Source organism: Hippoglossus stenolepis, chromosome 18 (assembly GCF_022539355.2).
Source record: "Hippoglossus stenolepis isolate QCI-W04-F060 chromosome 18, HSTE1.2, whole genome shotgun sequence".
NCBI lineage: Eukaryota > Metazoa > Chordata > Actinopteri > Pleuronectiformes > Pleuronectidae > Hippoglossus > Hippoglossus stenolepis.
The window spans coordinates 11,240,463-11,384,641 of NC_061500.1; the positions used below are offsets into that span (position 1 = coordinate 11,240,463).

At 41.5% G+C, this 144,179-nt stretch overlaps 1 protein-coding gene across 1 annotated transcript; it reads right to left on the reverse strand.

Moving 5' to 3' along the window:
- Positions 1–5,999: 5,999 nt before the first annotated feature.
- Positions 6,000–118,645, reverse strand: brinp1 (bone morphogenetic protein/retinoic acid inducible neural-specific 1). Its single transcript, XM_035141820.2, has 8 exons — positions 118,064–118,645; positions 92,473–92,740; positions 66,508–66,698; positions 58,088–58,257; positions 39,034–39,139; positions 24,776–25,012; positions 20,518–20,740; positions 6,000–11,196 (listed from the first exon to the last, which is right to left on the reverse strand). Exons 2-8 carry the CDS (start codon positions 92,688–92,690, stop codon positions 10,056–10,058), a joined length of 2,286 nt encoding a protein of 761 aa, XP_034997711.1. The 5' UTR covers positions 92,691–92,740; positions 118,064–118,645; the 3' UTR covers positions 6,000–10,055.
- Between the last annotated feature and the right edge of the window lie 25,534 nt (positions 118,646–144,179).

Genomic DNA, 144,179 nt, shown 5'->3' on the forward strand with positions numbered 1-144,179 from the left:
GTATATTAGATTATACCAATGTGTAAATGTTTAGAAATTCAGTTACCATGACTTAAGACCTATCATATATATTTAAACATACAATGTGTTGTCTTTACCACCATTGCCGATGACAATCTACGCAATGTGACTAATTGGGTGATCAATACAAACAGTGGAAGGGAAAAACAGCTAACTGGCTAATTAGCTAGCAGTGTGATTTTCCATTGTCGTACGTCGTTTGCCCCGGAGGTTCGAGCAGAGACAGACAAAGCCACGGGTGAAGCGGATACGACACAATTGATCAAACCAAAAGGAAACGTCCTGTTACCTCGGATAAAATTGGGTTAGAATGTTGTTAGAAACATTTTGGATTGATGTAAATAAACAAGTCAACAAATGATACAACATAGATCCATTGTTTATTTTAGACATTTTAAGAAAGAGTTACATATTATGTCTTCATGTATGGTTAAAAAAATGAATGATAAGTTATATATTACAAAGGAAAAACCTTGTAGCTGTTCATCAATAAATCAATACATTTGTGAGTTAAGTCATTCACTATATTGATATATATCAACAAATTCTGAAAGCATAGAGGGTCAGGGGGGAACCTTGAGATGCTTCAGGGTTCACAATCTGTTAATCAATCAACCATTACAGGGCAGATGCATCGTCGATGTGCGCTCATGCACATAATTGACAATATGTGATGTTTTAAGCATGAGCCTCACAAGTCTGTGTTGCAGTACAGACACATGAGGCTTGTTTTTCCATTCCTTAGTGCACATTGTGTGCTCCTCTTCCTTTTGTCTCTCTGTGTGGAGCTCGGCCCTGGCCCTTGTGTGTCTCTCATCAATCCGGCAGAAGCTGGTGTTTGAGGAAAGTGCTGGCGCCTTTGAACGAGCGGCATCACTATAGCTTCCTCTTGCTCCTCCAGGAAAATCCTGCCAGTGAATGTCTTCCTCTGATTCGAGTATGGTTTCGCCTCCTTCCACACTACAAAGGCTTTGTGGGGTGACACATCGAGGCTGTCGGAAAAAAACACACCACCGAGGGGTATGTGCCTGTAACAATCAATCAGTGAAGTACTGAATACATACACAGTGCATGGCTTTTCTAGTAATGTGAAATATTATGTCTGAGAAACGTCTTCAATCCATCACATGTAAATAAATGTTTTTCAGTGGACACGTTGAATAACACATTGTTCCTCATCCAGTGTGAAAAACATACAATGCAAAAACAACACATGAATGTTAAGGCATATAAAGTAGTTTACTTTGTTAGCTCCAGGACAGCTTCTCCTCCTCCTTGGTCTCAATGTGTCATCTCAGCAGGGTCCTCGTCTGAAGGAGAGTTTTGTTTCTCCATGAAGGCGACCTGAGATGAAATGGGAGCTCTGCCCTTTGCGGTTGTGATAGAGCAGGAGGAAGTTTGGACTTGGACTCTCCCTTCCATAGTCATTTTTATTTTTACTTCTTGGCCAAAGACAATGTCACATGTGATACTGTGCCCCGAGAAACTTGCTGTCATGTCCAGGACCACAGACTTGGCCTGCAGAGCCGGTCCTGGTATCACATGCTGCCCCCAGTTCCCAGGTTTACTTGGCATACAATACCTGGCATATACTACACTGGAAATGGAGCAGATGTTCATCCACTGAAACATCTGGACTGGGATTACTTTATGAATGTGGGAAGGGCCAACGCTTTCACAGGCAGGGACTTACATTCATGGCTGACCGGTGACAGAGAAGTTTGGATTACGACACACACAGAGGGAGTGTGACTTAATTCACTGCTCAATACATCATTATTCCACTACACCTTTATATAGAAAGGTTGTTTGCTGCTATATTAAGGTTAAAAATATTGTATATATGATATTAAATAAGCTAAAAACAACATGAACAATAAATAGGTCCACACATTTTATGGACAGTGTTAGTGCATGGGCTGACATTGGTTGTGTAGTTGTGCAAAAACCCTGATATTTTTTGTTCTACAAGCAACCAATGGTTATCCCAGCACATTTCCTCACCGTTATTAAACTGTGAATCTTTTGAATATTGGAATAGAAAATATATATTTTTAAAGAAACTGAAAAGATTGCAAACCTTGGGCACGGTTCAAATTATTTGCAGAGGGGAAATAATAACTTTTCCAGGAGCACTTTCACATGTGCAGCAGAATCTCTGAATAGAGGTACTTTGTTTTGTGTTCGTGTTTCCGTCCTTTAAACAGGAACATGTCAAGGTTTGTGTTCACGTTTCTCTTTCCATTCCTTTAATCTTGGATGTTTGGGATGTTTGTCACTGGCTTCCTTGCTTTTATGTTAAGTTGTGCTCGACTGAAAACGATGGCAATTCTATCTATGAAGGTCATGTCTATGAGGCATAACATTAATATGTGATATTCCATTCTATAATTGTAATCCCTCCATATGTATTTGTCAAGCACATGTCTGTATGTGAGGAAGCTACTTGAAGAGCTGCTTTTCTTTTTACTGTAGTTAAAAGCTTCACCTCAATTTATTTTTTCAAATCTCTTTAGTTTAAATCACAGCCTGGGATGACGGGACTATATTTTCCTTTGAAAAGAAAGGAGCTCTGAGGAACTAAGCAGTCACTTCTGTCAATCAAGTCATACATTTGACCCTTTTGTTCGTTCCTCCATCATCCTAAATGTAATATTTTTAAAACCCCACAGTATTCTACTAAAATGTTGCACGCCAGGTGAACATGAAAAACTCTTTTGTACCCCGCACAACATGTGAAAATATGGTGCAGTAAAAGTAAGAATCAGGTTTTACACTATTAGCCTATATCAGTTTGCAATTACCACATATCCTGTATAATTTTTTTCTTGCAAAAAAACACTGAGTTGTTTGAATATAGGCCTTAAGTATTTTAGTTGGACAACGTTACTCTACTCATTCGTGCAATTACCCAATCAAGCCATCATGTGGCTGTGGCGCATGTCTATGGCTGCATGGAATCATGCAGATAAAGGTCAGGAGCATCGGTGAATGTTCAAATATGTGATCTCAGTCATTTTTAACCGTTGTATAATCGTTCTACTACTTCTGAAAGTTCTGATCTCGTGGGATTTTCACCAATAACAGCCTCTAGAGTTTACTCACAGTGGTGTAAAGAACAAAAAAACATCCATGGAAAGGCTTTGTTGATGAAAGAATTCATAGGAGGATTGCCAGGCGGTTGGAGCTGTCAGAAAGCCTACGGTAACCTCAGATAACTGCTCTTAATAACTGTGGTGCGCAGACGAGCATCTCAGAATGCGTTTTTGCAAACCTTGAAGTGGGCGATATACAACAGCAGGTTCTGCTCCTGTCGACCTGAAAGCAGAAATCTGAGGCCGCAGTGCAAGCAGGCTCACCAAAACTGATGACTCTCGATCTCTGCCGAGGCAAGCAGATGGTCGGGTCAGAATTTGGCATCAACAGCACGAATCCATGAACTCAGCCTGCCTCGTGTCAACAGTCCGGGCTGCTGGTGGTGGTGTAATGGTGTGGGGAATGTTTTCTTGGCTAACTTCGGGCCCCTTCATACCAATCAATCATTGTTTGAATGCCAAAGTCTATCTGAGCGTTGTTGCTGACCATGTGTATCCCTTTATGGCCACAATTTACCATCTTCTAGTGGATCCTTCCAGTGTTATAATCAAACTGTAGTCAGCTCAGAGTGGTTTCAGGAACATGAAAGCTGAACCAGTGTTTCTTGGCCTCCCATGTGACCAGATCTGAATCCAGAAGAACATTCTGGAGATCTAGCTGAAGGGGGGGATTAAAAGCTTTATTATGCAGCTGACAAATCTGCAGAAATGATATGTGTCATTATCAACAAATTGAAAAATACATTGATAAAAACATGTGAACATGGATAAAAGCATGCCTGAGTGCATTCATGTGTTTCATGTAGACATTTAAAAAAATTACTCAAACTCATCGTTCTAAAACAAAGGTCCAGGTGGCGCCCATGGGTCCAGTGCCTGACTGGGGTTCCTCTGGCTTTACCAGGCATTCCAAGCAACGCAACTGACAACGTTCACTGGTGGGAGGCCATGTGAAGGTGCATGTTCTGGAGTTTGCATTAGGAGCTCTGAGTGAGGGCTGAGACCAAAACAGATTTCTGTAAAATGGCAGAAATGCAGTGAGTTCATGCAGGGGTTCACTGAGAGGCTGACATGCAAAATTTAAGTCTGCTTCCCTGTATATATGACAAAATTGTCAATGTCTGAGCAGGAACAGGGTAGTTAGCTGCTATGCTAACATAAGCTATTGTTAAGTGGGATAGCATTATTGAAAATAGTGCACTGTTTTATTTATATTTATTATTTCCATGGCTTTTAAATTGTAAAATAATTCCATTCATCCATCCATTATCTATAGCCCTTACCCTTTGAGTGTCGTGGGGGCAGCTTTGGCCAATCACGGCTGACATTGGACGAGAGGCAGGTACATGCTGGACAGGTCACCAGTGTACTGCAGGGCCAACATACAGAGACACACCACCATTCACACTCATTCACACCTGTGGTCAGTTTAGAGGCTCTGCATGTCTTCGGACTGGAGGAGGAGGCCAGAGTGGATAGAGACCACCCACTGTGAACTCTAACAGAGAGGACCGGGATTCAAACTGGGAACCTTCCTGCTGTGAGGCGACAGTTCCACCCAACGCATCACAGTGACCGATTACCCATGTATTCAATTTTTGGCTTTGGCTTAAGGCAGTGCACTTTTTTAAGTAATAATTTAGATATTTTAAAATCAAAGGCTAAATATGATGCTGGTAAACATTAAAATATGATAAATATATAAAGGAGGTCAAAATATGTGTAATGTGCGTTAGACTGACAAATCAGTACTTGTGTGTAATACAGGGTTGTTTGTTATTTGTCCACACCCATCCAGCATTAAAAACCTTGACAATGCAGTTTCAACACCGACACTATCATCACAAGATTTTTACAGATTCCCTAAACGTATGTATCCGAATCTATATTTTTTCGCAATGTCCTCTTTGTCAAATTTATGCTTTAAATAATACATTCAAATAATTTTGCAACAATACTTGTGTATTCTGACTTTATTCGACTTGCTGCTGCAGCTGCCAGTGGCTTATATCTCTCAAAACTTCAATATGGGCCCCATGTTTGAATTTAAGATTATAAAAAGATTCTACTCTGAAGCCGGTGCCAGCACTGCTTTTCGCCACCAGAGTACAATAAAGACGAAAACAGAAAATGACTAAGTGGGTGAAAAGATAAAGAGAAATGATGCGTCTGTGTGCTACCAAATCTTCTGGTGATGAATGCCACAGACTTACTGGATTTGAATCTTTGAGCACAGGCGCTGGTTCTTTCATCGCAGCAAACAATAAATTGTGAAGCTACAAAAATAAGTGGTTGGCCATGGGTAATATCTCTGTTATCAGCAATTGTCAGAGACAGGATAAAGCCCACGGTGAGAATATTCAACAGCAGCAGAGACTAAGATAAGTTATTTTTGTTATACTTTGATCATGGCAGGACACAAAAATTAGTTGGGGCTTAGAATTTGGAAAAATACTCTACACAGAATATGTATTAGAGCCTGACCCATACCTATCAGTATCTGTGTTAATGTTAACCAATACGCTGCAATATACAATTTTCCAATGCAGAAAAGATGCACATTTAACTTTATATATTACATGGTGTATTTTCTAAAGTCAAGTTTTCTTGTTTTTTAACAGTTATTTATAATAAAGTTGATCGACAAATTGTAAAATATCAAGCCTCAGTTACCTTTCTTTGTCTTAAGGGTTTGATAGACATCTTAGGAATCATTGGCTGTTTTATGTATATGATAATATACAATAATATATTTAATACACTAAATCATAATTTTTTACCTCTCAATATCGGTACTGGCATTACCGGTCGGGCTCTAGCATGTATTGTGCTACATGGATGTGTCGTTTCTAGAATTGGAAATGGTAAAAACAAGCCTTGCTCTTCTTATTAAATATAGCATTTTAATGAGAAATAGATTATTATATGAAACATTCATTTGAAATAAGCTGATATAATGATCCCAACAGAACAGCAAAAAAGTACATAGGCAAGGTATTAGGTGTAAAAATCTTCAGACATAGTCATGGAATACATGTAAGCAACACTGTGGTAGCATAACGCCATACGAGTAAATGTGCTTGTTTTATGGACCTTGCAAGTGGCTCAAAACTAAATTGTAATGTACAGCATGTTCCGACGATATAAAAACAGTCATAAATTGTCATGAGTCTAATTACATACATAAGACATGAGTGCCCTGTTCCTTGTGCTAATGTACTCAGACGGAGGGCTTTTTTTTGAAGTAGTCTTTGTATTCCCTTTCAATACTTTTATATTTTATAATGTTGTTACTGTAGCAGAGTGTTGTCACCGTAACAGAGTTAATATTTACACATGTATTGTACAACAGGGGACAAAAAGGATCCACCGGTATTACCACAAGTCATTCTTTGTTTTCCGTCTGGTGGCTGAAATCCCCACATGCACAAACCTCCTCGAAGCTCAGACCTCAGGAGGAGATGAAACGTTTGTATTTGATCGTGTACGGTCTGGAATTCTGAAGCTAATCGAGTGTCGCTCCTCGTGCGTAACATCAAAAATGTTTTCTCCAGCTTTAAACATGTTAAAGGGATTGATAACAGGCACTTTAATAATAATATTAAGAATGATGATAATAATAATAATAACCGCGTCGTTATTATCACTATTACAACATGGTAACAATTCATTTGGATTCTCCAATGTGTTTGCTGCACTATCATTTCCCCTGTTTACTGCATTTGTATTGACTGTAGGATAATGGCCATCTCGGGCTTGTGAGGGCTTAGCGTCAATATGTTAAAAATTAGCTCGGCATCCGCTAAAACAAATCCATTCGCAGATACTGTTGCCATGCAAATGTCAGTGGTAATGCAATGGATGCTAACATATTTTAAGTGATCAATGGCACAAAAGGAAGATAATGGCCCCTCGAAATTCATCACAGAGCCTGATAGCCTCCAACGCTAAAGCGAGTCTAGCAGTTACCGCCGTGTTTGCCCTGCAGGGAAGCTGTTGTTTGGGCAGCGGCAGAATGTGAGTCAGCGACCAGAGCTGCCGTCTACACCCGAGCAGATGCACCGGTCACGATACAGTACATTTTACTACGCTATGCCCTGGCCCGGACGCGCCTCGGAGCAGGGCTGTCATCATTTGCACACTGAAAGCAACGGTAGAGATATTGAGCCATTAACAAAGACAAAGACTGAAGAAAGTACTGTGAACTGTGAGATCAACCTAAAAACATGGAGCTGAGCCCTACAAGCTGAGCGTTAGTTGTTCCGAACTGGCCGCCACATACTCTACGTGCTAACATATACTACATACTACATAGATAATTGTAATTTTGCAAAATACCCAATCACCAGAAATTCCAGGACCGCTGCAATGTCTCTCGTTAATCATTGCTCTAACTATTTACGGTGTTATTTCAAGAACTTTTCAGTTTCATTGTTTGACCCGCCCACATTTATGTCCCTCTCCGAACTGGTTGTTTCCAGATATTTTACGCACCTCTGCTTACAGCTAACCTCACAAGTTATTTAATCACAAAATAAAAAGGACTAGTACAGCTTTTTAAACATACAACAAAGTTCAACGAAATAATATCAAGGCAACCAAACTAAAGGTACATCAAGGGACGCAAGACATATGGAATCAATGGGTTTTAAATACTATTCTAAAAGCTTACTCCTGCAGCTTTAAGAGTAGGGAGGTTTTTCCAGAGTTCGGGGTCTTTATTTTATGTTTCAACGCCAGAACAGCTACGACATGGGGGGACCTTGCCTTTCTTGTTGTGGACAAATATGCAAGTAATAAAGTGGACCTACAAAAAGTCACCAGTAAAAGCAACGTTTCAGCATCAGATTTACCAAAATAAAGTGTGACCCGAAGCACTTACACTACATGAAAAAGGTTTTACAACCCCTCAGTTTTAAGTTGTTGCTGAAATGAAATGAACAATTGGTTGGAAGATTTGTCCACAACAGTGTTGTAGAAGTTTCCACAGATGTATTAAATCACATCCTGTCCAGTTCATCTGGTAACTGTGATGGTTGAACCCTTCCCACAGTACAGTATTGTCCTTATAAGGAATCCAATGGCGTAGTAACACAGTTTGTTCCAGTTAGTAATTAACAGACTTTGTAATTTAAAAAAAGTTGGTTTACCTGTAGGAATAGTGTGCAGTATCTTTCAGGGCCTAATTAACTTCCATTGCTGCAGGAACCTTGTAATTTAACCAATTTGTTATCCTTGAAAAAAGCCTGTTTTCCATGAAATTTACATGGATTTGCAGCTTTTGGGAACTTTTCTTTCCTGTTCTTTTTTTGCTTTGGCCAATTTACTGCTTACTGCATTTAAGGTTATTCATTGGAGACTAACTGCTCAAAGTTTTTTAATAAAAACTTAAACTGAGGTGTTATTAAACTTTTGATTGATAGTAGTGTAGTAGGTTTTCAAATTTCAAATTTGATGATTCAAAATGATAAACGTTGCAGCTTTGCTGATGTTTTCACCAACATGCAGAATAAACTTTGACATCTAGATAGAGAAACAAACATTTTTACACATGGGCATAAAAAGCTTACATATTAATCACTGCCAAAAAGGTATTTTAAGCTTTAATATAAGCATTTATATTATTTTTTTTCCCCCTGTGACACATTCAATGGCTTTCAAAACAATTTGCATCCAGCAGTAAATGCCCTCTCTTGTCATCTGTCTTTTTGTTGTGTTCATTTATGAAATCAAGTGAGAGAATAAAATAAAAACATATAAATGGAACATCTTTTTCCATGTAGGTACTAAGTGAGACATGGATGAGCTTCATGTTTTATGTCTACCTCAGGGAAGTGTATGGCTTTAAGTTGTCTTGCAAATGTGCCTGAACAATGAATGTTTACATTTTGCTCTTGGTGCTGGAAAGCTCCACGGATCAGCAGTCACAACATGTACATTTTGCAAAGCTGTACAAAATAGCATTGATTGTTAAATCTTCAGACCACAATATTGCACTCACGCACCAGGAGGTACTGCCTTGTGAAAAAACACAGCTTGAATTTCAAACACGGGAAGAAGCGATCCAAATGCGAGATTCAGCTTAGACTGGAGTCAATCTCAAATGACACATTCAATTAACGAACAGCAATAAGCATCAAGCCAAAAAAAGGTATGCGCACACTTGCACACTCACATACGCACACATTCACCCACATATATATGTATATATAAACAGCTGGCTTTTTGTTATTTGACATGACTATCCATTACTGCCCTGCTGTGTGCCTTATGTGTCAGAACAATGACGGAGTGGCCTCATAACTCACAAAGAGCAATGCGGATTCACTGTGGGTTTTGAAATGTAATAAAGAGTCTATAAGTAATTTGTTGACTACTTACTCACTAGGGCTATTTAATCCTTACAATGTATAAACATCTTTGATATTAAACTGTCGGAAATATTTTGCACATTAGCTGAAATAAAAGGATATCTGGACTGCCCTTGTGTTATGTCATTATTCCTTTAAAAATGTATATTTTTTTTTCTTCTTTTTTTTTTTCCCCCAGTAAAGAATGGCAGTTTCAGATATAACCTTTGATCCCTCAGACTAAAATCAAGGCCTCTTTTTCCACCAGTACATAAATTTTAATATTTCTTTTTTTCTCTCGCGCTCTTTATAGTTCATTAAGGGAATGACAGACATGCTGGGACAAATATGATACAGTCCTTAGAGTTGTTCCATGAATCTTCTTCATCTTCCTGAAATGCTTTTCATCACTGCCTTTTCCTTTTTTTCTCTTTAAGAATTATGCTTACAAAGTTAATATTACATCAAAAGGCAGAAAAGGTCCAAAAATGAGAAAGAGAAAAGAAAATCAAGATTAATATCCCCTCATAGTTCATTTGTTGGGCGTTTGTGTGTTGAGTTTGCTGTCCTTCTGTTCATGTCACTATGTTCAACAGAGTTTCGCAGTCAGGTGATCCGACTGTTTTAGTATTTCTGTGCTGTACATGTCCAAGGCATGATTAACTCGAATCATCTCGCTGTTGTTGAGCTTGAGCCGATGCTTCAGCATACATGAGAAGAGGTCCAGCTGGGGTTTGCCAGGTGCAGATGGAGGGGCAAGGCGGTTAATCCGATCCCTAATGTCCAGGAGCAGGAGCATGACAGATGAGGATGAGTAGAACTGAGTTCCTTGTGTGTACGACTGGTTGACCTGCTGCACAGCACTGCGGAGCAGGTCGGCATTAAAACGCAGGCTGTAGCCGAAAACTTGGATATCAGATATTTTGATGTAGATCTGCCGTTTGTTCGGGTCCGCGAGATCCACCGGACCCTGGCCTGTGTCATTGCGTAGGCCCGTCGGGACCTTCGCGCGGCTACGCAGGTAGATGTGCACCGTCTCAAAAAAGGTCTTCCACCGGTTGCCCAGCAGGAGAGTCCAGTTGAAGCACTGGGTGTTCTGCAGTCGTACCTTTTCCCAACGTGGGTAGCCGTGTTCCCCGAAGGGCATGCTCCAGCCTTCTGAGTGACTGCCACTGAACGGGTTGACGTAAACAAAGAACATGGGATCAATGCTGCTATTTCGCATCTGGCAGATCTTCATTGATAGGCCGATTATCATGTGGAGGTAGTCCATCCGGTTTTTGTTACTTTTCAGAGTCAGGGACATGCGCTTACGCCATCGGGGGTCAAAGAATGTCTCCAGGCGGATCTCGTTACTGATGAATGTAGTGTGAATGTACAGTCGTGAATCCATTTTCTGCAACAGGTATTTGAGTTCCAGGTCCTGAAAGTCCAAATCAGTTTCGAAGCTGATGAACTGCTCGCTGCGCTCTGAGTCCACATTCTGGGGTTCACACCGGCCGCGGTACAACTTGTAGCCCTTGTTGCAGGAGCCACATTGCGAGATGTTGGCCAGGCTGCACATAGCACAGCTGTTGTTGCCGCCTATGACACACGGGATGGGTCTCAGGCACAGGGTGACGCCTGTGTGGCACACGCATGTCCTTTGGCTCTCCAGGAAGGTCCCCCAGAACCCGTTCTCATTACAGTAGAGGAAGGACTGAACCCTGTTGAGCCACTGCATCACAGACCTAGAAAGACACAAAAGAAGAAAAAAACAATACATAAATACATTATTGCTGTTACATTTTCCATGGCTTACTGTGTTTTTTTGGTTGTTTTTTCCCCACCAGAAGATCTTTGATTTTGATTAATTTGTGACAATGTGATGAACGGTTTGTGATGACAGCTAAATTATCACAGTGGAAGCTTGGTTTTAATTGTGTTCTATTATCTCCAAGTGTTAACAAGGTGTCTCAACCACACTGAAATGAATCAACACCGCTGACAAGAAAATAAAAATAAATGACCTGCGTTGTTTACCAGTGGCACAGTTAGATGATAGATAGATAGATAGATAGATAGATAGGCCTTTAGAATTACCTGGTTTTCTACATTATGTGCCCATACAATACATACATACAAGCTAATCACAGATTGTTGTATTTATTGACCAGAGCCATTGTGTTTGTAGAAAAAAATAAGCGATCCCTTGGAATTAATAACAGGTCGAACACCCTTCAGCATCAGTATCCTCAAACAACTGCTTCCACTGCAGACGAGCCCTGCAACACGATTAGAGGTATTTTGGATCATTCTTCTGAGAGAACCGCTTCAGGTTCATACTTTTTGGATGTGTGGCCTAAACAGAGTCATTCCACAGCATCTCTATTATCGGTTTAGGTCTGGGCTGCGACAGAAGGACTCCAACAGGTGGATTTTCTTCATGACACTTCCTTCATCCTGACATGTCATGGTCCTTCTGCAGCAGTCAGCTTTCATTATGCTTTAACTGGCGGAGAGCCACACTAACAATGTCTTGTTAGATGTCAGATACCTTAATAACTTGAACTTGGGAATTCATTTCAACTGTTCAAGCCCGGAGGCAGCAAAGCAGCCCCCGAATCATGATGGGATGATGTTTTCGTATTGGTATGCAGTTCCCTTTTTACCTCTTACCCCACACACATGGTCCTATTTGTTATTTCTGTACAATTCATCAGTCCACAAATTATTTTCCCAGAAGCATTGTGTGAGTGTGAAGTTACTCTTTGGCAAACCTCTGGCATTCATGACATGTCTTTTTATAATTTTTTTCCATTTGAAGAGAAGTGGCTGCTCGAATAATGTCCCACCAAGGACACCATACAACCATGTACCATGATTTGCATATCAACAGGGACTGAGTGACTAGGAGGAGTGTTACTGCAGAGGCACGGTGGTGGAACATGGCGGACTCTGTGGAGGAGGACTTGCTCCATGATGTTGATACAAAGGCCTTACTCTGGGGTAATGAAATATACAATTCACCCTGGACATTTGAGCCTTGACATTTCTCTGGGCTTCATTTTTTTTCTTTTTCCACACTGATTCTTCTCCTTTGTGCCTCTCTTAGCTGCACAGTCTCTTCTAGGGGAAGAAGCCGCAGAAATAAATCATCTCAATTTCGGCACAGTTTGTCAAACACAGCTAACATCTCTGAGACGATTTTAAAATTTAAATTTTCCAGCTTCATGTAAATCCACAGTTCTTGATCCTTCATTCTGAGATCTCTTCTTTGTGAGGCATCATTCACATCAGGAGATTCTTCTTCTTTAAACTCAAAATGTAGTAGTGTTTTTGATAAGCCAGACAAACACAGGTCCAATCTGGCTGTATTGAAATGGACTGCAGGTCTACCCCCAGCTTATTATTGTTTGTGTCATTAGGATAGACACAAACAGAGGTTAATAGAATAGAGGTTAATAGATTTATACCCTACATTTTGAATATTTTAAGATGAGGAATGAAACGATCTGTGTGTTATTAGTCACAAAACATTGTGTTTGCTTATTATTGGAGCTTAGATGTAGATCTAATCATATTGGAAGACACATTTATTATTAAATGAAGGTAATTTCAAAGGGGGTCACTTACTTTTTCATGCCACAGTATTTTAAAAACATCTAGTCAGGATCGTGAACAGGGTAATTTCTCTCCTTCAAGAGAGGAGTTGTGTTATTTCACTCAAGTGGAAGGCATTACTTGTTATTCTTATCATGTCTCCTTATTTCCCCTAAGGCATCTTTTCTTGTCATCCTGACAGTATTGGAACTTCTTTTTCTGACTATAGGAGATTAATTTGGAATCCTGATTTTTTCAGGGGAGAGGGATGGTCAAGGTTAGCTTGACATGTTAATGAACCTAAGCATTAACTATGATGGATGACATTGCATTCTCAGCAGGCCACTGAGCCCTCAAGCTACACCCAGAATGAGCCTAGAACAGATCACCTATAGAGGACAATGGAAGCACATTGTTTGATCCTGGATTCACAATGTGGGGGGGAATTAAAGGAGTGCCGTAGTTTCCATGATCCCATATTCCCACACATTCACATGACCTTCATTTTTGTGAATGTAAATACTGCACATACTTAATAATAACAAGTATGTGTCTTTATTACTCCTCACAAAGCACATTTACAAATAAGTAGTGAATGGCTAGAAATCGTTTGAGTGCTGAAGAATGATGGAGAATAAGAATGATTGACATAGAATTCCATTAAAATATAATTTGGAGCAAACCTACACCAGCAGATGTGTCAGACCCCTTGTGCTCATGGTTACAGGAATAAACATGTGGTGAAGTTTTCTGGGTGATCATGGTTTTTAAGGGCAAAACTTGGTGAGAGTTAGGCTGATAAAAAATCCTTGGTTAGGTTTAGAAAAAGATTTTGGTTTGGGTTAAAAAAGGAATGTTCTTCTATTCATGAAAACAAACACGAGTTTAAGGCTGTGAAATGCAGGCTTCTTTACACGAGGCCACTTGAGTTCTTCCTTTGAAGGTAGATTTACAAAAAAACACAAATTTACAAGAAGAAAAACCTGAATATCTGAGTCATATAAATACACAAGAAAATCGAATTTAATGGACAGTTGAAATGATATTGCTGGTTACATCCATCCACCTAATTGGGATTTACAATTTTCTGTGAGGAACCTTTATATCCCTGAGCTCCGAGATCACCCCATGTTCCACTCTGCCCGTCATGCCCAGCACACAGCGCCCCCTCTCCATAACCAGCTCATCTCCACCCATCTCCAGCTTCACTCAACCCCCTGCCTCGGCAGTCTGCTCCCCAACTCATCCTCCTGCTGGTCGGTCCTCCAACCCCGCTCACTGCCCAGCCTCCATCGCCTGCTCTGCTCATTCCCCAGCTGACTGGTCAGCCGTCCAGTCCCACTCACAGCTCAGCCTTCTTTGGCTCCGTCCGGCAAAAATACGCCATTTGCTCTGTGGCCTCGGCCTTCGCCTGCCAGAACCCTCATCTCTGCAATAAATCTGCTCTGCATTCAGGAGATCGCTAATATATATTCTAGGCTAAAATAAGAAGTATTAAATCCTACAGCAAAGTATTCTAATTTCATTATGTCCCCCTCTGCAGGTGATTCCTTGACAACAACACTCAGTTTCTGAAGATTGTCTTATTTTTTAAGCAAATCTGAGAGAAAAAACGTTTATGTTTTACTTGTAAATGTTTGATTTTACTAAAGGACATTTTTTTTCTTGCAATATTACACCCCTTTCCAGGTATGTTTCTTTTTTGTATTCACATACACACTGGCATAAAAACTAGAATATCAAATGCCACATTAAATATTTCCAGTAGAAATATAATCACTGAAAAAATCTAAACTTTTGCTGCATAGTATTTGCAGCGTGAATAAATTATTTTCCAGTGGTAGGTGGGGAAAAACTAAATAAAAAATGAATCCTTGTTAGATTCTGAAGAATGTAACTTCATATAAAATCATTTCAAGGGTGTTATTTATCTCTCAGAGATGAAGTGTAATTCCTCTAATCTTCTTTTAGCCATTTCCTTAATTTAGTGTGGTTCAAATTTCCAACTCTCTCACTGGCAAAATGTATATTCATCAAGAGTCGAAAGTTTAGTTCTGTCTGTGAATTAAAGTTATGTGCATTCAGTCTGGAGAGGAACATTTTCTCTGTATATTAAATCTAATGAATGAGAAACAGAGAGAGTTTGGTTTCTTTTTCTCTAAGTTGCTCATTGATTAAAGTGTGTATTTTATGTCTGTGTCTGTCCTTTGAGTGCAAATTGTCTGTAGAGTTACATTATTGTCAATGTGGCCTTTTTTCTACACAAGAAATACTTTATCAGATAGAAAGAGCAACATCTTGGTTGTATGCTTTGGCTTTTGTTTGACATATTTGTTCCCAATGTGACATTGCATACGGAAACAGAGCCTGGAGTCATCTGTCTGATGCCAGAAGCATGAGAGTTGGCAAACCGCTAACTATGAACTGTTCCCGGACTTTGTCTCTGCCTTAAATTTGTCATGTTTGTTCTTGTATTCTTGCCCAAAGTCCACAGGATCATTTCAACACTGCAACACAGTCGCCCTCTGATTTCCACCCTTTGTTTGTTCAGTTGCAGACTGGATATATACTGTACCTTTGCGTGGACCTGCTATTTCTAGTGCCTGTTTGCTTATGTGCACTAGTGTGCTGGTATCTGCTTTTGGCTCTTCCTACGAGAAGAAATGTCTTAATCTCCTGGTGCAGGCCTGTGTTTGTGATTTTACTTCACATTGCAGTGCTGCAGTTTGGTCCACAGTGTCTTCGGAGAGATGGCTGGATCCTGTTATCTTTCCCCAGCTTGTGTTTGCTGCCCACTACGGCATGAATATAAGAGTAGCTACCAAGTAGAGACCTGCCAGTACACTGGGTTTACTATACACCCTGGTGAAAGATTCAAATGGTAGCACTGCCAACAATATCTTTTACTATCATAAGTGTGATTATTATTGTTTTCAGGGGAACTGTGAACACACCTCTCGCCTTCTTTTGCAGTTTTGTTTTGATCAGCCACGAGGGAGGCAGAGCAGCCACAGCAGGGGCAGCGAACCTTCCTCCTTGTGTTTCTAGCTATGAACCCTCGCTTCATTTGCCATCACTTGCTATTCTTACACTAGCTAGTTGGTCTGCTTTAGCACAACTTGTTCATGGGTGCTGTCATAATATTCTCTGAGAGAGTAGACATTCGTTTTACATCAATGGCAAAACAGAAAGTTGCTGTCTCCAGTTGACACACACCATGTCCTTCCTCACAACTGACCTTTATATGCCTCTGGTGGCCACAAACATGCATTTGACCCCCCCAGTTATTTTTCAGCTGTTGGTACTGATAAATTAGATCAGATCTGGAGCACGTAGGCTTAGTGGTCCTTAGGACATAGTAGTCCCAGCCTTCAGCGAGGCTCTCTCAGCCCTGCCAGCAACCTCTCTCCATTTTGTTTGGCCTTTGGTTTGGTTCTACCTGTTACAAGGTAGATTAGTTCCAGGGGAGAGGCCAGACTGAGAGTGAAGAGTGTAGAGCTGCTGCTTTTTCATGTCAAAAGAGGTGGTTGGGGCATGTGATTAGGATGCCTCCTAGGCACCTTCCACTGGAGGTCTTCCAGGCACGTCCAACTGTTTGGAGGCCTCAGGGAAGACCCAGCAGATGCTGGAGAGATTATATATCTCATCTGGCCTAGAAAAGCCTCGGGGTCCCCCAAAGGGGGCTGTTGCTCGGGATTGGGACGCCTGGACTGCTTTGCTTGACCTGCTGGTACTGTGACACAAACATGGATGAGCAACAGAAAAATGGATGGATGGATGGATGGATCTCTTGGTTGTGACAAACTGGATCTGAAATAATTCAGGATATTGAAGATAACTTTTGTTGAAAAAATAAATAATTGCAAACATTTTTTTTAACAGGGGCCTCACAGTTAAAACTATTCCCGTCATTTTTTATTAGCTTTTCATTATTGCATTGGACACAGGCCCAGTCATTATGATCCCTCCTCTGATTGTAATAACAGCGGAAATCTCCATTCTGAAGTATTGAGCATAAACATATTTTATCAAATCAATGCCTCCTTCAATAAGCTATTTGAGTGCACCATGCAGCCAGTTTTATTTTTGCCTTATTTTTTATCTAAAGCAATGGCTTTCCTTAGATTTGCCATAGGAAATTAAATGAAAACACACTGGAATGGAAACCGTTTGTTTTCACTCTTTGTTTGTAATGGGGTATCAGACAGCCCTGGTTTTCCTATAACATGCATCATAGCTCCTTCTCATTCAGGTGCAAGGAAAAAGAAAAGCTGAAAAGAGAACATCAGAGCAGGAGAATAGCAACTTCCATTAGAAGAAAATGGAAAAAGCCGGACCCCTTACCTCGATGATTCTATGTGTGAGGATCGCTATAGTGTGAGGCTGAAAAAATATATGTATATGCAAAGATTGCGATACAAAAATGAGAACTTTAATGGTAAACATAAGCAGTGCCACGTCAAAATCAATATAAATTAGGGCAAAGCAGTTAATCATATGGAGGGTACACTCATATTTGTAAATATGCTTGACTTTGAACATGAATAATTAATGGATGCAAATTACTTGGCTGGGAGTGATGCTACTTCATATCTGTCACTATTAATCATTTATACCAAAGACAAACTGCTATGTTCATTCTTCTTGAAGCGAGCTGCTATACTCATTACAGGAAATGCAAGAGCAAATCCAATATAGCTCACGTATTAAGTTTCCACACGCTTATTGCAGTGAGTGCTCACAACAAGAATTTACAATGCTTTTTAATGACTGGATACCTGGTGCTGAGGTCAAGCTCGGAAAATCGTGAGGTGACACGTATTTGTTATTATGGACAATGCATCTAGGCGCCTGACTTTCATTAGCTGATGTAAATATGTTTATTGACTGAACTTATTTAATATACAGCGGTGAGAGGGCAACGTGATTTAAGACTTAAAATCTTTTTTGGATAAGCATAACTTGATTGCACCAGTTTACATCATAATAATTGCACTCAGTAATAAGAAACTTTCCCTTGTTCCATATCGCATCCATAATTTAATTAAGCTAAAACCTGCTTTGAGTGGCAGAATATGGATGCCCTGCTAAGGCTGCATGTAGGAAATAAAATGAATGAGACTAAAGAGGACCAGTTGTTCAGGGAATGCATTATTATTATTATTATTATTATTATTATTATTATAACAGTTTATCTATTGTTAATTCCCCTAACCCTTTACTTATATTCACAGTTATACCTGCACTGAGGGTGTGCGCCAAGTTTGAAATGTTTTATTAAGTAGCTTCTAGGAGACTCGAATAAAACAAATCATTAAAAAAAGTACTTTTTCTTAACTAGCTTGCCAAAGCAACCAAGCCTTAGCAAAAGCTATTCTTATTACCTTTCCTGTGCATTGCAAAAGACACATCCCTTTGATGAAGTATCTGCCTTTTTGAAAAGTATCAAGTTCTAGTGTAGTCTCTTAGTATGTGTATTATTTGTAGTACAAAAACTGATACACATAAGTATATCATTTGTCTAATCTTGGCTACTTTGATTCCTCGTCGGACCCATGTATTTATCCTTCCCTCCTCAAATGCACTGCAATATCACATCAGAGTTTTCAGGAAACATCTGAATATAGCATCATTCTGAATGGCACTGAAGTCTATAACACGCAAAGGTTAGAGGAAGATGGTACAAACCCTTGGGAGCTACTTTATTTCCCACATGTTGATCTGACAGAGTCGTAGAGTGTGAAAAACTGGGGTTGGTCTGTGAGCTAAGCTGTGTTCCAAGTGACCCCTGGGGCTCCAACATGCACAGCTCTGAGGATTCCTCCCAGTAGAAGAGCCTGAATGGTGCTAAAACCACTAAGTCAGTGAACATGATTCTCACAGTGACTCTCCAGGTGGGAGTATGCAGAGAATAGCATGTGGGTGACAACGTCATCCTACCCATTGTCAGCTTGATGTATGAACTGGAGGGGATCCAAATGCTCTCTCACGAGGGAGCCGGCCTGCTGTCACTTAGAACCCTGGTGTGCCCATCCTTGGCCACTGGGGCCAGGCGAGATGTTTTTCACAGCATCATCAGGCCACTCTGCAGTCTCACTGACAGGTTGAAAATGTGCTGGAAGGCCTCCCTGAGGTGTTTGGCACACACCTTGAAAAGACTTGGGCTGATGCTTTATGGGCCTTCAGCTTTGCTTCAATTCCCTCATCCTGTGATCAGCTCTTATAGACTGCCCAGAGGAGAGGTGAGGGCTGGAGTCCCTGTTGGCGCTGGGCGTGGGGGTGCATTTTCTCTTGAATCAGGGGGAGAGGCAGGTAAGCAGGTAATGGAATGATATCATTACTGACTGATGACATGGAGTGGGGAAACCCTTTAACATCGTAACTATGCAGTTAAATACTGAGCAGATTACCATTAGCTCTCATCCAACAAGACATAACCGGGGTTTCATGAGCCTTGGGAAGGCACAAAATGATATTTTGTATACCAAGTTATACCCATTTCAAAACACAAGTGTATACCTGTATAGTGGAAGGAACATTATCTAGGAACCCCTGCAGAGCTATAGACCACTTATTCCCACTCAGGCTTGTATGCACAGTGTATTCACATGCACACAGAGGTGATGAAAACAAATAAATCCTCCATCCGATGCAAAACTGTCTCTCACACAAGCAAGCAAATAAACACGCCGCTCTTATTTCCAGTGCCATCAGGCACCCTTGATGTGTACTCCATGGAAGAGGGAGCGCATACTGTGGCTTTTTGATAACACTTCAGCACAAACCTCTGCCAACTCTCACACACAAGTGTGGTTGTGCTCCTCCTTTTCCGTCGGTGACAGTTGCTCATTTTCAAACCACTCAAATTAATATTTTACAGATTATGATTCCATTAATACGGGGGCATACCCTACATTGCACCGTTTTAAGGGTGTTCCAGTTGGAAGCAAGGAACTTTGCATATTTTGCAAGGTGTTTTCTGATTTTTGTTTCTAATCTCAGAGACTGGATGGGGAAATTCCAGGCTTTTCAGGCAGTGCTGACACCAGGGTACATCTGCAGCAAGGCTCTTAAGCTGCAACTGCAGTGGGTGGTGACAGATGTGTGCAATGACCTATCAAGAAAACTCCCACAGCAACATTTTCTTCTCAGACTGCAGCGTGAAATACAAGAGTGAGCAAGAGTGCTTTGGGCATGTGCAAGCCTCAGCACTAAGTTGACTTGATGGACAGAAACAACAGACCCATAAGTTGAAATGTATAATGGATGACATCCTTACTGTTCATGCTTCATAAAGTAAGAATCAATATAAAACCCTAACATCCCCTCAGAGAGGAGATCACTCCTTTACAACACAAAAGCAAATATCCCAAAATATCACGACCAAAAACAGCACCCTTGGTTTTTTGTTGCTAAATAAATCCTCATCACATTTCCAGCGTGAGGGGGGAGGTCGTGTTTCTACCCACCTCTCCCTAGGCATCTGGTGGTTGGGGTTGTGGTGACAACGGATGCTGAGGCCAAAAAGCTTGCGGGCGGTGCGCTGGATCTTGAGCCGCTGAATCTCCAGGGAACTCTGGAGCAGCCTGTATCTGGCTTGCAGGTCCCAGTCGCTGCCCCAGAGAAGATGCACACTGCTGATGGGAAGGAAGTGAGTGGAGGGCAGCCTCTTCAGGAAGGACTTGAACTCATCTGGATAATAAAGAGAGACAGGGATGGAAGGAGTGAGCAGATTGCATAATACCATCTGTTTTCTGGCAAGACTTGGCCAGACAGATAAGTCAAAAAAGTGGCTGGGCTAGTTCAGGTATTTTAACAGATCAGAAGGAATCGTCATTATCAACTGAAATATGAGGAAACAATTGGTTTCAATCCATAGCTATAAACTTGGCTATCTTATCGAGGAGTTTCCCTCATGTCTGTTCTGGATTGGTTGCTAAGAATACATTCTGTCAACTGAAGCCCTTTTCAGACATGACATCCGAAAGGGCGCCAGAGAACTGGGTCAGGACTTTCTCCAGAGTTTTCCAAAATGAAGCTCAGAGACGTTCACAACAGCAACAAATCATCCACAGGATTCAGGGGAGGGGAGAGAGGGAGCAGATATTTCCAAATAAAACATGAAACAGAGGAACAGAGGAACAATGTTATCAGAAAAGTATTGCAAATGAAGATTTTATTCCATGTGCGTCATTGTTATTGGTTTAGAAAATAAGGCCAGAAAACTGTTGCCATTATCTTTTAATATTCACCAAACCAGCCTCCTGTGATGTTTTTAGACCAACCAGAGGTCTGTCTATGTTTCTAAATGCCAAAGGTTGCTTTTATAACATGTTCAATTTATCTGCGCCTGTTGTGAGAATATCAAAAGGGAAATGAGATCTCCCTGGCACAGTAAACACCCTCTTCTTCTGATGCTCCACAGACTTGTTGAAGAGGGACCCATTTGTTCTCAGCAGTGGTGATGATGGTAATTCGTGTTCCTCTCTGCTTCCTCTGATCCTTTGTCCGTGTCCCCTCCCCAGAAAACCTGTGAGCCCATCTCCCTGACCCCTGGTTTTTGATACAGGTCAAATTTTATGCAACAATGGACACGCAGGTGTGAGTAACTTCAATGGCAAACACGCAAGGATAAAAACAACTTTTATTTGGTTTGTTAATTAAATGAGTCATGACTCTCTGAGAAGGTCATTATCATCTCTGAGGATAGATGTAAGTGCGTCATTAGAAATAAACAATGCAGCGCCTAAAGTGTCTCCTTAGCGATGTCAGTGGTTGAGATCGAGACAAAGTAGCCTCGTACAAATGTAACCGTCTCTACTCCGGGTCCGAATTTTGTCTGAATACTGTCATGGTTTAGGTGATGCATGACTATACACTGATTCGCGCAATGGATTTAAACCCTTAGTACTGAATAAAATTGGGTTTGAAGGTAAAGATGACACAAATATTGATGAAAAACTTCTTCACATCCACATCTCCGTATTCAAGACATGCAAAGACCTGTGCTGTATGCCAGTCCCCCCCACCCCTCCCCCCTTCAGACCTCTCCAAGACAGTTTAACAGCATAAACCACGGAGCTGAGAGCTCTTTTTCAGTCGCAGCTGAGAAATGTCAGGATTTCCTCCTCTCCCCTTCCAGGCATGTCAGGGCTCCCTTCCCCCTTTTCTTCAAAGAAGCCAGATTCTCCTCCCATGTTTTGAACTTGCCATATTCCTCCACCCAGTTTTCAGAGATGTCAGGTACCGCCCTCGCCCTTTTCCTAGAAAAGCTGTGCGTCTTCAGCACCTTCAGAGTTGTCTGAGTCCCTCACCAAGGAAAACGGAAAAAAGAAATCAATTTTCAAGTTACTCCCCCAGTCCAGGTCAATAGTTGCCAAGTCCTTTTACACAAGCATCAAAGCCATCAGAGTTCTCCTCCCTGACATAGATTCCAAAGCGTCCACATACTCTCCTCGAATGACTCTCATCACAAGTCACCCAACACACCTTATCTAAAGATTACAGCCCTCGCTGCACAACTCCACTTTGCCCTTTGTGCCATTATATGTCAATTTGTGGCTCTCAGACATTTAGCAATCGTCACATATAAAGTTTCCAGGACTTACAACCTGTTCATTTGAATTTGAGATGTAGGCCTATGTTATAATTGTACCAAAGAAGATGCTACAATTTAAAAACAAACACATGCAACACAAAGGAAACAGTGTGTAATGTAAATGTAGTAGTTGGGTTGCTGTCGGGTTTCTCTTTATATTTTAAGGTCTTGACCTTATAATGTTATGATTTGGACCTTAAATTTGAACTGAATAGCTTTTATTTGAGTTCATTCATTTGTGGCCTTTTTGTGAAGCACTTTGTAACCTTGTTTTGATAAGTGCTTAATAAATAAAGTTGTCATAGTTAGATTTTCCAAAGAAACGGGCAATGGAAGTCAACAGAACATCCAATCCAATCAATTTTTTTCCATATTATCTGTTGCAGTAGAAGATGGTAATAGCAGTTGTGACAAATCAAATCACTTATTTTCCTTCCTTTCAAAATAGAACTGACAAGGCCAGACGTTTTTATCCCCAAGAGGAAACAGGAGTCTTTGTAGGGGATGCACTGTACATGATCACCATGAGCAGCAGAAAAGCCTCTAAGCATTTTTTCCCATCAGTGCTGACATTGCTAACTCTGTATGGCGCATCCACATAGCTGTAAAAAAAAAAAATATGATCATGTTGGTTTGATCATAGCGAGTCAGTGGAATACTAAGTAGGCTGAGGTGATAAAAGCGCCACCGTGCCGACATGCTTAACATTAACAAAAAAGCTCTTCACGTCAGTTTGGTTAGTCTACAGCACATCTCTCTGCAGTGATTCAATTTAATAACGAAATAAAATATGTTATTAGTGGAAAACACCCCTCTTTTTAAATGTTCTTATAATATAATATATCATATTTTAACATTTTTGATTCTGCTTTCAATATGTGAATCGAGGAAACTGTGCTATCCTTTATGTAACCCCCAAAAAACGTGTTGTGCACTCTCTACACACACCTCTATGACTCACATTAACTTCCTTTCTATGGGACATAAATATATGTATCTGTTCCTGGCAGGTTTTATTGGGACACTTGTACATGCCATCAATAATAAATACAACAGCTGGGCAAAGTCGTACTCTTTTCTTCACCGTGTCCAATATTCTACTGTGTCTTGTATTTGCATCAACGGAAACAGACGTAGTTGCCATGACATTCAAGCAGTGGGCCTAGGAAGGTAATCTTATTAGCCACCATTTCCTCCGTATGTACAAATCCATGCATCTAAATAATACAATAATTTGTCAGTGCATTCCAAAGAAGGCCCATAAGAGTGTTTCCTGATGGATTTTCCAAACATAAAACACTCACTGTGGTGGTTAGAGGAAACGGATGTTTACCATCGGATCGAGACAGAAAGCAAACCCCCTTCTCTTTGGAGTAGGAATAGCAAAATTGCATTAGCTGCACTTCAATACACATTGACCTTCACGATATGATATTTTGCAATAATACGAAAATTTCACGCTACTTTCTGCAGTGAAAATAAGGGAGTTTTGGTTTCTATTAACTCTGGTAGTGAACGAGAAAGGTCTCAAGTGAAAACGTATCAAACATTTTTAAGGGTCATCAAGCACAATAAACATTTAGGGACTCAAAGATTACTAACTGTCAGAACTCTGCATCTGTGCCCTTTAAAGGGGACATGTTATAATTTTTCAAAATGCCAAAACCTTTGGTAAAGGGAGCTTGTCCCGCCCACAAAAAAAACCAGCTGATCCTGAAGAACCTGTCACACCTCGTGTAGTCCAGCTACAACGACCAGCCCGTCACGCCCCCAAAACAAAACCATGTAAAGTGAGATCCGACACTGGCAGCGGTTGACCAATCACAATAGAGTGGTCCAGCTGGCCAATCAGAGTAGACTGGGTTTTTCAGGGAGGGGGCACCTAAAGAGACAGGAGCTAAAACCAAATGTTTCAGACAGAGGCTGAAAAGAGGAGCCACAGTTTTTCTGAACCTGAAAATGAGCAAACTGTGTTTTCACTAATAATATGCACTTAATTAATTAATATTGCTAAATGTGTCAAGAATTCTTCATTTCCCAAAAACCTGATACGTTTTAATTCACATCACATATCATTTACATAATTATCATGATGTGCTAAATGAAAATTGGATGGAGTTCTAACTTACCAGAGCTCTCGAAGTCTTTATAAGAGGTAGCCCACGACTCAGACATCCCCAGCAGGGTGTTCTCCATGATCTGGATGTCGGTGATGGGACAGTTGCATTGGGGATACTCCTCGGCGCATTGGCAGATGCACTGGTTGCTGCGGCAGACGTACTCTCCCTCTCCATTGCACATAATGTAGCTCAGAGCGGACTGGACAAATTTCTCCTGCAGGTATTCTGGGAAAATTACCTGAAGACCTGGAAAAGAGATAAGTGGGAGGTTTTAATCAGGCATAATGCATTCTTTATTGTTGTGATATGAAGTACAAGCTAAGAAAAAAATGCAATCCCGCCCTTTGTTCATTTGTCTTGATGTTGGAAATCAGTGAATAATTAGAGACAAAAGAAATGTAGCGTTTATATAACTGAAACATACTAGAAAGTAAACTCCTGTTTATAATTTAAAAAGATACAAGATCTAATGAAGATGTGTATGAAAAATGTGCAGAGGACAAATTACGGCAAATTTATTTTTCATTAAATGTACTTTATACTTAATAGAGTAAAAACAGCATCTCCACAATGGTATAATAAACACTTATGTGAGAAAAAAAGTTACTAGAATTGAAAAAAAGTGGGTGTGAAATGGCTGACTGCTCCTCCAAGATTGCTTTGTGTCATAAGCACTCATTCGGTACTTTTAAAAAGAAGTGCTTCAGATCTCTCCTGTGTTCGACTCGAGTCGTTTCTGTCTGTGGTCACTCATCATGTGGCAAAGTATAACAGTGATTGATCAGTGCTCTCTGGTGCCATGTTGGTTTATTCAGCACAGAATTTGTTTCCCCTTCATTCACGTTGTGTTTGCATACTCAACTTTGAAAGAACACATTCCATTCTCACCACTGACAAGGTATTTATAATATTTTAGACGGAGCCAATGCATATCTCACTGTGGGGATCTCATAAGTGAAGGTGGGTGAGCAGTAAAGGCGTTCTCCTCAGTCCAGCCCCAGATCAAATAAATCCTGAGCTCTACAAGCCACTGGATTGGAAAAGAACCAAACAGATTTTTTCCTTGTTGTATTAAACTGCATCTTGCGAGGCAATATTTTTCTTAATGGGTTTACCTGTGCACAAACAGTGCTTCAGCAGAAAATATGCAACCAGGAGCCAGAACATAATATGTTATTGAATGATGAATGATTGCACTGTTTTTCGTTTTTTCCCCCCACCCACATAGTATTTTCACCCAAAGGTGAAATCCATTTATACAAACACTCATGAAACAACATAATGTTGCTGAAATGAAAGGGAAAGTGAGGCTATAATTCACACTGCACGCATGAATTATTTTCAGGTTGGAGTCAAATTGCATCTGTTATTATGCATGTGGCAATTAATGCTGACGCACAACATACGCTAACCTGATAACAGTGGGTAATTTGAAAAGCGGATAGAAGTTTCAATACAATATGTGCCAATACTTGGCTCTGGAGCCAAAAGTACAACTTCAACATCTGCTGTCATGGCAACAGCCTTTAAAGAAAAGACTGTGTAATTAATCCTAGAATACTTGTCAATAGTCTAGTCATTATCGTGACTTATAATCAAGGTCGTGTCTGTGTAGAATAATGATGTAAATTACATTTACTGGAGAAAGAAATGTGATCTTGAGTTCCCATGTGTGGCCACCACAGAGGGCGATCTTTCACACTTTCAACTCCCCTGCCACGAAGCAACCTTTCCCTCGTAACGTCTCCTCTCATTTGAATATCACTCGCGTCCCTTCTCCTCTACACCTCATCAGAACCACTGCCCATCAGCTCTGAGGGGAACAGACGGAAGGGAGGGATGCAGCGAGTAAAAGGGAATGGATTGATCATGTCTGACCACAAAAGAGTTGGGTTGCACGGGGGCTTTTTTCTCCATCAGGCCTGTCTGCGGCCCCTGGATCCAATATTCATTTAGCTTGATGTATTCCTGGGCTTGAAACTTTAATGTGATTTGTGGGAGAATCCAGATGGCAAGTTCACGGATCAACGCGGCTCACTGACAGTGCTGGTGCCAGCGGCCGGGTGCACAATAACACCAAAGTGCCTCAGCCCTCCCTCTCTAGCCTCTCCTGTCTAACCATACCTCATACCCCCTACCCTACCATCAAACACACACACAAACACACACACATTTTCTATTTTGAAATGAATGTGCTGGTGCTGGGAGATTGCAGAAGGAACCATTCTGGATGCTGACACTCAGGTCAGTACTATCAGTCTTGTGATCTCTTGTTTCCACTCTCTTCTTCCCACAGTGTTTCTGTCCCTTCGTTTTCAATGCTTCTCTCTCTCTCTCTCTCTCTCTCTCTCTCTCTCTCTCTCTCTCTGCTTCCGTTCTCTGTACACATCTCTTCTGTCTTACTTCATTACACTCACTCCTACTCCCGCCACACTCGTGCACATGCCCCCTCGACTCATCCCCCCCATCATCCTTTGCCTCTCATTCACTCCATCAATCACGCTCCTCATTCGGGTTTCTTCACATCTCCGGCTCCCCCCCACCCCGATCCCCAACATTCTCCCACTCGAGCACGTACTCCACTACTGGATATTCGATGTCTCGTCCGCCCACTCCAGTGTAGAAATGATGTCATGCAATAAAAGTAAATCCATCAACATTTGTTAGTGCGGCGGGGAAGGGGAAGGAGCGGAGAGAGCTGGAGTCCTCGGGGCCCAAAATGAAACGAGAAACTAATCAGAGTATCGAAACATTTATCTTTGTGACTTTGCTGTGTTTGTGCAGTAACATGTGAAAACTCTGAGAGTAACTGGACCATAAATCCACGGTTAATATGGGGCCGAGGCAGGTACGTGGTTGAGGAAAACACTAGGTATTGGATTATCATCATTAAGGAGCTGCTGATGAAACGAAAGGTGCATATTGGAATTCCCATGCAGCCATTTGATAACCTCCAACTTCATGCTCTGTCAGTGCACATAATTCCCTGCAACCCCTATGCCTGGCTTGCTCTAAATAAATAGCGCCTCAAAATGGCAGTTAATCTCACCGCATACATCAGAGGCTGATATATTTTCTTCACGTAGGTCGGAGGATATAGGCCCTCAAACATTCCATGAATGCTAAAAAACTCTGCAACTGTGACTTTGCCTTTTCATTATGACTTCCTGGAGAGCTCTATTTTTACATGGTGGTAGTTGGGGGACGGTGAGGGCCACAACTGAGGCTTGTAACTGCCTTGGCAAGCAGTTGCCTGCTTATTGCAATGCCACGCTCCGCCTCATAAGTTACCCTTTCATTAAAGATTAATTGACCATTGTGTGGCCGCAATTTTGCAAAATAATCATTACTTAATCCACCGGTGCAATAAAGTGCATTACTTCGATGGGGGGGAGGGGCTTTAAATTACCATTGGAGATTACTGTTGCAGCCATGATACAAAACCGAAGACCTCTGAACTGGAAGACTGCCTGTGTTTCCCCCTCAGTACATGCAGACCTGCCCAGGCTGCCTCCCAGACACTTGAAACAGCAGGGGCATATAGTTTTAAGATTTGCTGCGTTGGCCCATTTCACATGAGTGACAACTGTGCAGGTAAAGGTGCAGCTAAAGTAGCTATTTATCCACTTTTCATTTCTTTGCATAAATCGCTTTCCGGTCTTTCACAGTGTGTGTGTCTGTGTGTGTGTGTGTGTGCGCACGCGTGAATTGGGTCTGACAGAGAATAACATGTTCCACTGGAGCTATTCTCCGCTCTCAGAATATGTTAGCATTTTTTAAAGTTCTGAATGAGGTGCGTTTTTTGCATTCAAACGGATAATGTGTTGCTGAGTCTGTGCTGAGTAGATTATTGTAGATTATCATAAGTGTTGGAAGCACTCTAGAAGGCAGCAGCTTTTGTTGTCAAACAGGGCTGTTGATGCAAACAGTTTTTAGTTTTACGTCTAATCCAAGCGTTTGTGTGTGTTTAAAAATACTGAATGGAACTTTTCATGCCCTGTTTTTGTTTTTTCTGCGACATGAATATTTAGACATGGATGTATTTGAAGCAGCAAAGCAGCAGGGAGATGGAAAATCCCATTTCCTAGAGCAAATTAACATACAAGTGGCTGCATATGCATACATGAGACACTGTACTGTATGGGAGCCACAAAAAGACTTACAGAACACAATGTGTTTTGCACCATGTCGATATATTGTTCGCTTTGATGGAACCTACTAATATGTGTTGTTAGCACAAAACAGGGAAGCAAGGATGCCGGTGCGGTAATCACAGTAAAAGCATAAATTACGTATGAAAATGGTTTTGGCATTCGGGGCTCACTGCTCCTGCCTCCTGAGTAAAAAAAAAAAGGGAACTGCTGAAATTGCATGTGCAGGATTGAGGAGAGCAGACAGTCTGCGGAGGCAGATGAGCTCTCCACCGGCTGAGTTGTTGCCAGTTGTGCTGCACACCGGACACAGACACACAAGTCGAGTTAAAGACACTGATTACTTTTCTTCTCCCCCCCGTGTGCATGATCACAGCGCAGCGAAAACAAATTTGTAATTTAAGTTTGGAATGATGCTAAATCTGTTCAAGCTGAATGTGATATTTTCTTTTTGTTGTTGTTTTGAATTTGGATATTAGCTGTTTTACAAAATATGGCTTCAGCATGTAATTAGATATCTGGTTGCTGTTGGCCGCCCGTGCTCTTCTGTTGCACTGCTCAATCTGTTCCGTCGTGCGCTGCCATGTGTCCCCGCACAGCAGTAGCAGTCGGGCCTCGGCTTGTGAGAGATTGTACCCGTGTCGCACATTCGCGTGCGCGCAAACACACAAGCGCGGTTGCTCGGGCGTGCGCAAACCTACACACCCCTCGTGGGCCCCTTGAAGAAATCACATGTTTTACAAGAACCCTGGAGAGTGGGGGAGGAGGGAACGTATGACAAGCTCTGACATTTCCATTTCAGCTATAAAAGACACAACTGCCCTCAAAGTGTCAAGACGCGCCGTATACACACGCCTCGGATCAAAAGCCCAGATTTATCACTGACATGAAACATCCCTAAATGCAAAAATAATGGTAATCTGTTTGTATCGGAACGCACGTGTTTGCTTTACATTGCGTTAAAGGGCAAACAATCTGCCGAGTCATCCAGTCGTGCAGTAATCTGAAATTGAAATCCAAACATTACACAAGCTAAACCTCGTGGGCTGCCTATACATATTCAAAACTTTAGAGGTTTACGTGTTAACATGTTATTCAATTTCTCAAATACTGTATCAGTGTACCGGCATCATAAACACTTAAAAATATATATACATGCAATATAATGCATAGGTATTACAAGTTCTTTCATCTTTATTGACAGGACGTGAACTGGGTAGAGGGCGGGAAAGACACGCAGCATAGGGCCAGGTCGGAATCAAACCTGCGGCCGCTGTACGGGGACTCAAGTCTCCCTGTGACTGTGGAGATAACACATTTTTAATATTGGCCTCATTGTACACTCAAGTTTTATGACTTATGACTTAACACAATATGCTGGTGACCTCTTCAGGGTGTACCCCATCTCCTCCCCAATGTCAGCGTGCTCCATCCGCCCCAGCCACAACCCATAAATAATTGATTGATAATACATGGATGGATGGACGGACTTAAAACCTTTGCATAACACCCGAGTGATGAATGCACATTGACTTACTATAAAGAACAATTTAAGTGTTTGTAAAAGCAGCTTTAACTAGGCTACTACAAGGTCTCTTCTCTGTAAAGAGGAGGAATAGAGTACAGATGCCCTCAATCTATTCATGAGACAGAGTCTGTCAGCGATTGAAAAAAGACTGAGTGGAGAACCATGGCACTTGCAGAAATGGCAGACTGCAGCTGGCAAGTGTGAGTGAGGGGGTGGGTGAATAAGGGGGATTTATGGTCATCTCGTCCCCAAATGGAAACTGGCTCTTGATTGACCACTTCCGATTGAAAGCTGACCTCCCGGTCAACACGGAGAGATTTCATCAGGTTCTGGGGATTCAGCATGTTAGAGTGACGCAAAATAAGAAATGAAAAAAACACGTGCAGCCATCCATCTTGAAAATTGTCCAGCGTTGTCAGTGCCATGAAGGAAAATGGGGACGCACGTTTTCATAAATGGTCTCTGCTGGACAACAGGAGCCTGTCCGAGAGGTGGTTCGCTGCCTCAGACCACCACTGTGACAATCTATGAGGCATAGCCCGATTTACCCAGCAATTTTGAAAGCAGTTTTCAGACATGAACTCTGGGGGATGACCGCAGAATTGGGTCCAGGCTTTCTCTGGAGTTTGCCTCACACACATGAACACAAAGCTGGAGATTCTCCGCTCGGCACAACAACACACACATCTCTATCTAGGCTGTAGCGTGTTAATGCCGCTGCGGTGAACACATGTTTTTGTTTCACATCGATAGTGGCATCGGCCCTTATCACCAAAAGCTCTCATGACATCTTTGTCTGTGTCTTCCACGTAAATGGCACCTCACTTTTTCATCCTGAGAAATTTGGATTCTTTGGATTTTTTTCAAAGTTTTGCGTCGGTCGCGCAATTTTATTTGTTTAATTATCCCAAGGCACTTTACATAGTGAGGTCAAGACCTTGAACAATTAAGCCAACAATTCTAACAATGAGCAGCAGTTTGGCAAATGTGGATTTAAAAAACTCCCTCATAAAGTGGAAGAAACCTCTGGCAGAACCAGACTCACTGTGGGCGGCCGTCTGCCTCGACCGGTTGGCAGGTCATCAACATGCCCACTCACTGGCGGTAAATCCTGCGGAGGATCTCTTGCTGTGTTCCCATATCAGCTCATCCGAACACTATCCAAACTATTTAATCGGGGGCGTTCAGAAGTTCTCCCTCAGACCTTTTGCATTCACACATACAGCCCCTCCGGAGAATGTTTGGAGTTTCTGTTCAGTGAATGTCTGAAAGCAGCATAAGAATTGTCAATCATCATGAATCCATGTTTGTATAATTAAAATGAAAGACGGTTTAAAGGCCAAACAGTGTTTGTGTGTCTAGGGAGACAGAGGCAAGAGAAAGAGCAGGGTCGAAGAGAAAGATGATAAAAAAAAATACCTCTGTGTTTACTGCCGCTAGTCCGACGTTTGCTCTCCATGTTCTGCATCAAAGATTTTCCTTCTGTAAACGCCTCGCTAATAAACCAAGGACACTGTTTACTGATATACTTTAGTCTTCAAATCAATTTCTCAACAAGTCTGTCATCAAAAACAACTTAATTGATTTGTATGTTTGTTTGTCCTCCCCCCGCAATGTTTGCAGCTTTTTCACTTGAAAAAGAGCGACAGGCATCGAGCGACAGAGCAATGACTATCTAATTCATCACTCTCCGCACGACTTGCCTACAGGGCCAGTTTAATTTATTTTCACTTCACCACTTTGAAAACTGTTGGCTCAGGCTATTCTAACATATTCATAAATCTTCCGAGATAGGCTCATGGCTCTTCCAAGATGGGCTCTTGAGGAAACCGGGGGGGGGGGAAGAAGGGAGAGAAAAGCATGTGGTGGGGATAGAAGGAAGCAAATTAGTTTGCTTTTGTTTTGATGCTTAATTATGACAGCCATATTGGAGGTGATTGGGTCCTTGCAAGGTAATGGCTTGTTGGGGTTCCAGGGCCTTTCAGCTTCCGTTGGCCCAGTCACTGCACTGCATGTGACTAATTTGCTGTTTTCACTACAAATTACACACATGCTAATTCAGTCTTCTGCCTAATACACAAAAAGCCCCTTTCATTTTCTATTTAACAAAAATACCACCAAGTCAAATAAAGTGATCAATGATAAATACTAGCAGATGGCTGGACTTTAGGATTTGAAAATAATATAAAAACAAATGGACTTTCTCCCAACAACCTGAAACATACCGCGTAATAAGATTTTAAGTAAACAATTAAAACCCTGACAATTTCCCTGCCACACGCTAATTCCCTCTTTCCTTTAATTGTCACGCCTTAATAATAGATTTTTTTTTACTTCTGGGTCCCGGGGGAGGCAGAGGGTGAGAATCCAGCCAAAACCAATATCATCAGGTTTCTCGGCTTTAGCCTGGAGAGTGGACAAACAAAATAAAGAACAAATTAATGTGGGGGAACCTAAGTGTATTTAAATCCCAAATTGCAGTGAAGCTAAATAGTGCCGATTGGTTCAGAATAAACAAAACGGGATTGTCTTCCGTTCCGATTGGAGAGTTTCAGATTCATGCGTTTCGCTGCGGATGCACTGTTTGTCTTTGCCGCAGCTGATAATTTAAGACACAAAAGAGGTCGATTTTTATCATGTTCAGTTTCATCAGCGTGTGCGAGGGCTGCTCTGTTATTTATTTGGGCTGACAGCTTTAAGATCAATGGGTTCCTCTTGCATGTCCACCAGTATAGTTCTCTGCTAATGACACGTTCCGATGCTCATCTGTGCCGGAGTCCTAGTAGCTGCGAGTGAAACGGTGCGTGTAGCATGCTACACATGCCAAAAAAATGTAAAACTGAAACCTCCAGAGTCACATTAAGTTGGAGCAAAAGGAAAGTTTCATGTTTAATAGATCAAAGCTCTCGCTAAGTCATGCATGAAATCTGATGTGAAAAAAATGGTTCCAGTGCCATCTTTAATTCTGATGATTGTTGGGGGGAAAAAAGAGGGGGAAAATGGAGGAAGCACAAAGTGTTGGTTAATTTGCCAAACATTTTTACAAAGCAGGACTGTGGGCGAGCGGAGGACTGAGTTTGGACTGATAGGTAGCTCCCTTGATGTCAGATTCCACTGCAGCACTCTAAAGTAAATCTAAGTGAAAACAGAGGGAATATCCAGGGAGTGTCATATCCGCATTGTGTTATCTGGAGCTCACAGCCCCACCAGCGCACAAAGAGCAGACCACAGGGGTGAGAAGCAGAGAGAGAGAGAGAGAGAGAAAAAGAAATCCCTTTTTGAAAATGTCTCTTATTTTGGAAAGAAGTGTTTGACCACAACTAAATTCAGTCGTCGTACTTCTTTTCTTCCGCCAGTAGTTTCAACCAGAATGCTGTCTCAGGCTGTTTCCGAACCTAATCTCACCAAAACCAAGCTGTGAAAATGTTTGGTTACCAGCCTGTCCTCAATTCCTTCTATTTATTTCCCACCAAAGTTACATGCAGGCCTCGAGGTAGATAAAGTGCTGAGGTTCGGAATGAAAAAGTAAATAAAAGAGGGAGAGAAAAAGGCATGATTAAAAGTTTAATTAGAATATAATGAAACAGAGTGGGTTTGCTATTACTGCATCCTTGTTTAACTCACATGGTGCTGCATACTAATATGATCCCCTCTTCTTTTAATTCATAAGTAATTTAAATGGCTGGTCTAGATTAAGGTTTTTACGAGTTTCAAAAGGTGGCGGGGGTGTAGCAGCATTATATATTAAGGGATTTTGTTAAATATTTGGCAACTGGTCAAAGAAAATCAGACTTTATACGTGAGGAGTCCAAAATACGGATCATGATTAAGATATAGACTGAGTGACATCTTAATTTAGGAAAGAGACAATGATAAATAGCACGATGGATGGATGAGTGGATAGCTAGATGGTTGGGCGGATGGATAGATGAATGGACAGATAGATGGACCAATCGGGAGGATGAATGGATAGATGGATGGATGGGTGGATGGATGGTCAGATGTATGAATGGATGGATGAATGATGGATAGATGGGTGGATGAATGGATAGATGGATAAATGGGTGGATGGATGGATGAAGGGATGGGTGGATGATGGATAGATGGATAAATGGATGGGTAGATGGATGGATGGATGGGTGGATGGACAGATAGATGGATGACAGACATACAAAAAGTTTCCAATATAATAAGGATATTCATAATAATAATATATTTTGCAAAACTGAAATTCCAACTTCTCCACACAAATAGAAAAGAAGACGTGCAGGAAACTATACGCGATTCTGCAACTGCATCGTCTAAAAATAGAATTGTACATTTGTTCGCAGTCTTCTCGTTCCCTTTCTGGTGGTGGTTTCGACAGCTCGCCTCAAAAACACTTTCCCACCCAAAACTCAGTGGGAGAAAAATACATGTTTACATTGGAGCCTAAGGAGCCGCCAAAAAAAGGAGCATTCAGGAAATGTCCTCAACATTTTCTCTTTCTGTTGCTGATGACACGGCTCACTGTATTTGACTACTCTCACTCAGCCTGTGTTAGGTGGCCTGTTGTGTTGCATCGCCACCGGCCAATGTTTTGTTAACCGGTGAATATTTGAGTCTGGATTCACACAATAGCTCAAGCTCTCCTTCAGTTTTTCAGTTTGAAATCACGTTGAAAAAAAAGCTTCAGACTCAAAGCATTTATCTCCTTGCTTTATTTCCCCCTGCTGATACATTTTGGAGTAGAATCTTTCTTTGCAAATTTGTCCAAAACATGTTTGTTTCCATCTTACAGAAAGAATCTGAACAGAAATAGATTTTTGTATTCAGCTGAGATTCGTTCTTGTTATTTAAATCCACAATAAAGTGACTACATCAGAGTTAAAAGAGCAGCTTTACCCTCCCTCTTCTAGACATTACCTCACTTTTCTCCCAGCTCTTGATTGATTGATTTCAACAAATTGGATATAATGAGTCGACTGAGCTCTGCGGAGTCATGCAACACAAGTTCATTGTTAATTTTGTTAATTTTTTTTATTAGAATTACTTTGCCATACCTGCACGTTTTCAAATAAATCATACCCATAAGGAGAGATCAAACAAAACACAGAGATAAATCTACTGTGGTCATCTGAAGACATGTCAGTGGAATTTAAGCAGTTTGAGGTAAATCTATACCAAAATAAAAATGATGATAAATGAGGTTTAACAAGATTTGTCCAATGAATATTTCATTACGCAAAATTCAATATCAACTAAAATGTAGCAGGATGATGCCGTCTATGTTCCATGGTGCCTCCATGTTATTGTGACCGTCCACCCTGGCCAGCTGTGACTCCTCCCCACAGTTTAAATGCCAAAACTTTAGCATTCTAGCTAATTGTCTGGTAAAAGGTCAACAGGCGTTTGAAATTGAGACACACGCCGGGTGTTCATTAGATGTGCTGAGAGCTGCTGGTGCTTATTAGAGCGGTCCTGGGCTCGGCACATGGCTTCCTTCCTCTGGGGGACAGCCTGTGAAGTACATTTGTGTGGTGGGCAGTCAAAGAAGACAATTCTGTCAAAGCTGTTATTTTTTTGCGGGCCTCGACTGTGAAGTCCAGTCAAGATTTACAGTTAATCTGTCAGGTAACATGAAAGGTGATCAAGCTGCTTTGGGAACGACTGAGAGGTTCGCATGTTGTTCCAAATGGCTCTACCATTAACTTGCAATTTTCTACACATGCAATTTTTCAAAGTGCAGTCAGATAAAAGGGGTGGGGGGGGGGAGACAACATCCATACACACGCTGCTCAGACGGTGCTTTAAACCTGATCTTCTGTTGAGTGTGTGTGTTTTTCTAATTTGTCTAAATCTATTTCTATTCCGAGCACTTCGTCGGCTTAATTGGATCCACAGCCGAATAGAGGAGGCATTTGAAGCTTGGGACCCTTTGGTTCCAGGAATTTAAGTGTGGCAGCACACACTAGTGCTAATGTTGCAGTATCCATAACACACATAGAAGTGGTGTGGGATTAGGGGGGGGTGGGGGGGGCTATCATCGTATACATAATCAGTTGAGTTGTTGGGGGTTGTTTGGGGACTGGCGTCACACATGTGGACAATCACATCACATATATCTTATGTCTTTAACAGCAGTGTTCTTTCCCTCCATTATAACCTGATAATCTGGTTCTGGAGTGATATCACCAATATACAAGTGGCAATGAAATTAACAAAATTTAAGTGGCTCATTCATCTTCTCATTCAAACGGAAAGACTACTCGCCGCTGAATTGTTGTCGTCAGATACTCGCCCTTCTGCATTGCATTACATTACTTTTCATTTAGCTGACACCTTTATCCAAAGCGACTTACAGTAAGTGCATTCAACCATGAGGGTACAAACCCAGAACAACAAGAATCAAGAAAGTACATTTGTTGTGTCTCCATAGCAACCACCTTGTATGCCCTAGCAATCCCACAGAGTGTCACAGCAACAACTTAACAACAACCTCATGACACCCTACAGCCTGAAAGTACATGTCAACACTCTAGCAGCCACTTAGCACCCACCAGGCAACACTCTACCAACTAACGAAACATCCCTCATGCATTTTGTGTGTAAAACAAGCAGATATCGGAATTACATAAGGAAACATATTAGTTTCATTAAATCCTTCAGAATCATTTACACGAACAACCCACCAGTGTTACATGACTGAACACTGCATGTCATTTGGAAATTTGAAAAGTTGTTGAGACCTCCTCTGTGTCTCTCTGTCATCTGATTGTTGTTGTCGACACGGAGGAAAAAAATGCTCCATGGACAAAACCCTGTCCAACTTAACGTAAGTGCAAGTAATTAAAAAAAAACAAAAAGCATTAATCACATCGACATGGGACCAGAGCCTGAATTAAAAAAGACCCAGGTGAATTAAAAAAGTTTAACCCTATGCCAATTGTATGTGCCTAAGAGACCAATACATTATAAATGCACATGGCGGGTTTGATCTGAGAGGAAGATACCATATGTGTCACCAAAATAATTCGAACTGTTATGCTTGCACTTGAGTTCAGGACAAGAGTGAAAACTGTAGGCTACATTAAATGACTGGATCTCATTATAAAAATACATGTGAGCGGTGCAGACTCTACACGCTCTCCGCTGACTACATGCCGCTGCATGGGCCGTGTGAAGCGACATCACTTTGAAGAGCAAGTGTGACTGTCGAAGAAGTTACACCATCGGCCGTCTTTCTAATTAGAGGCAGAAACCATAATTGTTTTTAAAGGATCACATTTTGAGGAGAACTCCCAACATCTCCCTCCAGCCAGCGCCCACACACACCACATAAACACACACGCACACGCACACACACACACACACACACACACACACACACACACACACACACACACACACACACACACACACACACACACACACACACACACACACACACACGAATATAACTCAGCCTATAATATAAAAACTCTAAGTCGGGGAACCAATCACAAAAGGCTTTTCCATTCCATTGGAGTCGTTATCAAGCCAAAAGAAAGAATCGCTCCCAGACCTGTCATCTATCAGTCAGGTGACAGAGCAGTCTTCAAAGCACAAGGCCAATACATTTGGAGCATGACAATAAAGCTTTCCCAAAACCTATAGAGTCCTTTGAGTAAGTGGCAGCGGAGGACTTAAAAGTGTTTCTTTGACAAACCGAGTAATGATCCCGTCAGCGAAGGAGAGGGAGAAGGGAGTAGTTGGGGATTGGATTGAAAGTATGCCTCTGTGATTCTCAAACCGCTTTTAATAACCTGCGTAAACTCCTATAAATCAAAGAAACCAACGACTCCGCTCAAACACTTGACCACGGTTACACTGTCTTTCATCATTCTTTTCCCACTGGGAGGCTGTCACCGCAAGCAATTCCTTCTCTTAGGCTAATTATTACTTGTGTCAATATTCAAGACGGAACTATTTTCTCGCTTAAAAGGACATCGCCGCTAATGGGTAAAAGTTGCTATTTGAATCCATTGATGTGTGATATGTGAGTGAAGTGCTCGTACAATCATTTTAGAGGTGAAAAAAAAGTGACTTATTAGATGTTGAATTCTTGAGATACAGAATGATGGAACACAAATATGTCAGACTTTGAATCTATTGCTTATTTGACTATTGATAAGTACAACAATACATACAAAATGTGTTTTTCTAATTATCTATATAACACATTGCACTCAGTGTCATCTGTAAAAAAAGTTTGCACAAATCATAAACCTGATTTGAATTCAGGCTCATCCTTGATCAAAGCTTTGAAAAACGTCGTAGGACAATCATGTCGGAACATGAGCAGACATCTATAACCTCAGAGAATCGCATCACAATCCCTCGAGGGGATCTGTAAGCAGATCCATCCCAGTCCCAGCCCCAATTAAAAAATGCACTGACATTCAATTTCTGAGAAGGCACAAACCGTTTCCCCCCCCCCCGGTTCCACTTTTATAAGCAGAACGCCTTTGATTCTAGAGGCCAAAATGGAGTTCGACCCCGCTGGCCGGTTATGTCGAACATCACGGGGCGGCTCTATGGGAAATATTGACGGGGCTGGGTGTGTTTACCTTGCAGATGAAGCTTGCTCTCAGGGCTCTGCAGCAGGATTGAGCTCACCGAGTCCAGATTGTCGTAGCTGCTGCATCCCAGTGGCCCCGTCCGTGTCTCCGTCACCTGCGAGAGAATTAGGAAACAAATGAGAGCCGAGCTAATGCACTTATGGCGTGTGTGTTATGTGCGCAGGAACTTTATATGCTTGCTGTAGTGAACATCCTTTTTTCCGTATTCTTTTCTGATGTATTCCTTTTGTGAGGCTTTTACACCAGACAACATAAAACAATGGGTATCACAAAACCAGCCATTAACAAAGTCAAATGTTAACATGTATTCATTTCAGCTCTCATGAGCTAATTGCATGAGGTTGTACATTTCACAGCATGGGGCCAACAGACATTCTGCAGTAAGACAAGGCATCAAGATAAAAATATAGTCTTTTTTTTGTTCATAATGCGTGAGTGGATTGAGTCAGTGCTCGATTCAAGGATTTATTTGAATTGTAAGGAATACCTGAAGGAAAAACATTATTTTTCATTAACCATGTCCTTTTTCCAAACAAAAGCTCTGAGGCCGTGGCAGCAGTTCCTGTTGCCAACCCAAGACCACAGTCAAAAGAAATATCGATGCTATTCAGCTGTGACGAGACTGCTTTCAAATATCCAGCCTCCGCAGTTTATGACAAAGTAAAAGTAAAATCTCTCCTGCTCATTAAGTTCTTCAAGCTGCTCTTATGAGTACTGTTATACAATCCCAGATACTCAACAAAGAAAAGATGCAGCTCATCAAAAACCTCAAGTGTTTCTTTGTTGAGTACCAAAATAAAATGGCAGTCCTATTAATGGAACATGGCAGGCTATGAAGAGTGTTAAAAAGATTTGCAGTCATGGCAGAGTTACTTTTTTCACTCTTAACAGCTGGATACTGACATGTTAGCGTTCACTTGGAGTTGTGTTACCGGCCACCTGGGCGTCTGCTCAGTCTATATGCAATGTGTTGGGTCTAATTCCTGAGCACTGTATCTGATCCTTAAGCAGCTAAATGCCTCATTATGTTCATCAGCTAGTCGCTAACTTTGTCCATCTGCCGCGCAGAGCAGACAGCGTGCAGTGGTTTCATCAGTTACAGGAAATTCTAATGATCGGAGCGCTGAGAGCGAACAAACACTAAGGAAACCAAAGGGAGGTTGATAATTACTCTCCCGTATAAAGAAGAAGTCTCAAAAGTCATTCTTGTAAGCACCTACTTCTGACCTCTGCTTATGTTTTATTGCCACGCGTGTGGCCAAGGTCCTCTTACTTTAACGAAGTAACAAAACCACGATTTTTCAACACACCTGACCAAGCATTGTCACAACTTAGCATGGTTCTTTAGATGCTGTGATTGAACTGTTTATCTTTTGTGTATCTCTTACAGCAGTACAAGATAAGAGAGCAGGGTTAAATGAATTATATAGATGTTTAGAATGGAGGACTTGACATTTTCTGTGGATTTGTAACGACAACCAATTTTGATCCATTGTTGGAAAAAAACAATATCGATTGATATTGATTTTAGCTGCTTTAAAATGAAAGAGTGAAATTTCCCAGAAGACTGTGTTGTGTGGTACTCACTAACTAACTAACTAACGTGTGACTCTGCAGAATATGGTTAAACAAACATTCCTGAGCCCTGTGTGGTGGAATTGCCTTCACTTTAATTTGATTAGAAGCCTTGGTTGCAGTTGGAGGGAGTTCCAAGCGGATCCACAGTGTTGGGATCGGGGCCAATTCAAACACGATTCATCAGTTTCCACTGCAGAATCGTGCTCTGTGTGCGTCAACTGGTAAAAAAGCACTTGTTCACGTTCTGTCAAAACGCCAGTTGTGGTGAAGCTACTCGGGTTTGATATTTATTAAAATTTTCTGAAGACTTAATTGAGGTCTCGGGGAAAGGCGTCACATCTGTAGTCACACTGAACCTGACAAGACATCACCTTGATGTATAAACAACAAAAAAAACAATCTGCCTGTAAGATGTCACCACGGATGGTCTTAGTAATGAATGCATTCTGCACTAGTGTGTGTTTGTGCCTATGATTGATAGTACGATACTGTTTTTCCTGTCTTTAATGTTGCCACAGCACCAGATGGTGAGCTGACAAGCAAGAAATTAGACAGATGTATATCTTACCCTTGGCATCAGGCTGTTGATGGAGAAAATGGAAAATAAGGGGAGACAGAGAGGGGCAGCCTCTGTAGATATATACAATCTTAGTATTCAGTGGATTTAGTGCTGAATAAATCTTAACATGTATCACGTTAGGACACATGACAGACAGGCCAGTGCTGTAAAAATCATAGCTGGATGTGTCACTATCACTGTTCAGGGAAATGAGGATATGCAGCACTGAATATAAGTGGCATTTAATCTCAGGGTGGTACATCAGCATTATCTGCACATATTACAGTCCCATTGGAGTAGTATTCTTAATGTGAATGTGTTAAACACCAAACTACTTAAAGCTGCAGTAGCTTACATATTTCCATTGCTATTGAGCAACAACTCCAGACAAGCCACGCAGCATAATCTAAATCAAGTAATCTGAGAGAAAACTAGATTTCTGCATTTTCGCTATGCTCAATTTCCAGAGTTGGAGAAATCTGGCCTGTTATGGGAGACTTTGACCTATCACAGGGCAGTTCAGAGAGCGGGCGATCCTATTGGATGGAGAGGTCACTATATTCCAGCATTGGTAACACACTACCTAAACTGTAAAGCAGCTTAATCGCTGGTTACTATAGAGACTGATAATACAATCTAAATGATATGGTATAAAACATTACAGATACCAACTTAGTAAAGTTTATAGTGGAATTACATTTTTTAAGCAATTGTTTTTACATGGAATATATCATAAGCCAAATGAAACTGACTTTGAGTTTGTTAAAAACCTGTTTCTAACAACTACTTGACTGTGTTGGACAGATAAATAGTTTACGAGAGACTAGCGATCATCCCGTTGCATTTTTCATCCAACTGATCCAGAGTTCCCGAGCCTGTTTCGTGTTTAATTTCCTTCCAGCCAAGCAGCGGACTTTGAAAGGCACTTCATGGCCTTGCATAGAGTCCATATGCAGATTGATTACTGAGCCAGACATGCCTATCACACTCTGCCATCTTGATGGCTGCTGACAGTGCACTTTTTCCTCCCCTTTTTTGTTGTGCTTATCTCTGAATGAATTACTTCCCTCGAAGGGTTGTGTTGCATGATCCATGGTGACTGAGCAAAGTGAATATCTGTCCTCTGTCGCCTGCGGACATCTTCCCAGGTGGCAAAGCGAGCGAAAACAACGTGCTAGCTCAGCCACATTTACATCAGTAGTCACACACGCAAAACACATAATGGTTGTGCATGTACATAAGTGTCGCGGGCCACAGCCAGGTTAACCTACAGTATGTTTTTCTCCGAGAATTATTTTTCCAAATTGGGCGCAGACATACCCAGCTTTATGGATTAGAGGGCGACCCTTGTAATCTGAATGACCTTAGTAGAGCAGCACGCAGCACTCGTTAGGCCGTCTCTTTTCTTTCTCTGCAGCCCACACCATGCGGCGGCTGTGGACCAGATTATGAAAATGGAGTATAACGTAATAAAAATACAAGGAGCAATCAAAGGACTGAAGTGGGCCAAAGGGGATTAAGAGGATTTAGATTATTAAGCAGAACACAACAGTGGAATCCCACTGGACCAAGACTGTATCACAGCCCTCAGTCAGAAACCACAGTTCTGGAACATCCTCCCTAATTGTCATCTGCCATCAAGAAAATCATCTAACCAAGTAAATAAGAGATGATTCACATGAGATCTAAAGAACCAAATGTACACGCTCTATTCCCCAAGCCCCGAATGTCAGAAAACTGAGTTCCTCCAGTCTGTGCAAAACTTCAAAATGCTAAATTCATCGTGGTGACATACAAACAAAGAATGCAGCTGCAGTACATCATGTGTTTGTGTAGGCAAATGTGGGGGTACTGGATGCATGTGTGTGTTTGTACGTCGAGACTCAATTATATTGTTTGCCATTTTTTTCATGCCAAAACCAATCCTACATGAGCATGTCTCATCACGTACATGCATCATCAGTAGAAAACTCCGCCAGCAAAAGCTTGACCTTGAGAATATTCGACACTATTCTTTTCCATGTGGAAATATATGATATGTAACAATTCTTCATACAAATGTCTTATATTATGCCAAAAATCATTTCCAACAATGTTCAAACCCAGAACAATGCACAAGTTTATTCAAGGTAACGGGACATTTTATTTTATTCTCAATTTAACTGCGTCATATCCACTTCACTAGCGTTCTCTGCTGCAACTTCTGGAGCAAATGACGTATGATGACGTAAAAGCACACTGTTAGTTGTTTTTTTCCTTCCACTGTTCTTTTTTGTCACTCGTAATGGATCATAATTACTGATTGCTATTTCCTGCACATTCTGTCACCAAAGCTCTCCCAGTAGATCCTAAGGGAACACAGGGACCCAAGAAACTTAAGGGGCAAGACAAATTCTGGTGAAGAGAACAACTCCCATGATCCCACACTGCTTCACCATGTCATCAAACTAAGTCTTCTGTTGTTTTAATTGAGAGATTGATGGAGGCCGAACTAACATATCGTACGTTTAAGTCAAATGCCATGCACTCATTATAAATGTCTTAACAGTGAAAAAGAAATGTTCGCAGCCTGTATTCAGCAACAACAAGCTGAACCATACACTGTACATACACATACATTCACTTGTGTGGGTGACTAATAAAAACAGGTGGCATTAAGATTCCTGGAGCTTCACAATTTATAGCACAAAGAGAACATTGAGCAATGACTGCATAGGCCAGCAATGCAGGTCATTCTTACACAAAGACAAAGCAAAACAAACTTAACTCCATAGAGCTTTGTGAAATATCCTGGATAACTGCAGGCTTCTTAGAACTTTGATTGCAATTTAAATGTCATATAACTTCCTCATGCTAAATTAGAGTGATTGAGAATTAGGTCATTTTCTATCAAATAGAAGGTTTCTTTTATTTATTATTTTCCATCTGTGGACAAATGAGGAAATATTTCATCATTTACATGTCATGCTTTGAAAAGACGGCATGTGGGTTGAGCCCAGATGGTTTTATCTGTCTCCCCATGTATTGATTAAAACTGCAGTAAACGGATATATCCTCTTATTTGCACTGTATAACTCAGAATGTATGGAATGAAAAAAAGACAATCTCTACAGACCTAATTAGTATTAGCCGTATATAAGTAGCACAGTCCTGTGGGGATGGAGATGGAGACTGGTGCATTTAGATATCACCCTTGGATGTGTTTCAGTTCTGCAATAAAACCACTTTTCACCAAGTTCATTAAAATTATCACAGCATACAGGGCTCTCATTATTTCTATAATTCCTGTAACTTGTCATGGGAGCTGTGCGTTCTCATTTCCGTTTTTCAAGCCACACTGAGAGGAGCATATTCTCAGACACCTCGACTTCACATCGCACCGTGTCCCCAAAGTTGTGCTTCAACTTGAAAGACCCGAGGAGAATAGGAGAGGGGTAAAAAAAAAAAAGAAAAAGAAGGTGGTTTGAAGCTTTATAAGTAAAAAGGAAAACAAGGGGATGAAGGCAATAAGACGGGTGAGTGGTACAGGGAAGAATACTGTAAGGCTGAACTGTCTTCATTACGTATCGCCTCTGCTGAGCCTCACTAATCTGCCCATCACCTGCCATTCTCTTAATGACTTGCTATTTCTGGCTGCACAGAAATGAAGAGACGTGCTCCTCAGTAACTATAGTGGAAGTTCTCGGAGGACGTTTTCTTTCTCTGCCTCGTTCGTATCATATTACATGTGGCTGCACTGTTACTGTAAGTCGCACAGAGGGGAACAATCCAACCGGCCTTGAAGAACACGTGTAGCAGCACATTTCTCTCCTATGTTCCTTGCATGCATATTTAAATTAGGCGTAGAAATCATGTCTAATGCAGCTCATTTGTTTTAAGTGATACTGAGAAATATCAACTTTGGGCTATTTCTAATTAGAATAGAATCATCGCATTTTTAAGTGCACAACTCAAGCAACGCCGCTAATAAAATCCGTCATGCCTGCTTGTGGCGAAAGCAAATTAGATTTACGCAAACTTGGCTGCTGCAGAAGACAAGAATCTGGGTCAGTTTTTGCAAAACATGTAAAATTCCCCTCACACCACACGTGAGGCTCACATGACTGGGCTGTAAACTGGGGATGGTGTGTGTACCTCGGCTGCTCCAGCACCACCACCACCACCACCACCCACGGCACTGCAGCATCATCGGGGAAATATGCATATTGAACGCTGGTGTAAATCAGCCCAGAGTGACTGCGCGGATAGGTGACCTTGTGTGGGATGCAGCGAGTGCACTGCCCAGTAGGAATGCATTCTTGCACACGTAATGCATGAGTGGATACGCAGCAGACACGCCACACTCAGACGCTCAGCCGCATGCACGCAGTCGGTTTCTAATCATACCTCTTCCTGCATAATCACACTTTTTTTTTCCACGGGAAGACACTCACTCGTAAAATTGACATTTTCCTTCCATTAAAACACTCCATTGGGTATCTTATTTTCTAAATGACCCTCCCTCCCCAGTGGAGTCGTGGCTCGCAGCAATCAGGTTCAGCAAAGGCTTGGACAAACAACCACACGTCAATTATTTCTATCAGCGAGACATGGTGTTGTTCACAGTGGGGAGAGAGACTCCTCTTCCCATTGAGTATATATTATGTTCTTGTTTTCCGACGCACAATATATATACACGTGGAGAAATGTGATCACCTCTCCAATAGAAAATGGTTTATTTTTCCTGCAAAAAGAATCGGTAATGAAGATAGAGAGAACTGTTTCCTGTGTCCGTGCTGCGCAGCCCAGCGGTTGTGTGTGCGCGCGTGTGTGTCAGCAGAGTGTTTGAAAATGATAATGAATACAGATTTTGGCAGAAGAGTGACTGAAATATGATTGATGAACCAGTAAAAATGGATAATACCTCTATGCTAAATGGCGTCTGTGATGCTTTTTTCTGTTTAATAAAAGAGCTGTGATACAATTATGGAGATAAATGATGTACAGCAGGAGCCCCTCCGATACTGTGCGATCTCATTAGATCGTAACCCCAGGCAAACTTGTTCAGCACTGTGGGTTTGCTGTGTGCCTGTGTGTCTCAGTGTATACATGCACGCTCGCGAGGTGCCACAGCTGCATGGTGCATGTTTCCCACGAGAGATTGAAAGACAGACGAGGGACGACGTGAAAAGGATCTTACAGTTGTGTACCATCCGTGATTGAGTTGTTTGCCATTTGTTCTTTGCCTGTGTTTGAACTTTTATTTTTGTGGTCTTTTTTCACACTGCCTCGGTGTATTTTTTTCAATGCACCACGGGGCAGCAACACAAATCATTTGTTTTTTTAGCAGATGTATTTCTGGATAGGTGGGTTCTCAGGTAAATAACAAGGCTGAGGTTGTGCTCAGGGCGCCGGCAGCACAGCGGTGATGTGACTTTTGTTTTGATTAACGTACACATGCAGCTAAGACCTCTTAGGCAGTTCAGAGGCTCGGGGAGCCAGAAAGGATGAAAGGCTTGATAAATCCAACCAGCCTCTACGCACATAGTCCATCAGTCCACACATTTGGTGGCAAGCAATTTCATAAGGCATAAACAGAGGAGACACACACACACACACACACACACACTGGTGCTGTTCAAAACATATCTCACGACACTTTGGTTATTACCCATTTTAATTACCACTGAATTTTATTTAACAATAACATCAGGGCTCCTCGGGGAACAATTTAACATGTAACCTTAATAGCGCTCTATAATGTGTTTTCAGTATTCAAACCGTTGACGCTTGCACAGCATGTGTAACCTGTAGGAGTCCAATAGCAATCAAACAATTGTTTGTATTCCTCGCAGATGAAAAGGCGACTGTGTTCGTAATGAGAAAGTTTTGCATTAGCGCCTGCACAGATGTCTGATGTCATCAAAGACGGACTGGTTTTTGTCCTGCTGGCTGCCCTGATGTTCACGTTCCCTAGTCTTCTGATAGTGACGCTCTTAATCGGATAAAACCTGCAAACTGTGTACACAGCACTGTGTTTGGATATACTACAGTTACCCATCGATTTATATTTTCATTTAAATTGTTTCATGTTTCAAGAGTTGAATCTGTGCAGTTAATTTTAATCTACGAGGATTATACTTGTGTATAAACTGGATCAAAAGCCAAAGTGTAGTGAAAGGTACACCATTTGGGAATACAGGGTTTGTCATACTATTTGTGAACCACATTCTACCCAAGAAACCAATGTTTTCTTCTACAGAGGAAAGTCTCGGTCTTGGTTACCATTTAATTTTGGTGCGAGGGTAAACTGCTATCCACAGGAAACAGTTCTGTGATACCAGGCGAAGAGCCAGAGAAAAGTTGGCGGCGAACCATTGGGGACATTTTGTTGAAAGGAGGGGGCATTCACCAGCTTGTCCCTGACATCTGCACAATGTGCAGCCATCTCCAAATTAGAGGCTCTTTTCTCTTCAAAAATTCAAATTGGAGTATAATAAAGCTACTTTGCTTTATTCGCTAATGGACGGTCAGTGGGTAACAAGGGTTTCCTCAACAAGGTCTTTCTGACCGCATTTGTTTCCTTGATGTTGAGGTTTAATGTTGTTGAAGACAATAGAAGGAGAATCTTGGACAGAACAACAGAGTTTAGAAGCTGTGAAAAGTCATTAGTGTCCACATGTATTTCCAATTAGAATAAAGTATAACCTGTTTTTTATTAATTACATATATATAATGTGTTTAAGATGTTTAAATCTGGCTTTTCCAGTGGTTTCAGTATTTAACTTCTAGTGACCTAAGCAGTGTTGCCAGATGTATGATAGTTATCACATTGGTACCGTCTCCAGCATCTGCATCACATGAAACCTACTATACTTCGCTTTATAATCTTATGCAATGATTTGCTGACTTGAAAGATACGTTTGACTTCTCGTTGAATTTCAAGAATTCTCTCTGGAATCTCGACACAGCTTCCAACAGTCGGTTTCGACATTGAAATCGATTTAAAATATAACATTATTTAAAATGTGACACTATCAATGAATCTTTACCCTGATACTATATTTGCCACAGTGTGTTTATAATTATGGCTCTAAAGCTATTTTTCATGGAAGAGAGCATGCATTGCTTGTGGAAAAATGCATTTTTATAAAATATGCTTTATTGTTTTTATTATAATATTGCTTTTATCGCTTTTATTTAATCAATTGTCTCGCATTAACTTTAACTTGTAAATACGCTGCATGTATTTTCAGTTTTTACGTCTGTGGAGCACTTTGTAAATGTGTTTTTGGAAAAGTGCTGTACAAATAAAGTTATTATAATAATAATAATTATTATTATTATGTATCTCGACAGAGTGTAATTTCTGGGCATACACTGCTCATTATTACAGCTCCAGTGCTGACTGAAATCATAACAATAAAATAATTAAAATGTGTTCATGTTCTTAGAAATGTATAAAATATATTAAAACATTGAAAGTATTTAGGTGTCATGCAGTCAATAAAGTGGGTGAACGAGTAAACTATGAGTAAACGGGTGAAACCATGAATCCCAGAGGTTAAAGCTACATTTGCCACGCAGCATATTTCTGTGGAACAAAGTGGACCTGCCTACTTGCAGACAGGAAATATCTAAAACAGTTCCTGCCGTATTGACATGTGTTTTTCATCCTGATTGTAAGTTTGCACTCCATAGCAGGTCTCACAGCCACACTGAATCAATATTGGAGGAGCAAAGCCCTTGTTCTCTGTGTTTATAGATCCCTGCCTTCTGCAGGACTCTGCTTCCTCTGCACATTCTGATCACTGTCTGTCTGCTGGCAACGTGACTGGAGAACTGCAGTTTATTCTGCCGTTATCTGTACCCCAGAGACGCCAGGACGCAGATGAGTCATAGATGATTTTTTTTAGATATGGAATATGTGACAATCCTGCACATTGTTTAAGAGTACAAGAACTTATTATTTGTATACGTGGAATTAAATAAAACCACAAACCATGATTGTCTATTTCAAGGTCTGCCAACTTTGATTTCTGTATTTTTTTATGTGATATAAAATTCTCATGCTGTGGCTGTCTGACAACATAATGATCAGTTTGTGCATCAATACAGAGCCTATAATTTAAAGGGTGCAATATTTATGTAAAGTGCTACACAGATATGTTTGCTTAGAAATCCTATCCTTTACAACCTCTGAGAAAACCTATTGCACATGGAAGTGACATTACTTAAAGGACGTGCAGCTCTCAGTGGTTCGGTTTGCTTTGTGTCATTTAGTTTGAGGGACTTGATGAGACACAAATATGCATCATGTCATCACAATATAAGCTGCAAAAAGGAAACCAAATTTTGACTTTGGACGTCTCTACCATGCAAGACCTTGAGATTGGATTAAAATTGAATTTTAAAGCACATATCATTGGATTTGATCGTCTAATTAGCATAGACAAATTACACAAACAGACAACCTGGAGGTTTTAGGGGTCCCCTGGGCACTGGATTGTTTTGCTCAGTAATTAAGCTTAAAACTGGATCATTACACATAAAAAAAACACACAATGTGTATGTATCTCTCACGCCGTGACACCGAAAACAGTGTTTTAAGTGACTAAAACAGAGATTTTTACAAACGCCCTTCAAAGTGCAGATTTTCAAAAACTCTGGTTTCTATGGGAAACAATGACGTCACAGGTTACATCGTGCAGGCCCACTGTTGCTGTGTGCAGAGAGCAACATAAAGCAATGGCAGCTACATACCAGTGCACTGCTCGGTCTAATTAAAACTTTGCAGCTGAATTTAGCACCGGGTCGTTGATGTGGACTTTCTCACCGCCTACTGGCCCGCGAGCTTGTTTGAGAGTTTGCAGTTATTTTTGTGTTCTTCTGGATGAAGATATTTTGGAAAACTAAGCTTATGTGGAGATCAGAAGATATCCCCAGCATTATTATGTTTTAAACTGCATTTAACAGCATTTGTAATATCCAAAAAAGCCCCATAGGTTTGCAGTCATACTTGCTTTTTGCTGCAACGATACAAATTCATGTTTGTTTCCCTTGAAAGATAAAACCTACTGAGCTTCTTATCTATACAAGAACAAGAAACATCAACTGTGAGTTTCAAACAACTCATTGGCAAGTCTCAGAGGATTCAAACATCTGAAAGGTAATAGACAAGTTATCTTCACCTTAACCAACTTGCTAACTCACTCAATCCAATCGTGAGCCTTTTCCAAACTCAGATAAAGCCTCACCTCTTGACAGATGCTCCAGGTCCATCAGTCCTGATCAGCAGATGTGCAGCCCACTCAGCTTTGCAGTAACTTTGTGTGCGTGTGCGTGTGTGTGTGTGTGTGTGTGTGTGTGTGCCATATCGATACCCTCTCCTCTCAACGCCTCCAGCCTTCCTTCCCCGAGAAACTGACTCAGCAGCCACTGTCAGGTTTGCTTAATTTCGTCATGGTTGACTTCCTGCTACCCGGAGTCTCATCTGCCAGGGCCCCTTAATCCACTTGTCAGTCACAGCAACAAAAAGCTCGGTTGGCGCCCCTTGAAAGGAGACGGGGAGGTGGAGCACCGGTGGGTGTGCGGGACGGCCGGTTTGCAGGCGTTAGTGCAGGTGCACGGGCACAGGTGCATGGCAGCAGCTGTGGTTACTGTACGTTGTGTTAACACTCGTTTGCAAGAAGCCAATAAATCAAACAAAACCATTAAAATGCACCAACCAACCTTACAAAGACGATATCAAACAGTTTGTTTGATACCAAACTCGTAAAGTTTTATGATGTAATGAAATATACAAGGGGGGAGTGGTTTGGATAAAAACAGTGCGTGTCTATAAATGGCTCAAACGTGTATTTGATGTTAAACACTGAAATTGTCAATAATAATAAAAAACGCGATATAATGGATTGGGCAGTGTCGACACACTAAGGGATACATGCAAATGATTTCACTGTAAATAAATCTATGGAAAATATTGAATTAATCAGGCAGCTTGAAGAGTTATTTAACAAATTAGATTAAAAAAAATATGTACTACATCTTTGTTGAAGACTTTTTAAAAATACCTCTTTAGCAGCTTTATTTGTCATTGACCCGTCTGACTATTGCGATTAAAATGGGTTCTCTCGATGCTACTTTTGGCAGAGCCACTGGCAAACAGGAGCACGAGGCGTCCAGTTGTCTCGCCCCAGTAGGCTGAGCTGAAGACGTGGAGAGAAGACAGGCAGGAATGGGCAGCCCCGAGGATGTGTGGTGATGCAGAGAGGAGACATACATTTAAATTAGTTGTTTTCACACATCTCTGTTGTCTGCTTGTGTCCGGTGGGCCTCCAGGAGGCACCCTCACCAATCTGCACTGCAAAAAAAACTGGCAGCTTGGTGAGAACACCTACCGGAGATGGCTGCAGTACTTTGTGTTGTTATTTTAACTGCACTTTATTTAATTTGACCAGAGATGTATAATTTCTGTTGCTTTCTGATGGCTGCAGGAATTAGATAATGACACTGTCAGGTTAAGTTGCATAAAGTAAAGGGGGCATTGTGAAAGAAAATATGCATTTTCACATAATAATTACACAATTACCATTTAAATATGTATTAAAAGTAATTTAAATAACAAAATTAAATACACTTGCTGTCGAAGTGAGTACTTTGTCGTGAATCCTGTAGATTTCTGTTAGTGATCATACTCTGTACCATATAAGTACCAAGTCTTACAGTGAATGGATTTGAACACTTTTCTCATCCTCCTATCCAATCCGAATGTGTAACAGCTTTTGGCCGCTGACCAAATTTTTTGTTGGGTCAGACGTCTGCCGACAGCTCACTCTCTCTCTCCCGGTGGCCGCCAGTCAGCTGCCTGAGCTACTGTTGCGAGCCGATTCCTCACTGGTCTCTTTCTCCTCTCATAATTATTTTCCTTACGTTTCTCCGACTCTTTTCGAGCTCATCGTCTGTGACAGGCATAATTCTTGGCCGTCTGACAGATTTTCTCTCCGCTTGATTTCTGCAGCACAGAGCACTTCCCCTCCCCAACACCCCTAACACTCATACACGCCTAACTAGCGCTCACTACGCCCTCCCGTGCACCTCTTTGCCTGATCGTCGACACTTTGTCTTATTGAGCAAATTTAGCATCTGGTACTGCATTCACGCTCTGCTACTGTGCTGACTCTTTGGTTGTTTAGTTCAGCTGGAAGTCGCTTTGGATAAAAGTGTCTGGCAAATCACAGAGTGTAAATGTAAAGACTTTGGAGGAGGCTGAGAAGTCATCCTCACTTTGAATTAAATTACTTCCACTGTGGCAGAACAACGTGTTGCACAAGCATTCAGAAACTCCTGCAGGTGAAACTGGAACTACTCTGTTTAGTTTAGGTCAAGGTAACAGAAGTACTTGGTTACTGAAGACTTTTAAGGCTGTTTAACTGTGAAAAACTAACTGTGAATTGAATTGAGTCCAAGCACTCACAAGCCTAGCAACATAATAAGGCTCCAAATAACCCATAAAGCAACACTCTTTAAAATACTTCAGTTGCAGTGGAGGGAACAGTTAATTGTCTAGTCCTGAAATAAAAATAAAAAACAGCCCTCACTTTATTAAAACTAAGTTCCAGAGAGAAATATTGTCTTCTATTAGGGCCAATGTGGGATACTTTCTCTCCAGAGCCATAAAGAAGTAATGGGCTTTATGTTTATTCAATTTAGGTGCTGTGCAAAAAAGGCTGCGTTTTACAATGGTCGGGAAGCTGGGTGCCACCATTAGGTGCTAAACAAACACCACTGTCTAAGAGGGAGGCTCAGACCAGTGTGCAAACGTGTTCAAGACTTTCACTCGAGAGACTAGGGTTCAACACCATGTTGAACATAATATTTAAAATATAGATTTTCTTATATTCAAATTTCATTTGCAGCTTTGTTAGATTTAGGTTACAAACCTTGTTGGTTAGTTTGAGGTCACAAAATGTATTTTTTAGGCAACAAAACCATTTGGTCAGGTTTACACTCTTTCACCACATAGGGTTAAGGTAGCTAGCTGGAACTTCACTCATGTGACTCATTGAATTGGTCAGGGACAACCTAAAACGTTTGGCTAACCAACTCCACTGCAAATAAAAATGTTGTCTACAAACACCTGAATCAAGTAGCATCAGCAATAATTGTATATCAATACACTTATTAATGTACAAATTCCAATTGTGATTTAGTTTTACTCTCAAATATAATTAATCTGTATGATTTCCGTCGTGGTTGATTTGCCAACACCCATAATGGTGGTAACAGTAAATAATACAGCGCTACAGGTCAGATCATTCTGGGAGCAGCAAAACAATCTATTGCCATTTTAATAAAGAAGTCAGGCAGCAGTTGGCCTCTCGCCATCCTTCTGCGAGCAGCCGTGATCTGATTTTATGCTCAACACAGCATCAGTCTGCAAACAGCAGGGTACCGTGAGTGAAGTTGGTTGTCTTGCTGAGAAGTTGGAGGTGTGCAGCCCGACGCCTGCGGTTCTTCATCTAACAGCTCACTGCGGCTGCTTCTTCTCGTTTCATTACTCCCTGCAATATTTCAAACTGATCCCCTGTCAGAAACTGCAGAAAACGGCCATCGTCTTGTGTGTTTGATGAAAGACAGTGAGTGTGAGCTCACTGATAAACATGTTGCCTTTCCTGTGACTAGTTCATAATGAACGTCAACTCATGTGTTGCTAGTTAAATGCTTTTAATTTGAAGCTGCAACAGTAGGAAATATTTCTTTTTGTATTAATTTTGTGAATGTTACCTTAGACTCAAAGTTCCTAATATTACAGATATGTAAATATTTAAATACTTTCATCAATAAGCCATGTGTTCAATCGTCGTTATCACCTCACCCAGCGATTGATACAGATATTTATTTAAATGAAAATCTTTGCCACTTAATTTACAAGCGCTGATGGACTGTTGCAGAATGAAAGTCTATACGATCCATTTCTTTTTCTCTGGCTCAGCCTATTTTCGCAAATCTGCAATCGGCAAAGAATTGTGTGTTTGCAGACCCATGGAAAAGCACAGAAGTCTTAATAATTATGATCACCAGGGCTTGAAATTAACACCCACCACCTCATTCAGTGTTGGTAAAAATGTGACTGTAGGTAGCAGGTGACACAAATTCTACCTGCGGCTTTGTTGGGTTGTGTTTTTCAGAGTTTATCTCAAAAAATAAAATAAAAAAAACTTTGGTACGGAGGCATCAATGGTTTCCTTTGTCTGTGTTTTCTCCCACCTAATCTGCTTCAAAGAGAACAAACAGCACATTGTCAATTTCCTGTACAGCATTCAGTCTCATTTCCCATTTCAATCTCTTTTGTGCCTTTTTGAAGGTATGGTACAGTGGAGATGCAAAAGTAGCTTTTTTCCAACTCTTTCATCCACAGATAGTTTGCTTGTAGTGATGCGTCCAAATGTTGAAAAGCAAAGAAAAGGCATCATTCCCATTATGTGTATTACGTTTCTGTCAGGACGCAGCTGTAAATATCCTTTTTGTGAATATGTTTGTTATCTTATATGTACTTGCAATATCTACTTATTACGGAAATAGTGGGATGGAATAATACTGGATCATACTCAAATTACACTGATGCATTGCAGAGTCAGTAATCAACACTGAGTTTTTCAGGGCTAACCGTGTCCCAACAACTACACCATGATCATAATAGGGTGGAGCAGTCCGGGATGCTGAACGGCAAAACACGTTAATCAAGTTGACGTACTCACACAGCAAAACATCCCAGAAGCAGCGCTGCACGCTCACATTTACTCCGGCTTTATATTGTTTAGCCGTGATGCATGCATTAACGTGCAAACTAGGTGCATATGAGCAAGGTCATAGCAGACAAGAGGTGCTGTCCTGGGGCCCCAGCAGTAGTATTTATTTTTCATACAGGTACACACATGGAATCATAATGCTGGTGTGTGCAGCCATGCTACATTTTAATACTTTGGTTTTTTTTGTAATGCAGCCAACTGAGTGTTCAATACTTTCTAGTGAGTGACACATGCCATTTGATAAGGGCACTCGGAGAATGCAAACTTCCACCAAGGCCCAACATCCCCTCATGAAACCAAATTTAAATTCACTTGATCTGAATTATTATTTGGATCTACACCAAATTTCACTCACTTAAAAATATCAGTCCCACAAACATGGCACGCGCCCCCTGATCCTGAACCAAAATGTTTGTCATTCTGCTCGCTAACAGACAAACGCAGACGAAAACATAACATTAAGCATAACTCCAGTTTGCAAAATACAGACCAACATTTCTCTGGAGGAAGTGAAACATCCAGCCCTGTTGTTAAATGGTAAATGGACTGTATTTCATAGCACTTTCCAAGTCTTAACGACCACTCAAGGTGCTTTTAAACCGCAAGTCTCACACACACACACACACACACACACACACACACACACACACACACACACACACACACACACACACACACACACACACACACACACACACACACACACACACACACACACACACACACACACACACACTAATACATCACTTTCTATGTATGTCGAGCTTTTCTACCACATCATTCTCACTCTGCTGGAGCAGCCGTCAGGGCCAATTTATGGGTTGAGTGTCTTGCCCAAGGACATGTGGCGCGGGGGATCAAACCACCGACCTTCTGGTTGGTGGACAACCTGCTCTTACGACAGAGCCACAGCCTCCCATGGTTGCTCAATTCACTATCAATACCAATATTATTATTATGAATGATCATAATTGTGTTTATTTTGTCATAATCATACAATTACATAAGATATAGTAATATAAGTGATAGTTACTAACAATATAATAAGAGCAAACATACTGTGATAAATGATATATTATTATGTTATTATCATATAAATAATAAAGTAATAGTAAAAGTATGTTTTTTGATCTGTTAGTGGAGCTGAAATTGTGTTTTAGGATGAAAAACAGCCAATTGAATCACACAAAAAACTACTTTTAAATGGAGCTCGTGCTGCCTCCATCCTCCCACATGAGCCGAGGATGAATACTTACATTCATTACATGGCTGTGGGCGTACTGAGGAGAAAACAACATACTGGTTTGGATGAGGTGAGCGCAGCGGACAGATGCAAGGCTATCACTGGTTACATATCGGGCGTGATTCACCTCGCAAGATGAAGCGATAATACTCGGCAAGCGGTGGCATCTGCGGTACGATCACGTTCATGCGAGCGTGCAAAGTGAAGCAATGTGCTTCCTTGGAGAAAAACAGCAACTAAAAAAACAAAAAAAAAGTGTTTTCTCACAAAAGTATGACCTTATAATGTCCGTGAATATTCAGGAGTTTTATCACTACTTTCCTCCAGCTCGAAGAATTTATTATTCATTCATTCATTTTACCAACAATGACCCTGTTGTATAAACACTGTCACGGGGAAGGGATTTTCCAAAACTCCGGCCTATTTGTGTTTTAATGTTATTTATATTCTGCAAATGCTTTTCCCCGGCCCCCTCTCTCCTCGGGGTCCCTGCGTGAACGACTATGTGAATGACCACAATTGGCCAGCAGTCAGTTGCAGGCAGACGGCTCGCACTGTTTACAAATCACATTGGGTTTTTTTTGTTCCATTTCTCTCTTTTTTTTTTATCTGTCGGATAGCACAACAGCAAGAGGACACTGTCTTCAGTAGAGAAAACACGATGGGTCATTTGCTCAAATGCCTGAATCAATCTCTGTGTTCCAGTTTCTTATTTTCAGCACTTCCTGGTGTTTTTTTTCTCTCTTTTAACTGGATCTCATATGACACTGACCTATAATGAATATGCAAACAGGAAGTTATTTTATAATCAGTTATGTATGTTAATCAGTATGTTTTACAATCTATCCACATCTGCACGTGTTTATATGTATCACACCTACTCTTCCATACGAGTTCTTTGTAAACTTTTTTTTGTTTAAAACTAACTCAGTGAGATGGAAATTCAGTGAGATGCTCTATCTTTGCATTTCAGTTTTTTTAATAACATTTATTTGTAGTGTACACAATCTGTTACAGGAGATAGTGAAAGTACATTGTTGACTTGATGTCAAAACACATTGTTTGCGTGGGTGGGCTGTGTTTATGTTTTCCTGACACGAAACCTCTTTCTATTAACTGTTCTGTCTCATTACTGAAGGTGGGAGTATTCACAATAATCCTCACCTATAGGTTGGGTGTATATGGAGAAAAACTTTTTAGACGTGAACTCCAGAGAAGGTCCACACAATGGGGCCGGAACCTCTCTGGAGTTTCACACATGAACACAAGAGATTCTCCGCTCGGACGTGTTCAAATCTCTGCAGCGTTCAGATGAGGGCTGGCACAGCCTACAGGAGGCAGAACACAACGTAGACATTCCACTGTGGAGATCACGTGTATTTGTTTACAGCACATCAACACCGTCGGCCCTTTTCATGAAAAAGCTCTCTTGACATCTTTGTTTGTGTCTTCCACGTGTATGGCACCTCTTTTTCATCCTGAGATGTTTGTATTCTTTGCGTTTTTTTCAGTTTTGCGTCTGTAGCACTTTAGAAAAGTCATCAACGCATTAAAGGTGGATCCTCTGGAGGACATCCTGCTGTGTTCTTGTATGGGCTCATTCAGACACTCAGGCTGGCAGGAATAACTCAGCCCCTCTGAAGAATGTCGGGAGATTATCCAGAGTTCAGTGCATGTCTCAAAGCAGCTAAAGAGTACGACCTTGACAACTGAGATCACGGTTTACAAGGAGCAAAAATTCCCTCACCATAAGAGAAAGGATGATCGTTCCCTCCTCTTGTAGTTTGAGTTACTTTACCACAAAGGAGGCAGATCAGGCATCACATCTGTTTCATTGCAAAAGAAATGCATGTAGGTTGAGTATGGACAAACCTTGATGGCATTGGTGGAAATCTGGATCTCGTGCAGCTTCCTCATCGTGCCGTCGCGGTCAATGAAGTATGACGAGGCGAGCTGATGGAGGGCCTCCACGTTCTGAGTGGAGTTGACAAGCTTCCTGTCCAGCTTGTTTTTGGCCAGGTACATAGTCAGCGCCTCCTCCCCTGCAGGTAGGACAAGGGAAGAGAAATATGGTTAAAGATTATACTTCCACTTCCAGCGACTTGGACGTTTTTTGGGGGGGAAAAGTACTTGATGTACTTAAGCTTGAGTAAATAATGTGAGTGTCCTGTCGATGTCTTTATTTGCGAGGGTTGTCCGATTCCGGCTTATCGCGGCTGCCAGCAGGGAGCTCATAACACGCTGAGATAAGTCCGAAGTCTGAAAACGAAAGGCAAGACGTTTTAGCTGGAGAAACCAGATGCCCCAGTTTTCCAGGAACAGTCTCCATATTTGTTGTTTCATCCGCAGCTGGAACCATCCCCAGAAGTGTCTCCAGATTTACTCCTATTGGTGTGGTATGAACTCCACGAGGTCTCGAATTTTTGCCTCAATACCAAAGGAATTTTATCGAGTGGAAATAAACACACAAATAGAAAATAACATTACTGATTGCAGAGATTGAATTTGTGCCAAGGATATTAGAAAATAGGAGGGGGAGGGGGTGCAGGAGCGGCTGCAGCTGGTATTCAAACATGTGGAGCAACCTGAGGAGGATTTTACCTTTTATCAGTAATATGAAATTGTTTTGTATTGTCCTGGATCACCATAGTTCCACCGACCTTATAATTAGGATGATTGAATAAAAATAATTCCTGAGCATTGCTAAATTAAATTCCAGACACCGTCTACTGACCCTGCCTGGAGGCATGTTGAATTATATATCTGTTTTCTTTCTTGTTTTGAAAAGGCCTGAGATGTTGATAAAATCAAATCTGATCTCAATAATTTGGTATTTTACAGACGTCTCGGTCTGATAGACTGAAGAGAAACACACCTGACGAGCCATTGTTCTGGTCGGTGTCGTACTTGAGATGTTCAAACGTACACTAAGGTCGCCCTGAACGACTCATTAGCTGAGGTAGAGGTAGATAATGGGATGTAAATTTGAAAGCACTGATGTGAACAAAAAACTATGCGCACGACAAAACCAAAAAATCGGCATATCTACAATCTCCTTCCATAAGAAGTCCAGATTTAAAATCTGAGAGGTGAGACCTGAAAACCACAAACATGACCCTCATCCTAGGCGTGTATGTGCCGCAGGTTAAGTCTGACTTTCCACAGGAAATACAGAGATCGCGTTTATGCTGGACCGCTGACCTTTCAGTAAGTGTCTGTAAAGGGGCAGGAAGCGAACGCTTAGAGCCGCAGCAGGGCCCAATATTTGCAGAGCACCAGACAATCGCTCCTATTTGCATGTCATATGTTTGTTTGTTGACACACTATAAATGGCTTGAGCTGCTCCATCTCTCCGCCGACATATTTCTGCATCTTTCATTCCGACAAGCGGGAGCAGATGCATAAAAAGCAAACACCAATTCACTTCCACGGGCTCGCGCAATCTTTCCTTCAAAGATTACCGTTCAAATGGCAAACCATACGCCTGGAACTCATTCAAGAGCACGTCACATATGCTCAGGTTTCCAGTTCCCGCGAATGGTTATTGGGCCCGGAGCGACGCGTTGGAATTGGTCACTTAACTTGTGGTGACCGTGACTACGGGTGGGAAGCAGTCAGGGCCGATGTCTCATGCCTGGTTAGAGTACAAGCACTGAGTGGGGGGGACGAGGCCCTGTTCTCTGACGCTGCCCGGCTCTCTCCCCCTCGGGGGCTAGCGAAGTTACTTACACACACTTGACTTACACTACTGCGCAAGAATAATGGGCCCACATTAAGCCCTTGATTTGTCCTTTTTTAAATCTCTATTGCAACTTAGTGTGGCATAAAGGAGGTCTTCTGAACATAAATATTTTGTGGCTATTGCTGCAGCTCAGGCAAAAATCATTACCCCTGTGGCTTTAAAAGAATCATTTGTGCTCACCTATCTGTAAGTAATACGTCCTGGAACATTATTATCGGGCGGCTCACAGGAACCCTGCCAGAATTAATCAGCTCATGCAGAGCTTATGTCTTTAAGTATTTAAATTCAGAATCAGTCCATACAAACTACAACCGCTCTCAGTAGAGCTCCTACCTCCGTCAGAAAACAACCGTCCTCTTACATTCAAACAAGCCCTACAGCTAAGGCCCTGTTACATTTCTAAGCTACACATTGGTGGTAGTTACAGGTTTCTATTTGTTACCATGCACTACTATGAAAAAAAACATTTATATCCACTAGATCCAGATTTGTGTTTGGATACGTAAGAAATTGCTCAGACTAACCGATTCCAACACCTAAGTATGTCTGAATTTGTTCCATCAAATTCTCTGAGAAATCAATGAAAACGTTGAAAAACACCCTATCTTGCAATGTTAAGTGATGTAGAAGATAATTCCTGGAACCGCCCCATTGATCCAGATTCACACCTAAATTGAATGGGTTATTTCCTGACGTATACCACATCCTTTTACCAACTACTACTCACTAACTAACAAACAAACAAATGCAGATGAAAACATAACCTCCTTAGGGGAAGTATAATAGCTTGTTGTTCAATATTTACAATGCATGAAGTAAAAGAGGTAAAGTCCAGCTACTCTGAAAACCTGTTTATAGACATCCTGTCATAAAGTTTATATTTATTTATATTTGAGTAAGCATAGGAATTGAATAAGTCATATTTATTCTCTGCTGAAGGTTATTGGTGGTTTATGCAAGAGATGTCAATGTCAAAGTATGATCTGTACTTTTTTTATGTTGGCAGCAGAACTACTACAAAAAAAGTTTCAAGTGTGATTTTCCAAAAGGTATTAGTGTTGACAGACAGTGCAGTCTTCAACTGCAACCCAGGGCCCTGCCAGAGCTGTGCACTCTAGCCTCAGGCTCCAGTGACTGCGAGTCATTTCAGTAAACCTCTTCTTCCTCCACAGCGCTGAATGCATTCGACTACTGCACTGAAAAGGTCTCTGATCCAGCCAGAGGTTGTGTATTCACAGGAGAAAAGCAGGGCAAACGAGTCTGTGGAGCTAAGATGCAGTCCTTCCTACGAGCGGAATCGTTGGCTCATCGGTGGAAACAGCAATCAGCAACAGAAATGTGTTTTTTGATTTTTTTTTTAAAAAACACTAAGTTTTTAGACGCATTCTATCTCTTAAAAAAACAAAAAAGTAGAAAATAAAATGCAACCCTCTTCAGTTGACTATAGCCTATGACTGACAGTAACCTCTTGTGTGACTGTTACACTCTGTATAGCATTCACCATTATCTCGCATTTGTCACTCATAGCTGCAGTGTTCTCATTTGGAGATTTTGTATTTCTGTCCTCTCCGGCCCTGCATGCAGGACAATGAGCTTTACAACAATGTATTTTTTTTTTGTTGGGAATTTAATAAATAGGGTTTGTGCTCCCACTCTGCCATGATTTTTCTTTCAATGCCTTCTCTCTACTCCAAAGCTCTAGACCTTTCAGCATTCGCAGTGAAACAGCAGCGCTCCCGCTCGCTGTGGAAAAAACGATTTTGAAAACCTACGAGGAAGCGAAAGTGACAGATGTGCCGAAACGTGTCGCTCACAGCTTTAGCGAAATGCAAAACTGTCCATCACCCTTTTATTTTTTTCTCTTCTCAAAGGAGCGATAGCTTCCTCTAGCATTTATACACGGCCTTGGTTGTGCAGCCTCCATTCTGAAAGCCTTGGGCACGTAGAGACGTGGTTTGTCAATAAAGTTAAATCTACAGTATCCTTCACAGTGGCTGCAGGCAAATCAGACATCTACGCATGTGTCAAACCGTTTTTGATGTCTTTTTCAGTTTCCCACTCACTGTGGCGGTTTCTTTTTGTCGGGAAATCTGTCGGGTCGTATCTTGCATATCCCCGAAATTCTGCTTCAGGTTGTTTAAGGTAGAAAAGTAGCAGGTAAGTACTTCAGCAAATGGTGTCAGTCCCTCGTGCTAAGTGAGCGTAAAGTATATACGTTTCCTTTAAATGCTTTTTTAAAATCAAGTTTATTACTTACTATGGTAACATATTTACATTTACTAATTCCAAGAGCTAGAAGTTGGAAAGTGCATGGTCCAATATCCAAAGGCAGACGTCAGATAGTTTTATGTATTTTCGTCATTATCACAATTGTCCAAAGACTCAATACATTTCAGTGCTTATCAGCTCAGTCAGTTGTATTTCATTCAAGTCAGGTGGTGATGGAGCAGTAGAAACACTCGATCACAGCAGTAAAGTGCATTTGTTAGCCTCAGACAACCAGCGGGCCGATAAAAGAAAAAGAACAAGCTCGATACATGTCAACGGTTATAACCATTTCCATTGAGTGTAGAGGAGGGAAACTCTTTCCACTCAACTTCACGTCGCCTGGGAGAAGAAGAGTTCAGCCCCCTCCTCGAGTGTATGATGACTCTTGAGACCACACAGAATTGGTGGCTAAAGAGAGAATGGGCCTGCTCTTCTTACTTTATCACTAGTGCCGGTGTGCCCATTTATTGGTTCATATAACCGGGCTCTTTAATGGGCAACCCCAAGATTGAGATAAGAGCGTGCTGACCCACGACTTGAAGCAAAATGGCTTCAAGGTTGAAGATAATATGGTGATAACTCAAAGGTGGAGAAGAGGAGCCAGAGGTTAAAGAAATGCACGCAAGGGGAGAAATGCAACGAGAGCGTGAAATATGTGGCGATGCAACACAATAAGACGAAGACGGATGCTGTGGTTGAAAATGATACTGTGACTTATTTTCGTAACCAATTTTTCACCCATTGTCCAATTTCAGCCATTTGTTACATCCATCTGGCTCAGAAACACTTAATTTCATTTTACCTTCATATTATGTTTCCCCCAAATATTGTATTTCCAATTTCCCAAATTAGTTTGGCAGCATGAATCGCCTTACAAAGTGAAGTGAACGTGATATCGCAACTCTAACCCTTGACACCTGATATTCCTTTGCACGATTACGCAAGAGTATCATTGCAAAGTCTATGGTGAATGGACTGAAATATTTTAATGTCCTCTGAGATGTATTTATATATTAAATTATCTGGTATCAGTATATTAAAGAGGTAAATCATGATATGAAAAGTATCATGACTGTTTCTCAAAGGCATTTGACTCTGAGATTATTAAGCTACAATTAGGATTTTAGGAAACTTGAAGCGACTACTTGCCAGTGTTTCATGCATACAATTATGTAACACAGGGTTTGAGGAAATGCATTATCTTCCTAATTATATCTTTAAAATGCAATTGGGAAAGTTATCACTGTTGGCCGCCTTTATGCATCCCTTCCAGCTCCAGATAAGATAAGAGATACGAGGGAGAAGCCATTTATTTTGAGCAGGGGGGGGCTTCGCTTTTTATTTTGGGAAGCACATCCGAAATACTGAAATCATTCATTAGATAAATGCATTCCTCGTTCCGCAGTGAGTTTATGTAACTGCCAATGTAATATGACTTTAAGAATATTTGATTAGAATAGTTGGATTTTGGGGATGTTTATTATTTTTCCCAAAAAATAAGAGCATTTTGTTGATGTATATCTCTGTACCTGCTACAGTATTTATGAATGTGCCTCTACTCTAATACAGATTCACTTTACTATAAAAAAGTGAGAGACAGTTCTTCTAGATAACTCACATTCATCTGAAAGGTATATACAAGTATGTATGAGGAAGTATTTAATCCTATTTTTTGTAATTGTCAGGTTGGATTTGTTTTTTACAGAAAAATGCAATGACTGTGTCACATTCGGTTTTTAGGACATATCAGAAGAAGATCCCAAAAGCAGAGAAAACCAAAATGGTGCTTTAATGAAACAACAGGGAAGTAGCTCACGTGGAGATGATGCAGGCAAAGTCCAAAAACCAGGGGAACAGGCGGAATCCAATAAACAAATGCAAGTAAAAGGTTTAAAGTATAATAAGACACTAAACTAGAATTACGAGAGGGAGGATGAGCTGGCAACAAATGAAAGTCAAAGCATGGAATATATGGGGTTTCTTGAAAGGGAACCACAGGGGCTGGACTCATCAGGTGACAGGTGAGAATGAGTCATGTGACAGGGACGCAGGAAGTGACATAACAGGAAGGGAAGTGACAAGACCTGGAAGACCAAGAACAGGAAGTCCAATATCGAAGAGACATACAGTCCACAGGAGGTGGATCATGACTGTAATGGTCTCGCTGAGTGAAATGAAGATGAAGTTTCCTCTGATCGTCATATTGTTTTCACATTCGGTCTCTCAATCTGGTGTAGTATAGAGACTAGCACACAGTGTGGATATAAAGTCAACGCAGATTTGAACAAGTTCTTTCTGGAGTCGATTTTGATTTTCAAATGCCAGATGAAGTGCGGTCACGAGCTTAAATAACATCCCACAATATCCACAACGTCACCGTCAAACTCGTGATGAGATGTTTATGTGGATCAGTTCTCTGAGACACCACCTGGATGTTCTGAGTCTAAATCTGTTTTGACGCACAATCTGAACCTCCCTCAATTTCTGTTGTTTTCACTGAGAGATATTTTTTTACCCCATAAGACTTCATCCCACATGCAATAGATGCAATATGTGTATTGTTTTAGATACGAGGAAATTATTCATTGAAAGTCTGAGTTGAGTACATTTGGGGGCACAGGTTCCATCTGGGGGCGATATCCTGCTTCTGCAATCTGGTAGAATGTGAGAATTCACATTATTTTTTTCATGATGTCGCAGTAAGTTTTACATTCTCACTTATCAAATGTTCCCACACATGTTCAGTGGGGATGAGGTGTCAGCGGATACCAGATAGTCCTGTCATAGAAAAGCCGGAGGAGATGGAATACGATGCAAAATGGAGTGGCCACCAACCGGAGACAGCTGACAAATCCACATTACTGCATGTATAGTAAACGCAAGTCTTATATATGGTTGGGCACCGAAATCCAGAGCCAATCAGTTGCCAGTTCCTACATGTCCAGTACCTCCCAGACCAAATCACACCACAGATTCAGGTGCCTCATTTCGATGCCTGAGCTACGTATGTACTTAAATATTTGCCCTGTGTACAGGCAATATAAACATATAGTTACCATTACACTTAACCCTGGTGGCAACACACTGTCTTCATGGCTCTGGCAGCACATAATGCAACAAAACGTCTAAAGCTAAACAGTCGAAAGTACGGCTGTGTTTCACGCGAAAGGATTCCAACATCGAGACCTGCAGCAAAAACCAATTCGGCGTAAAGGAAGGAACACGTCAAAAAGCGAACTTGACCCTGGGCCGAGCACATCAGCTGGCAAGGCGGGCGTTCCCCGGCCCTGGAGACATGATGAGTTGGAATATTTTGTTGTATACCTATACTTTAAACTGTTAATATGTTGAATTTCAACTTCCAATTTGCCTCAGAAATAAAAAAAAGCCTTTCTTATTGTCGACCGTCATTTTTTTTTAAAGAAAAAAGTATTTGTTCTGGCAGTGTTTAGGCGCTGGTACTGTTTGAAAGTATCCATTTAGCATGATACCCAGCCCTAGTCTTACAGGCTCTAAATTTGTAATGCACTCTACTTTGTTGTTTGTCCAAAGTTGTTGCAAAGTAGCATCTTTTCGTTTTTTTTACGGATGCAGATGCAGCTCTATCTCAAACACATCTCTGATCAGTACACATCTGCCGGTCTTTCACTGAGGCCACTCTAAGGTTACTCAAATCCTGCTTTGGCAGAAAAAGTTATGCGTTTGTGAGATTTTCTCCTCTCCACTTTGTCCTGCCCTCTTGTGATGTAGCTGCAGTTTTTCTTTAGAGAGAGTTTTTCTTTTTCAGCACCCAGGAGAACAACTTGGCCCAAAACTGTTTCACTGAGCTGTTTTGACATTGTTGCAAACAGCCAGATGAATAATCCAGGACACCATGGCGCTGCCGTTTCAGAGTACAATCATATGGGGTCACTGAATTGTGATGTTTATTCGCTGAAACGAACAGAGAAATACTTATTCATTAAGTTGTTGAAAGGGGATCTGTCTTTCTTTATAGACTATTGCATGCATTATCTGGGATAGTTAATTATACAATCAATAAAAAATGAACTATCTTAAATTATTTATATTAATTATGTTTAATTAATCAAATTCACATTAAACATTCATACCAATAATTAGCAGTTTGGTACCAAGTACAACTTTTAGATCAAGTTCTATTTGCAGCATAAGAAATGTATGTTGCACATAAAGCAAACCCTAAAGCATATTTAGGAACCGTTTGTGAAAACAGTTAATCAAGCGTGGGAGAGAGCAAATGAAACCAGTGAGCCACTCTTACCTCCCAGGGTGGCTGAGATGAGTATGTGGGTTCCATATTTCTTAATGATGGTGTCGATGAACTGCTGAGTGGTGGGTCTGCGGCCCAGCAAGCGAACGCTGCGCTGGAACTCAGGCATGAGTGGCACGGGGTTCCGGATCAGGTCCCTCCTCTCGATCGCTGTGTTCCTCACCTTCCAACGTGCAAATTCCCTGGAAATCACAGGAATAAGCAAAAGCTCAGACCAAAAATTACCTAGAAGATACAAACACGCTATCGACAACGATGGTAAAAACGCTTGAAATTGCAGTTGTTGTGGCCCAATCCGTCAGATGATTAAGATGAAAAAGTAATATTTGGGAGTATTTTTAACATTTCACAAAAGCGCTTTGATTCCTTAGATCTGAAAAACCACATGAAAGTCAAATTTTTGACAGCGGAAACACACACATCTTTAATATATGAGTCTGGTCTGGTGCGTTTGTTTATGCTTCAATCAAAGCCAGTTTTTTTTATAATAATTTGAGTCCTGTGATGTCTTTAAGGTAATCGTCAAAAAAATCCCCACAAAAACCAACAAGGAATTCTATCAACCAACGATGAAACCCGCTAAACGTCACCTCGTTCTACCCATGTTGTTTTTGGCAGCAGCTAAAGGTGCACTTCACAGCGTCAGACGTTTAAAAAAAAAAGATCCTGCGGAAATATTTGTGTGGACGTTCATGTTTGCCTCTGTCCCCACTGAGACCCACATCAAGAAATCATTCCCCCCCAAAAAAACATGTTTCAGAAATCGCTGTTTCTCTGAGGGTTAGAGAATATTTATTAAAGGAAAAACAAATAACCCTGTCCTGTGGAGAAAAAAACCGCCGGTTTTCTTGAGCTGTGCAAAATGCAAAAGAAAACACTGGTCATTGAGTCAGGGGATAAAGTGTAAGTGGTGTGGGCATACAGGTTTTTTATGTGCTGAAATAGAGAGTTGAAAACAAATTAGTTTTTGTAGTTCATACATGTAAATCAGTTTATTTGCTTGTTCTACGACATGCACACAACCGAGGAGATGTTTTCCTGATGTGTTGGTTCAGTAAAGCAGGATCGACATTTTAATGCTAATTTAACCAGAAGCTGCGGTTTTCACGATCTCCTGTCAAATACAGACATGTTTCTATTTCCATATGGATTCCGATGGCAGATTCTCAACACCACATCAAACGTGCACTGGCGTCTATTTATCTGCGATGCACATGCTGAGTGTGCGCAAATACACACGCATGCTCTCCACACAATTTGAGTCAATAGACGAGAGGGGATGTGGTTTCCTAATTACTGACGGATAGAATTCACTTTATTAAATGCAGCCATAAGTGTATAAATGATGAGCGGAAATTAGGGTTAATGTGTGACATCATGTGCAACAGACACTGCATCAGATCGAGCACAAGCTAAAGGTTTCAGCGTCTCAACACTTCCACGCTGAAAGCCTCTAATCCAGATCTGACGTAATGCGACATCCATTCTAAATAGAAATCCACCAACACGCAGGTGCAGGTAAATATAAAATGCTAATGCTTGGAACCAACCGTGTTTATTAGGTCTGATCAGTGTGTGGATTTAAATCCCATTAACACATCTTGTGGAAATAAAATGGAAATGTCCCGGCTGTCCACATAAAAAAACCCCCAGAACAGTAACAATACAACAAGGAGAGTGAAAGGGGGGATTACTCACATAGATTTTTTCCTAGTTATTGTTATCCTCATAAAAATAAAAAGAGATGGCCCCTTTTCAGAGAGATTTCCAAGGTTGCTTTGTCAACAAGAAATCCTGCAGATCTGCACTTTAAAAACCTGGCATAATTAAAAAAACACCCCAGATGATTCGGGCCCAAACACACACACAAGGATATTAGAGGCAATTATACAAGTTTAATGTGGTCGACTCCCTGAATCATTTAGCACATTTATTCTATTATACAGTGTTTTTGTCACTCATCCTCCTGGTGGATGTCTGTTCTTTATAATGTGCACACACTGAATTGGAATCGAGACGTATCAGGAGGGATTGTCTGAAGTGGCCCACATTGGAGGTAAAGGTTTCCTCAGGACACTATGACAAACACACTATTATTTTATTTTTTTGCACAGTGCAATGTGGATTAAAGCTACAATACGGCTCAATAACAGCTTCATGCAAAGCTTTCTCCCCCTCCAAGTATTTTTTTTCCTCCGCAGCCCTCAAGGGCTCGGCGTAATGATTTCGCCATGAATAGGTGGGTCCCCTCAAATTGATCGGTTACTTAGCTTGAATTCTCTGACACGGAGTCAGCGATGTGTCAGTCTGCCTTAGCACGGCTTCGCGGCAGCGCTCCTTAATGCCCCGTTCAGCACTCTTATATTAGCCCTTAAAGTTCCATTCCTTTTCTGCCGCCAGACTGTTATGCAACGGTACAACTTTATAATGGAGCCAGCATTTCTGAGGTGATAATCTAAATATCGTTACAGCTCCCGAAATGAAGACGGCAAGTTTACAGACTGGAAACTGACAGAGGGTGAAGTTTCGGAATGAGTGAAGGACTGCTCAGATTTTTATTTTTTTATTTACTTTCTTGACAGAGCAATGTTTTCTCACCGCGTGTTCGATAAATCCTTGTGTGGCAAATTTGCAGAAACCTTCCTTTTTAAAGAATTTTGCAATTCCTCAGACAAGTTCTCATCCTGCGAGACACGTCTCACATCTCATTCTCAGTACATGCTGACTCAGCTTCAACTCCTGCTCCAAGTACACGTCGCTGTTATTTCTCAAATCTGGAGCAAACATTCAAACCAAGAGAACAACAACAGACATTTTTAGATTTGCAGCAGGTCTTTCTGTTCTGTCTCCCCCATTCTTTGCTGGGCTCTCACTGTTTCCTGTTATAGTATCTGCCTACATTAGATATCAATTCATTTTTCCTCCTCGCGGCTGCGTCACTGCCAATTATTGTATAAAACTTTATGTGGCAGCCATATGTACTTGGACCCCCTCTGCCCCAGATTAGGCATGCCAGCAGATGGAACCTGCGACATGAATCAGTGCTTTACTTCGCACATCCAAGACCGATTTAATGACCTATCAGAAGAAGTTAAGAGGAGATAAATGGCACGGCAGCTGCATAGGAGAAAATGGGAACATAGGTGATTATTGCTTTATGGTGTTGAGTAACTCGTGGGAGAGGGTGGATACGTTACATACGTGGAAGTGTCTGCAGAAGATACAATATGCATGAAATAAAAGTGCAGAGCTATAAATGAATACTAGACCCGATGCAACATATGCCTGTGTATGACTTTAAGACCAGGTGCGATGTTTGACTACTTCTCACTGTTTGGGCCCCGGGCGCAAGTTTGTGAATGTGTGAGCGAGGAGACGAATAAAACATTAACTTCCTGCTGCACTTTGTCATTTGCCTTCCCGTATAAGCGTCTGTGCCCTTATAATTTCATATGATGTCATCGTTTTCAAGACGCTTGGCGGATAAAATACATTGTGATTCACTGAAATGCTCACTGGAAAGGCAAAATGCATTATGGGGAATGTAGTTTCAGTGCTCTTAGCTACCCAAAAAGTTGAAATAGCAGAGGACAGCAGTGTTTAATTGACGAAAATAGCAAAGACGACCGAGAGACGTGTTTGAACAAGAGGAAGATCTTCGCGATTTTTTCCCTTATGACCTTAAGGGAAAAGACAATGATTTACAATGAAAGCCAAATATTTAAGCTATCAAATGTTTATTTTTTAAATTCAATTCTGTCAGCTCCTCAGGTTTTAAACAATGCTTAGGTTTTCGTGTGCATTTATATTCTCAGGTCTTAATGGGTTCATTTATAAATTCTTACACAACCTAAGTGTTTCTTTCTGAATTTAATGGTGAAGGCTTACACTGCCAGACGTTGGATCTTTATGCAAAGATAATGTGCACTCCTTGATCCCACACACATGCAACAAGCAACGTTTTGGCATTCCGAACAAAGACTTTGCTCCATGATAGAGTTAGCTAAAGTCGGCTAATCCCTCAGTGCCCCCACTGAAACCACCGCTTTATCTGATTCCTTTCCAATGTTTGTCTCAGCACAGTTTAGCTGAGTAAACAGGAACAGCGGTAGCTCGAAAATACATTACTGTAATCATTCAGCCGATTCCTTCACCCAACACAGATCAGAATGAGAATGAGATCAGCTGCTCCTGTAAATGTACCGGTGGCTTCGATCATGTCGGCTCCTGTTTTAAGACTTAATCAAGAAAAGGCCCGAAGAAAAAAAGAATAATGTTTGGAGCTTATCGATTGTAATCAATAAGACTGAAAATGCAAGAGAAATATAAAACCCTGTAAAAAGAAAATACATCAACCAGAGGGCAACTATAGGTAAGTCTGTGGAATCAGCACCTGAGCGATAAACCTCGTAAAAGTAACTTTTATCTGCTTTGTATTTCTTTCCACATGAAATAACGATATTGGAGCACGTACAGTGTCACGTGTCCGTCTGCCCTGCTGGAGGCAAATTAGCTCTTGATCGCACTTGAAAGCGATCGTTTGAGGATCCGCTGGATGCCAAAAGAAGCAGAATCAAAACCAATTAAAGATGGCAGAATCAAAACAAATAAAATATTTAACAGAATGTACCGACGCATTTCAGCCAGTGTCCCGGTTTTTGAAATTATTTTGGATTGAGTGATGTTTACAAGGGGCGCGATGATTCATTCATCGCATCGATGCATCAGCTGTAAATGATGCCAATTTCACAGCATTATTCTGCTCGACTTCAGCCACGAGCAGCTTGAAAATGCTTTGAACTAAACTTCGGGCAATTTCAAATAGACAAACTTGTTTTGGATGAGGAGAGTGCAACTTTGCTGTGAAACATTTAAGTTGTAATATTCTTTTTTTGAGATGAATGTTTTGGCGTGCAACAAGCATTTAGTGTATACATTCAGTGATGCCACTACTATCAACTTAGTGGCAGGGTCCAGTGTAACCACACACGAAGGATACACAGGAAACGATGCGTGTAAGTTCTCCACTGTTACGCATTGTAACTCTCCTAAAACAGCTGCATTATGTTAGTGCTAATGCAAACTGGTTGTTTCCTTCTGACACAGGATCACTTTAAAAATGTCCAACTGGGAATCCCTTTTATTGTGAAGCAGTTGTAGTGTGTTTGCCACTGCGGGTCATTCATTAAAAACGTGTGTGTCAGGGAAGCCGTCGCTTATTGTCAGCAGATCATTTTTAAATGTTGCAGAGAACGAGACAAAAAGAGCCGCAGTGATGACGGCGTTAGATGAAGAGTCGCAGGTGACAGGCTGCACAACTCCATCTCCTCAGTGAGGTAACCAACTCCATTACCGTTCCCCCTCGGCTGCCGCCTAGTAAACTATTCATACCATGCACAGCAGGAATAAAGTTTGCAGCCGGTTTGTCTGGCTGCACTGTAAACACAAACAACGCCGGTAGTGGCACGTTTGCTCTTCTGTTGTCTCTGCTAAACCAAGTATCCGCTAAGGGAGCATTTGCTGCCGCCATGATTCAGGGATCTAAGGCGGCGCATGGTGTTTACCTGCAGGAGGAAATCTGAGAGCCCATGTGAACCAAATCAGCAGCTTTTTTCATTATTTAGTTTTAGCGGATGCGATCCAGAGGATGTGCTCCTTCAGGAGAACCCAGTAAACCCTCCACTCCCACCAACAAACAACTCTATTGAAACAATCCGTGTGCCCGGGCTAAAGCAATCTGTGCAAGTGCATTTAGGGAATGTCCAAAGCCACCATTAGTTCAACAGTGGGAAAAAAAGTTACTGTGCAAGATGCCTGCACCCCGGCAGATTGCTTTAATGACGGATTTGCCAGACAGCAAGAGAGAAATGTAACTGCATGTGTGCAAAGTTAAAGGAAAAGAGCAGACCATCTGATTGTGTCTAACTTCCAGAGTGTCCTCGCATTTTGCACCCACCTATGTAGACACGTACGCTTAATAGGCTGCGCCACTGACTTCAGACAAGGTTCCTTTTGAAATGTGCAAGTGAATTTGCTTTTCAATCGACGTCTGCGTCGCTCCGTAACTCACAAAGACCCCTTTGTCAAATCAGGTGCCACTTTTGGCCTCATGCATTAGGGTTAGAGTTCCAGTACAAAGCCCCAATGTATAATCCATTATACCGCTTGCCTTTTCACTGTATGAATCACTACACGTCTTTAGAGTGATAATGATTCCTTACAGTTTTAAGCAATTATGCATATATGACCATAATGTATACCATATACCATATTATTTAAAATTACTGTGTAATTGCTCAGACAGTATATACACGTTAGATATTTCAGTCCTTTGGTGTTGTGAACATCACAGCCTCTGAAACCATAATGGGTGGAAAGTGTGACTGTAAAATGTCACAACACCTTCCAGGCAGCATGTTGTCTGCTTCAATTAGAGCTGGGCCGTATTGACATCCAGTGAACATCCCCCGGAGCTCTGACAGTGGCAGGAAACGACCATCATACAGCGAGACACCACAGGCGCTTTCCTGATCCCGGTGCTGGAGCCCAGATTTAAAAAAAAAAAAAAAAGAAAAGAAAAAATTGCAAGCGCATGACAGTCATTCAAAGTGGAAGTGTGCCGGCAAAGAGACGCTGGAAGAAAATCTCCTTCTAATTGCATGGGAAACTGGCTGCGCAGGACGGAGATGCTCTCGGGCGCCTCGTAAATGACATCAGAGAGCAATAAAGGCAAGAGTGTCAGTGAATTATAGAAACTTGTCATACTTGGCTTCTTGTTTCCCTCTTGTCCTCCTCTCACGTCGTATCAAACACTTTACAGTCAAATACGACACGATTTCAGAGGGACGTGTTGTTCATTTACAGCTTGACCTTTGACAGGCTGCGGTAAAAAAAATAAAAATAATCGTGAGTATCTGACAAGTAAGGCTGCGCAATTTCCTCCTCACTTCAAGCAACAAAAACCACTTATGATGAAACAAGCCGAACAAAAATGTTACATGTGGCTATAAACACGTCGGTGTTATCAAAACAGCCTGACTTTATTTGAAGCAGACGATAAAGGGCAACGGTGTGACACTCAGCATTTCATGACTGTGATTTAAAGGACGTGTCTGTTGAAGACAAAAGAAAACATAACACAAGAAAAAAGAAACGGGACAAAATTAATCTTACATTATCTTACATTTTTTTCATCTGAGCGGGAATTACTGTGTGCTCATCTGCTTCGGCGACAGCAGTTTAATAATGAATCAGGATAGTGTTAATAAAGCAGTGTTTGGTAGATATTTACTCCTGCCCTAAATATGCAGTGCTTTTAATTTGATCTTTTTTTTTTCTTTTCCAAGTGCAAATGATGTTACTTTTATTTTGGTAGTACTCTTTAAAAGAAACATGTCTCTCTCTTGTGCGAATAAGAGCCGCAACTGAACTCAGCCTATCGCACATTCGGGGGCTTAAAGTTACTGAACTGAATCGTGACCAAAAAAAGTGTTGCGAGGAGAAAATAAAGTCACTCCAGTGCTGAGAATCCCATAATCATCACTTTTTACACAGTGTCAGAGAGGTGACGATTCCACTCTGTTGTTACTTGTGGTTTACGATCAATTATAGATTGGTGTGATATTAAAACCACATGCTATATGCATAAATCATAAAATATCTCAAATCTGAGTCGGGCATTCCTGTATTTTTAGCCTCAAAGCTTTAATTTATAGATAAAGATACAATATGCATCGCACTGAAAGTCTCACTTTACTCAGACATGCAATATGTATGCTGCTGAAGTCACCATCCGAATGTTTAATTTAGAGTTACATTATTTGGAAAACCCTGTTGTTCCCTCGCCTCCGCTGTAGAGAGTCCACTAAAAGCCCTCTCATCCGTGGGGGCTAATACTTGGTGGTTCCATCAGTTTCCCTCCCACTTCCTCTGGAGTCATCCAGTTGTGCACGCCGCCATTCACACGATACACGTTTCCTATCTGATGAGTCAGTCCGCCCGTGTTCCCATGATACATATATTTGAATTTTTTTGAAAAAGGACATAAATCAGAGAAAAACTCGTGTATCTACACTGGATGGTTTCCAGTCACTGTAGTAAATGAATGTAATGAATGAAATCTAATGCTGTTCGCTAAATGAAGAGTTCAGCTGAGGCTACGCTCGACAGTTTGGTCATTGCACGCATCAATTGGGACATCCACACGTCACCGTTGCATTTCTTACTCGCGCTTGAGGCGTGGTTGCTCGGCGCAGACTTCCCCTAAACGATAGGTGTTGTCGCTTAGGAAAATACAACCCAGCACACTGCCGGCAAAAGGCAAAAAAGAAGAAGTAGAAAACACAAACAGAACAATTTGGGCATTGGCTTGTTTCCTCCCAGGAACACAGCCTTGTGAGCGATTCTTTGAAAGTTTCCTGCAGAAAGCTTTTGTCTTTACCTCCAGTCCTGCAATCTCCCTGGAGGAGCCATGTGGGAATGTCTCTGCGCAGACTTGCCTCCAGCTCAACCCATGTTCGCTAGACGTGCAACAAGTTAAAGTGCGTGACCATCCGAAAAACGACGGCCCGTGCCTCGAAGTGATGTCATTTCTGGCACGTGCCGCCATGCGCAAGGACAGTACCGGTGAGCCTAAACGAAGCTTTAGTGGTGCAGTCACTAACCTGGATGCTCTCCATGACGTGATGTTAATGCTTCATTGTGTTATGGATAGAGTAGAAGGTAAAGAAGCTTTTACCGAATACATGAATCCGCTTCTGAATTTAACTGGGGAAAATTGCGAAGCTGCTTCAAGAGTCGGAGTATTTTCGTGGTGCCTGTGGAAATGGAAAACTTCACTGATTAGACCCTGTGTGTTTGGTGTTTGGAGAAGCGTCTGCTCCTCCTGATGTGAGGAGGAACAGACAGCTTCGGTTTTCAAGCTTTGATGGAATGAGCCTTTTCCATTTTTAGTCCTTTTTTTTCCACCACTTGCTTGTTGGGGATGACTTAACTGATGCTTCAATTGCTGGTTGAAAGGGATACGACGTTAGAAGATGATTTGCAGCTGTCTCCTTTTTAAACTATCAAATTCAGGGTGACTTTACAAAACAGTCCTGAGGGTAACAGTCCGTCGGCTGTTTGAGACTCGACGAAAAAGTAGAACTAAACTCAAACTTTGCTTAAGTTTGTGTGCATGTCAGTCTGTTTTAAATATCCATCCATCCATCTAAGCCAGTCTCAGTTGACATTGGGGCGAGAGGCGGGGTTCACCCTGGACGGGTCTCTAGCACATCCCAGGGCAAACGTACAGCGATAAGCAACCATTGACACTCACATTCGCACCTACTGTCATTTTAAGAGTCTCCAATTCACTTGATCTCAATCTTTTGGACCGGAGTACCTGCAGAAAACCCACACAGACACATGGAGAACATGCAAACTGCACAAAGAGAGACCCTGGCCGAGCTGGGATTCGAACCATGAACCTTCTTGCAGTGAGGTGACAGCTGTTTTGCTTGAAATGCGTTCAGTGAGGGGGGATGTAAGGAGTGCTTACGGATGAATGCTCTGATTTACAAAAAAGCATAATTTCCCTTCAAAGCAACTGTTACAAAAATAGCAGTGAACTCTTGAACGCAGACCGTGACATGGTTGAGTCTGTTGGGATATTTGTGTCCCAAACAGAGAGTGGCTTGAAGGTGAAGCAGATTTAATCAGCTCCTGCATTTCATCCACTTGCTGAAATATATATCAACATCTTTTTGGAAGTGGAAGTGAGAGATGACGAGGTCAGCAAATCCAGCTCCTGGAGAGGAGGAAGTGTTTTCTTGTGATGAAAATAAAGCTACACGAGTCTAAACTTTTAAATCGATGCAACTTTGTTTTTGTTATTTTTTTTTTTGGGGGGGGATAAGGGTTTAGTGACGCAGTATGTGACCCAGGGTAGAGAGGGATTATCTGCACCGTGATGACTTCATATGCCTACAGCCATAATAGTGTCTTGATTTAAATGAATTAGAAATGATCCTACACGTGGGGATTTTTTGCATTTTAGCCTCCTGCATTATTTACAGAAGCCCATTAAACATTCTTGAGACGCCATTGATTGAATCCGTGCCACGTTGTTCTTACGGAGCCCCAACTCCGCTGACTGATAACGGGGCACCGCGATGGTCTCCGCAGAAAACACTGGCAAGCTGCTAGGACCAGGAGAGACTTTGATCCAATAATGGTGATTCCCCCGAGAATGACTTTGTGAAGCGATTTTGTCTTCCCACACAGTATTGACTTATTCCCTTTCATTGTGTACATGGTGTTCCCACACAGAAACAGCGGCGCGTGATCTCATCTACTTGGGTATGATATCTTCTCAGGGATGTCATAAAACTGTTATTACCGCTCGACTGCCATGTTGCACAGCAGGGTTTATGGTTGTCCATATGCGTGGAATTTCAGAGGCTGCCTCCTTAGGAGAGCGACTTGTCAAGGCTACCAACAAGCGGCCGGGCGAGATTTACATCCCACGGCGGCTATTTTCATTTGTCCAGCTCATGTGATTTGCCATTGACCGATGAGCACTAGAGGGCAAACACCTGGTAAATAAAACTTCATTCAGGCTGTCCTCGAATTTACGAGGACAGCCTGCGCCATTACCAAATGGCATACTATTGATCCTGACATAGTGAGGCTGGCAAATGATACATTTTCCGTGAATCTGGGCAAGAAAAGTCTCATTGCCTGACTGAATTTGTGTCTGTGGAAAGGTTAAGCTCTGTCGGCCCCATTTATCAACGTATTAGTTGTTGAAAAGCAGAGAAGCTGATTTTGAGGGATTTGGCTCCTGAAATGAGACACGACCTCTAGCACAGAAACACATAATTGACTCTATTAATAAATTTTTCTTTAATTTATCATTTAGTGGACAATTATCTTACACTGGGACCAAATTTACAGTATTTAGCACTATATGCTTAGTAAGATCACACAAGGTAGATTGGGAACAAATTAATTAAGAGTCAAATTACATTATATTCAGTATTTAGGTTGGTTATTTTAATGGTTATTTCTATAAGTTGACCTAGCTCTACCTCGAGCTATACCATTTTTGTGTGACTTTTTCTAGATAAATTGATAGCTACGTATAACAATGACTGTTCTAAAACATGCCTACATTCTTGATGATAATGCCATTAATGGTTTATTGTGGCAAGTCAACACCAAACCTATTCACATTGCTAAGAAAATCTGAGAAGTACACAGTGATCAGCTCATTGTCTGGTGGTGCGTACAGGGCGAGACCATTTTATGGTTGTGAAGTCACGGTGAACTTTGTCGTTGTGAAACCAAACAACAACCTTTTCTCTAACCGAAGTTTTGAGTCCAAAGTGTAACCACAGTGGCTCACAAATCTTAACAAGAGCTTTGTTGCTGTCTAAACCTGACAGCAGAGATGGGACCATGAATGCCAACCCAGGTGTCTGCTTAGAGAGTTATACGCTTTGTACACCCGTCATCCCATCCAAACACTCCCTGGCATTAACAAATGTAGTGCATCATTCATTAAAAAAAGTACTTTGTCTCAGCACACTGAAAAAATGATGCTAAATGGGAATCCAGTGCATTAAAATGCAACACAGATGGGGACCTGGCCGAGTATCTGCATGTCCCTGTTCCCTGGAAAGCAGTAATAACAGTATTTCTTTGGGAAAGGTCCCTATAATCTGAGTCCTAAGAACCTATAGCCTTGTTCCTGTGCTGCCACAGTATTATGCAGCAGCTTGACAGGATGAAAAAAAAAGAGAAGAAATCCAGGCCTTTCATGGTAATAAGGAGGCAAAGCACAGTAATAAATCAAACAGACAGAGATACAATTGAAATCCTGTACGAATTTCAGCCACCGAAACCATTCAAAATATTATAGAATGAATCTTAATCCTATGCTCCGGTGCACAGAGAAGCACTAAGGCAGAAAGAGGCGGGATGTTATTTTGGCAGGCCCGGGCTTCTTTGCTTCTGCTTGTTTTATTTATTTTCACCTCGGTTCTGGCATGGGCCGAGATTTCTGAACGCAGCGGTGTAAATAGTGCAGGAAATCAGAGGGGCTAGTTTTGAAATTCTCTTATCGTGCTGCAAAAGAAAAAAAGGTAGACAGACATCAGCACAGGGGCCATGTGGAAATATCCAAGTGAGTGTTCCAGGCTAATGGGTTTGGATTAAATTAGATGTTTGTTAACAGTGGATTGCGTTAGATTCACTGTCAAGCAGCCCACATTTCTGTCAGGTTAATGATACTGTACACACACGTCTCACAAAAGTAGTTGCTTTTCTGAAGAAAGTATAGAAAGATTCACTGTCCTTATATGTCCTAAATATATGCGATTACATACAGAAAGAATCAGTCTTGTACGTGACAGTCTTACACTTAGAAGAGAAGCTGTTTGATGACTCAGACTGTAGCCTATATTTTTGTCGCTTTCCCTGCCAGAATTCAAGCCTCCTTTGTCTGGCACAACACCGACGACCGGGGCGAAAAAAAATCAACATCTTCCCAGGCTGTGACGTCGTGCCTGATGCCTGCAGAGTCCATCTGTGTAAAATGGTGACACGAGTGTGGTAAAGACCATATTGTTGTCGGAGCGGAGGATGTGAAAGGAGGGAAAGGCGAGCAGACGGAGAGAGAATCAAAAGAATCATGTCAAAGTGACAGTGATGTACACAGTCAACGTGCAGGAATAGAAACGTCGCCCTTAACAAAGACCCGATAGGCAAGTCTCGCCACTTAGCAGCCGTCTTGGCAACACCTCCAGGTTTTTATTTTAAGACCAGACTTGTATCGAAATGAATGGGGAGAGAGCCATAATTATACTTTCGCTGGTCACCTACGCGCAGCAGCCTCATTATTATGGCTCACTCCAGAGTGCTGCGACGTGATGTGTAAGCCTGGCTCCTAAATACATACATTTGATGCATAGCACCTGTTTTTTTGTTTTTTTCCTATATCCTCCGCTTTCATGACTGTCGGAGTCCATCTGCACCTGCTGCCTCCATCAGTAGAATCTGCTGTGAACCTCGACTGTGTGCTTGTGTCAGCGCGACAACACGATCCGTTTGATATGTTTCCCAGTTCGACAGACGGTTGGCTGCATCGGGGGGGAAGGGTTCCACACAACACATGTGCGACATGTGCCATACAGTACAACCGCCATCTCTGGTATTATAATATAGTCTATTCAGGATTCTTTAAAAGGTGCATCTCCTGCCTTAGAATATCTTTTAGCATTTAATCCAGATGTGGAAAGTAATATATTTAAGTCGATTTTGTTGTTGTTGCTGTGTTTTTACGACTTTTTACTTTTACAACCTAAATAAATGTTCCACTGTCTTTGTTTTACTTGCGCTATTTTAATTTAAAATGCCATTTTGCACATATTTTCCATATAACGTATACTAATTTAAATAAATATATATATAACTTTATACTTTTGTACTTTTGAGTACATTTTATACTTTTCATCTGTACTTCTGCTTGAGAAAAACAGTGTGTGGATTTTTACCACCTCTGACTTAATCTAAGAGTGTGAGGTCTCAGTTTGTGAAGATCTTCGATGATTTCAGAATTTTACAGTTTCTCTTTTGAAAAGTTTTATTCTTCCATTCATTGAGGTGAAAAGAATGAAATTATTCTGTGAATCTTTCCAAGAACTTGCCCTGCTTTTGGAATAAATTGTTTTCTGAAAGTCCTTTGGCTGGGTCATCATTTTATTTAATTTTGGGCTTGCGGGAAATGGACTGACCCTGTAATAAATCCTCAGCAGACTCGAGTGAAGGCAGAGGGGGAATAAACAGCATAAATCTAATTTACTTACCACCATAATGACACAGTGAATGCAATAAAGTTTGCTCTGTGGTAACACGGCACAAGCTTTTAACCGAGTTATTCTTGTGTAGGACCTTCACATCGAGACAGTGAAACTTCAAAACCTCATCCTGAAATAGTCAAGAACTTTTAGTCCTACAATACGTAAAGAGATTTCCTGTTCACTCAAGCATTTTAGTCATTAACCATTCATTTGAGCATATCGTTAAATGGAAGATGTTTGCCTAAATGGAATATGACTGCTGGTGTAAAATATTTGTTTGTGCACGAGGCATGGAAACGAAAATGGTTGTAATCAAAAATCAATCTCTTAATCTACTTTAATCTGGAGAATTTTATGGGACATGGTGCCGGAAGCGAATGCACGGGTGAGTGACACGAGCATGTGTTTGAATCTAATCAACTGTGTAATGTGAGAAGTTCTGCTGATGAACCACTCCGACTGTGTGGGCAAGGAGTGAATGGCAATTATGATGAGCCTATATGACAACGAGACGACGGACCCCGACTTGCATTCGAGTGAAAACAGAGAGTTGTATGGAAACTCAAAATATCCTGAAAGTAATTTCTTACAAAGGGGGGGGAAGAGCGTACGGATGAATGATCACCTCGGAAAATATTGTTTACGTTGCATTCACAAGAGCCAGTGGAGTTCAAAAGATTATTCCATCTATTCTAATATGCTTCTGTCTCAGATGGAAAATTCTCCCTCTATTCTGTATATTGTTTACAGTTGATGAAACACTTCATCACAGTCGGTGTCCTGTAATGAAATCGCAAACAATGTTTTCCCGCTCTACGTATAACGTGAAAACGACCAAGGTCAAAGCATCCGTGCAGTGAAAAGAAAGCGCTCCTATTGTCAGTGCCTTGGATGCAGCTTACTGCATATCATCCATTTGCTGATGAACTCAATTTGCCCCACAATAACTGTCAGTCATACCCCAAATAAAACAGCATTATGTTGATGATTTCTATGTTCTGTATTTGCTGTGAGTATAATGACTAAAATAAAAAAACAGCCCCTTTCAATCCAATAAGCCCCTTTGTGTTTTTATCTACCAAGGGGGGGAAAAAAGCTTTTCACAAATTGCTTCACTGTCTTTAATACCATGATATTTAAATAGCTTCCGCACTATCATGATCCTGATATTGTATGTGGCCATGCAATGAAATCAAAAATGCAGTATGCATTTAATATTGCTGTTTGGAAGGCAGATAAATGAAAGAGTTTATTTTGTCGACTTGTTGGGAACTGCGGTGTAATCTGTGAAGAGACGCTTGATTTCAGCACCTTGGACAGAGACCGTTTTCTCACTAAAAGAATCCTTTGTGCGATTCAGGGGAATGTTCTTCACAAGCTGGAATGGAAAACACAGCTCGAAGTAAGAGACAAAGAAAAAAAACTAAATTTGTTCTTTTCAGGTTCGCTGTGCGTTTAATGTCCCCTTTTCAAAACAAAAATGTGAGGCATTTCCTCAAGAGGGACAACAGCATTCTTCTCTGGTAAATGACGGATCTTTGATCTGCTTGTTAATGCTTTTGTAGTTGTTTTAAAGTAGAGTAGACATCGCCTAAAAGTACCATCAAACGCATGCAGAATGCAAAAGAGGACACTTGTAATAGAGTGTGGCTTGGCATCCAATTTCAAATATCATTTCGAAATTATTTGTCCGAATTTAGCCAGACGGGCTAATTCCAACGTGTAGTAATCCGTCCTGTTTTATTTTCATTTTAACAATTATTTAAGAAAACCATCTAAGTGGTAACAAAGGTCAAAACGATTGTTTTATCAGCTGATGTTTTTCATTGTCTAGCTAATTTTCAATTAGTGAAGCCAGAAGTGAGTGATTCGAGGACAAATAATGTATAAGCTTCAGTCTCATGTCTCTCTCATAGAAACCTCAGTTAGTAAGAACATTTTCCACAATATCTCCCTGTGTTTTAAAATCAATCTTTACTTCCTAGATATCACATCAGAGGCGTTATAAAGGACACAGGCATGCACAAGTCGGCGATAATCTATAACACCAGTGCTGCTTCACTGCTCCAAGTCTGTAAATGAGAAACATGTCATTACTTGTTAACCCCCAGTATCAGGCCGGTGCTGTGTGAGCCCCTAGAGATCAGAACAACCTTCCTGTGGATATCAGGCCGGCCAACTCTGTGCCCTCTTTCTGAAACTCCCTTTATACATACTGTGCACTTTTCACTAAAAGAAAAATGATGTAATAAATCTTTGTTTTCAACATGATTTACCGCGGCTTTGGCTTATTATCTGTCAAGGACCAGCAAAACAACACAGAGCTCTCACGCTTCAGCCTCCCTACAAATCGATGTCTTTAAATAGATTTTGCACGGGGTCAGTTTGACCCAAAGATCCTTAAATGACAAAAATCCAGCTGATGTAATTTTTCCGTTATGCTAAGGTTCCATTATTCACTGCAAAGTCGGAGAATCTGAAGTTATTGCTCTGCTCTGCCTTTCATGAATGTAAATGGAATTGGACCCTACAACAGACCAAACACTTGCACTGACTACAATCTGAAATTTGACAGAGTTGAACCAAAGTTTGCTTATAATTTGAACATTTATAAGCTGTAGATAAAATTTAATTAACTTTATGGTCGAGTTCAAGCACCCTCCATAAACCCAATGTTTTTTATATTTAAAAATCTACATTTGCTTGTTTGTCTCTATGCTAAATATCTACATTGTCTTTGTCAATATGCTTTTTTTAAGTTTATGGACAAGAATGTTAGTTGAAGCTGAAGTTTCATTGAGGAATACAAGGTTTACCAAACAACAACCATAGTTGTTGATGTGATATTGTTTAAAATAATAAATAAAAAGGTTACTTTAAAACCATATGCATCTAGCTACAACATATCTGGGGTCAATTTTACCCAAACAAAGCAACAATAATATAATAAAAAAACGTAACATTCTATAAAGGTCAACTCTACAAATGCCAACGATGAAATTCAGTTTTACATTTTGCCAATTGCAGTTATTGAATTTACAATTACTTAGTTACTTAATTACTGAGCTATGTAGCAAATAAATACACACATCAAACTGTGGTGTCTCCACTGGATCCCAGCACAAGCTGGTGAGCTGCCAGCATACTGAGCTACAAAGCACATAACAGCCCCACTGAAATTAATTTTGGACGCGTAACCTTTTTGAGTTCCCACAGCACAACAAAACCTGTTATGCACAACGTTTCTAGCACAGCTGAGATGACATGTCGGACATTTTCAGTGTTTCGCTGGAAGTGAACAGACCCAGACGTTCTGAAGGAGGCCTGGAATAAACCCTTTCTCTGTGTCCGTGTGGGTCACACATAGTAAGACAGCAGCCGCACAATGACTGAGGCAAATGGGAATATGAGAGGAAAGACGTCTCTGCCGAGGTGTTGACAGATGTTTTGCACCATCTCCGGCTGGAACATGTCACGAGCTCATGCATTTTTAAATCTTATGTTGTAGTTTGTTTGTGTCTTGTTTGTTTATGTGAGTAATTCAACGTGTAGTTATTTGTATTATTGGTATTGGTAAAAATCATCCACTTGAAAAACCAAAATCTTTCATTATTATTACTCCTGCATCAGGTATATGTTTTCATCTGCGTTTGTTTGTTTGTTTGTTTGTTTGTTTAATTGTTAGCAGGATAACGCTAAAACTACTAAACCGATTTCCATTACATTTTTTGGCGGGTTGATTCAAGCCTCAAGGAAAATCCCATTAAATGCTGGCATGGATCCAGATCCAGTGTGTGCCATTTGGTGCAGATCCAAATAAAAATATGTATCTAGTGATTTTAAATGTAGTTTCTTTTTGTTATTCGTCTTATACTTTTACTTATTTTAAGAACTGAACACTGTTATAATAATAACCTGTTTCTAAGTATTAAAGCCTCTGCACATGAAGTGGACACTCAAATGTTTTCGGTTAGTTTGCTTGACTGGACCTTTCCCCATGACTTTTACCCTGTGAGGTCATTAGTGTTGTGATAAGGTCAAAAACTACTAACAGCTTTATTTTGTTGGATATATGGAGTTTGGGGACCTCAGCCCCACCGAACTTTAACCTGATACAAGGTCCAATCAGCTGAAATGAAAGGACCTCTGTGGGCTGACAATATCTTTAAAAGATAAAACGAAGAAAAGCAGATGTTGCAGAGAACATTGGTCAAATCCTCTTTTTACTTTTGTGGATTAAAGGTCACCAGCAGTGAAAGTGTAGCCACAATGTGTAAGATATTCTTTCAGAAAACCGAGGACTGGAATCTATTTGAAAACAGTAACATGCTTCAGAGCTGGTTGTTGGTGACGCTGTATTGTCAGTCTCAGAGGACGGTGGCACAGGCGTCCCACGCAGTGAATTAGTCAGTACTTAACCCTGACAGTTTCTTCTAGCCTCCTGTTTCTCCTCTAATTACCATCCATTCCTTGCCAGTAATTAAGTCATCCCACAGGGAGGGGGGGCTTTTTACCACTAAGTTGGAAAAGGGAAGTGACATGGAGACCCTCCCCAGATCAGCCCCTGTTGATCTTCCCAAACTTAAATGCAAATCCACGCTCAGTATCAGCAGTGCTCCAGTTAATGCATTTAAAGTGGAGCCCCAGGATATAATTGTGCTAAGTGTGTGTGTGTGTGTGTGTATCTGCTTGTTTCTGTATAAGAAATACAAAATTTGAAAAAAAAAAAGTCTTATGTTAAGTAATGTCTTAGTTTTATTACATGTTTTTCGTGACTGCCAATGGGTCCATGATATTTTCATGTGCCACACGAGAAATGCCACTTTTCAATTCTAATAACACAATAACGTTCTTTTCACAAGAAAAAAAACAAATGCTCTTGTCAGTTGGTGCCCAACAGAGATGATGTCATTGCAGCTCCTCTGATTGGCTGAAGCTCAGGATCCAAGCGTTGGAAATGTTTAATGCTTCAGTCAGCAAACGGGAATTTACATCTGCTGCCAAACTGCGAGGTGACGGCCAAGTTCCTATTTTGGTGAAAGCATGTTCATGAGCTGTCTGATTTTCTGGATCGCCTTGTAACGGCATCATTTAGAAAATGTGCAAAATATATAGATTTTATAGCAAATGTCTGCTGCAATTATCTTTGTTCAGACTGTGCCCAAAGGGGAAAATAGCATCCTGAACTACAAGCCAACAGCTAAAATGCATAATGTACTTGAGGAAGGAACTAATTCTAGTTAACTGACCTATTGCTATTACTTTTATGAGGTTATATGAACTAAACTTTGGTGTCATGAAAAATTAGTATTGTGTTCTTTTTTCAAGGGTAACTTCATCTCTTAGTTTTGTGTGTGTCTCTCCCTGCATGGAGGACATGGCCCTGCAAGTTCCAACACACTTTGAAACACATTATGAGCCATGTTCGACCCATAAACGTAGATATTCTTTTTATAGATTTGGTAATAAATGTGGTGTTTAAACAGTGTTAATGTTCTTTTCATGTAATTTAGTCTAAAGCTTACAAGGTTTAAAGGTTCAGTGTGTAGAATTTAGTGGCATCTTAGGTTGTAAAGTAAGGCACATTACAACCAACTGAATACCCCTCCTTCTCACAAGAGAACTTGGGGCTTCAACATAAAAACGCAAAAGACCCACTCTAGAGCCCTTTGGTTTGTCCTCTCTGAGCTTCTGTAGAAACACGGCGGTGCAACATGCAGGTTAACTTGCTCCCAGATATGAATAACTTGTTTTATGGAAATGAAAACGCAATGGTTCTTAGTTTCTAGTGATTATTCACCTCTGAAAACATAATTATGAATATTATATTACATTTCTGAATCCAACACACTGGTCCTTTAAGTATATGTTTACCTTTGTTTTAAAAGCCAACAGAAGTTAACAGGAAATTAGCGTTGACTTGCAAAGACACCCCAAGCACATCTAAATAGCCGATTTTGCAATTTTGCGGTCAGCATCATGAACCGTTTCTTTTTTTTTTTAGCAGCTGCCTGATTTCTGCTTCCACCACTGTGTTCATCCTTCAGAGACCGCCTGTGTCACTGCTGAGAAATAGATAAAGAAATGAATAATATATAAATAAAATAACGTTGTGTCAGCCGCTGAGCATTGGTAGATAAGTAGAAGGAGGGATTTAAAAAAAGTTAAATAGCATGCAATTTTCTAATCCTAGTCTAAGTCCTGCATGTAAGTGAAAACGTTTTAACCGGCGATAAACATGTGATTTTCCAAGTACATCTGCGATAAGATGCAGAGGAGACCTGAAGAAAGAGTAGTTATTGTGTTTGTGAGAGAGTGGTGCACTCGGGTATGAGCTGTGTGTGACTCATCTGAGACGCTACAATACCTCAGTGTGGCGTCCCCCTCTCACCTTGACGATGACCGCTCCGCCAGCCCATACCTGTCTGCCCCCCCCCCATCGCTCGTTCTGACGCTATACTCACTGGACCTCGCCTCTATATCTACAGCGTTTTGTACAGGGTTTCTTCATCACACACTTTTAGCACCTTCCTGTCTCACCACCTAACGGCATCTCAGACCCCACTGATGTCTCTGTCCTCCTTTTTCAGTCTGTTTCATCCCCCCCACTCTGACTTCCTCTCCCTACCCTTCCTTGGGCTACAGCCTGCTGAATTAAACATCGCCGCAGCCTCTCCCGGCAAATCTGCCGACTACATCAAATCCGCCTTCCCTCGCCCTATCCAATTACAGATGGCTCATCCGAGCTAATTCAAGACCTGAGTCGGACAAATGTTACACCTTGTTACTGTTTAAAAACAAATGGGGCCCAGATCACCGCCGACACACACGTCCACGCAAGGAAAACTCAAATGTGTTGTCGTCACCGCTCGTTGTCCGCTCGCTGAAAGACGTTACAATATCAGTTGGCTGCAACAGATGGCAGTGCGTTCACAACAAATTAAGATAAAAAGTGACCCGAGTCTCAAGATGCGGGGCGATCTGTTTGATGAACGGTTTAAATTAGAGGCGGAAATAAAACTTGCAAATTAGAGCCGCAGCTTATTCATTCAAGGTTTAATGCTGATCAAGTGGTTGTTAGAGATAATTAATTCATGAAGGAAATGTTCAGTTAGAGATGTGCATAATGTTCTGGAATAAAATATAACCATGTCTTGCCTGTCGAAGTTTACATGACGTGCAGGGTTGATGACGCACTGGATATCCAAATAACAAAGTATGATCATAGAGTCAATGGAAATACATGTTTTTAGTTTTTATGGCTTTTCTGTCTGTCCATCCCTTTTGTCCATCCCACTCTTTTGAACGCAAGAAACACCAGGAGGGAATTTCTTCCCATTTGGTCCAAACAGATTTTCTTTTAGTCAAGGATGAACTGATTAGAATATGATAAAGGTCAAGGTATCTGGCCTTTTTTTGCCCTATGAACTTAATATGTCTGGAATTGCCTTGAGCAAATTTGGCACAAATGTTCACTTGGACGAACTGATTCGAATTTGGGATCAAAGGTCACTGCCACCTTATAAGCCATATGTTGGCCACAACTCAAAAACTCATGCACCTGCTATGACGAAATACACTTAAATACTTTATTTAAAGTATTTCAACATCTTCGTATACGCTCATTAGTAAACATTGTGTAAAACTACATCTCCAAGTATTTACTGTGACAGCGCGTGAAGTACATTTTGTCATTGTCAGTCAGTGCACGGTTCTGCAGGAGCTTTCTGTGACCAGGCCAGAGGCTGTTTAGTTTGACTTTTAACCTCGCAAGCCATTAGCTTCACAGAAACACGTTTAATATATATACTTGAGAAATCAGTGGACACAACATTAGTCATACGAGAAGCAGCTTTAACTGCTGCATCAGTCAGATGTTATTAAAGCTAATAGAATAGTCCTTGTGTTTGTACAACACAAAAGAGAATCTGTGTCAGATGAGGACAGGAGGACAATTAATGTGATTACTTCTGCTTTGAGCAAAGATGCAGTCGTGTCGGTGGCTTACTGTATGTATATGTGCTAGGTTTTAATGAGCCTGTAATTTAGTGCCATGATAACAGACATTATATCGTGAGCTTTCCAATTATCTGAGACACTGCAGTAAAACGTACATTGGCTCAATTTCCTTTTTTTTAATGAGTCTGGCTTTCCCACTATGTTATGATACTTACGGAGCTCACAATACTTCAGATTCTGGATGATTAAGTCACCACACTGTCAGCACGTATTCAACTAAGTCCAAAGACGTGTCCGCTTATTGGCACCACGTTGATTTCCGTTTGATTTGGAATTTGTGTTTTCACAGGTCATTACGGGACTTTGTTCAGTTTCTTAGATGGACGCCGATGTTTTGTTGAGCGCTGGTCCAGTGACAAGAGGGGCTACATCAAGCCTCTCTATTCAATGTGCGATCAATCAGAGCTATGCATTTTCATAACTGTTTTTTTTTTTAGTTTTTATTATTATTCTAAATAACAGCCCCCATCTCGCTCCTTTGATTACAGTGCAATGCTGATTTGAGCCCTTTAAAATGCATTAATGGCGACTGGATTTGCATTTATATTGGATTTTCACGAGAACCTGAGATAGAGCTCCGCGAACAAAGACCAAACAGAGAACACGCATCATCTGATACACATTCAACCCCCATAATAGAGTACAAGCGACACAACGGAAGATGCTTGTGTGACCAAAACAGGCCATCGGATTCTGACACCGACTGAAGCACACATTGATGCACGTTATTGAGCCGCAGCTCTGACACAAGAGCGGGCGGTGAAAGCGGCTTTCTTTTCACCGAGGAATACCAGGAAATGTACACTCATGTACACAATTTCAGAGAAGAAAAGGGATCTCAGTTGGAAGATTGCAATCTGCATGCGGCATAGAACAATTACTCACACACAAAACGCACTTCTGTCATTTCTTTAAGAGACGAATGACAAGAGGGAGAGGGTAATTGGTGCCTTGTGGTGTGTCTTTATCCTTCAAGCGACAGTGAACTTCTCAGAGCGCCAGGCAGGAGACTGGCACCTTCTGAAGCCGTGTTTATCCTTCACATTAGGCACAATGCCCGTGTTATTAAAGATGGGGGCAGATTTGTTTGTTGCTGATCAGGTTGGCATTGTCCGCGGCTGCATGCCTCCGGAGGGTAATCGCTCTCGGTAAAAGAAGCGGAGTGGAATGGATGCTTTGTCTCTCCCCCCCCCAAATCTGATTCAACCACTTTCCACCACTAAATCGTCGAGGCAGAGAAAGTCCCCGGGGAAATTTACAAAGCGATTCAGTCCTCATTGCTGGTTAGAGGAGAGCGCGAGCCGGGCAATCATGTGCCGGGCGAGGACTCGGGGTATGTATGATTTCATTCCAACCAAACACTAGACCAGCTGATGGCACTTATTTTCTCACCCTCTGGTTAAAGATGAACTAATTGCTGAAATTAACTGGCAGCCCATGTTAGGATGAAAATCCTTGGGAAACACTTGGACCCTCTGGGGTAACGTTTCACACCCTTGCTTTGAATACTGTACTTGATTAATTACTCGTATAAATTCCCAGCATCTTGCACTCAGTCAACTAAATACTCTAAAAATATATTATGTCTTCTAGCATGGGATACATGAAGTACAAGGGATCTATCAAACTTTTCCTGTTGGACAGGTCTGCAGATGTCCGACAGAAGTGAATGTGGATTGTTGATTGCCGTCATTTTATTTTTAATGAGAACTATGTCCACGTTTCCATACCTAATGCAAGATTTACTTGTCATGTAAGGAGGAAAGGGATATTTGATGGGTGGAACTGAAGCCACTAATGGTTCTGTTAAGAGGGAGAAACAACAGGAGCCACCTGGGCCCGGCGACGCTCTCAGCAGCGCCCGACATCCAAGCACACGCACTTGATTTTAATAAATCACCGCAGCATCACAGGCAACACTCCACGGCTGTACAGTGTCTGTGAGAAGCCGCTTTAGAAGTTTTGCCTCGGAGATTCGTGTCTCTGCGCAACATCCCACTCTGTCAAGTTACACATTATGCAAATGCATTGTTTACTGTTCATGTGACAATATCAAGGCATGAAAGCCAGTGGGGACTGGGGGGGCCGTGGCAAGTTACCAAGAGAGACAGGGGAGGGGGAGAGAACAAACTCGGTGAAAGAACCGCCAAAGGAATGTGGCGAATGGCTCTTACTCTCTCTGTCTTTGTACAGTTGTGAGTGAGCAGACTGCGGAGGGATGCAAAGGAATCAAAGCATGTCAGTGTAAGAACGAGGGAGCGTATAGCCGTCTCATTTCTGCACCTGTGACTCAGTATGGGAAATATGAGGAGATGTGCGATAAGAGGGAAAAATGTAAGTTGGAAAATATAAAACCTAATGCAGTTATTGGATGTCAAACTGTATTAGTTGGTCACACGGAAGGAAGAAAAGATGGAAAGTTGAGCATTGACAGAAATGGGCCCAGGCTGGGAGTTTCCCAGTTTGTGACCCATAAAGAACATCCACACGTCCGTACATCATAATCAATGATTCAATCTGTAATAGCCATAAAACAGGACTGTGATTGGCATGAAATATTGAAAACTGGTGAAATTGTGTGACAGATTAAATTAAATTACTGCCTAATAACAATTGATTGCAGTTTTAATGTGGCTTTATACATTTTAGGCTTGAAATCCCTTTGCTGTGAAGTCATACCTTTTAATGTGTCACACAATGTGCCAAAACAGGCACAACACATGTACTTAGTCAGTACGTAGCCTGAAAAAGATTAGAAGGTGTTTTCTGCAGCTGCTAAATATTATTTCCGCTCCACTGTTTTAAAAGGAGCTCCAGCAGTAATATTAGATATCAGAATATATTTTTGCTGATCCTCCAGGAACGATGCACTAACACAGTAGATGGCGGTAATGCACCCTGACATTCGTTCCCTCCCGCCAATAAACCAGGCAAAGAAGAAGAAGAAGAAGAAGATTACATCTGTGAAAACATATGTCGAATTTATTGGTATTCGGTCGATATATAATCTAAAAGGTAAAATATGATCCTTGGTGAGGCCATCAATGGATTTATAGGAGAAATTCTGTGTTATCATCCGGGGCACTATATTGCACTTTGAAGGTCATGTGCATCCCCGACTCGGAGAATCTAATGAAAAACGCAATCAGACTGAATTATGGGAGGTGCAGATTCCAGCATTTTTGGGGTCTTGACCCATACAACGGAATAAAGGTCGGGATATCTCCGTCTCTGCTGTACCATTTTTCTCTCTTTTGAAATATTTCCCTCCTTTCTCCGAGTTACCCCCTCTTTATTTGAGCAGATTTGTAGAAATGAATAAAAGTGAGGCAGCACTTCTCACTCAGACACACTGCACCTGGCAATGCTATATTTCTATAGAAGCCCTCTCTGCAAAGTACATGTTACTGACTGGCAGATTAACATAAATGTGCATCCCGTGCAATAACATCCTACAGTTTTATTACGTATTCTTACTCTTCTCACTGTTCTTTTTATTTCACCTCATTCAGTTTGAGGGAATCATAGACTGTACATAAAGATGGACGACATGACTGCTACCCATAAAGTGAAGCCATCGCCTCTAGAGCGCCCGCTGGTGGCTGGCTGCGGTACAGGTCATAAGTCCTCCCTCCTCCATGTTAGTAGACGGGAAATGGAACAAACTAAACGATCAAAATCCAATAATTGTTCTGGAAGTTGTTTGCCATTAAAGGTAGTTTATATCACACTGACGTTTGTTCAAATCATAGGCGCAGGATAGCAGCGTTCACATCAAAGATATTTTGGTGTCATTTCTGGATAGTGGGATGAAGTGAAGACGCGTCATCCATCTTTATATACAGTCTAAAGAGAAACACTTAAAGAGAAAGACTTGGAACATGAGTGAAGGAGTGCAGAGGTCCTGTAGCAGAAAGAAGTTTGCAGTGCTGAGAGTGGATGTATATTAAAAATGCACACTTAATAGGTTCAGAGATGTACACAGTGTTGCTTTTTGCAGCTGAAATCTGAAAATAGAAAAGCCGTTAAAAAAAAAAAGACAGTCTCTTAAAAAAAGCCTGCGTGGCATCAGTACACAAGCTGAAAGTGAACTCACCTATAAATTTTATATCTGGTCGTAAATCCTTGGCGGAATCTTTCCACAAAGGACATATAACTTCGAGAGTGGTGGAAAGGTCCGCGGTCAGAGATGAGCCAGTCATATTGCTTGGTGACATGTTGCTCAGTGGCCAATGGGTCCTGGCGGGAAGACTGAACTGTTATATGGTCCCATATAAACAGGAAGCAGATGACCTCAATAAACCTCCAGTTCATGCTTTTTTTTAAGCCGCTCTCTGTTCATTCTCGCTCCATTATTTGGAGACCTGACGGGAGAGGAGAGAAGAGGGAGGGAGGGAGGGAGACAGAAAAAAGAAAGAGCTGTTACATGACAAAGTCTATTTTAGCAGAACAAGAAAATGCCACAGTGTTAGGTTAATTGTGTTGTACTGAACAAATAAGATAGTGCCCTTGTCACTGTCACTTTGCCGTGACATGATTTGTATTTATTTTCTGCACTTTCTCAGATTTCGCCTCCCTGGAGTTTTTTTTTTTAAGAACACCACACAGATTGTGCTCCTCCATACAAGACTGTTACCCTTTTGCAGATGAGCATGGAGTGCACCCAGAGCCGTGTGGCTGTCTTCTTCTTTTTTTTATATATAATTGGTGTCATGATAAATTCTGACAAGGTTAGAAGGCTGCTTCATGATATGTTATGACACCCAGTCATTAATGTGGGAGAACACCACCTCCCCTAACCCAGTGGTGTCAATTACTGCTGCAGGAAACTTTCAACTATTGACTCGCCACTTCATGAAAAACATTGTGGAACAAAATGCTGCCATTTTTTCATCAAACGCAAAATGAGACTTCACTTTGGTTCCACTAAAGCTGCCGGGGATGAATAATACAACTTTAAAGTTGCCCTTAGCATAACACAATGGCACTGTAATACAAAGCATGACCCAGTGTATAATAAAAGAGAACGAATAAAAATAAAAATAAACTGCACTTAGATCAGCAGCGGGGCAAAATCTGAAGAAAGACGTTTTCTAGAAACAGATCCTGACAAGCCCAGATTCATGGCGTGTGCAATTTAAATGTAACTCAGGCAGATAATACAATAACTAATGACACATATTCAAACATATAATAGCACGACATCATTTTGTGCAGTTAAAAAGTCTCTGAAAGGAAACCCCTATTTTTAACATCACATCATAGATAATAATAACAAATAGAGATTTTCAACTTTCACCTATTGACTCGCAACCTCGTGAATTGTTCCACCAAAGCTACCAGAGATGGATAATACAACTGTAATGCTGCTCTTAGCATTACACAGTGGCACAATAATACAAAGCATGACCCAGTGTATAATAAGCGAGGGGGGGGAGGGGACTGCACACAGATCAGCAACGGTGCAAAATCTGTAGAAACATGTCGTCTAAAAACAGATCTTAAAAGCCCAGATTCATGGTGTTACTGTTTTTTAAATCCCTGCATAGATTGGGCAATTTAAATGTAACTCTAGGCTCCAAATACAATGACTAATATTCCAACATATTGTAAGAGCATTACACAATTATTATTTATTTGCAGCTTTATTGCAGTAAAAGCTCCATTACACTGAAAGAAAACAGAATATTTAACATCACATCATGGTTAACATTAAAAATAGGGATTTCAGACAGATCATTAAAATGACTGTGAATATTATTATGAACTTGGCAGTGGAAATTATGTCTGTGTTACTGATAAGGAAATGATTTTCATCAGTAATTGCATTTAAGAACTTTGGCCCCTGGCCGCGGAGCACACACATCTGCGCGCTATCAAGTGCTGGTGTGTGCAAAAAAAAAGAAAAAGAAAATTCTTCACCCTTTATTAGACAATAACACATCATGAAAGAGCAGAGATAATTTAATGGGCTTAATCTTTTCCTGTTAAATAGATGAACTGCTCGATTGCAAAAAGTTAAAAGTGATCACAATTGCATTCTTAAAAGGGGGATTTTTTTTCCTTTTCTTTTTTCATAGTTAAAATGATTCTGTCACTTTCCTGTGACACCTTAAATTCAGTCTGTATTTAAATATTTCAAACTCTGCTTCACCTACCCTGGGATAACTTGAATATTTCTACTTGTGTTACTAATTATTATTATGCGGCCATATGTGAAGTATAATCAGTTCTTTAGACTGATTGTAATTACATTTCTTCCATCAACTAAGAATACTGCATTTCAGATATAATTGCAGTCACCTCCTTTCCCTTCCATCAGTCAGATACTCAGTGGCATTGACAAAATATGTCAGTGTACTTAACAGGCCTGCTAATTATATTTGACTAATTTGAGTTTGGCTGTCAAAATAAAAGAATTGTAATCTGATTGAGAGGGACGGAGCTGAGAGCAGGATTGATAATGATATTGTGAAAAGATGGGGGGGGGTGAATATTCATATAACAAGATGTATAACAAAATGTGTCAGTCAGAAACATATCTGAAGAAAACGCCAGCTCATGATGGCGACTTTAATTGATGGATGTTTATGCAGTATTTATGTGTGCTTGTGATCATTAACCTTCTCCGCACTTAATATTGACCATTTTAGAAAAATGCAGTATTGACTCCAAGCAATGCTTCAGCAAATTAATGATTGATGAAGGTATTTAAATAAATTACTTCACTACAGCGTTCGCCCATAAAATCGCGCTGAAATTCTCTGATTGGCAGATTGGGATGAGTGCTTGAAATGTCGGATGGGGTTTTCTTTGTGTATGACATTGCATTTGGGAATCCATTGTATGTTATTGTATGACTTCGTATTGGCCCTTAGAGTTGTGATCCACCGACCAATCTTTGCAGGAGAGGACCACAAATTACACATTTTCACCAAAGTTAGTTATGTTTGCACAGATGATTAGGTCAGATTTTTTTCCAGACGAGGGTAAAATCATCAAATACGACAAACTGTGAACTGAATGTGTAAAGACAGCTGCCACAAAACTTAATAATAAAACTTAGTTGTCAAGTGTTTTATTTGTCTAGATCACTCTCTGTGCAACTTGTTGATTTGGTAAGAAAAGCTGTGTCGCAAACTCGACACCAAATAAACCAATTTACCACAGACACAAACACAGAGAGAGAGATAACAAATTATAGGCTGCACCTTAGCTATAAAGTTAGTTAAACCGCTTTTATATAGAAGTCCCACATTCATTATCCTGTCTTTGTTTGAAACACTGAACCAAACAAGCTGACACTATTTGGGGATCAGAGGCGTGACATGTGACACAGCAGCAGAGGCGTCCGTCCCATCATTCCATCCGTCCCTTTTTACGAAAACATCGATTTGGCTCTGTGACTAACCTCCGCTGGAGAACAACAACGCCCCCCCCATTACGTGTTCATACCTTGCATATTGATGGGGGCGAGGTGGAATAAAGGATAAAATGTCCACCTCGCAGGCTAGAAGGGGCTTTAGCATGTGCTGCTGTACCAACGGAAATCCGCCCTGCAGTTGACCGAGAGGCTCAGTCACTTCCACCACCTGAGAGCAAATCTTCACTGCGTCTTTCTATAAGCCAACTTTCCATTCGTATGTGATCTCTCTATTTCCGTGCTGCCACGAGAACTGTCTCATCTCGCGCCAGTGTTTCTGCTCGTCGGCGCCGTGTTTCGCATCTGAACATCATCGCACATTAAACCACGATTTATTGGTAGATAAAAGGGGAACAAACAGCAGGTGATAAAGAGGAATAATGAACAAATACAAGTCGTTGTGGTAACTTGAGCTCTCAACATTAAACAGGTAACTGGTTTTAATGCTGCGATTGATCAGTGTGAAGCCTCATATCTTTGTTTTTTTTTACTATGCAAACTGTTTTCTCAGGATTAAAAGATTACATTTGTCTTAATAATGAGGAAATAAAGCTATTGTAGATGGAAAACAGCATTATTAGAAGAAAGACTGATGGCTTGATCAAAATGACTTTAGTGCACGCTCCCAGCACAATTTGAGGGCCGCGCTTTGAATCAATGAACACTGGAGCAAAACCTTGTTCTCATGGGGGCGGGGTGGTTTCCAGGGTTGGAGTCATGTGGTGCAGTGCACCAGCTGCACAGCAGGAAATGGGCTGCGATTTGGAACCACACACTCGAATTCTTCCCTTTCTAAGATGCAGACTCTACAGCGGGCTTTCAGTTCAAATATGGACGCTACAAGGAGCGGTTGGCAGTGTTTACCTCACAGAAAAAGTTTATTCCAAGAACAATATCGCGTTCACGCGCAGGAAGTGCTGACTCGCCAAAAAGCCAAACATCAAACCATGTAAATAAGGCAGTGAGGGCGGATGATGTGAAATTAGCTCGGGGGAGATAACACATTTGGTTAATAATCTTTGCCCAGATTCAATGCCGTCGCAAGGAGAGCCAAATAATTTGGCGGAGAACCACGGGGACAGTTTAACAGCTGGACGGGGTCCACTACAGCCAGTCCCTCGCTGGTACTGACTGTTTCTGCAAGCCCAGCGCGAAAGTGGAAAAGGCTTAAGGGGTTGGAGGTTGACATTTAAAGATAAAGTGACTTATAGATTCCAAACTCTGTGAATGGTTTATTGTTGGTGTTTTCAGGAGGGAATCTGAGGGTTTTGGGACACGATTCACAAAATCAGCAATATCCTTAATGAGGAGACTACAAACTCCTTATTGTCACATCATTGTCAAACATCATAAAGGTCATCGTCACAGTGACAGGACATTTGAAGATTTTGTTGATACTGTCATAACACTAAGGTCAATGTAAATACTGCCTGTCAGGTTTGAAACCAGCAGGAATGCCAATAATCTTTTGGAATGGTCATTAAGTCAAACTTTAAATTAAAATACATTTTCTTCACGTTCTGTGAACGATAGAACCGATCCCATTAGTTACACATGAAGAGCTACAACAGCCGGTGTCACACCCACATCAAAGTCCGAGTAGATTGTAGACCGAGGAGCAGGGGCGGCGTTGAAGTGATGCTGGCGCCGTGCTCCTCTCCTCCTCTCGCTGAAGTGGATTCGATATGTTCAAATGGGAAATGGCTTCTTTGAGAGGGATGCTTAGGGCCGATCTCACTATGATGGAGAAGAATATACTCACGGGACTTTGGTTCGCTCGAAGGAGGAGGACAAAATGTGAAATGGCCGAGGCGAGAGCAAACCACCTTCTCATACCAGATTCATTTTATAATATTTTATATTATGGAGATTGCACTTTTAATCATAAAGACAAACCACCTCGATATTAAGAGTCTAAATGTGCAGAGCTGGTTCAACAAATCCTTTTCAATATATTCGTACTAACAAATTACACCTTTTCTACATTTCAAGAGCACTTGTATAACTCAAGGAATAAAATAACCCATCACGACTCCACCCCAGTGTACTCAATCAACCTCTGTCTCCATCCTGCAGTATTTGTTTCCTGTTGTTGTGTGAAATCATTTCATACACCAATCATCACATGCATTTCACATGTTTGCCTGCTGCCATGACAGCGTAATGTTCTTTATTTTTCTCTTATTTGCAGATTACTGTTATTTGCAGAGTGGATTAGCGACACGGGGAGAGGAACAGACAGAAAGTGGATCACGTTTACCCTTGAATGAGCAGGGTAAAAAGGGGAGGATGTCTGCTTCAGGAAATCACAAGATAGGACAAGGGGGGGCTTGTTTTCTCCATCCTCTTTTTAAACAGCCTTATTCATGCCGCAACTCCTCCTCCATTCTGGTTAATTCAAGGGGATTCAATCTCCATTCTGGTGCACTCGCTTTGCCAATCAATCCCCCTCTCCCCTGTGTGGGGTCCTTAGTGTCCCTCTTTATTCTATAAAGTTCATAAGAATGGGGGGGCTTGTTCTCCTTATTTGTATTCTCAATCCCAGGGAGGCAAGAGACCGGGAAGAACGAGGCCTTTTGCAAGGGGACAGGTAGACTGGGGGAGAGAAGATGTATTGTATCTCTGCACTATCCATCTTTCTTTCTCTGCTCGTGCATAAGGCTCGGTCACCAATATGTAGTATTTATTTCCTGCATTATCTCTGGGTGGGAGTGTAACAATATCAGGAGATGGATTTCTCTCTGAACTGTTATTAGCATGAACGCCTCCGAGCAAATTTCAAACTCAGTGATACAGGTATAATGCGCACGGCGAGGCAAAAACCGTTGACATAGGGTTATGGATGGCTGGCAGCCTAAAAATGAATTTTATACTCCTCTGGGCTATTATAAGTTAGTTCATATTAATATGACCTCATGGGGACCAAAGGGTATGTGTGAGGCTGATGCAAGGGAATGACAGAGTGAGGAAAGAGAGAGCAGAGTTGCATCTAAATGTGCCAAACCGGTGTCATCCGAATTCACAGACTTATTATTGCACAGCTCAGAGCCGCGTCTGCAACAGCGTGGTAATGGTCTGACACTTGCAATTGCCGGGAAGCAACGGAGGAATGGGAGGGCCGGCATGGCTAACTACATTTGTACTGGATTCTCTCTTTCCCCCCCCCCAATCTCTCGCCTCGGCCCTGTTGTTTCTTTAGGAAGGACTGCAGTGGCACCCTGACCTTCAGGAAACATGGCTGAGCAAGCAACACTCCGGCCTGATAATTAAATTCTCTGGTTGGTCAGCAACCAATCAGTCCAGCTCGGAGCGGGGATCAATGGCTGATTTTAAAGAGCAAACTAATTCACTAATGGTTAGAGTTATTCCAATTTACCTGGCTGCTGAATTATTGTGTCCAAACCTGGTTCAGAGACGGGGAGGATCAATGTGAGCCGGAGGGGGGGGGGGCGGCGGAGGGAGAGAGAGTCGGCTGCATCTGTCATGTGAAGCGGCGCGAGGGTTTGCTGCGAGGTTTATTTGATCACCGCCCAGTTGAACAGCAAGACTGTGGGGGCGGTTTACGAGAGGGTTCTAAACAAGCGCCGTCTCTCTGCCATAAAGCAAACTAATTAATAAGGTTTCAGAATGAGCGTGAGAGCAAAGTCTGTGCAGGGCAAAGGTATAGGAGCAGGATCCTGACTAACCAACGGAACAGCAATTCAATTTTGCACGAAATAAAAGCGAAGCTCATGACGGATTCCTCAGAGAGGAGCATAAAAAAATATATTGCGACACTTGAATTATCTTTTTGTTCCGTGCTGATTTTTCTTTCCCCCTTCGGTTTGTTATTCTTATACACAGAGCGCATCTTCTCGTTAATGCTGTGACTGGGGAAGAGCTCAACTGATTATCGGCAACATATGTCTCTTAAACACATGAAGTGAAAAAGAGCATGGCAGCGCTGATTTATTCCCATGTTCAATCCCCGTCCAGGGGAAGGTGTTTGGTGCTGATAGGGAAAACAGAAGCGTTCTACCTTATTAGAACCAAAGAATGAGATGCTAGCTACCCGCGCACGCCATTTGTCAGCACATCCACCGCTGCTTCTTTATGCTACTGTGGCTACGGCGCAGATGAAGATTGATCATTTGTCAACTCGCAAATTGGCTTTCAAGTGCTTTCTCTAATTACTCTGTGTTTTTATTGATGAGAAACCACTGACTGCTTTCCTTCGATTTACTTCGCCGGGCACAGTCTTTATTTTGAATATGTCGTTTCTCACCTTTCCTTACAAAGGCAGTAGAGAGGGGGGGCGAATAAAATTGTGCAAAATGCTCCAATCTTTACAGATTTGCATGCTACCTGTTCTCCTAATGTTCCGCTGGAGAAATGTAAGATTGGAGGTATAAAAAAAAATGGCGGAGCAAATTCCATTCCCTTAACTGGTCACACTCAAAACGCACCCGGAGGAGCCCCCGACATGAATCAGAGGCAGAATAGGAGTTGCTGGGAGGACGTAAATGACACTGTTTTCGCCGAGCGGCTCCTCGTTGCTCATGCATGTAAATGTCAAGTGATGTTATCAACGGTATGGTTTCCACTGACTAGATCCGAAAGGTCTAGACCAGAAAGAGCTGATGAACAGGGAATAAAGAGGGTCTCAGAGGGAGTAGGAAAAGGTTTTTCGCTGTGAGATAAGTAGAACATAGTAGGTGCTTTCCTGGTTTTACATGTCTGTATGCACGCATGATGTTTCTTCATTGTTACCTCTGCTACATTTCCTTTTGTGTTTGAGAGTTAGCAGGATTACGCAATAATAACTTATAATTTTACTGTGAAATCGTGTGGAGGGGTGGGGCATGACCAAAGGAAAAACCCATAAAATCTCTGGATTGGGCGTTTTTTTTCCCATTTGAACGGATTTCACAGATCCATTCATGGATCTTGATGGAATTTCAGGGCACTGATATAAACGATTATTAAAAATTTGGTGCCAATCCACATACAAATCTGGATCTAGTGAATTTAAATGTGGTTTCATAAGGAGACTGTTGGGCCTTGAAGGAGGTATGTGCTCTCCGTGTGCCCTTCAAGTTGTGTTTTCAACATCCAGTGAAATATAACATCCACAGCTTGCACTTAATGGAACTGCGATGAAGCTCACATCATCTTTTTTTACTGTAATTACCAGCAGAATTAAACGGCAGATCCTCCCTCCTCTTTTTTTCCCTTCTGTGACTGATCTGTCATAATTGCTTGTGTCTGTAACAATTAATTCAAATCTCACTATCAGCTCCGCGGGTTGGGGTGTGATGAAGTGTTGTTGCGAGGCAACTGTGAAGACGACATGCAATTGGATTGCGGCGCTGCATTTTATTTTAGAAAGACACATGTGAGGAAAGTATCACCTTATCAGGGTGAGGACTAGATTTTCTGATCCAATTTCATTATCTGAGGCGCAGAACTCCGGTCGGGGAAAAAAGAAATGTTGCTCCTCTTCCCCAGCCTGGATTTTATCAGCTCCGGCACGAGATGAAGCTCGAAACAATACAATGCGTTTCTTCCCGAACTTGTCCCTCCCCCGCTTGCACTCGGAAACAACCGTCATACTTGGGCGATGTCTGCCGTTTATGGGTGTTTATAAATCACGGGGCAAAATGGTCTGTAGTAAAAGAGGGGGAAAGATAAAGGGAAGTGTTTTGCCAGCACATTTCTGAGTCTTGCCGCTTCAACTAATGTTTTCATGACAACTTTACACGTTTATGCCATTTTTAAGGAGGGGGGCTGGTTCTCTGACTGAAATACAGAACAGCTGCCGCCCTCTCAAGGGAGCGGACCACTGGCATTATGTGGAGAGAGGTTTTGTCCAGCTGCTGTAGGTTATTTTTGTTTGCCTTTGCTTGCTGCACTTCTCTGCGATTCCTGGATTTACTGACCTAATTTTCTCCTCAATTTGATGTTTACCTTCTTATTCACCCCCTTTGACGAATCACCACTCCCGAGACTTTGGCAAAAGTCCCCTATCTGACCCCCCGCCTCGCTCTCTGGCAAAGGGAAAGAACGGGGTGTTAAGGTGACGGCCGCTGCTCCTATTGTTCCTAATTCAAAGCCATAAATTTGTTGAAATGGAAGGGAAAGCAGAGGAGCAAGCACAGACTCCGCCGGCTCCATAAATCAGCAAAATCTGCAGAGATGCAGAGCAGATGGTGAAAACAAAACAAAACAAAAAACACACTCTCATCTCAATTCCTTGCAGATTAAGCATTGCTAAGCTGAACTGCTGCGAAGCACGTACACCTCATGTGAGCACTGAGCATGAACATCAATATTCTTAGGGTGTTTTGACCGGTGCCAGGATCAATCCCCATCACAGTTAGAACGAACACAGTTTCAACTGCAATTTAGTGTCATCCATTAACCTACAGTGTGAGTCATTTGCAATTTAGTGTTGTACAGTTCCTCAAGGCTTGTTCGACTCATACAGAGTACCTTTATATTTCTCTACCTTTCATACTCAAATCATACTCACGCCGGAGTTAGCTGCAATGTTTCATAAATGTAAAAATTGTCTTTCAAGGATGGGCTATGGATTTGCTTCTAGCCTCCAGCTGAATTGGACACATCTGCCATTCATCCCCGGGAGCATTTTTAGTGATTACCCAGCAAGTGCCAAGGACAATAACAATTAAGTCCCAAAAAGGCTGGAAATCATTCATTTGGACTTATTTAGAGAGTTTGTCACTGTCTGATTACAGATGCAAATATGATTGGCCAATAGATAAGAAAGACACATGAGTGCAATTACGGCGGGGGGGATAAATGGAGGTCAGAACTGTTTTTCATTTTCCTAAATAAATGTGGTGGTAAATGTTTTTCAAGTTACGAAATTCACAGATTTTGCTTCAAATAAGGATAAGGCGTCTTTGCACCTTTGGGGAGATGCTCTGTCGTGCGCTGTTTACACCAGCGCGCTCACATGCGAGCCCACAATCCCGGTACACAGAGCCACGTTGCGCAAACAGCATCCCGAGCAGACATTTTTAGTCCTGATATGACTAAAAGGATTGTGGGTTTTTTTGCTGAGAAAAGCTCTTCCTTTTCTTCCGTCTCCTCTTCTTGGGAGGTTATCGTTTACAAAAAACGCGCCCTTGATATGGGTTATAGCGGCCGACTTGTACCCATTCCCCATGTTAAGATTGAAAATAGAGTGCTCTTGACCTCCTGCCTTTGAAATTCTCCCACTGCCGCCGTCCTCCCCCTAAGCTGTTCTCTCTTTATGCCGTAGCTCAGAGGTTTTTGCCACCAGGCTAGCATTTTCATTTCCCCATGCTCCAGCGTTTCTTTGGCCTCCTTCCTCTTGAGGAAAGAAGTCAAATGAGTCATGAGGTGAACTGTTGTGTAATAATACAAGCATGTGTTATAATGCATACAAAATAACTATAGAGGCTATAAATAAAATAACATGGAGGCAAAAAATTATATTCTCCCATACTTTCAAAAACATGGTGGATGTTATTGTAGATTCTGTGGTTCTCAAATGAATGAAGCTTCTCCTATTCAGTCAACGGTCAGAATTTTTCCTTTCAAGCCTGCAAAGGGTGAGAGCTTAATGTTGAAACAATACATTTCTTGTATATCGAACGTGGCTGTCAGCTAAAAAAACAACCTGCATTTCAGAGCTGCCATTCAGAGTGAACTTCGTTAACAAAACAGATTGTCCTCATGGTGTGTTTAGGGACGATAAGGACGGCTGGAAAATTTCCCCCCTAACTTTCTTATCGACTCGGTTTCACTTGGTTGATTTTTTTTTTCTTGCCTGCTTCACTGCTTTTCCATCAATGCCATTGTTGCTGTGAAGACTTTTTTTCTTTTCTTTTTTTAAAGTCCACATGAGACAACCTCTGCATTTTCTATTCACGTGGCTGGAGGCAATTTGAACTGTCGTCAGTAAGGTCGCAATAGCTTGTGGTCTCGAAGGTGTGAACGTGTGTATGTGGAGTCTTGGCTAATTTAGTGTTAATGTTATTATACACATTGCTGGATTTCTTTTTACGAGAGAAAATGTGGAGAAAACTTGAGTGTTTCAGGGCAAAGTCAATGTTATGCTGTTCAGTTGAATGGGTTAATATGGAGTTCACCACTTAGTGATTATCTCCCTTGAGAGCAAGAGAGAAGGGGTACATTTGAGGTTTGCTTGATTGGAGGAAGAACTGCGAGTAATTCGCCTGCTGAATTTTAAACCGATGTGATAATGGAAGGAGGTGGTAATGAAAGGACAGCAGCCGAGAGGCGTGGCTTCGTGGGAGTAATGAATGGAGGAGTAGCCTGGAGGTGAAGGAATTAAAAAAAAAAAAGTAGCCTTCCTTATTAAACTTTCGCTAAGCTCATTTACAGTGATAAAAGACTTGTCTGATGAACCGTTCACACAAAAGAACATTGGAGCGGAGCATCAAAGTACAAGCACATTCGGTGGAATCCCTCCTGTGCTCAATAATACGCTGGCAGTATGTCACTATCTGTTTCTCTTTTAAAGGTGATCTGTTTTCAGAGCGACTGCTCCTTGAACGTAGCCAGGCTGTTACCCAGCCAAAGGCTATATACTGCCGTTTTTTTTTCCTTCTTTATGCTCACCGCTGTGACTTGAATGTGCCGCGTTGCCTCTTCTCTGTCCTACATCGGTGTCATGTTGGTGTGCTGAGTGTGCGGAAAACGCCGGAGAGGATGCTGCCCGGGCTGCAGCCTCACCTGGACTGGCCTCTCCATCATTAAAACTAACAACACCAGCTCCATCAGCGGCACCGAGGTCTCTGGAGATGATCCGGGCGTGTGTGATTTGTGAACTTGTGCGTGCTTATATAAATGCATACGAGTCAATGTCCCCTTAGATATAATCAATGGTCATCCATTTGCAAAACATGGCACGGCACACATCATATGTATTTATGTGGTTGAGTGAGCAGACATACAGAATCAATTTACAGGATCAATGAAATACATATTTGTAACGTGTCATATTTCATAAAAGACTGGACACATGCTAATAACCTCATAATGTAATATCTTATTGTTGCAACTGTAACAGCATTACAATAATAATCATTATGTCCCTTTAGCGTCTATTTTCTGAGTCCATGTCTGAGGCCAGTCTCTGCTGAGGAGGCTGTCGAGAGCTTTCATTACATCTACTCCGAATCGGAGCAAACAAAAAGCATTCGCGACAGAAACGCCGACACAAAGACGACCGCGCACGGCTGAGATCTGAACGCAGCGCCATCTGCCTGCGATGCAACTTTGTCAACCTTCAGGCAACATTGCTGCAAGAGGCATTTCCACCGCACAGCAACCGTCCCACGAAGCACCGCATCAAGCTATGATGCAACATTAACACCGCAGCGGAATACCCACATCGCTGTGGCATTGCATCCATAATTAACTCGTTGGGAGTTAGACACAGCAGAACATGTTTTGCGGTATGCAGTGGCTGACTGAATCATACATGAGTTGCTCTGTATTTACAGTGCACACTTAGCATCTTTCCTCAGACGGAACACAGTCAGCAGTTTGATTCTAACACAAATCTGACTGAAACACAAATCGTTTCCCTGTCTGGATCAGGCGTGCTTGTCGGATTTTGTCGGTTTTTCGTGCTAAATCGGCAATTCGGCGTAACAAATAGGCCCGCGGTGGGTCCTGATTTGGGATTCTTTATTCATACATCAACCACTTAGCGTCTGCACCCGTCTGTCTTCTCTGTGCAAAGAACAACATATAGGCCTGATGGGGGAAAAATCATCTCAGCACGAGGTGATTTCCTGTTGCTGCAAATTTATAAAGAGGGATGTCAGTGGAGTAAGGTGCCAGATTAGTACCGCAGGCGGTGCAGAAAACAAATTATTCATGTTAAGACACTCAGTCAATGATCATTTCCAAAGTCTCTGCTGTTTTCGCTGAAGAAAACAAGTGTCACCCACTGAAGTTTTGCAGAGTAAATCAAATGATTTCCTGCATGCAATATGTTTGTAAAGCACTTTTCTAGTCTTATCTAGAAATGTTCAGATACCTGGACTTTGTACCGATCATTGTTGTGTGGCCTATTGCGAGTGTTATGACTGGAACCCCTTGACACTGAAGTCTATCAAACCACCAAGTATCAAACTAGAGGGTATCAAACCACCAACCTTTTGGTTAGTGGGCAGCCCGCATCACCTCCTGAGCCACAGTCACATATGGATTGAATTAATAAGGGGTTTCCAGTTACCCACTTAAAAACACAGAAGGAATGAACTGTGACGTTCAATGTCCATGGAAAGACTGAGACTTATAAAAATAACTTTTGTTTATTCTTTTGATATATTTTTTGTTACTGCGGGATACAGAGTTGAACTCAAATCAAAAGCGACACTTAAACGCAGCGTTTCGCCCGACTTGCATCTCCATCTGCTGATTAATATTATCTGATATACAATCATCCCAAAGTATGTTCCCTAAATTTACTTGATTGTGTTTGACTGAGTGAAAAAAGCAAGCCCAGAGGGAGCAGCATGAAGTATAAAAGACCTGCTCCGCTTTACACATTTCACATCATTGCAGTTGTTTTCATCTAAAACATCAAATTAGTCCACATGTCCTCTGGCAAGTTCTTTTTTTTTCATGAAGAAAAACTTACTGCAGATTGCCTGGATGTTCCTTTTAACGCCTCCACTGTGCACAATCTCTTCAGTTTGGAAAACCAGTAGCGTAATTGTCTGCACTACCTCAAGCTCCATCTCTTGTTGACCCCCTTCTCCCCCTCGCTCAGGCATCCCCACACTCACCATCCCTGCCACCCCGGCTCCTTTAGAAGAGGATGAGGAGCGAAGGCCCCCTCCAATTTCTCTCCACCTATAATAGGCACTTCCTTGCGTTACATGATCACCGGGTGTCAAGATTAAAGAATGGCTACTGCTTCCCGGGGCAGACATAGATGGGAGACAGAGAAAATAGCACTCCATAATTACTGATAAATCGAGCACACTGCCTCCTCTCCTTTCACTTCCTCCCTGTCCACCTGGCCTTGATGTCAATGTGAGGGGCTGAGCAAGTTAAGCTGGGTGAAGAAAAAAAAGAAAAAAGGTTGACCACGCCAGCCACTCTTTTGTGGACTGCTGATATTGCAGTTAAGTTCAGGCAATTCAGGGCCAATTGACTGACTTCGAGCTTTTATTCACCCTCCAATCGTTTCCTCTCTGAAGTGGGACTCACAGTTCCAGTCTCGAACAAGGCAGCTGCAGCCCGGGCACAATGGCACAAGCTCACACTGCAGCAGAGCTATAGGGTAGTACACTCTACTATCTATCACAGGTAAATTGCAGTTATAAACATACAATCCTGCTCTTTTCCTCCAGGCCCTGGCAGGGTTATAACCTGCAGAGGATGATGGATGCGAGCACTCATCTATACTGAACACTACCCATGTGTTTCTATAAGGGACAGTGGCTGGCACCAGTGGTAAAGAGTGGCCAGCTGGCGGAGTCTTCTCCCTCCACCAGGCAATCGAGCTAGGTTGCCAGTTGGCATCCCGCTGCCATTGTTTATTGGTAATCCCAACAGCCTTGACGGAGACCAAAGCAGAGGTGAACGGAGTCCAAGAGTGCATGATAGCCTCTGCTGCACCGAGACTGTTTTTGGTCAATTTTGTCATGAAGGAGAATTTGAATGCTTAGTTGAGTCAGCAAGGAACCAGGTGGTGATGAGGCTCTGGGCATTACCATCACACGCAGTGTACTCGTGAAATAATAGGGTTACCACAGTGTGCCAGAAAGCTTCCTTTTTAGATGTGTGGATGAGCTAAACCAGGCCAAACAATGTGGGCCATGTGTGTTTGCCTGATAATCAAACTGGACTCTTATCTCATTTCACTTCTTTCATCGAGGACTGGGCCTAATGCACGGTGAGGTTTGTTCCAAAAGCGGCAAATGTACAAAATGTCACAAGATACAAGGAAGAGAATTCAATCAATTAAAGCATTTTTTTATACAAACACAACTGATTAAAAAACGAGATACATAAGACAAATCTGTAAAACTGGTTCTAATCATGGATCTAAATTGACCAATTAGGTTCCCAAAGAGTTAATTTCAGGGAGCGCTGTGTGAAGAGCTGCAGGTGCTCCGAGCATACAAACTAAAAACAGATCTGAAAGGCCTCGGCACAGACGTCGCAGAGGAAGAGAGTCATTAGGCCGAGTCTGACACGGTTCAGAGCACCGGTCTAACATGAGAGCGGCGCTTCTCAATAAACGTCTTGTAAACAAACATGCGAATGCCCATCACGCCAATCGGACAGATGACGACGACCCAACTTCTTTTTTTTTCATCCAGGACGCAATGAGTGCTATAAACATCGCCGGTGATAAACCTATACGAGCAGAATGATAAACAGCACCGCAGGGTTTAGGAGTGGAAGCAGAGGCATGCGTATAAATCACATCGCCATCATCCATAACAGGGAGCAAATGACTTCATCTTTCCTTTTTCATAGGGGGAAGTCAGTTTTATCTTTACACAAATTGATTGGGCATATGTTGACGTGCCATTGTCTTCATGCAACCTAATATTGGGTCGGGACGAGGGATTCGCTTGCTGATCCGTTTTTCATGAAAACCCAAAGAATACATCGAGTTAAGAGTGATTTTATGAGGAATCATCACCTTTTTCTAAATTACATTTTGCCTGTTTGATTTGGTCACATAAGAAACCAATGGAACCGAAATTTCACGTGTGGGATCCTCATTAAGGAAGATGTGGGTTAACAGATTTGAACTTTTTGGGGGGGACTCTGACTTTGATTGTGTCGTAAGTAAACTTACAACTAGTACAGATGCTTCAATCTGACGGGTTCTTGCTACCATTTTGTGCCCATTTTTGTCACTGTTATTTTGACAAGCTACTGTAGCTCAACTATGTAGGACAATGGCGTCGCTAGTCCTACATGAATCCAGAGGTCTAGAACGATTCTAGCATTGTTATTCATTTTGCACTTCATCTAACATATGTCTTCCATGATAGGAAAGTGCCATGGTCGAGCATAAAACATTTGTAAAATAATGCTTTTTTTCCCCTTTAAATTAAAAACGAGCTGCTATAATTGCCCTAAAAAGTACTTACACCTCCAATTTTAACCTACAATTCATAATGAAGGCATCTCCCATTCTTGCACTGACCCTCTTCATTGCTATTGATTTTATGCCACGTGAAAAGCTGCACAGTGGACCTGGGGAATATCTATGACACAGAGGAGCAGCGGCAATTTTTGAAGCATATTTCCAGTTGTAAACACTTTGACCTACATGTTAAGGACTTTGCACGGTCAGGAGAAATAATACAATTTTAAACAAGGTGAAAGGAATTAAGAAATTACTGCTATGACTGCAACAATGGGTCTGGAAATCCTTCACCGAGTCCCCAGTGTGTCCCGTTTGTCCCACTGTGTTTCTGTATTCACTTCATTCTGCATTTTATCTATTAATAGCAGTTCTCTGGCCACAGTTCACTCTCAACATTTAAATATGCAACGTCTGATCCTCTTTCTCGGAAACCACGCTGGCAGTTGACCTAACCTTCTTTGCTGCAAACCGAGTGCTTTTGTGGCTTGACCTTTTTAATCCAGGATTTTTTTCTTTACTTTTAATAACACAGTAGGTCTTCTTTATGGCTGAAAATAATATCTCGGTATTAAGTATCCTACAGTGAGACTGGATTTTGTTTCCTCTACAGTTTTCCAATACTGAGGTTGTGATCTTCTTTTTTCTGGGGATGTAGCTTCCGAGAACATTTCTTCATTAGTTGGTTTTGAGGTACACAAGTTCCATCTGCTTCAATATCTTTCGGTCAACATCAGCCTGCCCGCTTCATCTTCAGTGGACATGACATGTGGGATTTGGCAGGGTTCAGCGTTAGTTTAGGTTTTTTTTTAATTTTAAGCCCAGTTCAGCCTCTTCCGACTGAAAAATACAAAAAATAAAACGAGAAATATTTCTTTTGCTTTAAGTCCTCTTACCGGCAGACACTATACTGTATAGAAACTGTATTGCCCAACCATCTCTGCATGTATTATCTGTTCATTCCACATGAATTCCATAATTTTACCGACTTCTTTCAAAGCACATGCAGCTTTAATAACTCATAAAGCACATAGCACAGGCAGACGCCCTGAAGATGGTCCCGTTTTTTTCTCTTTGTACTGATTTTTAAAGTTCATTAAAACAGCAGATTTGTTCCTAAAAACATGTGGAAATGAATGTTTACAGTCCATGCATGCGTAGTTTAAATACAATCATTAACCAAAACATAAAGACTGTTTAGAGGCCAGGCAATAACAGCAACAATGGGTAGACACCTGGAAGCAATTTCATATTTTATTCATTACTTTTTAATCATATTCTCCATCCCAAGGCAAATCCAGTTTATATTTAATAATGTCCAGAACAATATTACAGCCTTCCGGTGTAAATCCGCCTTTTAAAAACACAGTAGTTGTGAAAATCCAGCTACCGCGGTGAATTCACATGAGTGGAACAGACAGGTCGATATAAAGCTCTGTTTAATCAGCATTCATTCATTGAGTCAATTTAAAAAATAATAAAAAATAAGAACTTCATGAATGATAAGTAGGACATTAAGATAATACGAGTGAATACTGAGCAAATACAGGAACATTGGTTGAAGACGTGATACAAGGTTATGAGAGTTGCCATGGCAACGGCCCTGAAGGCAATGTTAAATGATCACAGATATGCACGGGATGTCAAGTCAATCAACGCTCCTCGGGTTATATGTGACAGGATGCGCGGCTTATGCAGTAAAGCTAACACGTTGAGAATGAAAGTGGACTAATGTTTTCACCACTGGGACGTGTAGGATTGACAGTAGTGAACATGAAGGAGCGATGTTTGGAATTTTAATTAATATACCTGTCCGCTGCGGTGGCAGATTCACACACACACACACACACACACACACACACACACACACACACACACACACACACACACACACACACACACACACACACACACACACACACACACACACACACACACACACACACACACACACACACACACAAGGTCAGGTACATAAAACACTCCAGAGGTTTGTACTTCTGTGAAAGTGCAGTGTCAGGTCATTCCATGTGCTATAGGAGTCAGACGCACAACAATGCCTCTTACAGCAGTGAAGTTGTTCAGAGGAAGAACGCTGCGCCACTCAAATGCCTCTCCTTCAAATGATTCCGTCTGCATTAGCCGTTACGTTTTAAGGGCAACACGCCGCTGCCTCGATTATGTTTTCCCACCACTTTGAATTACCATCCTCATCTACCTGTTAAAGCTTTTTGTCACTCAGACACAAGCGAGCTAACGTAAATGTTCCTCACAGCTTTACTTATAAAGCATAACGGGACTTTTGCAGAGACACTTACACGCTCGGGCGAGTTCTGGCACCTTGAGCAGAATCACCTCTGGAAAACAGTGAATTGAAAAGGTGATGATGTTGAGGGAGAGGAGTGGTTTAAAATTAGCTTGCCATTGAAGCCTTAATTAAGAGGGCCACTCACTAGGTCTCTTCCAGTGAAGCTGACACCATCTCTCATCCACTTCATCATTTATTTGGTAGCAGCCCTTGTTATTAGTATGATTACTTTAAATAAAGTGGTGCATGTCTGGTTTGATTTACAATCAAAGTTACATGATTGTGCAGTTGTTTCATTGATATGATTACAGGACTGTCACAAAATCCAGTTTGTGTTAAGGCAAAGTCAATTTACACAATCATGGCTGCAGCTTGCAATCACAGTGTCACAGGACACACCTTACAATTACATACCAAGGGGAGGTCACAAATTGATAATTGAATAAGTGCACATATGCCGATCCAATGGCTTTTTTTTGCACTAAGATTAAAGGTTCAGTGTGTAGAATTGAGTGACATCTAGTGGTGAAGTTGCATGTTGCAGCTGAATACCCCTCACCTCACCCTCCCCTTCCAAACATGAAAGAGAACCAGTGGTAGTTATCAGTTGTCATAAAAACTCAAAAGGTGTTTAGTTTGTCCAGTCTGGGCTACTGTAAGAAACATGGTTTAAATATAAAGGGCCCATTCAAGGGTAGAGAAAACAACAATTTCTATAATTTAGATGAAACACACTAGTGAAAACATCACTAGGATTATGTTATATTCAATTTCCGCCAATAGATCCCTTTCACCTTAACACACTGGACATTTAAAGGATAAAACCAAAACTCTGGAGTTGACGCATGTCTCGGAAGCAGCTTATCCAGATAAGAAAGCTTTGACTACACTGCACAATGTTCTTTTATTTTTTTTTTCAAATCTGATCAGTCGTTTGCTGCTGCTGCCCCGAGCTGCAATATAGGTCACCAATGCAGCGAGCCACAAGCATCAGACATCAGTGCATCGACTCACCAACATCCCCAGTGGTCGCCGGTCAGTCTGTGAATCTCCTCACTCTCCCAAATGACCGCTCCGCCGTTACATTTTTCAAAATTGGGACATACTGTATGCACTGAAAATAGCAGCCTCTCACCCCCCCCCCCTTCTCCTGCCTTCGTACGAGGAGTCCCAGACTATTTGAAATCTTTCAGCAAATGTTTCTCCACTCTAGAGTAACTGAGGACACCTAAAATATTTTTCAGCAGGGAGCGCTTCTCGCTTGCTAGTCAGCACGAGGAAGATTGGAAAGATTAAAAAGCCTGCTCTGTGAGAGGCATAATTATTATTTTTTTCTGCTTTCAGAAAGATTATTTTCCTATGATTATTCACATCTCAAAATGTGGCACTTTTTTAACACTGGCAGACACTTAGCTGAGTCACAGACCTGAATAATAGTTTTGGGCTTGTTTAAAAAAAAAATAAAAAAACGACGACAGTGAGGAACTGAGCCCAGAATTTTGACCAACAATGAATAACTTTGCAATTTATTGAATCAACTCATCAATTCCAAAGAGAGTTTGCACTCAGCAGATGAATGGTTTATTTATTTCCATGAAACAAGGCAGCCATTGCTAACGTCTTTACGTGAGATAAGCACCTAATAGAACTTGTATATAATCCTGTGGTAGTAACTCCGTTTCATTTTCTTTCTCTTTTGGACTAAATCCACCAACAAATCACTTTTATATTGTTTTTCCATGTGGAGCCTGATTAAACTTTTGGCACAGTGGACTATAAAACTGAGCTACAACCAACCAGTTGGCTGTGTGCCACTGAAGTCTGGAGAAGTTTGTGCAACACCTTTGGTGAAGCATAAGGCTAGAAGCTAATCTTTCACACAAGCTGCCTGACTGTGTGAGTGTTTTCTTTAACTTCTACACAGTTGAATGTTTCCGATACTAACTTACAATGACCAATTCTGGAGGTCGTGTCTGCATTAATGCATTTTTTGGCAACAAGGAACAACTGACTTTCTCTCCTACACTGAGCGGACAGAGCATCACTGGCTTTTATGGAGTTGTGTTTGTGTCCGTTTAAGGACTGTGCATTGAAAAATCACTCCTCTAGCTGTTACCTGTCTGTTTAGCCGCCGAATGCTTTATTATGTGGAGCCAGTTTGTCTTGGTGATGTATGTGTGATCAGTGGGAGTGAGTGAGAACATTAAAGTTGCGGGCCCTGGAGCCTAAGCAATGAGTGAAGTGGAAACTGCAGAGATGGGTGCTAATTGTCTTTGGGTCCATCATTACTAGGATAGTCGTTGGATCCATCGATAGTGGAGAAATAAAGCAGCTGAACTACACTTAAATAATGCGTTAATGCAGCTGCTAAAAGGGGAACAAGACAATCACAGTAAAGTATGTGAATATTCTGGCTGTGGAAGTTTATATCAACATAATACGCTGATATAGAGCATAATCCAGACAGTATTACATTTCCCTCGAAATGGGTTTATACCACGGCTGCCCACAAAATTACCAGACAGATGCAGATGGGAAAGAAAATCTCCTGTAACACAATTAGCTAATTGCAAAATCAGGATCGCAACTTCATTTCATCTCCAAACAAACCCCTATGATATTTTGCAAACCGAGAGGACTCTTTATTTTGTTTGAAAAGCCTCGGACATAACTTCTCGACTGGATCTGATCAAATTACACCACTGGAGGGAAGATGGGAGGCAACAGCGAAACAAATCAAGTTAGAGCTTCTATGTGTAAGCGCCGGCCAGCGCGGGCCTCTGTTGTGCGCTTGCGATGTGAAAGACCACTGCAACACAGGGCCGAAAAATTCAAACAAGACATATAACCGGTGCTATCAGCAAGACAGCAAAGACCGAGGGGGGTGTCAGGAAAGATGAATTTCTGTGGTTATTACTGTGTTGTCAGAGTTATCATGTTTTTTATGGAGTAATAACTAAGCTCCCTGGCAGTGCTTAATGACACAGGGGTTGGGTTTGTAGGTGCTCAATTTAGGTTCGTTTTTCAATCCAGTGTCTCCTCCCTGGCAACTACTACGTGTAAGGTCAAGATGGACGGTTTGCAGAGCGGTGCAGAGGGTTTGAAATCAATGTGTGAGCTCTGCTTTTTGTACCTTTGAAAGCAAAAGTCTTGAAAGCATGTGCTTGAGAAAATAAATGTTCACCTTCAACAAGGGGGGTTATGTTTTCACCCGTTTGTTTGATTTTCAGCAGAATTATGCAAAAACTACCGAGCGAGTTCCACGGTACTTGGTGGATGGATGGGACAGGGGCCAAGGAAGAGCAGCATTATTTATGTACACAGATTTGGACAAAGGGGCAGATCTAACTTTTATTTTCATCGTCTTTAACATTGGGAGTTTTTTTTTCTCACATTTTCACCTATAAAAACATCAGGCATATTTAGGGGGACTGATATTTATGAGCCAAGGCAATTTGGTGTGGCTTGATGGGACCATTGGGACTTGGCTTCCACTCTATGTGGTGATACTTCTACTCCAAATTGACCAGTAATATCAGTATCAATTTGGTGATCTGGGATGTAGTGACTTCTTTTTCTATCACAAATACGAAACTTTGAGCACACACAAATAATATTGCCCATTATAATCCAGTCCAGAACTCTCCTCAGCTGCAGCTCCTGCAAATAAACTTAATATTTAATGATTTTTTAAGTAACATCACGTTCAGGTTCATCAGCACTCGGAACGCGAGCTGCAGCAGCCTTTGCTTTCAGGAGCGGAAGGTGCATGTGTGTTTGTCTAATAAATAATAGATTTCTGTTTGTTCACTAACTTTTTGATGTGCAATGCATTTCTTGATTGTATCATAAAAATGCGGTTCTTCAGTTCACTCACAAACATCCAGTCTGTGGTCGCCTGCTGCGAGCAAAGAAAGAGGGTGATACAGAGGGAGAACAGAGTGAGGCCACTGCATTCAGATGGAGAATTGTGTGTACCGAATGCCTAAGTAGTTTGTAACAATAAAATTGTCCCCGTTGTGATGATTTTCCGAGCCCGCTCTCCGCTCCCCGGAGGCTTCACACTGTGCCCATACTTTGTGGCTTCGGTAACCACAAAGATGGCGGAGAGCGGCGGATCCAGTTCTGAATTTCTAAACATTCCTTCACAAAACTGCAGGTGCCGACTCACACAATGAGTCAGTGTTTCTCCACAGTGGAACACAGGCGTGCACGGAGGGTGTTCAGATGAAAGTATTCTTAAAAGGCCATTGTGAGAAACTAAAACAAAGAAAAAAACCTTTCCCCTTCTGGAATTGTTAATTAAGGCTTAACACGGTTGAAATTTGATGCTGTGCAGGAATGCAATTAACCACTTATGATCAGCTACCAACCCTTTAATTATGAGACTCCGGCTGAGAATTTGTTTTATTTTAGCGTTACTCTGCACAAGCATGTGGTCTCATGTGGAGTTATAGCAGCGGCGCATAGGTCACACGGGCTCCAGTGGAGGTCAAATGATTCAGCTGCTTTTCCCAAAAATATTGTAAGCTCTCCAGTGTTTGTGTGAGATTTTGTCACACGTCATTGTGGGACCCTGTTGTTTGTTTCTGATAAAAACAGATTCTTTTTTTTTAAACCTCTTGGGAGGCCGCCTTCTGGCCATTACAGCTGCAGCCAGCACCCACATAAAAACAATGCCGTGCCAGTACAGAAATACAAAGAGAGAACAGAGAGGAAGAGAGAGAGAGAGAGAGGGGGAGCGAGCGAACGTGGGTTCTGCCAATAGCGATCTCTATCCACCACAAAGACTGTTTGTATATACACAAGGGGAAAGAGCAGCAGTGTGTGTGTATATATATATTCATATGTAGGCTGAATGCATAAACTATCCTCCATTCCTGCAAATTATAGTGATGGGTGGTCCTTTCATTTAGGGAATCATAGCTACATTCTTTGGGACCATTCATCAGTCGACTTAAGTTGCTGTAAAAGACCCTGTGCTGCTCAAAGTTCCCTTTCCAGACCCTGGAGGCATCATCATCATCATCATCAGGTCATCTAAAGCCATGACATGATATATTATTGAGCCACCGCTGGCATTTCCATTCTGGCAATGTCGTGTGGAATGCTTTCCCTCGGAGAATGATTACATGTTGCCAGCGTTTTTTGCCATTGAAAAGGCCACCGGATTGAATGAGGCGTGCTGAATAGGGGCCGGCTTTTTCTTCCTGCCATTTCCGCCGCCGGTGCAATTTTCTGCGCCGCACATGGAGGCAGAACCATATCGCAGCGTGGATTGATTTGCTGTCAGCATAATGTTAATTTCAAACAGTAAAGCTTGACTCAAAGTTCAAATTCAGTATGGAGGGATTATTCACAGTTGGGTGCCTCGCAGACAGTTTGGAGACTTGCTCTTTAAAGGCTAAGCTAAACAGACTTTGAGTTAGATTAAGATCTTGCATTGTGGCCTATTCATTTTTTTTCTTAAACAGTCGAAGAGTCATGTACTCTAAACCTCCTGCAATCCTAAATGCATGAAGTGCACATTTTTTTCCTGTATATTATTTCTGGTTTCTACATGAGTGTAATTACTCAGCCGCTCTCAGAACAAAGAACCAATGACAAACAAAACTAAAAAAGCTGCAGTGGCAGTCAGGGAAGTGCAGATAAATGCTTCCGGACCAATTTCAAACAGAAGCCGCTTCTCTAATTTCATAGAGTTGGTATCAGTATCGTGCACAGTTATCTTGCCTTTGGCCACATAATGACACCCAGCGTAAAAGAGCATGAGCTCCCCTCGCAGTTAGTCAGTGGAACAGCAATCAAAGCAACTTGAGGGGAACACAGAACGGCCAACTTTGCCTCAGTGGTGAAACACACACACACACACACACACATATATATAGACTAAGCCTACAAGAAAACAAGCATGTACGTGCTCGCTGTCGTGCACGCGCCCTTTCAAGCGCTCAGAGCCACGTACGAGGCAGACCAGCACGTCCACATTAACACAGAGAGGCAGCTGACTACATCTGCTGTCACAGAAATCATTACAGGCAGCGATCCATCCATAACATGGAATCCAGAGAGGGAAGGCAAATAATAATAATAAGCACAGGAAGCATGTCCGCAACTCATCCCACACACTGTCCAATATCCAGGCTGATGGGGATGACACTCACTTCCATGGATAGCAGCAGTTTATGGGATGAACTGATCAACATGGATGTGGAAAAAAATTAAATAAAAAAAAGAACCACGACGGGACTGCGAATGGAGTTCTCCTGAATACAAATATTGATGCGCAGGCCTGCCAGCGCACCTTCACTCTCTGCCTCCTCTAATGCCATTCATCCACTGGGCAGCTCTGCGTAATGATGTGCGAACCCAACCAAATTCTCATCACTGCTTTCTCCGCCATGTGTTCGGTGCTCCTTCGTGTACGTGTCCGCACTTCTGCAGCATCACCTCGGGGAAAGATGCTGTCTCACACCGTGCAGTAGGGGGGGCAATCATTCGTGTGCAGTCGAGTGCACATATAATTCGACTCGTTTGCCTAATGTTTGGAGATGATAAGATAATGAGGAGGCGCATGATGTGATCTTTCTAAAAGAGACTCAGCGTCGACGGACCTGCAGGGCGATTATTTATTAGGAGGAAATAAAAATGCCTCCATCCCGCAAAGGACATCACCGGCCACCTCAGTAACATGCTGACCACGCAACATCGCCATAATTGTGCCACAATACAGCCCTGCCTACCCGGGCACATACCTCGTGGTCAGTGGTAGAAACATATCTGCGAGATATATCTCCAAATGATGGAGAGAGAGAGGTCCAAGCCGCACTTACCTAAAACTGACTCTCCCCTCTCCGCTGTCTCTGTGCTCCAAGATTTCTTAGTTCTCCGGCCAACAACTTCTGCTGGAGCATATGTATCCAGTGCTCATGCTGGTGGCTCGGTCGGTGATGTTGGATTGCGGATGATTTGGCAATCCTTGTCATGCTCGAGGGGGAAAAATCCGTCGTTTCGGCGCGGTCTCGGGCATTGGCGCGCAGAGGGATAGAAAGTGGCGAAGTCCAGTCAGGAGAGAAGAGAGCTGGAGAAAGCAACACCAAAAAAAGAAAGGGAGCCTCTGGATGCGAGATTTATGCCGACGTGTTTGAAACTGTTCTCCTCTCTCCTCTTTTTTTTTTTTCACCCCCTCCTCTCACCGTAGGAGCCGTTTGCGGGCGGAGAGGTGTGCTAGGGATATCTAGGAAGGGAGGCTGGGACGCACAGACTGAGGGCGAGGAAGGGGAGGTACAAAGAACACAGGCTCGTATTGTGGAGGACGGTCATGGCAGGCAGTGAGGGGTGGGTCCGGACTGTACGAGGGCGGAAGGGAACCGAGGGTGGGTGAGGATAAGAAGCCATGTCGTGACTTTTCTTTTGCTGATGGGTAAATATTTACACCGAGGCTGTGGGTATGAAGCCCACCACAGAGGTGGCTTGGGTGGACAAAGCTGGGGGGAGATCTAACAGCTGCAGGAGCTGAGAGGCTTTGTGGTTTCAGGGATTCTTGAGAAAACCAGAAAGTGAGAAGGCGGCGAGTTGCTCAGAAGGTGCCACGTGTGGGATGTGTACTTTGCATAAAACTCAACGTGACTGTGACTTAATGTAAAGTTGGAATGACTCAAAACTGCAAAACTCCTCTTTTTTTTTTTCAAACTCTCCCACAGCTGTCCATGGTGCTGAAACTCAATACCATAGAGAAACTGGTGGTTGCTATCCATGGTGCTGAATTTAAAGAGGCAAATGTTCATGTTAACTGAATATGTGACAGGTGTAATGGCTGCTGCTGAATTTACTGTATTGATAAAGCACTATTCATACACAGAGGTAGATTCAAGGTGCCGTGCGGGGGCCGTTAAAAAAAACACAGAGACTAAATTAAAAGAAATCAAATTAAAATCAGGAAGTACGGTGATAAAAACAATCAAGCAAAATGAAAAGAGATTAAAAGAGGTGTGAGAAATGAAATGGATAAATCTGGAAAAAAAACATGTTGAAGGAGAAAAAACATACAAATGAAGTAGATGGAACTGTGCAAAATGATAAAATAAAATACAAATATGTTATAAGCTTGTAAAATAGACAAAAGGCAGTTGGCTCCAGTGATGTACTGCATAGTGACTAAAGCTGCTTGACACGCATTTCACATGGTGAGTTTTTCATGCAGATACTAATATTTGTTTAGTGTTTGATTTGACCAAAGAAGATGAGTTGGCCAAAACATGAATTGATTCAGTATTTCATGACCAACATTATATTTTTGGGCCTCGTAGGAAAGGCTTTTACAGACGAGATAATGTGTTGACAGGAAATGTATTTTAACAGTTAAATGAATTCAGATAAAAAGGAGAAAAACAAATAGTCACATTTGTGGAATTGCATTGGGGGTTTGGGACCCATCACATCAATATTTAGAAAAATCGCCCTGACGACTGGGGTATCTAGACATCAATATTGGCCGACAATAAAAAAAAAGGAATTGGAAAGTTATTGAGTCTTTCGTGGAACCCTTATTTTGTGGAAATCTTGCCTTAAACTAACAGCTCAGCTCACTGTGTTGTATTCTGCGTCTGCTGTGTTAGAAATGACTTCACCTCCCCTGATCACTTGATAATTACGGTAGCACAGGCTGCACATGCAAATCACATGAATACTTGGCATAGTTTAAGCAAATAATGAACCACATTCATCATGTAATTGTTGCTTAATGATATTTATGCTAATAGATTCTTAATATTATTACAAACCAGTTGCTTTAACTGTGAAGGGGAGCTTACCAGGTAGCACTCGTATAAGAATACTCTCCACCTCCATTAAAGTTTTAAATAATGTAAAACTATATAAATTAAAACACTACCCAGGAGGCTGAGTTTAGAGGCATGATGCTGATGACGTGATGCGATACCCTGATTAACAAACAGGGGGCTTATGTTACTTTGGTTTGAACCTTTCACAAATTGTATTAGATTCAGGTTGTCCCTCTTCCCAGACTTCAGAGTAATTGGTTCTTGAAAACAGCCGCATTGACCGAGCCCAACAGATATGGATAATTTGAGGGCGAATGCTGACACAGATATCAGAGAGTATCTATCGCTGATATATTACCAATTAATCGTTATCAAAAGGTTATGACGAAGAAATGTAGTTGAAATAAGATAATTTATAGTTATAAACTTTATATATAAAAGTATAGAACTTGAATCAAGAAAATAAACATTCTTACGTGAAATAGAAATATAAATTCACATATTTTCTGCATTGTTTATTCAGTTAGACAAGTTTTATATCAGCAAGCAAATGCTAATACTGTGTGAAATGCTCATATCAAAATTTTTTGTCCAAACGATACCTTGATTGTTGTAATAACAGCTTTGTTTAACACCACCATTAAACCGAACTACATTCCCATCTCATGATCCATCAGTTGAAAAGTATATGTGACAGCAACTTAAGGTTAGAAGTTCATTTCATCCAAACATAGAAGAAAGGGTAGAAAACTTTTTGACTTGTTTTCGATGCCACTATATCAGTTAGAATCAACTCACCAGCTCGCCCCTGTTCCACTCACAATCAAGTGCTCGAAGCATCAACCGACGGGCGAAGAACCTGGCGGCCTCAGCACTGTACTCAATGAGGCTGGATGGATAAATGGTGCCATTACAGAGTCATTAGCCTGGGAGTGATGGAGGCACGTGACACGTTGCCGTTGCAAGAGCAGGCATATTATTCTCCAGGGATCATTGAAGTCATTACGTTTCATGATTCTATGAAATTTAATCTGAAACATTCCCTCTAACTTTGTTCATCATGAGATTCTGAGATTTACTGGAACTGGAGGATATGAGTCTTTTGATAATTGTTTTTGCTGTTCTGACAGCATGGATTAATTTATTTGTAGTATTACTTGTTTCTTTTACCCTCTTATTTCTTATTCAATTAATGATGTGATTTTGTTTCATTATATACTCTATTTAACTCTTTTTAATTTACTTCTAAATGCTTATTTTTGTGTTATCTTATGTTACTTTTGTAATTTGTCATGATGCAATTTACACTTTTAGTTTAAGTACTTTTGCCCTTCCCTTGCATCATTTTGCATACTATATATTGTATGTAACAACAAACTCGCTAAAAACACATTTTGTGCCGCTACACAAGACTGAACATGTTTTTCAAGGACACTCTCTGAAACTGTGTATTCGTATAGATTGCATGCCATTCAAGCCTTCATCAAAATCAAAAAGTAAATCAGGTGGATTATATGGTATGCTGTAAGATGTTCAATGTATTACTGCTGCTGGTGCAGACATACAGGGAATGAAAACTACATACTGGTCATGAATGCGATAGTGAACCATCAATACCACTGAGTACACCTGTCTGATGAAATGTGCACTGCTCTGAAATGTGCATGTGTGCGTGTGGTGGGATGATGACAAGCAGAGTGTTGAAGGATCCATATTTTAAATTCCCCCATCTCCAGAGGGGAAGTGCTGGTGAGGAGCTGTTGGCAAACTAAAAAGAAAGAGGAGGATTAAAAGAAGAGGCAAACAGACTGAGAAGACAGAAACCTTGGCAAGAAAGGATGAGGTCTATAAATTATTTGAGTTTTTATGAATGATTGAATTACTTGAATGGGATCTGGAGTCCATTATGTACCACACAGTCACAATTAAATCAAAATATCCTGTAATTCAAGGCCACTAAACAGCTTCTGAAAAGGTAAATACAGATAGAGAGCCGCGGCGTGTCTGTTTTGGATAGCTTTGAATTTGTCGATCATTGGCGATGACAAAGAAGTGGTGAGGAGACAGACTCCTCTCAGGCTGCTGGAGATAAAATGAGTTTTTCTGTTGATTTGATTCTATAAGTTACAGGCAGGTTAGTTCAGGGACTGTGCGCCTCAGGCACAGCCGACAGGATGACTGTTTGACAGACGCATGAAGGTCTTATTAGTGAATTTGGATGAGGACTCAATTCAAACTCCTCCAGTCCAAATGGAATTAGGCTGCAAGTTTCTCTGAGTTAGACTTCTTTGTTTCTTTTTGTTCTGCAGCAGAATACAAATTTGTTCTCTAAAAATCTCTAAATGGGGTGTAATTATTTTTTGGTATAATGTGTGAGTGCTTTTCAGACTGAGTTTTGAGAATTCTTCCCCACCCTTGTTTAGCATTCCGCCAAAATGTCTCGACGGCCAACAGCGAATAAATAGCAGTAGCGTACAGGGCAGTTTCAAAATGTGCCTGCAAACGTCAACACTGTTTAGAGGCTAAATAGTCCCCCCCCCTATTTTTCAATGCCATTACTAACAAATGCTGTTTGTCCTCAGAGTGTAACATGGTTACACCACAGACTTGTTTACTTAAATACCCCCTGCCCGTTCTGTTTGAGGCTTGAGGGGCCGAGGAGGTTTTATTCCTTTCAATAACACAAATATTAGCAATGACAATAAGTACAAAGCAAACGTGCGCTAAGGCCCCTTAAGGTCAACCAAGCTTCTCCAGATTGCACAGTCATAGATATCAGTCCCCTAAATCCGTGAATTGTTCGCTGGGAAATTGGTGAAATTGTCAAAATACACTTTCATCTTGCATTGTTAAAGAAAGCGTGAAAAAAAAGATTCCTGGATCCTCCCCTTTGTCCAGATCTGTGCCAAATTCAATGGATTCTCTTTTGGCCCATGTTCCATCTTTCCTGCAAGTATTGTGGAAATCTGTTGTTTTCACGTTATCCTGCTGACACACAAACAGGCGTGAAAACACAACCTCCTTCATGGAAGTAACACATTTAAAAATGAATTCAGCAATGATTTTGACCAAAATTGAGTTAGATTCTAACGTCCAGAATCACTGACTCCATTACAGACGCACACACACACAGAACAGGAACAAACTTTGTGAAGAATTTAGAGCAATAAGCTAAATAACAAATACATGACAAAGGGCTAGATTATTATTTATTTAGAAATTTAAAAAAAGACTGAATTTCAAACTATTATCCATGAGAGTTAAATTTATAAAAACATGTATTACCATGGTAGTATAAGTGTTGTTCTGGTAGTAACACCTAATTAGCCCTATAGCTGACTGGTTCAAGCTCACCACTAACCTCATTAACGGGCATCAACTCCCGTCTTGTGAGGAGAATTAACGAGTGATATGTTAACATCACTTAAGTCATCATATAATTGGGCGCACGATCCTTATTGCCAAAGTTTGAAACCCACAGCCTTCTGGCCTTATACCACTGTCAAGTAAAAATACACTTTAATGCAGCACAGATTTGACTCCATCATCCACATGACCGCAATAATTATGCTTCATTCTCCACCAGCACAGACATAATTCCCTTACAGCAGCTAAATTTATCTGGACTGTAATGATCTCAAATATACCTCCTTGTTGGAAGCCATGGGCTGAATCTGCCTCCTAGCCGCCCAGAAGACTATTAGGGCTCGCGAGATTGACAACCTACTAATGGCTGATCTCTGAGGCTTAGGTCGCAGAGATGTTTCTGCCCGGTGTTAGCACATGCTGCCGCGCAAGCCTGTCACACTGTACCCAGACCTCACCCAGCCAGGGTTATGAGGGAGGAGACAGATGTCCAAATAGCCAGCAGGTCCATCAGTCATGAGAATTTTATGTCTTGCGGGGGAGGGTCATGTGGGAGAATCACAGATGAATGCAGATGATACCCATCCCAGCCTCTCTGCTAGTCTAATGAAAAACAAACATTTTCAGCAAGTTTTCTGGGTAATAAGACAGGCGGCCCGAGCCGGATCCCAAACACGATGACAGCAACTTTTTAAAAGTATTACCTCACTATTCAGGCCACCTCGTGAATCCTCAATTCGGAGCCACAACACAACTCCTGGGTTCTGGAAATATCCCTTTTAATTGAGAAAACATTTCAGCATGCAGCGATGTCCTACTTCACTATACATCTATAGCCTAGGTACACATGCCATTAATAACCATTTACAGACATGAATTACGGATGTGCGCACAATTGGGTCCAGAGTTTTCCTTTTACATTAAAAAAAAAAAAAATGTGAGTGTCTCCCCTCAGACATGTTCACAACAACACAGAAATCTCTGCCATTGTTCAGGAGATGGGTGGTGGGGGGTGCAGTGTGCAGGAGGCAGGATGTATCATATAATGATCTTGTGCGGAGATCACAAGTTTTTTTTACACTGGCGTCTGCTCTCAAGTCTCACTTTCTGAGTTGACATCTTCGTCACCGTCTTCTACTTGTATGACACTTCTTTAGCATCCGGAGATACTTGTATTCTTGGTTTTTTTTTCAGTTTTCCATGTGTTGTACAAGTACACTTGCTGCATTCCGGATGCATTCTCACATGGGCTCCTCTAGACATTAACTGGAGAAACTCTGCAGAAAGCCTGAAGCCTCGGACATTTGCATTCTCACATACACACATCACAGCCCCTGATCCGCAGTTCAGTCCATGTTTGAAAGCAGTTTAAAAGGTATCGTGTTCATTCGACTGGAAAGCAGACGTTTGTACCACATTACAGCTCAACCATGATTTTCCAAATGATGACACTTTCAGGCAGGCATGCGGTTCTTGGTCTCACATTCTTGTGAGACTAATCGATGTCACTTTCACAGATTCACTGCAGTACTTTATTTAAGCGTGAACTTTCGCTCATGCTCCTTATGGATGAAATGAGATAACAATTTATAATCTGACTGGAAATATAAAAAAAAAAAGGATTACAATTTAATGCTTTTGTATTCCTTTTCTTATCGTCAAGCATAGATATATCAGAACTGCGTATGTTAATAATCCATTCATCACATGAGGAAAGCCCTACAGAGCATTACGTTTTTTCATAAAGGTGAAATTTGAAACAGTTGATCTCAGACGTATGCTGGTTTTACAGTTGAGATGGAAAAACTGTCGATCAAAATACAAACTAGTGTCAAAACATACTTGTGAATAGATTTTTCTACACAACATTATGCTTAGTGTATACTTGTACATAAATACAAAATGTGGCTTTAGCTCATGTACAATCCCTCACAACATGTGTAGAGGCTTTCTAGAGGCAGAATGATGAAGTGAATACACCATTTAAAAACCTGCTGTGACAAGATCACAGATGTCAACTTTTGTGAAGAATACACAAAGTTTTTTTTTTTACGCTTCGTGACAAGGACCTTGAATGAGGTTTTTCATACGAGTAATTTTGCAGGTAATCTCACCACATGTGGCAATGTTGCAGTCAGTGTGTGGGTGGCTGCTCAGCATGAAGTTACCATATCTCTAATAGCCCATCTGGCACAGAAGCAAAGGACTGAGCGCACTATGGTTGCAGATCACAAAGTTTAAAAGACAAGTTTAGGGAGTGAAGTCATTCTAACTGGGTGAGATTAAATCTGCCTGTGGTTTTGATTGGATTCTTAACTAAGGAGACCCCTTTGGAATGCTGCCTCTTTGGTTTCACGCCAATGCACCATCAAAGTACTGTTACTTCTGCCAAGGGGGTTATGTTTTTTGTGCATTTGTTTGTTAGCGGGATTACACAAGAACTATTCCGCCAATTTCCAAGAAATTTGATTGGGGAGGATGAGGGTTGGGGTGAGGAATGATCCAAGGAAGAACCCCTTTTGGTGCAGATCCAGATCAGGGACCGGATCCAGGAACTGGTGCAATATGGTGCAGATCCAAATAAAAATCTGGATCTAGTGAATTCAAATCTGGTTTCATAAGGGGCCTTGGAGGAGGTATGCGCTCTATGGAAGTTAATTTGTGAGGCAAGTCACATGAAATACAAATAATATATTATCAATATAGGCTGTGATATCATAGAAACATCTTATACATTTTTGAAGTTATTATGTTTTGTCTTAATATAATACAAATGGTAGGTTTCCTCCATGTTACCCACTCTATAAAGTGTAGTAACCCCACCCCTAACTTTTAATATAGCGCCCTCAACATATCAAAATGTAGTGTTAGTTGACCAACATAGTAAATTATGATGGTGAACTTAATGCCTGTATATACAGCACACATAAAATATATGCATCGCTCATTGACATTTTTATTTTCCAAAGTCATTAACCGTTGCTGTGTGTAAGAAAAAGTTTCAGGCACCACTTTTGTAAAGATAAAAAGGAAAAGAATTATTGTAACCAACTTTGGTGCACGGTAACTGCAATAGGGAAACAGTGCATAATGCTGAGTAACAGCCACGCGGTGTGGATGTCACAAATGCATTATTATGAGCACTTTAGCGAGTGTTCGAGGATAATTCACCTATGAATCACAGGGGACAGGAAACGGCTGCTGCACTGTTCCCTGTAGATTGAAACTTTCAAGCACCTCTGGTCCCAATCCATGAAGTCGGCGCAGGTGTTTTGCTTTTAACAGAAATGTATGTGTCGCGCTCTACCTTTCGCTGAATACCTATAATTGTTAACCACATATTCAACTAAAAGGGAAAATAATGTAGAAAGTGCCATTTGAAAATATCAGCAAATTGTTATGACATAACAGAGACAAAGAAAACTATGTATACTTAAACAGCGTCCCCTAATGGGTTAGACATAATTATTTGGAAGTGGCAATTGTCCTGAGACTATATACATTTGGGTCTCTAATCATCTAATGTGTTGTATGAAAGAAACTCACCATCGCCCTGTGAAATCTCCATTAGAAATGTGGGCCAAATTAAGGAAGAATATAACTCTCAATGTGCTGATTACAGGGAGCTCTCTCTCTCTCTCTCTGTGCTTCCATTGCTCTTGGCAAACCATGTAATTTAAAAAAAAAGTAGGCCTCGTTTGTTTCTCGCTCTAGACAGCAGATGAGAAATAAACATATGCAATAGGATTACAATGGAAAAGAAAACAAAGCAGCCTTGAGAGCAGTTGTTCACACTAAATAATTAAGCAGTGATTAGGAGGTGGCCAAAGGCTGTCTGGTGGGCTCAGTGGCTGTGGACCCGGCTGAGGGACTCCATTCGCAAAAAAAAAAAATATGCATTCCTGGAGCCGGCAGTGAAAAAAAAATCTCCTACCTTCCACTTTTCCATTTTCCAGTTGACAGCAACTCTTACTGTCCTTACCGTTCTCTGTCTCCCTCTAACTCTGTCTGCGCGTCCTTCTTCAATCCTCTTCAGAGTCTATTTTTTGCTCCTCTGCCTTTTTCATGTGTGTACCCCACTCATCATTTATAAATCCAACATAGCACTGTGAAGACTTGCATTCACCAGCTCCGGGCACTTTTTGATACGCTTTGTTTTCACTTTCATTTAATAATTTCACTTCACAACCTGCACTTTCATTTGGTAAAACCTTGAAAAAATGTAGTTTTTTTGTTTGCATGAAGTCCTGCACTGCTCGGTGGTAAAATTACTGCTTTTGCTAATGAAGTGCTAATTTAAGCTGTGATGATATTTTAATCACCCAATGCGAAAGGGGAGCTTGTAAAAGCCTGAGCCTGGCAGGAGTTCAGTACATCGAAGCTCTGGCCCCATAGTTGCACATTTGCAAGGATACATACACAATTCCCCGTCCCTAAGTACCTGTGAAGATTGCAAAAACACCACACACTCCTGTGTCTCATTACGAATCGCGGCGTGAAGCCAATCAACGCAACTTTACGATTGTAAATTGAAATTGAAAGCGGCACAAGTGTCGACAGCGAAGAGCCGCAACATTACAGAATGAGAGGCTGAAACCTCAATAAATGAAAACGAAAAAAGAAAGAGAAAAACAATATTGTTTGGCGGATTGAGTTCAGGGATCTTAGATAAAATGCATTGCAGAGCGATAGGAGGTCAGTGAGAAGGTGGATTCTGCTGTGTTCTTTTTGCAACATAAAGACGACGCTGTCTCGTACAAGAGAGAGGCTGGAAAACACTCCAGCGAGCACAGAGCCGGTCTTAAAGTGAATGGGGAAGGAGAGGCAGCTCTTTCCGACTGACCAAAGAATTGGCAGTGGCATTGCGCCTGAAACAAGGGCGACAACGTTGACCAACTGCGAGTGGAGTTCGCGTTTCGATGCCAAACTTGCAGCACAAATCAAATAAATGGCAAAACAATATTCCGTGGCATTGCTTTGTCGCACAAATTTATGCAGCCTTTTGGCAGCCTTTACACTTTTGACTGGGGGTGACTGTGACTTTGATGCAAAGGGGCATTTTCACAACTCGGAGTCCAGACCAAGGAAAATTAGGGGGGTTAATTTCGTTGCCACTGTGATATTATTATAGTGTTACTACCAGCAAAATGAACACCCCATCATTCAAACTGTTGGATTATGGGTATTTAGACCTCCTGTGCTGTCAGCAGCTTGCACTTACTTCCCTTCAACTGTTGTTCAACGCTGTCTCATCTTCCTGAAACTGTTCCGAACATCTGATGTATCCAAAAAAAGCGTTTTCACACTGCTAACCAACCGTGGTTCAGGACCGACACCACCTTTTTTTGGTCTGGCTCATTTTGACCCAGTGGTCCGGGCTGGGGTCCAAGTCCCCTACACACCTTTATTTGGGCTCAGTCTTAACTTCAAAGTCTGAAGGTCTGGACCAAACAAAGTAGGTGTGAAAAGTCCCCTTGGTCTGCAGGAGTATAAGGAACCTGCTTCACAGACTGCCAGTAAATATCCTGGTCCACATGGCAGACTGTAACAGGTGCAGTATTAGGAACACATGGGGGAGCAACTACAAAACAAGCCATATGCTTTGAATTGTACTGTGCTCACTGTCTGGCCTAAGGGTCTATCACTTCAGTGTATTCCAAGTATTGTGAATGGGGCTGAATGCCATTAAATAACCTGTAGTAAACCTGATGTAAATTTTTATAGCAGTAGCAAGTCATCATGCACAGCAGAGCCTTTAACTCCGTACTGCATGGCATCAAGGTGAGAATGTGCGTATGGTAACTGTGTAAATGTGAAAAGGGTCTTCCTTAACACAATGGAAGGGAAATAGAATAATTTTACCTTCAGTTAATTAAATTTCCCAGGCTTTTCTAGTTTCATTTCTCAATCCTCCGTAATGCTGCGTGAATGTGCAAATATCTCAAGCAGATGTCTGAAGGAGAAAGAGTTCACACGTACCAGATAGCAAACAACGTGTCATAAATATTGACATCTCATTGTGACAGCTGCAAATTCCTAAGTTCCTGTGTGTACCCCCCTCAGCAAACAGAGACACAAAGACAAGCACGCACACGCCAGCACACACACACACACACAAACAGCCTTTTGTGTCAACAGATCCGGAGTTGTGTTGAAAGCTCGTACAGTAGCGAGAGCTTTCGACACAACTCAGGATCTTCTGTTGACACGGGGGACCGTCTTCCAGGGAAAATACCGACTGCCACAAAGAGATGCTGGATTTGTTTTCCGGGACCTGGACTGACCCTCCTGGTGCTCCTGTGGCTCAGCGTGTCACACATCTAGAGAGTGTTTGCATGAGAATGTTGAAAAGATGTTTCAACAGCACGGGAGTGAGGTGAAATCTGCAGCGTATGTGGACAACAATGCATTTCTATACGTTTCTTGGAAGAAAGTTTGTCATCCAGAGACACGGACGGCCACGATGATTTTTCACCCGATCCTTTGATTCACTCCCTCGACAGCATCGAGCTCATCTTACTTGTGTTGCTACGGGAGATTACGGCAACATCTTAAAGGTGAGTGATGTCCGGATGACAGCTCAATCTCATAAACAACTGGGATGGGCTTGAAGTTATTCAACACTGTCGGTGGGGCCGTGAGTGGCCGAATCACTTCATCACGAGTGCCAATCTACCTCTGGCTCTAATGTAATTAGTGTGGATCTTCTCTGCCTGCTCTGGCCTTTTGTTGTTTGATAAATGTAATTAGATGAAATGTGCATCAGTAAGCGAAGGCACCAGTCTGAGAAATGCGACAAGAAAGTCGGTGTCATTAACAAAGCGGCAGAAAATGCACTCAACTCAATTCTCCTTGAAGGAAGGGTCAAATTGCGCACACACACACACACACACACACACACACACACACACACACACACACACACACACACACACACACACACACACACACACACACACACACACACACACACACACACACACACACACACGAAATCTGTTAAGATGGCTGTCATGAAAATGTGAATATTTTTAATTCCATTAATTCAATTCTTTATCTGAAATGCCAAACAACAAAATCGCGTTGTAACTTCCTGTTTACATCCACGTAGGTCCTAACTGAAATTAAAGAAGTCAAAAGTGTATTTCATCATAATTTTTATTTGAATTATTGAGCTATAACCCAACGAGTTCACAGTATCCTTGACCTTAGATGTTTGACCACAAAATTGAATCTGTTAATCCTTGAGTCCAATTGGACATTTGTGCAGTTAATGAATGGTGCTGTTGGATTTGAAGTCACAGTGACTCTGACCCTTGAGCACCAAATGTAACCATTTGAAATTTTAAAGGGATGTCCTCACTGCGTTTCTTAAATTATATCATATTCATGAGAACTGCAAAAGCTGTTGCTGGATACAGAAGCACAAAACTGATTTGATGCTTTCCTGACTCCCCAAACAACATCAACAGACATTTTTGGTCTGCTGTGTCATGTAAAACGTCTCATGCTGTTCCATGCAGAGCATAAATTTGTGTTTTGTTTTCTTTGCTCAGCTCATAAGCAACAGACAGATATTTTCAGTGTGCCTGTCCATCCCATTCTCGTCAACGTGATATCTCTTATACCTTTAAAGTTGGCACAAATCTTTACTTGGACTCAAGTATGAAATGTTTAGTATTTTCTAAGTGTGTTTAATGTTATTCCAGGTTGAGCATTGGGATGAGCCGGCGGAGATGAGATAGATTTGTTGAAACATTGCAAGGCCCCTTTGAAACACTTAAGGATTTAATTTGACAGGAATAAACAGCGCAATCAGCTAATGGTCAGTTTAACCCACTAGGGGGCCCTTGGGCTGTAATCAGGCATAGATCAGTTCACAAGAAGAAATCTGTTTCAAAGTAATAAGGTGGTCAACTGATCCCCTATAAAACAAAGCTGAAAAACGACATGCTGCAAGGGCAGAGTCTGATAGTATAAGAGATATAAAGATACAATGCAAAAAGAGGACTAGGAAAGCAATGAGATTTGAAAACACACACACACACAAACACACGGGAAGGAGTTTGGATAAATCAACTCATTACACAATTCACAATGAGCCCTTAGGTGGCACCACACTCAAGAACAATCAATAAAAAATACAAATGCTGTTGAAGAGGATCATCAGGCTTGAATGGCTGCGTGCAGTCAGTAAAAATACAACGTGCAGCAGGTTGGAGGACACTGAGATTTGAGGCCTAAGAACGATTGTGAAAGATGTCAAGCTAGAGCGAGTGAAAAGGTATATAATGAAGATAACGATTATACAACAGATTAATTCAATTTTGAAATTGGTTCATCATTTATCATGTGGGACCGATTCCAAGAGTAAGTTAGAGTTATTGATGATGTGGCACCATTAGTTACCTAAAATATAAATCTGGTCAACATGAGCTGCTTTTTTTAATTATGGGAACTACGACCCTGAACCTCAACGAATAACCTGCAAATTCGGAGTAATTGTAAGACAAATGAGGTCGGTGCCGTTTGAGGATCGGATACACGACACTGAGTCCAGAATGGGCTCTCTGTTGTTCTTCATTGTGAAAGAGGTTACAGGTCGTTTCTAGTAGCTCCACGGCCTCAGTTGGGCGGCAAGCTAGCACACGAGTCAGGAAAACAGACGCTTGGTCATTTTTTCTCACCAACAATGAAGAACGTGTAAGGTTTCCATACACCTCTTCTGAGATGCTACAGTTCGTCACGTCTTATTGACTCGTGCAATTGATCGAGTGAATTGTAAAAAGCGCCCTCTGCTGAAGCAAAACACCATCTACTCTAAAAATCAACAAGCTATTGTGTCCGTCTGTCTTTTGCCTTCTCTCTTATTACACACACATTTTGAGTCAAGTATATCGGACCTTTACTGAATGTGGAGTTACACGTAAAAGTTAGGGCTTCAACAAGATATGTGAGAGAAAAGCATATTTGAACATTGAAACGTGGGGGGAAATGTTTCGTACTCGACCTGTAATGACCCGTTCAGATTCAAAATAAACATTCTAACAGCGCATCAGACCGTGTGTTATCTCCTGATCCAGCAGAGGGCGATCACTCTCAACTTGACCTATGCCCTCTTGACCTCTCAGCAAATTAAGCTAGTAATGCTACGTTTTTTGCAATGAAAATGGAGGACGCTAGCATGCAAAGCCATCCTGAGCAGACAGTCATGAAACCAGCTCTAAACCGTAGACAGCAGAGTAACGATCAAAGGTGAGGCCGTCTTTGTACCGTGTAACTACCCTCACAACAGATCTGGGAGCTCAACTGGAGGAGGCACCACAGACAAGTGGAGTGGTCGATTGTTCACCTTGTCTGACTTTGAGCACTCAAAGCAAAGGGTGGTGAAATATATTTTTTGGGGAAAAACTGACAGCTCTACACAGAACCCGGGTCAACAGGCACACGTTCAGATACCGTGTGGCAAGTCCCCATTGTGGAAAGAGGTAGATTGCACAGCGGCATCGACTGTGAAGTCTGCACCACACAGTGATTTATAGGATGTAAAACCATATGGATATGATGGTTACTTAGGAAAATCTATTGAAAACCACATGGGTAGCTAATGTATATTTTGTCAGTAAATGATTGCAAACAGGGGTCTGAATGGCATTTCTTCTATGTGCATGTGCCAAATCCAACAGTGATACGGGACATTAAAAGCGGCTCCTGGGGATTCATTTGCCTGGGCGGATAAACCTGAGTGTGCAGTTGCACAGATCGCCAGCAGTGACGTTGGAGGGTAAACACTGCCCGTGGAGTGAACTCAAAATGATCCCCAAGTAAGATAGTACAATTCTATCCCATGAAATAATGCTATGCAGGATTAAGCTGGTGAAAGGGCTTATCCTCCACAGTGCTACATGATTAGCATTTATGGGATCTCTGCATTAATACCACTTTTTCACATTCTACACATTATGGATATTTACTCATCTGTATTCATGCTGAGATTGGCACGGTAGCAAAAAGTAAGTAAATACAGACAACACATGCAATTTAAGCAAACCTGTCAAGGAAAAAATACTTTTTTTATAAACTTGGGAATGTGAGGTCGAAAAGATCTTCAGTTGTTTGAAATACACATTTATTGAGGCTGTGTTTGATTCACTGGAATCTAAGAACTGTGTGGATTTTATTTTTCTTAGTCGACTTGTCTTTTCTTTTTTTTTTTCTACCTTCATTCAGCCATTACAGCGAGAAAATGAAGAGGGATCAGGGACAAAATTTATATTATACAGTGGAGAAGTTGGAGTCTCACCAGACATGGAAACTTTGCTATTACACATAAAGAATCTCATGATTTCCTATATTGACGGAAATAAATACTTAATAACTTTGATTTCCACATATCACAATCCCCCCCCCCCACAGGGACTTTTAACCTGTTTGAAAGAAAAAGAAACACTACTGAAAAGACGTGTCTAATTTATACATTTAATACATTAATACATCTAATTTATACCTCAACTCCAATGTTGAGATCTCTACTGCTCATCTTCCCTTCTGTATATCTAAATCCCTCAAAGCTTCTGGGCTACCTGTCTGATAGGAGGGCAAACATCCCGTCCTTCCCACACTGTTTTACAAACTTTGCAAGTTCTGCGTTTGTAGTCAAACGTGTGCGGAATGGGAACTCAGAGTAAAGGCAAAGGAACATGAAATACTCACATCCAGCCTTGGAAAAAGTCAGATCCATACTTCCCCCCCACCTCCCTTTTGCCCAAGGCATCTCTGCACAGTGGTCAGTTTGATAGTCTGTGTCCAATACTCTTGACATCAAGTGTATGCTTATATCAGTTGGCAAACTGCTAAATTCAACACACAAGGCAATAGTCATAGCAGTTCACACTTTTACTTGTGTACTGGGAGGATATTCTGCAACATAAAAACATGACAATATGCACCACTGAGCTAAAAAATGGATTGAAACACCGGGTGAATCTTATCAGTTGGGTGTGTGTGTGTGTGTGTGGCCTGCAAGCACTGCACCATGTGGTCAGTTTCTCCCAGTCCAAAATAATGAATAAGGTGTAGATAGCGTGATCCTTTTCTTCTGGCTTTGATTTGAGTTGCACTCGAGTATGTTTTGGCCACAAGCAGTCAATGGAGTTTTCTCTGACTGACAATCCGTTAACCTCGACCGATAAAAGAAAACTAACAACGAAAGGTCATACACACCATCTGAGAGAAGATTGTGAAAATAAAAATAACATTTTCTGCTTCAAATTAGATCAAAAACACATTTAAATGATGAAAATACTTAATTTCCCATAAAGAATAAAATGAATGTCCGCCATATTTTTTGTTATCACGGAGAGAGAGAAGCGCATAGGTCACGTGTCCACAGCCTCCTGACTCGTTACGTGGAATTCATACGAATTCTAGTGCATTACTATTAATATTTCCTTCGAAATCTGGATGAGAACAGCTCGACTGATTTTTACTGATGGTGGGTGGCAGCTGGCTTTGCAGTGAGTTGATATTACCACTAGTTGGCGCTGCAGTAGAAAATGTAATTTTACATCTTTTGGATTTAGGGTCTCACTTGCAGTTTGGATTCAAACCTACGGCAACATTACTTTAGAAAACTATATGGTGAAAGTTAAATCTTTTGAAGACTTTTGAAGAGAATTTTTAACATCAAATTTTTTTTCCAGACTCAAGCATCAAAAAAGTTAAATCAATGAGATTCAATCCTTAGACCTCATTTCTCATCATCTCCACTAAAGTCTAAGCCCTTAGTTAACCTTGCAACTTTGCGACCCTCTAGCATCTCACGTTCTTTTTCAATATCCTTGTTTGCCCTTTATCATTACTCGTAAGACAATGTTGTTACTGTTATGATGATGAAATGTCTAAGGCTGTGTTCACACCGGTCCAAAATTGATGCTTTCCCCCCAAAAAAACAAATTATCTTCATTTCCTAGAACTCTGTCATCACCATCACCCTCCCACACAGCGTGATGTCTGGCCAGGTGGCACAATTGTTCTCCAGCGACGGCTTTGGATCTGGTCCCTCATTTTCTAAATGAACAAGAGACATCCGAGCAGCAGTGAATGATGGTATTATTTATTTTATTATTATTTACCCTTATCTTATAACCACTACATGTGGTGTACTCCTGTCTGCTGCCCACAGACACTGAACATGTTGCCCCCTCAAATATATGCAGCTGTCTACAAGAACACAATGTACTAGTGACCCCCCCGTGTCCTCCTGACTTTAGTGGCGGTAACAATCGATTTATATGATCCATTCTGCTCATATGCCTCGCTGCAGAACCAGTCTCCATCATTCGCAGGTACATGTTCTTGGGTTTGTGCATGACAGATAAAAAAACCCGAGGACCTCCGCAGAAATTGCTGCAGCGTTGCACCATAACCACCGGCCCCATTCGAAATTAGAAGATTACAGGGGTGATTTACGAGACAGCGCAATTGTTGTTGCATTAGTTAAATTACATGTTGCATCACGGAGAGAGGCATCTTCGTTCGAGCCGTCTCGTTTTTTCGGCTGCAAAACCTGCTTTGCTTGTGGAAAATCTGCGGGTGGTTTTTGCTCCTCCTGCTCCGTGTCTGGGGCATTTCTGCGTCTGAGGGGCACTGAGGAGAAGTGGCCGTCAGGCCCGTCATTTGTCAACTGTCGTCTCCAAGGAGATCTTCAGCTCTTTATTCAACATCTTTGACATTGTGCGGCGCATCATCACGCATGGTATGCAAAACACACTGCGACTTATAACAGCGTAAAATACTTGGAGGACTATAATCTGGTGTGCTGTTCAGAAGGCAAAACTACAGACAATATACAAAATGTCCCTGCTGTTAGCAGTTAGAGTACATTTTGGTAGAAATATCCTTTGTGAGCATTTGCAAGGGGCCCTTCCCCTCTTGTGATTTCTCCATCTATTTCAATGTCACTCAGCGTTTGAAGGTAATAACAATTTGCCTGTTTACCTGCTGGAGGACAATTTTCTTCTGGAACTCAACTAGAGCCTCCACAATGCAGAACAGGAGTTGCACCTGGCATGAAAACAGTGGACCATGTGCGCCGTGCTCATGCCATCTCCACAGCGGAGGACAGGCTGCCGAACATTATGGACGACCAGCGTGAGTCCCTGGCACCCAGCGGCGATTTCCAGAACTCCGGCGGTGGCGCTGGGGTTCGACAAGACCACACCAACGCTGGCCTGTTCACAGAGGACAGGCCGGTGTGATTGAGTTTCTCAAGGGGGAAAAGGGCATGCTTTCAAAAAGGACCAATCTGCTGCAGCTTAGCCATCGTTTTATCTGTAAAAGTTGACTAACATTACAGGTATAGCTCGCTCATATGTAAATCATGTGAAATTCACTTTCAGATAAAGCCGATATTATAAATAAATTATAATTAATATCAACACCTTTTGTGTCTCGTCTGTAAAGTGGATACAATTAATACACGTCTGCACATGCAGGAGTTGAGCAATTGTTAACGAGCATTTAATTATGTTTAGGTGTGAAAAAATAAGAGTAAATAAAAACAGCGGAATAAATCTTATCTCATGGAATTTGACTTGATAAATAGAGAGAATCTGGACAAAATTGAAATACAAGACACGTGCTCGAGTCTTCTTGATACCTATAAGATCAACTTTTTCCAGAAAACACTGCAACACTCTGGCAAAAAGTGGAGCACGAGCTTTTTCGTCGTAGTCTGAACAATGTACTTCTCCTGCTTATCTCGCAATCACGGCCACGAAAGATAAAACGATTGCTGCCAGAGTAATTTTTCAGAGTAGTACATTCCTCCTCACAACTTTATAAACTGGTGTGCACTATTTTGGTGCCTGATAAGCCTTCAAACTCATTCATTTATTCCTCAAACACCGCTTCTGGGATCATATTTAATTGTCTCATCAGTAACTGAAGCGGCACATCCCCAACAACAGAGCCCCTTTAATTTACAACCGCCCCGAAAACCCATTTCCTCAATCATCTCAATCATCTTTCTAAGAGTAATGGATCCCCTATGAACACAGTTTCTGCAGAAGTCACAGTTTGAGTTATTTAATAACATTCTGTGTTTTTCTTGTTGTCTCTTTGTTTTTAATCACTTGTTTGGAGTCGGGGGGACAATTTGATGACATCTGCGAGCCACTATCAATCCAATCTGATAAAACCGGTCATTTTTCCATCCAGCAGACATTTGTTGTTTGAATATTAAATGAGTGGTCATTGTTGGTTGATTGGTATCTTGGGTTAGTGTTGTGCAATCGCTCGTTTGAATATTAACAACCTGGTCTGAAGTCAGCAGTGCAGTATTTAAGGTGGGTCCCAGTTCAGGGGGGCTGTGTAGACCGCGACGCCCAAATGGGCTGCATAGAACTCAGAAGGTCTGCGGAGGTTTTCCATGATCTGCGACTACAGACCTTGCTTTTTAGCATTGTGTACTGTTGGCTGTTCGGACGAGTTGAAGCATGATATTTACACATAATAGTCTAACCATCGAACATCTCACTGCTTGCTGCTACCATTACCCCTTTAAAAAACTGTTTGTCGCCAAAGTGCTGTGAATCCTGAGATAGGTTCGCCTGTGAATGATCCACCTTTTGGAGCCTTTGTCGCTCGGGGATGAAAGGACAGAGATGGAAGAGCCTTCGAAATGGGACAGTCTTTTAATGCAGCCTCTGAGGGAGGCAGCCCCTGAATTGGGACACAGACAGTGATACATTTTCTTCTACCGGGCACAGTTAAACCATTTCAGTTTATTGCCTGTTGTGCCCAAAACACACCCATAATAAACCAAGACACTAAATACTGCTCTTTTGAGTCCAGGGGGGTTCAACTTGTAATAGTGGATTTGGACTAACCCTAAATGCACACATGCACCATGAGCTTTGATTGTTAAAATAGAGCCCTCAATGTTTTTGGAGAAATCTGAATGCATATTAAAAAGTTTTATGGCAGGGATGTCAGGGATTTAAAAAAAAAAATTTTAAGGCTTTACCGATAAAAAAAAACAACCTCTTTCTCAAGAACACGGTCTTCCCTGAAGATTTCTTTGAGGCGATACATTCGCTCAAAAATCTGTACATGAGCATCTTTTTACTGATCAATCACATTAAACACAATCTCTTGACAAAACCGGTTCTAAGATCAAAGCTAAACTAACCTTAACCTATCTTTGAATACAGCCTCTGGTAACTGTTCTACTCTCACATACAGATTAATTTGCAAGGGCGAATGAGGGATCGACTACCTGCTGTGTTAAAAGACAATGAAGCCTTTTCCCTTCAGCATATTAGAATATTACTGACGCAGTAATTCCCTGATATTGAGAGACTATTTTCATTGTGTTGCGTAAGCCCATTAGGTAACGAATTGATTTGTTTGTTTCAGTTTTTTTTTTTTCAAAGATGTGGTTACTAAGGCATAAAACTAAGCGGCGGCATCTGAATTTTACTACCGACACTAGATCCAGCACTGGAGTATTAATTTGTTTAACTGCTTAAAATGCATGTTCAGTTTCTGTTGCAGTGTTTGGAGCCTATACACAAACATTTACCACTGTCTGGGAAAAAAAAGCAAATAAAAAGGGAGAGAAAATGCAAATAGTCTGGGCGTTAGACCGTAAAGAGCAAATCCGTCCTGCACACTCCTTCAGGAGTGCTTCGCAAAAGTGGAATAGACGTATTTGTGACTCCAACTGCGGAACTTTTATGAGAGTGTGAATGCTTAGGGGAGGAAAGTCTCTTTGTTTTTATTGCATGTGCGGACGCGTTTTCGGTGGATGCATGACAGCGTAGATATGTGCGCGTGGATATGTCTCTGAGTATGACAGGCAAATGGAAGTGTAAACATCTGGGTGCAGGCAGCGGGAAGGAATGCTACTTGACAATTGTGAAAGCTCCGGCTATTCTGGCTGGGCATTCCCTTCAACACTCGGGAGAACATGGATGGTTTTCAAGCCCGGCGCAGTAATGCATTTTCAAGAGGAGCATCTGTCATAAGCTTTATATCTCTCTGCAACCGCGGCCCATTGAGCAACATCTCTGCACTGCAGCTTGATCCATGGTCATTCCTCCCCTCCCCCGGCTCCCTGTTCACCCCACCCCTCATTTCTCCTCTACACCTGCCCCTCTAATCATGGATGATTCTGGTTGACGGTGACTTCAGCCAAGGCCAGAAGCGAATGCATCGCTCTTGGGGTCAGAGTCGGGGGAGTTTTCGCTGGTCGGTCAGACATCGGTAATGCAGTGAGGGTTTTTTTTGTTTTTTTTTACAGCACAACAGTTTCTGGAAAATGAAACAACCTTGCAGTTGTTCATGGAAGACAGCAGCTCTGTAGGATTGAAAGGTAATGCAAGGCATGGATCCACTGTGACATTTCATTATCCCTTTGAGAAATACCACAGTTATGAAAACACTTTGTCTTGATAGAATAACATGGCTGGTGTATTTTTATATTTCACATTTCCTAATAGAGACGACTCATGATGAGATTTAAGAACACATTTTCGGCATAATTGTCAGGTATACCCTTTAGATAATAATGAATGACCTTTTAGCATACTGACAAGCCTTACTCTCTGGGTAATCTAACCCATCACCATTAAAATCATTTACCAGGTGGGGGGCTGATAAAGCTTACCTAGCTTTGATGATACCACAAGGGCAGCAGCAATTTGCAGATACAAATCAGAAAATGCATTAGCAATCATCCCTGGGTATTTGCAAATGCCTGGGGGGGCTGCGGAGGAAAAATATGATTATATGCCATTTTCTGCACTTCAGTCACTTTTTAATTGAGGGGAAACTGGCATTTAATTAACAATTGACCAAAAGGAAATGAGTTTTATTGATTTGTTTGCTGAGGAACAACATCCATCTCTGCATGTGCAGCTCACTAGTTCAGTCCCTCAGAGGGAACAGACAGAGACTGAGTTGTTTATCAGCAAATATTGTAGCAAACACTTTGAATTCTTCGGTGAGCGTTCAATATGCAGACACGTGCCTCCGGGGAAGGGAATGAGTGGCCTGAATAATGGGTGAAATTACCGCAAATTTATGTGCTTAATATCATGAAATCTAACCACGTTTCGCAAATTCAACTCAAGCTCTTATTGGAAATGGGTATGAATTTAATATTGAAATTCAAAAATGAAGCCTACTGCTTTGCGTCATGCTTGATAAAAGAAAAGCATTACATGTCCTGAGATGACTGTGAAATTTCAGACGCTGGCCTAAAGGTTAGTTGAGCAATCTCATGACTGAAAGGTCACTGGTTCGATGCCCAGACTAGCGGGATTAAATCTTGGAGGAGGAAGTGAAAGAGCAACACTTATCCAGCCCTCATCAACACCACTGTGGTGCCTTAAGCAAGTCCCCTAGCCCCAGATGGAGATCAGACTGTGGTTGTACTGGGAAGCTTCAGGGTATTAATGTAACTGTGTGAATGTGATCAGGGTGTTCATGTAGAGACATAGCAAACCAGGGATTGCTATATTGGGACAGTACTTTAAAAACTAGTTATAGCAGACACAGTTATGATGTAAATGCTTTATGATGGTTATAAAGTTTCTTTATTTTTACCTGGAACCATAGAGGCAAACAGAGAAACAGAAATAGTTTGAAAACACTTCTTGTAATCAGAGTCTTCCAGTTATATATATCATAGACTGTAGATGTACAATAGGTCTCCACTTCCTCCCACTATCCAGAAATGAAGCTAAAAATACCTGAACATAAACGGAGACAGAGTCTGTATAGTAGCGATCAGGAGATGGAGCTGTGGTAGGGAGGTCTCGACAATACCTGTGTTTGACCAATCGTGAGTCAGTTTCAGCTGTCAATCATGGCGTTTTTATAGCAATCAAATAACTAACCAGAGCAAAACTTATTCTAAAAGTAAACACGCCAGTCTTATACTATGAAGTAACTTAAATGACAATCCTTGAGAAAAACGTGTTGTTTGACTTCTGAGTTTGGTCCATCTCCCATCCATTAACATGGAGGAGGCGGGATGTATGACCTATAATGCAGCCAGCCACCAGGTGGTGATCGAGATGATTTGGCTCCACTTTTGTGGAACATGTTGTATTGTATATCGTACACATTTAGTGTACTGCATATTGGACAGTATATCCAGAATAAAAAACATGTCCTGTAAACAGTACATTATGATTATTACTCTCTTTTTTGAAGTGATTTACTTCAGTTTGTTAACCTTAAAACTCTCATTTCTCGGTCTGTGGAAATAGCTGCACAGGGAACGCTCCTCTCTTTCACACTGCTCCCCGGGGTAAAATCATTCCACTACATCAAGTCATCCTTGCTGAAGATGTCGGCGGCGGGTACAGGCAGCTGTGGACCCAGAGTGAGATGGAGGCAGCTGGAGGAGAGGCCTAACTTGCCCAGTTAGGCTCTGAGATAACATTATCTTCCGCCTTGTGCTTAGAAGCTTTGAATTTACAGTTCACTGCAACTTAAGACGACACGGTCTCTGGCTTTTGTTTTATATATAGTGTCAGCCAAAAAGACATTGTTGCACATTTTCAATCCATTTGTTAGTACCCATTAGCTTGAAGGGATAACTTGACTTGTTTACTATTTCACTTGAAAGCTGCTGTCACTGTTAAAAAATAAAGCACTTTAATAAAACATTGCTTAAAAAAAAATAGAACAAAGTTGACTATTAATATTGAGCAGCCACCAGCCGAATATGAATCGACTGACAAGAATCCCAGATGTGTATTAAAAGCAGTGTTTACATATTACAAGCAATTTTTTTACGTGGAAAATACTATTTCACCGTGGAAAATATAAGAAAAGTGAAATTCTCAATGCCTACAAGGCAGAAGCATTGTGTCAAAGAGGTGAGCGCAAAACAGTGAACTACCAAGCGAGTGCGTGCACGCAGAGGGCAAAGCCGAGTCGCAAGAACAGAAGGTGAAGACGCAGAAACTCCAACTGTGCTTTAACTTCTAGGGTAAACAAATAGATTTTTGATTGCTGCATTTCAACAAACACATACACATGCCTCACATCTACTTGTTAGAAGGCTGCTGCTGGTGGGTGGTGGGGATGGTTCATTCCAGCTCTCCTCACTAGCAGAGCTGCGTGGGTGGAGGAGCATGTCTGGAGAATGAAAAACGAAGCCAAGGTTGCAGCTCATAACACCAGGCGCACACATGGCACCGACACACAAGTGCCCGCGCACCTACGCACACTCATGGGTGCCCAAATTGCCCCTTAACATATAAACACACGCGCACAAATTAGCTTGGGCTCACACCTCACCTTGTTTGTGTGCTGGCAGTTTGCCTGCCTGCCTCCCGTGAACGACTGAGCGTTTTCCGCCAGCTACCAACATCCTGCCCCATGCAGGTCTGATCATTAAGGTCAAAATTAACTCACCATCCCGTGGCCCCAAACCTCCTGTTTATTCCCCCTTTCATTTATTTTACCCTCCCTCCATCTCTGCTCCGCTGCCTTAAACTGCACTGAAGAAAAAAGGGTCATGGAAGTAGAACGTAGTTGTAGGGATAATTAACCGCTCTCGTTTTATTACTTTTGCCGCATTTCATGATATTAATATGTCGCCTGTTGCACAGGATTAAATGGGAACGCCCAGAGGAGAGCGAGCGAGGGAGTGAGAGCAAACACAGCACATTAAAGGTAAGTAAAAATGACTGATCTCTCGTCTCTTCCTTGATGGGTCTTGAGCTGGTGGTGACTGCTGATTAGACTGACAGAGAAGTTCTGACTTGGTTTCAAAGCAGCCTGTGTGTGCAGTGTGTTCATGCATGTGTGCAGCGTGGGTGTGTGTGTGTGCACTCGGGTGCTTGTCTTTTATGTATGAGTGTGTGTGTGTGTGTGTGTGTGTGTTTGCATAAATGATCCGTCCAGTCATTCATCATGGTTCCATTTCTCAGCTTCATGAATAATGTCAGTGTGTATGCATCTATTTGATGTCTCGCCGTATAGGACTGCAGTGCAGCAGGGATCTTTATTCATCGTGAATTGAAATTAAATCAATTAAAATGAATCAATTCACTGCACCAAATGCCATGTCTGCTCGCACTGAACTGTGCATCTCACTGATATGGAAATCAGCGAGCATGTGTTTGGACGTTTATTAATAAAGCCGGACGACCGTTGCCAAAAATTGTAACCTCCCTTACTCATGTGAGGGTAATGGGGCGGCGAAACTGCTACAAATGTTTGTTTCAAATGAATTTTAAGTGAAGAATATGAATAGTTTTCACGGCCCTGGAATAACAGTCAGGTGTTAATAGTAAAGTGAACAATAAAACTGGCAAAATGTGGAGACAAATAAAACTCTAGGCGCATAAAACCTGGAGTATCTCAGAGATTCAGCCCAGATATGCAGCAGGAAATAAATGCGTAGTCCTGAATAAATAAAGCTCAAGTATCATCCGTCACTTCGAGTTGCAAGAGTAATATATAGTCAGGAAAAGTCTCATATATTTAGAAATACTTTAACATGGCACCAATATGGCCACTTTATTTCACCAATTCTTGATAGCACCGCTCTCATCCTAGACAGGTCTCATCAAATGCAAGTCGGGGGAAGTTTCTATTTTTCCCTCAACTACAGGTGTCTGTCACTGAGACAGGATAAAGACTTAAAGCATTGAAAAGACGCAGTTTCCGTACGTCCTCAGTGAAGAATAACTCAACTCAAAACACAGGAAAAAAAACAAAACAAGCAGTAATACCAGGACAAAGAGACGACAGACGGATGACAGCCCTCAGC

Bases quoted from the DNA above. Each gene is read 5' to 3' on its own strand.
- brinp1 (XM_035141820.2), bottom strand. From the start codon at position 92,690: ATGAACTGGAGGTTTATTGAGGTCATCTGCTTCCTGTTTATATGGGAC. The intron at 66,699-92,472 runs GTGAGTTCACTT...TGTGATTTCCAG, and splicing joins ACCAGATATAAAATTTATAG to GGAATTTGCACGTTGGAAGG. The intron at 58,258-66,507 runs GTAAGAGTGGCT...TCCTACCTGCAG, and splicing joins CATCTCAGCCACCCTGGGAG to GGGAGGAGGCGCTGACTATG.